Source organism: Sarcophilus harrisii, chromosome 5 (assembly GCF_902635505.1).
Source record: "Sarcophilus harrisii chromosome 5, mSarHar1.11, whole genome shotgun sequence".
Classification (NCBI taxonomy): domain Eukaryota; kingdom Metazoa; phylum Chordata; class Mammalia; order Dasyuromorphia; family Dasyuridae; genus Sarcophilus; species Sarcophilus harrisii.
In genome coordinates, this window is record NC_045430.1 from 248,442,814 (window position 1) to 248,586,992 (window position 144,179).

Sequence of the window (144,179 nt, forward strand, 5' to 3'; positions counted from 1 at the left end):
ATATTCACCCTTGCAAACTGTGTCCCAAAATGTTTCCCCTCTGTGTGGGGCAAGTCATGTGGTTTCTCAGAAACTGCTAAAGTAAGTGAAACTTAGGCCTCGGGTCTAAAAATCCTGTGACTTTGAAGAAAAGAAACTTTTTGTAGTTAGCTCGGTTCTGGCTGCCCATTCTCACCCCACCCGCTGTATAAGGGAAAACTGCGATTCTCATGAGATATTCTAATACAGCTTTCTACCTTCTCTTTGAGAGGTCTCCAAATAGTCAATTTTGGGTTAGGGTCTCTGTACTCCACACACCTTCCCCAAATGACAAGTAATCCAATATAAGCTAGACATATGCATTTCTTATATGTATCTATTTCTACAGTCATCTTGCTGCACAAGAAAAATTATATCAAAAAAGGAAAAAATGAGAAAAAAACAAAATGAAAAAGGGAAAAAATGAGAAAAAACAAAATGCAAGAAAACCACAAGAGTGAGAATACTATTTTGTGGATTCATCACCTACTGAGAAGGAGAACATGTCTGCTCCCTCCCTCACCCCTGAATCCCTCCCTAATTGGGACTTGGATTTCCCCCATTTCTTAGTCCAGCTCCTGAAGCCGGCCTCCTCCACCACAAAGCTAGCCATGTCTCCTGGCCTAATTGCGTTCTTTACTCCTGACGCCCCACAATTATCTGCTCTGAACAAAGGAGGAATTCTGGGGATCCCTCTAAGCCCCGCCAGGACGCCATCTCCCCACAAATCCAAGAAAATACACATTGAGTTGAGTCAGTTCCCTCTGGTTAGCAGTAAATAGAGAGGGAAGCACTTGCTGGGTGTGATGGGGACCGCTACACCTGCAGATTGCATCATGTTTATTTTTTTTTCAAAGTATGGGAGGTAGGAAGGAGAAAGAAAACAGTCTCTTAATTAAGTTTCTTTTTAAATAGATGGGGTAGTGCTACAGATGTGAAATAGGTCGTTATTGTTAGCTTTACTTAATTGTTTCACCGTGTTCCAAGAGACCCCTCAAGGAGTCGGGGCAATCTGTAAATGTTTGTAATGTTAAAATACAGCATCGATAAAACTTAAGCTGATGGGTACTCCTCACTTCCCAGGGGGGACCAGAGCTTGCTGCCTGGATGATGAGTAATGGATGGAGAGACTTGAAGGGGAAGGGAAAGAATCGGACATTTATTAAACACCTACCATGGGCCGGGCCCTCGTGTAACTAGAGCGTATGTGGACTCCATTCTATAACGAGCTCCAGTTTAACAGACACACGATTAGGAGGAACTTTTCAGTTGTCTGGATGACTTCAGGAAGGTCTAGGAAGCAGAGACTTGGTTTAATCCTGATTTGCGTATTTGACACCTTTACTAAATGATTATTAGGAAACAAAAGAATAAGGAGAGAAATCTCAGACTCTCTCCCCTCCAGAACCATGTGGCCCCCTGAAAACGGAGCTCAGTTTTTTCCTGCCACAGAAATTTTACATTTTAGCTGAAAGATTAATCACAAGCTGAGATCTTGTGAATTTAAAAAAATCAAGAGAGCTGAATCTCTGGGAAAACGAGTCCCTGCCAGATTTTGCTGCCAACTGAGCATCTTTGCCTTAAAGAGCAAAAAGTGACCTCTGGGACCAGCCCTGGCTCATCTAGCTCTCATCCCATATTTGGGGTCACCTTGATGGAACCCCTGCTATGTGGGACCTGTGCCCAGCCTGAGCCCACTCTTTCCAACCAAGGGGAAATGTTTGTACTTTTGTTCTTGCTGGGCCTAGGAAAGGGAGGATTCCCCGGGAAGGGCTTGTGGGAGGATGCTCCCAGGAGTAGGGGCAAGGAGAAGAGATATTCTGTGCTAGACAGGAGGAGGAGGGATTTAAAAGCAGTTTGTGTCTGTTTTTGTGTGTGTGAGGGAGCCATTGTTTTCTGTGCTTCTCTCAGCCCATTTATAAAGGAAACAGATCTGGCCAGGTGGGATTTAAAAGAAAAAAAAAACACTTAATATATTTCTGTGGACACAACTGGCCAATTTGGGTCTTCAGAAACAGTTAAGGTTGTAAAACTATTGAAATACTAAAGCAGATTCTTGGGTTTTTCAGAGCAATCATTACGTTGCTGGGCCCTGAGTTTCAGTCCAATAATTGGGGTTAGAGCTCATTTACATGATTGGAAGCTTTCTGAGGGCCAGAACTTACACCCTCTCTAGGAGAGGCTGCTGAAATCTATCCTCGCTAGGCCGGCGTCCAGCCCTGTCTGTTCCTTTGGAGGGGGGCTAGTAGGCGGCCCCCTCCCCTGCAAGGGGGACTAGTGTCACTGGGCCACAGACCTGCAGCCGGACGCCTGAGTCCAAATTTCTCAGATCCTCTCTCCCAAGGTCCTAAAGCCCTCCAGAAAGCAGTTTTCTGCTACCTTAAATTTGGGGACTGTGTGTGTTTGTGAATGTGTTTATTCTGGTATAAGATTTTGGAAATATATGTGCATTGATATTGAAGTATTTCTAGAAGTTTAAATTTGTATTGGATTTGATTTTAACTTTTAAAAAGTGGGTATTAAAACAAAATTCTCTGGTAATTAATCTAAAAAGGGTCACATGTTTGTGTTGGTCACATTTTTATTTGTCCCAGAAGCAGGAATAAACCTATTGGGAAGAAATTTAATTTTAAATTACATCTAGAGATAAAAGTGATACAGGAACTGTCAGACGTAGATGGAGGCCGTTGAAGTTATTAGACCAGAAGTTTGGGTAGGAGAAGGGAATCCTCAGGCTGCAGCCTGTGTTAGACAATATTCTGTCCCGATTGGAGGGAAGGAAAGGGTTACAGCTGGGTATTGATCCGCTGTTAGAGGAAGAGCCAGAGCAGTTGGGATGGTTAAAAGAGAAGGAAATGCTTCCACAGGTAAAGCAGGCTCAGCTACAGCCCAGGATTGGCCCTGCCTACCTTTAAACACACCTTTCCATCTGTTTGTTACTGTAGGTAGTAACTGCCTTGGGAGCAGTTGGGAGCTGGACAAAGGCAACTGTTGCCTCCCTAAGAAGTACTTGATCCCCTCTCTTGGGGATGGCCCGAGGGTATACAAGCTGGGCCAGCACCTGCCTTATTGGTAGCAGAAAGTCAAAAAATGACTTTGGGGGGGCATTGATAGTAAGCACCCCACATCAAGTTGGGGCCAAAGGGCAGGTCATTGGCGACTGACTCAGGAACCATAAAATAGGAATCATCATTGCTGGAAAGAGGACTTGGGTTTAAGCCCTGAGAACCTTCTCAGTCCAGCGCCTTCCCACCGACAAGTAAATCGTTAGACACAAGTGTCTGAATGTGATTCCAAACCAGGTTAGGTCGGATGTGGGGATATTCCTTTGGAAACAGGAGAATTATTGTTTGTGGATGGCAAAGATTGGTCAGTCCGAGGGTCCGGATCCCTGCCAAGGAATTGGTCAGCACAGACATGGGAACTTAGTCTCTAAGGTCCTTAAAAAACTGAGTGGGAAAGAAGGAACTCCATAGACAGATTCCCATACTTTTGGGAGGAATAAATAGTAAGGGGAAATGATGTAAACTGTCCCCCTGATCTTTGGGGGGGGAGGGTTAGAAAGGCCCTAAGGTAAACTGTGTCCCCTTTCATCTTTGGGGGAGGGTGGTCCTGAATCTCAACCTTCCCAGCCTCTGGGAGGGGTCCCACCCTCCTGTTCTTAAGGAAAACTCCCAGATAGTAATCTCCTATTCAGTGGAGTACTTGTCCAGGAGCATGATCACCACCCTTTACAGAAAGGTCACCCAGCTCTGGGCCAAAACAAACCCGGTTTCACAGAACGCCTGTCCTCCATCAGGAATGCGCGCTAGTTGCTTCTCAGTATAAACCCATCTTAGCAAAAGCCCCAACAGGAGTCTGCCCACTAAAAAGTCACCCTAGCATAAGGAACTCGTTCTTGCTACAGACCTCGAGCCTGTGCCTGGTGGGGTGACTGGCCAAGGAGACCGCTGCTGTCAGGGGGTCTCTTACCCTCACTTCTCACTCAACAAAAGGGTTCCGGCTCATGGTGAACTAATCAAACAAGGTAGAAAATGTACTGTTGCCACCAGAAATGGCGGTGGTACACATCAGTGGTCCCCAAAAGGGAAGCCAGAAGTGGGGGGAAGGGGCTTGCAGATGAGGAAGCAAGAGGAGTTGGGCTAAGGGAAGAGAAATCCCCACGTTGGAATAATACCTCAAAGGGATCCCCATCATTAGTCAAAGGGAAACAGAAGAGTTGTCTCAATTGGGGACTGCTGAAGATAAGAGAGAAAATGGTGGGAACCTTCAGAGAACTGATGGGAATGCTCTGTGAGGGAGTCATTGGGGAGCCAGGCGCTGAGAGAGCTGATTCTTGACCAGTTTGGGTGCATTGGGATTTATCCAGCAGCAAAACAAATCACAGAAAGATGTGGGACCTGCAGAAGGTCAACAAAAAAGTCCTGAGGAAATAAGGGGGGGAGGAGGGGTAGAAGTCCCACGTTCAGGGGAAGGATGGGTTTCTAAGAGACTATTTACTGGCAGTATCTACTTGTCTTTCAGAACTTCCATTGAAAGGTCTCCTTGCTCAGACTTCACCTCTTGAATTCATTGTACATCCTCCAAACCAGACTGATGGAATCTTGGGAAGGAGAAAGGTTACTTCCTGACTGGGGTCGCCATTCCGGATTCTGCCAACCCCTGGGACTGCTGGAAGAAGTGCTGAACAAGGTTGGACTCATTACCCAAAGTTAAGGGACCTGGTTCTGAACCTGGAGGATCAGAAGTGGAGGAAACCAAACACACAACAGGGGCGGGGTGGGGGGGGGGTTAATTCCTGCAGGAAACCTCTACAGGTAAAACTAAGGAGGGGGACTTAAAACAGCCCTTCTGACTAACGGCCTTTCTAGGCTGAATCTCTTACTGTTGTTAATGCGGGATTGTGGCCAGTACTTATCAGGACGTGTGATCCTTGGGAACTAAATTCACCTAAGCTTGGGTCGATGAGACTTGCTCTTTGAGAGAAAGTCTCTTGGGGCTGTAGCTGATGTTACTTAGAGTTTAGAATTCAGATACGATTGTCTAACGGTCACCAGTCAGTAATCCACCATAAGAGAGAGACTCACCACTGTCTACTCAGAGGAATATGAACTGCCACAGGTGGAGGGGAATATCTGGGCAAGAGTTGGGAGGACAACCTTGGCCTCTGCTTAGGTGGGATCCTTCTGACTCAGTTTCCCAGAGGAGTCCTTTCAATAAAAACACACCTGATTATTCCTGAGAGGCTGTGAGGTGGAATTGTTACCGCATGATTGGTTGTCAACTGTCAAGCAGAGCTAAGGATGCTTTATCCTATCACCTCTGTGCTCTTGGACGGAGGCCTGAAGGACCAGCTTTTGATTATTTTTAATTATTTTGATGATTAATGTTCCCTATTCCTGCAGAAGAGCGGGGCCTGCTTTTGGTCAGAAATATCAAGATGATTCCTTAAGATTCTTCTTTAATAAATTTTCCTTGAAAATCAGATGATTTTCAGTGTCAAGAATGGTATTTCTAACAATGAGGAAAATATTTTGTAATAGGAGTTTTCTCTTTGTCAACTGGGATGGGGAGGGAACAAGAGGAGGGAGTGAAAGAAGGCAAATTTTCATTAAAAAAAATAAAGATTTGCTTTAAAAAATGAAATTGGAGTTTTGTGTCTGGCACCTAATAGTGGAAGGAACACAAATGGGGAGCCAGTCAGTGGAATTCAGAGGACTCCCCAGGCTTTTGGAGAACCACAAGAACTCTGAGGGGAAAATGCTGCAGGATGACAAATAGAGAAATCTCTACAAGCCACAGATATAATCCCTGGAGTTTCTTTTCTAGAAGTAATCCATGTTTTCCAGGACAGCTGTTTTCAAGAAGCAGCTGGATGATGTTTCAGATTCTGATTGGCTAGTAACCTAATGTCTTCCTGCCTCAGTTTCCTCATCTGTAGAACGTGGATTGCGCCCATCTTCCAGGATTGTTGTAGGGATCACGCGATGCTATTGGTGTGCCTGGCACACAGTAGGTGCTATATAGATGTTTATTATAATGTCATAACTTCACTTCCCCATTGAGCTGCTTTCTATTTGGCGCTTTCAAGGAGTCTAATTCTTGGGTAACTGGTGACCATCTGCTCTTCTTTTAACACTTCCTTTTCTCTCAGTTGTTGGATTTCTTGTCAGAGTTCTGGCGGTTCTCCTGGCTCGGACCTCCTCCTCTCTGAGGTTCTCTGCGGACTTGATGAGTCACTCTTCCCTTCTCTACTTACTCTTTGGGACCCTCCCAATCCAAAGTATTTCTTCATTGTGTTTGGCATTTTCCCTGGGGACCAGTCTTTGGAGTTGGACTTTCTGTCCCGAGGAGACTTCCCACACACTCGGAGAGGAGAGGCAAGCCCTGTGTGTGCCCGCGGCTAAAGCCGGATGGATCTCCCCCGTGGGAATCACTGGGCTTTGGCCCGCTTTGCTTGGCCCCCTCCCCGTCTGGGATTCTGTGGCCCAGTCGTTTCTCAATCATGTCTCCTCCCATTTTACAGCTGAGGAAGCTGGGACTGTTACCAGCTAGTGTCTGAGGCTGGATTTGAACTTGTGGCCACGCGCTGTCTTGCTTCCCAGACCAGTGCTGTGTCCACTGCAGGACTTAGCTGCCCCACGCTCACAGGCATCGCAGTGCTCTGTGACCGAAGCCGGCAGTGGGATGTGCAAGTCTGGGCTCTGGAGAGGGATGAGACCAGACGGGCTGGAAAGTTCCTCCCGAGTCATGTTTATAAATAGCCATTTATGAACAAATGGCTGTGGAAGATGAGAGGCTCTGGGCACACGGACCGTGGGGTAGCTGTCCCCTCTGCCCCCTTCACTGCTCACCAGGATGGAAAAGAGGAATATAATCTGTTTCTTCCCATTGGAATATAAAATCAAAGAACAGCAGGATGATTTCAGAGAGGCCTGGAGACTTACACGAACTGATGCTGAGTGAAACAAGCAGAACCAGGAGATCATTATATATGTCAACAACGATACTATATGATGATCAGTTCTGATGGACCTGGCCATCCTCAGCAGCGAAGAGGATCCAAATCAGTTCCAATGGAGCAGTGATGAACAGAACCAGCTACGCCCAGAGACACTGGGAAATGAGTGTGGACCACAACTTTCTATTATTGTTCACTTGCATTTTTGTCTTTCTTCCCAGGTTATTTTTATCTTCTTTCTAAATCCGATTTTTCTTGTCCAACAAGACGACTGTATAAATATGTATACATAGACTGTATTTAACATATACTCTGACATATTTAGCATGTATGAGACTGCCTGCCAGGTAGGGGAGAAGGGTGAAGGGAAAAGTTGGAACAGAAATTTTTGCAAGGGTCAGTGTTGAAAAATTACCCATGCATAGGTTTTGTCAATAAAAAGCTACAATAAAAAAATATAAAATCCTCAAGATTAGGCCCTGTCTCTTTTTTAAATTTGTAATTTATTGTATTAACAATTTAAATTATTTTACATTTATTTGTTTTTTATTTCCAGACTTGTGTCCACATTAGAAGCTTAATAGTAGAAGGAATTGGTATATTTGTTGATGAGGAAATATATTTAATAACAATTATTTTCTTTCTCTTATTAGCCCAAAAACCTGCTTCAAATACAAATGACAAGCAGATACTATACTTTTACTTTGAGTTAAAAATTTCCATCCCACAATCTCGATTTTCTTTGTTTTGTGGATTAAAAAGTTTCGTCAAAATCCCTCCCACTTGGTCCTTGGACAAAGTGTTAAACTCCGGCCTTTGAAGCGCTGTAATGAATAAGGGAATCTCTTCCCTGAGGTGGTTTTCCAGAAGAAGGTCTGTGATGTTCTCGGGTTAGAAGTATGGAGACTTTTATTGCTGAGGGTTGGGGCGGGGTCTCCGCCATTGATTCCTATTGGTCCCCCAGGTCTTGCTTACTTTGGCCCCTTAATGGGCAGCCTCCTAAGGAGGGGAGGAGGAGCGCTGTGACGGCCCCCTCCTCCCCTCCCCCCAGTGTCGTGCAGCTGGTGGCATTCGAACACAGGCCTTTCCGATCCCGAGGCCACCCGCGAGGGGGCGCTGTTGCGTAGGAGTGCTCCCTCCCGCGGCGTAGGAGTGCTCCCTCCCGCTGCAGAAGCGCCCTCCTGTTTACTCCGGGGCCTTTTCACACCATGTGCTGCCCCTGCACACAATAAAACTCGCCATTTCGGGCCCTCCGTGCTCAGTTCTCCCCTTTTTTTCTTCTGTTTCTCCGGCTTCCACACGAACCGCGGCTGCACGAGGCAGGGCCGCCACGCCGATCTAGGCCGCGGGTCCCGCCTGAAAGAGGCCGGGGAATCCTGCGGGCAAAGGGCCGAGGGGGGCAGCCAGGCCGGGGAGCTCGGCTGCGTGAGCGGGGACCGGCGGCCGATGTGGCGAGGGGCCGCGGAAGCCGGCATGCTAGAGCGCGAGGCCCCACTGCCCCGGCCCTGCCAGAGATCCGCCGCCAGGGATAAAAACCCGACTCTTCCTGGTCCCGAGGCTGGCCCCGCCCCCGGGCTCTCTGGGCCCCGCCCCCGGGCTCTCTGGGCCCCGCCCCCGGGCTCTCTGGGCCCCGCCCCCGGGCTCTCTGGGCCCCGCCCCCGGGCTCTCTGGGCCCCGCCCCCGGGCTCTCTGGGCCCCGCCCGGCCTTCGCTTTGCTTTGTGGCCCACGTGGTTCTGATCCCCAGGTGGGGAGGCCCGAGGTAACCTGGATGCCCTAGAGATGATGTCACGGAAGGTCCCGGGCCCCAGAGCGATGCGAGACAAGGTGCTAGAAGAAAAGAAACGCTGGATTTCCATCCAAACAAACTGGCTCGAACCGAGCTGCCATTGATAATTGGGGCAGCCTGGTTACTTAATGGCTCCGCAGATCGATAGAAAACTGGAGTCAAGAAGACCTGAGTTAAAATCCAGCATCCGACACTGGCTGTGTTACTTTTTCCCTCAGTTTCTTCAACTGTGAAATGGGAAGAATAATAACGGCACATATATAATAGAATATATATATTCTATATATATAGTAGAATATTATAGTGATAATATATATCCTATAAAGAGTTTGGACTGAATAGCCCCTAAGGCCCTTTCTTGTTCTAAATCTATGATTCTATAGGACCTAACGACTCTCTGCCTCAGTTTCCTGGTTTGTAAATTGAAAGTGTTCAACCAGCTGATCCCCTCAAGTTCCTTTTAGCTCTGATACCTCTGTCTCTAAAGGTTTTTTGTTTTTTTTTTTTTGTAATTATAGTCTACTTTCAAATACACTGACCTAGTGCTTAGAAGGTGATTTCCCATCATCTAAGCCAGTGGTCCTCAAACTTTTGTTCTCAATATCTTTATCCTTTTTTAAATGATTGCGGATCTGTCCAAAGAGGTTTTGTTTCTGTGGGTTATAGTTATAGATATTGATCACATTAAAAATAAAAACTAATTATGAATTTGTAGACTCTCTGAAAGGATTTCAGAGATTCCCAGGATGCTCTGGACCAGACTTTGAGAACCATTGATCTAAGACTTATTCATCTCTACAGATCATCTCCATGTCCCATGGCTGGCTGCTGCTAAGTGTTGTACCCATATCTCTGCCTGCATACTAAAGACAGTGCATCCTTTCCTTCACGGGTCTTAGAAATTAATAGTTATGATGGAATTTAGATCCATGTGCTCTAAAGGGTTATAGAATCAGTTCACTTAAGATAATAACAGCCAATGTTTATCTATTACATCACTGCGCAGTTTCCAAAGATTTTTTTTTCCAACCATCCATAGCTGGAATTGTTGCACCTTGCAAAGTAACTTAGTCCTTCCATATATACAGAAATACATAACGCAAAAATAACACAGGACAAATGTCTCCAAGTGGAGTGAAAAATACTTCCGTAAGGTCCGAGGAGGAAAGGAGGTCATTTTGGACTTTAAGTGATCAGATAATTGTTGTCTCTGCGTTACAGCTGAGGAAACTGAGGCAGAGAAAAACAGGAACAAATAAAATGCTCGGTTCTGATCCACAAAGTCAGGAGCATCAGTCCTGCCTGAGAGGATGTGAGCAATGCATTCTTGGAAATGATTGTGGATTCCTTCAGACAGCTGGCCCCCAAAACCTTTCCCCCTCCCAAAATCTAATCTATGGCTCCCAGGGAAGGCAGATGATAGTCAATTGCAAATGTTCAGTCAGGGGCCCATCTTTTAATCGGAAAGCATTTATTTATTCATTATTGGGGAAAACCAACCATTTCCCAGAGTCCATTCTGATTTTAATTAGAATATTAATCAATGATTCACTGCACAGTTTGGACCCAAAACTCCGCAATGTAATATAGTAAAAATTCCCAGGAACGGAGCCAATTTAATTTGTATTAGATATTTTGCCCCAGGTTAGCATTAGGGACTTATTATTGAATGTCTTATGTAGCCATTATTATTATAAATGTGCATATTGTGCAAATTAAAATCATCTTTCATTCAGGAAAAACTTCTCAGTCTGCCTGCCTCCCCGCGATTATTCCCCTTGCCCAGAGAGAATTGGGGGTTGAGGGAACCCTCAGGGAAGGGGCTGTGGCCTGTGGCCATGGGCTGCCTTTATGACCTCTGAAGCTCCCATCTCTTCTGCCAAGCACTTTGTTCAAAGTTGGCCTTTCAGGGTGGGAAAAATTAGGGTATTTTGGAACTTAACAGTTTCAGGTACAATCCTCTTTTTCTTTTCTACTATGAATAGAGAAGTGCTCTTTTTATTGTTTATTAAGTTCAGAATTTTACAAAAGGAAAAACTTAGAGCTGCCCTTTAGGGACTGACAAATGTGCCTTTCTAAGTTCTAGTCCACAGTCCTATTTCACCTCGATCCTGCACTGGACTGCTCTTCCTCCCTTCAGCCTCTTGAAAGCTAAGTTCCTTCCAGGTTTGACACAAGTGCTCCCTTCTTCATTCCCCCCAGCTTTCTCTTCCCATCTTCCCTGTGGTCTGGGTTTGCATCCCTGGGAGTGGGAAATAGTCACCATTATCACGTTTACAAGTTTTCAAACCCAAGCACCCAACCTATATACCCCCAATCCTCGGCGGTTCTAAGCCCATCCTCGGCACTCCCATGAGCTCCCAAACATGTATCTGTCAGCACGTGTTAGAAGTGCACTCGGTGATAGCGGCTGGAGCTGGGGCAGAGGGGGATAAGTCATTCTGGGCCTGGGAGAACTGTATTCTCTCTTATTAGGGGAGGTCGGCTTCCAGAGAGGATGCTCTGCTGCCCTTAACTGCCAGCCCCTCATACTCAGGGGACAAAGGTGGAAGAGAACGGAAAGAGGAATCTGTCATTTCTGAAACTCTGGAGTCACCAGGAAATGAAACTTTGATGAAATCTTCCCCAAAGGGGAGTGATAATCGTGGAGAGAACAGCCAAATCTGGGAAAGGTCTCTTAAAGGGCTCTGGTCCCCTTGACCATGGAGGTTATATGAGCGAGGTGAGAGAAACCATTGTGAGGATCAAAGTTCCCTTCCCAAGGAGAAGGAGTCTTAGTCGTTGCTCCTTGGAGATTGGGCTGCCCTGCTCCCCCTCCTCAGAGACAGGTGCCATGCCTGAATTGTATCTCTCATTCACAATGTTGCAAGTTATTTTTTAGACCCAAGCTATCAGTCCCAGTTACTTTCCCCTGAAGAGGAAGGAGTGCCCCAAGCTACATCTTTAGGTTTGACTCCACCAAATGGCAAAAACCAACACAAAAATATCTAAATGTGAATGAACTCGGTTATCCAAGCCAACGGCAAACAGAAATCAAGTTACTTATACAGACTAGAATCAACCAGAAAATACAGAGGATAAATGCAGTCTCCCATGGGGAAGGAGATCTCTCAGCCAACAGGGAGAAAATTCCCAATCTAATTCTTGGAGAAATTCCCCCAAGTCCATAGTGTAACAAGCTGGAAATTGGGACATGCTCAAGGAGCCAGTATCTCTACATGATGGCTTCTTCCCAAAGTCTCTCTCTCTAAGAAAACCTGGTACCATGCATGTCCTCTTCGGAAAATCAAGAAGAAGAATCTGAAAAAAGCAGGGAGGAGAAATCTCTCTTCTCCACCTCTTATTCAGTCAGGATCACTGAATAAGCTTCCTCCCCACTGGGGAGCAGAGTTCCATGCAAATATCCATCCTGGGAGACCCAGTGTTATTATCTAGTAAGATTCAGTGTATAAAAGTCCTTAAAGATGAGCTATAATATAACTTGTTTTTTTTTTTTCCACTGTGTCTAACTCTTCATGACTCTATTTGGGGTGTTCTTGGCAAAAATACTGCTATGGCTGGCCGATTTCTTTTCCAGTAGCTTACCCAGGATCACACAGCTAGCAAGAGTCTGAGGACAGATTTGAACTCCAGACCTGGCACTCCATTTACTGCACCCCCTGGCTGCCCAATACTTAACAAGCACAGCCAAATCTAAATGGTTTCTGAGTCTTTAAAAAGCCAAAAAAGTATCAAACATTTCAACTGTGATAGACAGCTCTTCTCACCAATACATTAATCCGAGACAATTCCAATAGAGTTGGAATGAAAAATGGCATTCGCATCCAGAGAACTATTTACTTTTTATTTCTTGTGGTTTTTCCTTTTATGATTCTTCTTTCACAACATGACTAATAGAGAAATCTGTTTAAAATGATTGGACATGTATAATCTGTATCAGATTGCTTGTGATCTTGGGGAGGAGGGTAGGGAAGGGAAGGAGGGAGGGAGGGAGTAAACAATTTGGAATTCAAAATCTTACAGAAATGTTGAAAACTATTTTTACATGTAATTGGAAAAAATAAAACTATTTTTTTAAATGGTCAATTCAGAGCTAGGTAAGCACTTGGATGTGAGTCTTCCTTGGGGATAAGTGTTGACATCTCTATAGTGATAACATTCATTATCTCATGTGAAATTTGGAATAAGTTTTATGAGGCACGGAACATAAGACTAAACCAGTGATTTAAATGTTACAAGAAATACCTTCTGCCAATGCAGATCAATACTTTCTTTCCAAATTCAAATCTGAGAAAGTTGCCTGGAGCCTTGAGCAGACTCCAGAAGACCGGGATATGTGAGTGTCTGTCTGGTCTCCAGGCAGCTCTTTATGTCCTAGACACACATCACACAGGAATGCCAGTTGTCCCGAAGGGAGCATTGCCTTTGGAGTTATTAGAATCCTGGATCTGAATCCTCCTCTTGCTGCTCAGTGATCTCAAGGAAAGTCAATTCTCAGTTTCTCTTTTGGTAAAATTGAACCCCACTCCCCTCCAGCTCCTAAGAACTATGAGGTGAAGCTTGAAAAAGAAAAAGAAAAAAGAAAAATTTCCTGGCTCAGGACCAACCCAAGCAAGGATGGGCTGCCTAAGGCGGGGGAGGGGGAGACCCTCGCCCAAGGTCTCGGAGCACAGGTTGGATGACGACTGTATTAATAGTGGCCAAATCTTTCAGGTAGGGGCTGGGCTAGCTGACCACTGAGGGCTTAATTCTGAGAGTCTATAATTCTGTCAGGAAATTGAGCTCCTAAGATGAATTGATGTACCTCTGGTCCCATAGCCGATAAGTATCAGCTGAAGAATTTGGACTGAAATCTTCCTGGCTCCAGGTCCAGCAGTCTGCCCTCTCTACCATGGGACCTCTCAGTAATTATAAAAGCTGAACAGTTTACAGATTACTCTGATTTTAAATAGCAAGGATCCCCTTGTTTCCTAAATTAAAATCTGGGCTTCTATGGGTCACAAGATAAAGCACAGCTTCACCGTGTAGACAGACAAACCGGATCACCCAATTTTAATGTCTTTGCCTCTAATAGACAATAATAGATTTTCACTGAATTAAATTTGGGAAAGAATCATGGGAGCCCATTTTTGTCAGAGTCATCTGTGAAGGGGTCAAGAAAAGTAGACAGTTGGCATCTAAGATGTAAGATAGAATTGTTGGACCTGAAATCAGGAAGAACTGATTTCAAATTCTGCCTCAGCTAGTCAGGTGACTTTGGGCTATCATAACCTTCTGTGAGCCTCAGTTTCTTTATCTTCAAAATGGGAATAATAATGGCACTTATCTCACAAGTGCCCTTGTGTTAAAGAGAATGTGTTAAAGTGCTTTGCAGATCTCAAAGTGCTCTATAAACATTATTATAGCAATTTCCAAATTTCTGTATGATATGGAGAAAAGCCCAGGTATCAACTGGTAGAATTATTTTCAGACGAATCTTTTGGATCTGAATTCTTTCCTTCATTCTATCCTAGGCTGAACTGTGAAATCCTTGCCACAAAAACCTTGATTTGAAGCAACCTAATATTGCCGTCCTGCTGTTATGTAAAAAAGGGGACATTGATTATTGGTCAGAACAGGAAACAAAAGGACAGAGCTAGAGGCTTGTTGGTGGCTTATGGGAAATCATTTAACTTAACAAGGTGGTTTTCTCCTCTCAAGAATAAGTAGAATGATGTCCCACATGTGAGGATGTCACAAAATTTACCAAAACTTATTAAGCCTTTGAGCTTGCAAAGGACAAGTTGTCTCAATGGCCCAAAGGCCATTATTCTACAGGCAGCTCCTGACTGGCCAGGGGACTACCCAGAAACCCTGGATCTAGCTCCCTCAAACCTTGAGGCTTTGGTGAGAGAATAAGTGCCCAGATTCCTGGAGGAGCCACAGCTGGTAGGGATACCTGGGGATCATGGCTCTAGATCTGGAGGCGTCTCAGAGGCTGTCCATCTAGTCCAGCCCCTTCCCATTTTACAGATGAAAAAATTGAGTCTCCTTGTGGGCTAGTGGAAGGAGGACCATGTTTGAAGCCAGATGTGATTGGGTCATTTTAATCACATTTGGCCCTTTGTGACACCACTGACAGAAATACAGGCTTAGTCTGCCATGTCCTTCTCCAGTTCATTTTACAGATGAGGAAACTGAGGCCCACAAGAGGGGGGAAGGGTCTTGCCCAGGGTCACACAGCTATTTATGTTTTGTTCAGGTTCTGCTGTGATCTTCTATTGAGACTCTTTTCCTGTGCATGAAGACACATCGTAAGAGCAGTGGACACAGTAGGACTGGGAGCAGGGGAGGAAAAATCAAAAATAAGGTTGTATAAGATAGAGAGAAGAGAGCCAGAGCCAGAAATAAAGGAGAGAGAGAGAGAGAGAGAAAGGGGAGAGACAGAGAGAGAGAGAGAAGACAGAAAGACAGACAGACATATGCTTATATGTAATGTATACATGTTTATCATAAATTATTGTGTATATATTATAGATATTATAAAATTATAATAAATATCATCAAATGTATTGTACATATATAAATATTTCTTTCTCTAAACATTAATATAAAATAGGAATAGAGAAAAAAATGCCATGTGCACAGCAGAAACTGAGAGGTTTCAAAATATAAAGCAATAAATTTACATTTCAAGAAAGCCTATATAACAAAAAGTATACATTGTATTCAGAGCCATCTACCTTTGCTTCCTCCTAAGTTTTCTTTTATTCTCTGCTGCACACTTTTTCCTTTATTTTTAAATTTTTTAATGTATATATTCACATACATGTATACATGGATATAGCCACGGATACATGAGTGTGGGTATATACATGCATATGTACCCCCTTGGTTGTGATATCCAGATACCTAGAGTCAAGAGAGGAATGAAAGCCAGCCTGAGCCCCTTCCCTAAAAGAGAAGCCCCAGGAGAGAACTCCCCAGTGGGAGGGGGCCAAAGGAGCAGAGGGATGCTCCAGATGAGGCTTCAGGGGGCCAGTAGCAGAGCCAGAGAAGGGATGTACTGACTTCTAAGGAACCCAGACAATCTTCAAACTCCTCTAGCACTTTCTGTGGCACACCATACCAGCACTGTAATGGTCCCCATCCAAGCCCCTCTTCAGTCTAATGCAGATTAGAATCAATTATAAAGGCTTCCTATCTACACTCAAGAGCTTCCCTCTACTGTTCCCCCGAGTTTAGAGATTTCTTTTATCTCCCATTTTGATGAGGTTGGGGCAGGTCTGGTCTCTCTCACTCCAAACCCCCAAAAGGAAAGCTCCAAGTCGGGGCTCGAGAGAGAGCAACTGTCCTGAGAAAGCCACGCCCGCACACCCTGTGCCATTCAGTCATTTGGAACAAAAGGCAGTGATGCTGCCAGTTGCAGGAAACCTGCAAAAAGCAGGCAGTGGAGATGCCAGTTGCAGGAAACCTATGAAAGCAAGCAGTGATGCTGCCAGTTGCAGGAAACCTAAAAAAAGCAAGCAGTAATGCTGCCAGTTGCAGGAAACCTACAAAAAGCAAGCAGTGATGCTATCAGATGCAGGAAATCTACCAAAAAACAGGCAGTGGAGATGCCAGTTGCAGGAAACCTATGAAAAGCAAGCAGTGATGCTGTCAGTTGCAGGAAACCTAGAAAAAGCAAGCAGTGATGCTATCAGATGCAGGAAATCTACAAAAAGCAAGCAGTAATGCTGCCAGTTGCAGGAAACCTATGAAATGCAAGCAGTGATGCTATCAGATGCAGGAAACCTACAAAAAGCAGGCAATGATGTTGCCAGTTGCAGGAAACCTTACCTAGAGCTGTGAGCCAGGGAGAAAGAGTAATAAGGCTCAGCCAGGGAAGAAAATTGAGGGTAATTTTGAAATAGCTTTGTTCAAGAACCAAAAATAGCTGATCTGAACCATTCCATAAAATTGAGGGAGAAGAAAAGAGATGGGGAAAGAAAACAGTTTTCAAAGAAGGTCCTTTTAGGACAAATATTAAGAAGGCATAATTTCATGTAAAAGTTAGTAAGTTTCCAGAGTTCATTGCCCCCAAGAGATATAAATCTTGAACATGTAAGTAAGTCTAGGAAAAATTTAAATGCATTTTTGGAGCCTCCACAAGAAAGAGTAATAAGGCAATTTAGAGATGTCTGAAATTTAACATGCTATTTACTTGGCTTTTTAAAATGGTTTATGGCTTTTAAAGCAATTTTTGCCATTATATAAATATATAATTATATGTTATGGATTTAAGCATAAAAGAGGTAGGATTTGAATCCAAGTCTTCCTAGTCCAAAGCCAGAGTGCCATGGTATCATGCTGTATCTCCCAGGGGAAAAAAAGAGAAAAGTATCAGTAAAAGATCATACATGTACAATATTCTTCTCCCCAGACAGAAGGAGGGAACATTTTTAATCATCCATCTTTTGTAACAAAAATTGGTTATTATATTAAATCTTCACATGTTTTCATACCCATTATTTTAGCCATTCTTGTTGAAAGTAAGGACGTAGGTTTTTTTGGTTTTTTTGGAGATTTTTTGGTATGTCTAGAAGTTAGCATAGTATAGTGCCTGGCACTTAGCAGGGACTTAATAAATGTTAGTTTATTCTGCACCAATTCTTATAAGTCTTCCTCTGTTTTTTGTCATTTAGCAGAGCATAAAGTTGTTAGAAGAAGGTATCTCACTTTTGGAGATGTATCCCCAGGACCTACCACCAGAAGATGCTTAATAAAAGACTTGTAAAAAAAATTGGTAGAATTTATGAATTTTTAATATTACATATATAATGTTTATATTTTATATTGTATATCCTGAGTTTTTATATGTCTTTTTTACAACAATATTCTATTATATACACATTACACAATTTATCCAGCCATTTCTTAATCAAGGGGCACCGTCCACTATGGTTCAATTTGGGGTTATCACAAAACCTGTTGCTATGAATATTTTGGCATTCAAAGTACCTTTTTATTCTACTCTTGTTTAACTTTTTATGTTCCTGCCAAGAACAGGACCTTGGGCTGCACCAATCATGGGCACAACCCACTAGGGCATTTCTTTATGTCTTAATAGTCTTAAGAAGACATCATGTCCAGGTTCATTCTAGAAGAGCAGCACAATTAAGCCAAGAGTCATAGTTCTTTTAAAAATGTCTCCCTCTTTGCCACAATTAGAAAATCATAATTTGCCATGATTTGGCCTCCAATACTATGAAAGGTTTTTCTTTCTGAAAATCACAGGCCTTGAAGAGGTCACCTAGCAAATTCATTTATCTCCAGGCAGGACTCCTGAACCATCCCAGGAAAATAAAGATGTGACCTATTTTGAAAGAGCTCCGGGGAAGGAGAGTCTCCATGTTGCCTTGGTAACCTAATCCAATGTTTAATTGCTCCTGCTAGTTCTTTCTGGTACCTATCCTGTGTTCCTCCTGTTGTCACTTTGGCCCCTTTCCTCTTCCTTAGCTTGAGACAGGACCTGTAATATGTTCTCTATCCACCTGCCAACAACCCTCCCCACCTCTCAGCCAATTCAATCTTTTAGGAGGCAAGTAAAGAAAAAGAGGAAGAAATGGCAAACTGCTCCTTATCTTTGCCAAGAAAATCCCACAGGTAGTATGGTCCAAGGGATCATGAAGAATCAGAGAATGGCTAAATCAACTAAATAACAACAAAAAAGGGAGGAGAGGAAAAAAGAAAGGAAAGGAAGAAAGAGGGGAAAGGAAGGAAAAAGGAGCTAGGGGAGCATGAGCATAAAGTCTAGTGCCTACTCACAAGGAAGAGCATAAAATTAATTAATGAATACTTGTGAACATGAATAAAGCACTTTAACATCATTTCATTGGACGTGACAGAGAAATAAATAACAGAAAATACAAGACACCAACTCTTGCTAAATTCTAAATAACCCAGGTAACAACACTGACCAATGGCACCTATGACCCAATGGTAACGATATGAATTGCTCAGGGATGACCAATTATCTGGTCTCATTTTAGCCTTCAAGCTTGAGAGAGAGGTTTCATAGGTGTTACTTCTACCATTTTGCTTTTTTGTATCTCTAACACTTAGTCTGGCACATAGTAGGCACTTAAATGTTTATTGACTGACTGCCATATAACCTCATAGAATCAGAAGTTTCGAGGTAAAAAGTACTGACTGAGACCCATCAAAGTGAAAAGACTCATGGTCACCAGATAGTAATGATTACACCCTGGATTTGAGCCACATAATCCAGTTCTAAATCCTTCATCCTTTCCACCATACCCTGTTCCTTCCCATACTACATGATAGGTCTTCAAGAGACACTTCTCATATGAAGAAGTGACTGATCATTCATTTAAATTGGAGGAACTCTCACCTTTCTGGGTCTCAGTTTCCTCATCTATAAAATGAGTGCTTTGGACCAAATGGCCTCTGGGGTCCCTGGTTGTCACCCAAATCCATAATCCTATGAGTAAATTAGAATACTTCTGTTTCCTTTCCCTACTTCCCTTAGGTTTGGAGGTAGAGACTTTCTTCTGTTAAAAGTGTCTCTGCTACGACCTCTGACCACCTTCCTGGCCTTTGACCTTGGGAAAAGGGACCCTCTGTTATTTTCTTCCCATGGGCCTGTGCCCCAACCACCTCTGGGCATATCCGAGCTGGGTGTTTATCGTCAGTCTGAGTTTGCAGATATCACACACAGCCCTCTCTTTAATTGCATTTTCTGTATTTAAAAAACATATAAATTGAGCTTATCACCCTGCCTGCACATGGCAGGCTGCGCTTCTGGGTGAGCGTGCTGACGGGCAGCAGTTTCCAGGCAACTTGGGGAGAGTGAGCCGCGGGATCTGGACAGGATGGGGATCCAGGGAAAGCCAGAAGGTCTCGGCGTGGGTGCGGGGTCTTTGTGGGGTTCTGTCCTGTTCCAATGGCTGAGGAGGTTCATGGGGTCTCCGTGGTGGGGGACGTTTGATAACTGTTTCTGCAGCAGGCAGCCAAAGGCCGATAAGGGGCCCGCTGTACCAGGCAGAATGATGGGAACCGAGCAATAAGGAGAGCTCCGTGCCCGAGGAGCTGTGGGCAGGGGCTGCCCAGACCGAGGCTTCTAAAGGCAACCCCCTCCCCCTGTGAGAAGGGCAGGGATGTGGGAGAGAGGGTCCGTGTGGGCACGGATGGAGGAAGAGCTCCTCCTGTCCCCCACCTCCCTCAGCCAGGGAGAACTACTAAGACCTGGAGATGCCCACTGAGGGAGATCCCAGAGGCTCTGGCCCTCAGCCACGAGACCCGTCTCTCTCACGATCCTTCCCAGAGGCTCCATCCGAGGTGCAAGAGGCCTCCTGGACTCCTTCACTAATCTGAGGGTACGGGTGATCCAGGCAGGATGTTCTCTGTTCCCACCTTGAGATGAGACCAGCCCATCTAATTTCACCATCTACTTACCTGATGCTCACATTTCTACATGTACTTCTTTCTCCTAGGTAATTCCAGGATTCATTCCTGACCTGCAGAAAGGCTAAGGATGAGCCATTGCTAAGGAGAGAAGCCATTGCTGTTTTCCCATCACAATAAGTGTAGTCCACCATCCTCCTCTTGCCCAAGCTCCAAGAGAAGGGAGAAATCAGTTTAAGAATGAAAAACAAGTCTGACAAATACAGTTAGCAAAGCCCTTTCCTTCCCACAACTCTGTGAGGTCTGAAATCTCCATTTTAGAGACGAGGGGAAGGTTAATTTGCTACAGGTAAGGAGTAACAGGTGTTGGCTGACCTGGGCTTAAAAGTGCCCAGAGGAAGTACTGTTGACTGATGGCCTAGTATTATTTCTTTTATTAGGTTGGTTTGGACCTGAGATTTCATTGGTAGACTCCTCTACCAACGTAGCTGAATGCCATCCCTTCCATTTATAATCTTATTTATCATTTTATATTTAATTTATATGTGATTAAATTTATAATTAAATTTAATTTATATTATATTTATATATGTTAATTATAATTAAAATTATGATTTATAATCTTGCTCAGCAGTCGAGATTAGGGAACTTGCTCAGGGTCACACAGCCAGTTGGGTTGGAGACAGATCTGGACTCCAGGATGGACATTCTGTCCTTTACAGCATCTGCCCCTTGGTGTGCTACGGTTTCTGGGGAATGCTCCCCCAGTGCCTGAGGGTTCTTTAACCAGGGTTAGACTAATGTGAGAGAGGAAGATTAGCATACATCATCCTAAAGAGTTGTGGGTCTCTTGCCTTTCCCTCATGTCCAACCTTGGTGACCCTGATGGGTTTTCCTGGCAGAAATCCTAGTGATTTGCTACTTCCTTATCTAGCCCCTGAGAGGGATAGACTGAAGTTCATGCTCAATAAGAAAAAAGTCCCTTCTTTTCATTTATGTATCATCAAGAGCTAGAAGCATACATAGACATAGGTTAGTCTGCCAGGACCCCATTTTATAGATGAAAGACTGGGACCCAGAAAAGTGAAATTCATAGTCAATGAAGTAGGAAATGGCTCCAATTCAGGTCTTCCAATTCCAAATCCAATATCCTTTACACAATTCTGCATTTAGCATTTAATTGGCATCTCTCTATTTAAAAAAATTCTAATTAATGTGGAAGGAGCAAAAACCATGGGATAAAATGAGAAAATGCTACACAGGAAGAATATAAAGACTGTTTGGAAGTAGTCACGCCTTGTGGAATTGGAATTGTAAAAGACAAGTTAGTTTAGACTGTGATACTCCAATGGCAGGCCCACCTACTTGGGGAGCAAATTGCTTGGGAAGAAGAGAGAGCCCTGCTTCTCCTCCCCACTCCACTGACCACAGAAAGTCCTTGCAAGCTTCCAGAGATCTGAAGATTTGGGAATTCCCATCATTGTCAGAAGGTCTCAAGAACTAGTGACTTATAGCACCCAAGATACTTGGAAAATTTATGACTTCAAGACTCCCCACGGAGCCTGAAAGGAAAGGGAACTTGATGAGGACCTCAGGAGGGAGAAGAAGAGACTTCCAGCAGCTGGAAACTGTCAGCTACCCCCTCTGCCATATAATCTAGAGCCCACTTTTCCCAGGTCACTTGTGGGAGAAGGTAGCCAGATTTTGGGAAGGGATGACTATCCTACGGCCTTGTTAAATTACATCTTCTAAAAGCTCATTAATCTGTCTGGACAGCTGATACCAATTGACAATGTGAAGAACACACTGTAGCTCTGGAAGGGTAACCCATCCCCTCAAGATTACTTCTGTATCCCAGAGGGAAGAAATAGCCAGCTAATATTCCGGGGACCCAACTTGTCATGTAAATGGGGCTTTAAAGAGGAACTAAAACCCGACATCTGAGTGGTCCAGTCCCTATCCCTGTCCCTCTGCTACTTTGTGACCACAAGGGAGGATAAAAATTGGATTGAATAGCTTTAGATAGATACTGCTTCCCCCTCACCCCATGAAGAAGCCGGATGGCTCAGCTTTGCTTTTATCACAATGATGAGGTGCTTATTAACCTTAGATAAGGGATTCTTAACCTTTCAATAGAAAGGTCACAGTCTTTGAGTGTCTGATGAAACCCTTCTCAAAATGATGTTTTTAAATGTGTAAAATAAATTACAGAGAATTATAAAGGTGTACAATCATTCAAATACTCTTAACAAAAAAAATTTAACAAGGTCATAGGACCCCCGGGTTAAGAATCTCTGCTTTGGGAAATCCTGAGGTCAACATTTAGCCTAGATGGTGTCATAAAGTTGGGAAGATAATGGAAAAGGCAGCAGCAGACTCTCCCTCAGGGTCCTGACCCTGGCTTCTTTCCACACTCTTGGTGTTTACATAATTACTACAGGGAGATCTTGCAGTGCTGTGTGGTCTGGGAGAAAGCACTTTGCCCCTCTGGGCTTCCTTTTCTTTATATAGAAAATAAGGGGGCTTGACTAGGTGGTACAATGGCTAGGAAGCTGGGTTTGAAACTAGGAACTCAGTGTGACTCTAGGTGAGTCATTTCACCTGTCTGCCTTAGTTTCCGTATTTATAAAAACAAGACAATAAAAGCATTTACCTTCCTTGACTGTGATTGTTGAGGATTAAACAAGATAACATTTGCAGTCCTCAGAGTTCTGAGGGAAATTCTCCCCTTAGGGATGCTCACACTCTGTGGGATCCTGGGCGTATCTTGGACCCAGGGATGAGGCGGCTAGGAAGTGCCAGATGCGGATCACCCAGAGTCAGACCCTTCCCGGCCGCCTCAGTTTCCCCAGCTGTAAACTAGTGGTGATGATCCCAGGGCAGCAAACTGGAAGTTCCTCTTTAGAGAGGATTTCCCTCAGAACTTGTGTGTTCAGCCAGTAGCATCATTCAGGTCGCTGTGCAGGGGGTTGTGGGTGCAGCAGTTTTAGAAAATGGGTAGAAAAAAATAAAAAATGAAACGAGTGGGAGGGAGAGGGCCTGGTTGCTCCTTGTTCCTCTCGCATTTGTGTTTTAAGTAAATGGACTTTTTATTAAGGATGATTCCTCCTGGAGGGTAGGGCCGGGATTTACAAAGAGAAAAGCAGGAGCCGGGCCCGGACCAGTGGCCTGTTTATAAGGGCCTGGGCCGTGCTTTGGAAGGACAGCTCCACATGGCTGCGAAGAAGGCCTTCTGCAGGCTGCCAGGAGAGCTGTCATTCACTGAAACCATGACAGATGGCAGCTTCTTTCTAGAAGCTACTAAAGGGAGCAGTCCACACATGTTTATGAAATTAAAACACCCTATCTCCTAGTAAAAGGCAGTAGGAGATTTCAGCTGAGGAAAACAAGAGACTAAATTAATGAACTAGCTAATACTTGTTCCTTGTTATAGACATTAGTCCAAATTGCCACTTTAGTCAAAACATACACACTTAGTTTTGAGATTTGGAAATATTGGTGATTTCATCTCTCTGGATGCTTCTTTCCCTAGATGCAGATAACTGCCTTTTTGTAACCTTCCTGGGCAGAGAGAGACAGAGAGAGACAAAAAGAGAGAGAGACAGAGAGAAAGAGAGACAGAGACAGAGACAGAGACAGACAGAGAAAGACAGAGAGAGAGAGAGAGAGAGAAAGCAGAGACAGATGGACAAAGACAGAGAGATAAGGAGAAAGAGAGAAAATTAGAGACAGAGTGAAAGAGAAAAGCAGAAAGAGATAGAAAAACAGACACAGGAAAAAAAAGAAAAGCAGAGAAAGACACAGAAAAACAGAGATAGAGACAAACACAGACAGAGATGAGGAGAAAGAGAAAAAGATAGAGACAGGGAGAAAAAAAGCAGGAAGAGAAAAAACAGACAGAGATAGGAAGAAAGAGAGAAAAGCAGAGAGACACAGAGAAAAACAGAGAACGACAGACAAACAGATGGGGGAGAGAGAACAATAAAAAGAGAGATTTAACTTCAGACACTTACTAGTAAGCTTTGTGACCCTAGCAAGTTATCCAACCCCAGTTTATTTCTACTGTCTACTCATCTGTAAAATGGAAATGAGAGACTACTCCTGCAGTTACTGTGAGAATCAAATGAGGTACTCTTTGTAAAGCACTTGGTATAATTCCTGGCATATAGTAAGTCCTGTATAAATGTGAGCTACTCTTATTATAGATGATGGATAGATCGGCAGACAGGTGATCGATTGGTAAATGAATGGATTGTTAGAGCAAATAGAGGAGACAGACAGGGATTTGTTAGGCACTTACATGCCAGGCTCAATGTCTCCTATCATCGACTGGACTTTTCATATGGCAAAATTCTAGGCAATGTTGATATGAAAGTGTTAAAACAAATCATGGCAGATGACAGGAAACAAGGTGCAATCTCCTGTATTGCGATGATAATTTATATTCAGGTATCTGAAGCACACTGCTAATCAAAGGGACTTGGACAAGAGACTTTCCAGGGACCCCTGCTCCCGGCAGGAGAACTGGACCGGAATCAGCAGAGCCCCCCAAGATGAATGATTTGCATCACTTGTCCCTGCCAAACTCAGAAAGGACTTCTTGTGGTGACTATCATCCATTTTTGGAGGGATTCCAAAAAGCCAGGTTGTTTAACCTTCCTTTTAACTATTTTAAAATTAATTCACTGCAAAGAATATGTAGTGTTCTGCTGAACATTAACATCCCTTGCCAGAAAGAAAATGTAACTCATTTGCCAGCACTTCACCAAGAGGTGTGGAACAAAGCAAATGGACCCTCTGGACTCGGTCTCTGAGGGACTCTGGGTTCCATTTGTCCCTAGAAGGCCCCCTGGATTTTTACAGCTTGAGTTTCTCAAAGCCAGGGGATTTCTAAGTGGGACAGAGATCACTTCCACCTAATCACCTCAATGGCTACCTAGGGGTCTCTTCCCAGGTGCAGGAGCACTCAGCAGGGAAGGCAAGGAGCCGAGACGGCATCGTGATGGTTTTCAAGTGTCTGAAGGGCCATTAGTATGTAGAGTACAGCACCAGATGTCCTCCATCTCCTGGATCGCAGGAAGTGAGGAGCTTCTCCGAAAAAGCAGCGTGGCTCAAAAACCATCTGAGAAAGAGTTTCCTGGCAGCAGAGGGAGAGGGGGAAGGATCTCCCACTCTGGGGAGTCATGGCTTCTTCTTGCTTGGAGGAAAGGGCACTAGCCTTAAAAACTCAAACGGCTTGAAGGAGGATCCTGCCTGGGCCATTTACTACCTGGGACTTCGTGTCTGTGAGCCTCGGTTTCCTTCTTCCTCAAGTGAGGGGATTGGACCAAGGAGCTCGTGAACCAATGGCTGTGTGACTACTGGGAATGGAAGAGAATGAAGAACTAGGCTGCCATCCGGCCATTTGGGAGAGAAATCTGGGCCTGGGCCGAAAGGGCTGTCAAACTGTGTATTCCTCTGACCCAGCAGAGTTGCTCCTGGGCCTGTGTCCCAAAGAGATCTTAAAGGAGGGAAAGGGACCCACATGTGCAAAATGTTTGTGGCAGAAACTGGAAACTGAGTGGATGCCCATCAGTTGGGGAATGGCTGAATAATTATGGTATATGAATGTCATGGAATATTGTTCTATGAGAAAAGAGAAGGCTGAAAAGCTTGGGAAGACTTAATTGAACTGATTCTGAGTAAGTGAGCAGAACAAGAGAACATTGTACACAGCAACAAGATTATGTGATGATCAGCTTTGATGGACTTAACTCTTCTTAGCAATTCAGTGATTTAAGACAATTTTAATAGACTTGGAATGGAAAATGCTACTCACATCCAGAGAAAGAACTACCAGAGTCTGAATATAGATCAAAGCACACTTTTCATTTTTCATTTCACAACCACTTTTTTGTGGTTTTTCCCTTTGTTCATATTGTGACTAATATGGAAAGTTTACAAAGTTTACAAAGATTGTACAATGATTACAGACCTGTTGTTTGTCCTCTTGGGAAGAGAAGACAAAAAAAATTGGAACTCAAAACCTTAAAAGATGAATGTTGAAAACTATGTTTACATGTGATTAGAAAAAAATATTATTAAGTGACAGGAAATGCAAACAAAAAGAAAAGAAAGAACTAGATTGTGAGTTATTAGGATCTGGGTTCTCCCTAGAATTGTCTCTAACTAGCTGTATGACAATGGCCATCCTCAGATCTCAGTTGATTTTTCTGTATAAAATGAGGCCTATGATAAATGAACTCCAAGAGCCCTCTTAGTCCTGTAATGGGGCCTTCCAATATCCAGGATCATAGATTGAGATTTTAAAAAACCATGGATATCTTCTCACTCAAATTTTTCATTTTATAGATAAACAGTAATAATGCTTAACACATATGTTAATGTTAGTACCTTAATATGTATTAACTTATGTCCCTTAATATGCAAAAAAGACAATATGCTAAGCATTTGACACACATTATTTTATTTGAACTTACCAAGAACCCTGCAAGATAGATCCTATTATAATCCCCATTTTACATGAATAAACTGAGGCAAACTGGGTCATACAACCATGAACTATCTCAAGCCATATTTAAACTGAGGTCTTCTTGACTACAGGCTTATGACTCTACCTGAGTTGTCCCTAGAAATTGTGACAAAATTTATGGTTTAATCCCTGATTACCTTGTGCTCTCATCAGAGCTTCCCAAAATTCTCTGCTCTCCCTTTCTTGGGGTCCGTCCCCCTTAGCTGATGAGACACAAGGGATTTCCCATTCTCTCCTTCCCCCAATGATCTCCCCATTCACCGCTGGTGTTCTCCTTCGGAGATAACTTTCCATCTGCTTTATAAAAGCTTGTAGAAACCTAGTTGTTTACTTAATTAAAATGTAAACTTGTGAGCTCCCTCAGGAATGGACAGTTTGCCCGAATGGGGATATCAAATGGTGGTTCTTGCTGTCTAGGAACTTAAATTTGAACAAGGAAAACAAGAAATAAAAGAGAAATAGAAAGTCAAGACTTTCTGATCAGGGAGGGAGGAGGTGAGTACTGATGAGGAGGCTGAAGAGTGAAGTGACCAGGGCTGAAGGGCCTCAGGAAATGGCGATCTAAGCCAAGGACTGACGCAGCAAAGAAGGGCCTCTCCAGACTCTGGAGTATCTCCAGGTGGGCCAGCTGCCATTCAGAGGCGGAGCCATGTTGAGAAAAAGCAGGTAAGAGAAAGAACTTCTGAGACAGCTGGGTTACCCAGTGGGCAGAGCACTGGGCTAGAGTCAGGATAAACCTGAGTGCAAATCCAGTGCCTTCCTAGTAAAGTTGTCAATAAATGCCCTAACCATCCATCCACCCACCCATCTATGTATGTCTTATCTGTCTGTCTATCCTCTCTTACCTATCTATCCTGTCTGTCCTGTCCCTCTATTAATCAATCCTCTCTATATGTCCTGTATTCTGTCTATCCTACCTGTCTGTCTGTATCTATCCTCTCTTATCTATCTAGCCTGTCCATGGTATCTGTCTGTGCTATTATCTATCTATTCTGTCTGTATGTCTATCATCTATCCTATCTATGTATTCTATCTATCATGTCTGTTTGTCTTATCTGTCTGTCTGTATCTATTTATCCTCTCTTATCTATCTATTCTGTCCATGGTGTCTGTCTGTCCTATTATCTGTCTTTCTGTCTGTCTGTCTATTCTATCTGTTTATCTATTATGTCTGTCTGTCTTATCTGTATCTATTTATCCTCTGTTATTTATCTATCCTATTATCTATCTATCCTGTCTGTATGTTTATCTGTCCATTATACATATCTATCCTATCTTCCCTTCTATCTTTTCTGTGTATCCTATCTATCTATCTATTCTATCTGTTATTTATATTTGTGCATTAATTAAGCACCTTCTACTTACCAGGCTCTGGACAAGATAGATGCTCTACAATAAATTATATTTCATTGGGTACCTGGAACAAGCCCTGTGAGGTAAGTGCTGTCATCATCCCCATTTTATAGTTGAGGAAACCAAGACTGGCAGAGCTTAGGGGACTTGCCAGGGCCACACAGCTGGTCATTGCGTAGGAGGAAGACTTGGCCACCCAGCTCACCGAGCCCTTGCTGTGTGCCATGGGCTCGGTTAAGTCCTGGAGACACAGAACCAAACATTGGTCCCCGGTCTGGTGGAAATCTTCTAGTGCTCTTTGAGCCCCATTTCTTTGCCCCTGCAGTCTCAGAGCAGCCTTCGGAGGAACGAACGTGGTCTGGCTTCCCCTGGACTCACAGAGCACTATTTCTTCACCATTATTCCTATCCCTGGGTAAAGAACAGAAAAAGGGGAATAATGTGAAATGACAGAAAAATAATAAACCTATCTGTAGTAGGAATAAAAAAAAAAATCCCAGACCACAGCGTGTGGTCAGTTGCTATGAGACCGATCTTGTCCCATGTGGTCCTCTCCCTTTTGACAAAAGGACACATGGTCTGATCACTCCAGCTGCTATTCTTAGGTCCTCCGCTGACGCAGCCTGGAACCTGGGGGAGCTCGGCTTCCTCCCCTCCCCCCAGGTGCTTCCTTCTTCCCCTCTGCAAGATAAGATGGTGGCCACCTCCCCACTTCCTGGGCTGGTACAGGATGGTCCAACATGGTGCTGAATGAAGACCCCCACTTTCTCTGCTTTGGAAATCAAGGACTGCCTGGCTAATTCACCGATGGGGCTGCTGGATGCCCAAGGAGCCAGTCCATTGGACTCTCAAGGAGGCCGCTGGCTGCCCCATTCAGGTCAGTGGTCCTGCCTGCCATGGATGGAGCGGGCAGTGGGGCGTGGCCGGCTGTGCCATTGTCTGCTGGCACAGACCCACCTGTGCCCTCCAGAATGCAGTGACTCCTGCCCATTTAGAGCTGACCAGTCCTAAGTTGCGTGTGTCCCTGTCAGACTGTTAAATGCTTTCCTCTCGGTGCTTTCTACAGGCTTAGAGCTTGCAGCAGTCAGTCTGTCTGGGGAGGAAGATAAGAGTTTGATGAGAAGGACATTGATGGGCAGCTGAGATGGGCTCTGTCTCCAGAGATCCAAACTACCTGCAGGGTGGCCGTCCCATCTGGGCCCAGCTTCCCCATCCCCTCGTCAGCTCCAGCCAGTGAACATCATCAACTGAGAGGCTGACCAAGAGGCTCATTAAGCAGCTATAGCCTGCCAGGCGCTGTGCTGGACATGAACCAGTCCTTTCCCCAGGAAGCTTGCTCAGTATCTGGGAGACCTGTTTCCTATAAACGGAGGGAGCTGGGGGAGAGAAACTCTGAGATCATCTTCATCTGCAGATCCACAAACCTGTGTAAGCCTCAGTTTCCACATCTGTAAAGTTGGGCCAGAAGGCCCTTTCAGTTCCAGTTCCACATATCCCTCCACTATTTTACCAATAACCGGGAATTCCCTTGAAGAAGACAGATTTGGATTTTGAAAACCCTCCAGATATTACCCAGAGAAGAGTCTCCAGTAGCCTCGAGAACTCTGGGGTGAATTTTAGAGCTTATGAGAAGAGGCAGTCAATTGAGCCAAGAAAGAAATAGTCCTAAAAAGAAAGGGAGTAAAACAAATTCTTCTTGGAGAAAAATTCCTCTGTGAGAGAGATAGTCCTGGCCTTACAGTGCAAGAGATGGATTAGAAATTGGGATCTGGGTTCTAATTTTGCCATTTAGTACCTCTGTGACCTTGGACTAGCTGCATCCCAACTCTGAGCTTTTGCTTTTCTCTTCTACAACACAAGTGTTGGAACTTTCAGCCCGAGGGGCAAGATCCTGTTTAAAGTACATCCTGTAGAGCAGCAGAGTCGGACAGTACGAGAAGAATCCCACTCCTTCCCATCAACCCCAGTCATTATATATTCTATATTCTGGAATATAAATGTTAGAACTGGAACCTGGTGATATCAAATGTATGGAGGGGACACGTCAACATGCAGAGCTAGAAGGGACCTCAGAGATTATCTGGTCCAGAACTAGATGTGGATCTAGGATCTAGAGATGAGGAAACAGTTTCAAAGAAGTTAGGCAAGGTCAGGATCTGAAGTCAGGGCCTCTGATTCCACATTAGGTGCTCCTCTTTCTCCAGATCTGGTTCTTCCCTCTCTGTTCTCATCAAAGATCCTATATTTTTTCCCCAATTCAAGGAAGGGCTTCTCAGGAGCAGAACTGCAAGAAGACAGACACAAAGATAGATGATTGCATAAAATAGTGGATGGATAGATAGATGGATGAATAGAGACAGACAGACAAACAAGCAGGCAAACAGGATAGAGAAAGATAGAATGATAGGATGAAGAAATGGATGGATAGGTAGATATAAAAGATAGAGACAGGATAAATGGGTAGAAACAGGTGGACAGAATAGACTAGAAAGACAGGATAGATGGATAAATGGATGGACAGATAGCTAGTTAGATGGATAGACAGCATTTATTAAGTGCTTTCTATGTGAGAGGCACTATGCTTAGTGCTTGGGATACAAATTTTAAAAACAAGATAAGTCCAATATTTCATGGGTCTTCTGTTCTAGAGAAAACAAAATAGAAAGGAAGGGAGGGAGGCAGTGGTGGAGAGGTGAAAGAGTGAGTTGAGTTGGGAGAAATGAGCAGCTTGGTTTGGTGCTTTGTTTCTCCCCCTTCTTCCCCAAGTTCTTCTGGTTGGAGGGAAAACCAGGGGAGGGGAGGGGGCAGGAGCCTAAGCTGAAGGGACTCTGGCTATAGAAATGAGCTGAGGGCTCCAAAAACAAATCAGATTCATCCTTCACCCACTGGGGCCCCTGAACTGGGACTAATAGCAAACCTGGGGGCCTCCAGCCCCACCTCCCGGGGGCTAATTATCCCCTGTGTTGTCCCAGCCAAAGGGAGTTACAGATAGGGTTTCAAAGAAACAAAGGCTGGCAAGTCAGGTTCTGGTCTTGAGTACCTGCAACCTACAGAGATTCTGGCCATAGCCTTTTCCAGGAGCAACCTCCGCCTCCAAGTAACATAGCAACCTTTGTTCCTGAAAGGATTTTAATGGGCCAATTTTAGCAGTGTCATAAAGCAAAAAGTAATTACCTGGGAGGAAAATAGAAGGCTTTTTGTTGTTCAAATGCTCCCTCCCCCATCCCAGTATTCTCCTTGATTCTTCCTCCTTCTCCTTTCCTCTTGGTAGACTGGCAGGTGACACAATGCATCCAGGAAAGACTGTCCCTTTAAGGGAGCAGATAGTGTGGTCTGGGGGCAACATCAGTGGTCAGAGAACCAGGATTCCAGCCCTGCCTCTGCCCCTTGTACTATGACATGGGATAAATCACATCTCTTCCTCTTCATCTCCGGCCCTAAAATGAAGATGTTACCATGGGGGGAAAGCCAAGTCAAGTGAAGGGTTAGACGAGATGGTGTCCAGGTCCCTTGAAGCTCTTGGACTGTAATCTTCCAGTTCACATGATGCTCTGCTGAAAACCTCAGTCAGCTGTTCCACCCAGAGCTTTCCTGCATTTGCCCAAACTGTCCGGCACCCTTGGCACAAAGTGTGAACCTCCCCCATGCAGCTAATGGATTGGGGGAGCAGGACATGATCAATGAATGAATGAGTGAGTCCAGACGCTGTGCTAAGTATTGGGGACAGAAATAGAAAAATTCAAAATAGTCTCTGCTCTTAAGGACCTCACATTCCTTGAGATCACATTTATAAAAAATTCAGCTGCAGAGCAAGTGGAAGGGCCATTGCAAGGTAGATGACCAATCCCGGGAGATCTTGGAGGTCACCGAGGAGGAACTTCAAATAACCTACTTTCTCTTAGCTAAATGATAAGAATTTTTCCATGCCGCTATAGTTTTCAAGGTCTGTCAGCTCCCACTAAATTTGGTAACCCCAAGGCAAAGCCCCAGTTGCTCTACGTTGTATGTCTGGCCTCCTCTAACTGTCTCTCAAGAAGGTCAGTGCTGGAAAGAAAGACCTCATTATAATATAAAATTAATAGCAATACTTCGTAGTAGAAAAAACTGACAATAAAGTAGGTCCCCATTGATCAAGTAATGGCTGTTCACTGTGATTTTATGAATTTGCATTTGTATACTCTTTTTTAAAATATTTTTTTATTTTTTCCAATTACATGTAAAAAGTTTTTAATATTTGTTTTTTTTCTTTAAATTTTGAGTTCCAAATTTTTCTCCCTCTTTCCACTCTTCTCTCTCCTTGAGACGGTAAGCAATTTGATATAGTTTTACATGTGTAGTCATGTGTAACATTTCCATATTAATGATATTATGAAAAAACAGACTAAAAAAACAAGAAAAATTAAAAAGTTTTAAAAGTATGCTTCAATCTGTAGTCAGGCTCCATCAGTTCTTTCTCTTGAGGTGGACAGAATGTTTCATCATGAGTCCTTTGGGATTGTTGAATCATTGTATTGTTAAGAATAGTCTTAACATTCACAATTCATCATACAATGTTGCCATTACTGTGGACAATGCTCTCCTGGTTCTGCTCACTTTACTTTGCATTAGTTCATTAAGTCTTACCTGATTTTTCTGAAAACCACCAGCTCATTTCTTATAGTACAATAGTATTTCTTCATAATCATATACCACAAATTGATCAGCTATTCTCTAATTGATGGCTATCCCCTCAATTTCCAATTCTTTGTCATCAGAAAAACCGCTGCTATAAATATTTTTATACATATAGGTCCTTTTCCCTTTTTTTAATCTCTTTGGTGTATATAGACCTACCAGTGGTATTGCTGAGTCAAAGACCATGCAGTTTGGTAGCCCTTTGGGCATAATTCCAAATTGCTCCATAGAATGGTTGGGTCAGTTCACAGTTCCACCAGCAGAGCATTAATGCCCCAGTTTTCCCACATCCTCTCCTATATGTATCATTTTCCTTTTCTGTCACATTAGACAATCTGACAAGTATGATGTGGTACCTCAGAATTATTTTTAATTTGCATTTCTCCAATCAATAGAGATTTAAGGAATTTTTTTTCATAATATTATAAATAGCTTTGATATCTTTGTCTGAAAACTGCCTGTTCATATCTTTTGACCATTTGTCAACTAGGGAAAGACATATTCTTATAAATTTGACACATATTTCTATATAGCTGAGAAATGAAATCTATATATAATTTTTCTCAGCTTTGTTATACTTCTAATTGTGGTTGCATTGGTTTTGTTTGTGCAAAATCTTTTTAGTTTAATATTCTCAAAATTAACCATTTTACATCTCGTAATATTCTCTCCAGTCATAAATTCTTGCCTTAGCCATAGATCTAATAGGTAAACTATTCCGTGCTACTCTAATTTGTTTATGGTATCACCATTTATATCTAAATCATGTGTCTATTTAGAGCTTATTTTGATATAATGATGTTAGATGTTAATCTATACCTAGTTTCTGCCATACTACTTTCCAGTTCTCCCAGGAGTTTTTGTCAAAGAGTGAGTTCTTGTCCCAAAAGTTTGTGTCTTTGAATTTATCAAATACAAGATTGCTATGGTCATTTACTACTCTGTATTGTGTACTTAATCTATTCCATTGACCCACTACTCTATTTCTTAGTTAGTCTCAGATTATTTTGATGTTAACCATTTTATAATATAGTTTGAGATCTGATATGGATTGGCTACCTTTCTTTACATTTTTTTTCATTAATTCCCTTGATATCTTTGAGCTTTTGTTCTTCCAAATAGATTTTTTATTACTTTTTCTAGCTTTATAAAATCATTTTTGTAAATAAGTAGATTAAATTGAATTGTCATTTTTATTATATTGGCTTGCCCATGGGTAATTGATATTTTTCTAATTATTCTATTATTTATTATTGTGAAAAGTATTTTGTAATTGAGTTCATATAGTTCTTAGGCTTGTCTTGGAAGGTAGATTCCCAAAAATTTTATAGTATCTAGAATTAATTTAAATTAATTTTCTGTTTCTATCTTTTGCTGGTTGGTAATGTATAGTAATGCTGGATTTGTGTGTTTATTTTCTGTCCTGACTTTGCTAAAGTTGTTAATTATTTCATATAGTTTTTTCCCCTGATTTCTAGGATTTTCCATCATAACTACAAAGAGTGATATTTTTGCTTTCTTATTGCCTATTTTAATTCCTTCAATTTTTTGCTTGTCTTATTGTCATAGCATTTTTAGTACAATACTGAATAATAGGTGTGATCATAAGCATTCTTACTGATCTTACTGGGGTTCCTTAATCTTTTGGGGGAAGGTTTCTATCTTTTTCCCATTGCAGATAATATTTGCTACTAGTTTTGAATATTACTTATCATTGTAAGAAAAGCTCCTCTGCTCTCTAGTGTTTTTAATAGGAATCAGTGTCCTGTTAAACTTTTTCTTTGTCTATTTTGTTGATTTTGTTATTGATATGTTTACATTCATGTCCTCTTATGGACTATTATTGTGCTATGAGAAACAAAGAGAAAGGAATGGAGAGAAATGTGGGAGAGCTCATATGAACTGATTCAAAGAGAAGAGATAATGTATATAACAGTCACGATAACGTACAGTAATGACAAATGCTAGAATTCAATTAGTCAGCCAAAAATCATTTAGTTGTTGAACACTTATTGTGCAGTGTTAATAATTTAGCTAGGTGGCAGTGGAAAAAGCACTGGAATCAGGAAGAGTCATCTTAGACCTCAGACATTTACTAGCTGTGTAACCTGGGAAAATCACTTAACTCTGTGTGCCTCAGTTTTCTCATCTATAAAATGAGCTGGAGAAAAAATGGTAAACCATTCTAGAAAATCGTTGCTATGAAAGCCCCAAATGGATTTCAGAAGAGATTCTTCTCTTGGAGATTCATGGAGATTCAGAAATGACTGAAAAAATGACTTAATGTGCAGTGTTATGAGCAATCTCAACCCTAGAGGACTGATAATAAAAAAAAAAAAAAGAAACTTTGCTTTCCCTCTAGGCAGAGAAGTGGACTCAATGTGCAGCCTTTTTTAGCTTAGCTGGATCTCTTTGTTATGAGGGAGATTCTATTGAAAGGAATAGTGGGGAATGTTATAAATTTAAAAAAAATTTACTGAGAAATCAGGATTTTGATATCACAACGAACTCAGTAATCATGGGAAGAAAACAAACATAATGGAATGTACAGACAGCTTCCTGAAGCTGCTAATCGTTCCGAAACAACATTCTTGTCACAACAGGCGATGGCACCATTTTATTGACTTATAAGCAAAGAATTTCAAAGTTATTCTTATTCAAATAACTCAGAATTCTTCTCTTGCTTTAATTCTCAGCTCAGAGACTACTTCTTTTGGGATGCCTGAGCTCCCTGGTTCAGGTTTAAGGTTCTTAACATTTTATTGTATCATAAGCCCCTTTGGCAGTCTGGCAAAAGCTATAGACAGACTTCTTCTCACAATAATGTTTTTAAATGTGTAAAATAAAATATGCAGGATTACAAATGAAACCAATTATATTGAAACAAAGATGTGATTTTTGTCCCCATTCAAACCCATAAACCTCTGAAATATAGCCACAGATGCTTTGGGATTCCCTTCCCTTCTTCTGGGTTAAATACCTTTCTCTTAATTCTTTCTCTTTTCTCAAGTTATCTCCATTATCGGTGTACAGGTTGCACCTCTGCCCAGTAGAATACAAGCTCTTGGAAACCTGGGATGGCTCTGGTTCTGTCTTTGTGTTCCAGAAGCTTAGCAGTGACTTGCACAAAGTAATAAATGCTTATTGAATTGAGTTATGTAAAAGTATTTAAATGATTATTTAAAATTAAATGCTTTAATTTAAATTTAATTATTGAATAAATATTTAATTTACAATTCTAATAATTTAATAATTAAAAGCTATACCTCTGAATTTTTGTGTTTGCTTTCTCTCGTTTTCACGTCTCCTCCCTTGCTGTTAGGCTGTCTGCAGTCACTTCTCCCCGCTCTCGATGTGCCTCCCTGTTGCAGCCCCTCTCCACCTGGCTAATTTGATGCTTCTAATCTGCTTTGGGCTTGGAAACCAGATAAATAAGCTTGCTAGAGTAAAGTAGAAAATAATAGCAAGCATATTCTTTGTGAAAATCTGAGGGGCTCTTCCTCGAGCAAAACGTATAAGCTTCAGTGTAGAGATTTTAGGAACAGTATTTTGGTTAATCAAATGTCTTTTATTTTTATTTTCCAATGCTGCACTTTGATCGGCAGAAGTGTGGTTGCCAGATAGCAGAGTTAGAGAGAAATGAAATGTTATTGTACATACATATATGCATGTGTGTATGTATGAGTTCATACATGTATGTATATGTAGTAGGATGATCAAGGGAATCCCCTGATGTGCTGGACTGGGAAACTTCCTATGCAAGGGATGAGAATACACATCCCAAGAAAGCAGCCAAATTATATGCCCAGTTTTATAGGAGGTACCCCAGTTCAACAAAACAATGAATTATTTGATCCCCATCAAGGGGGATCACCTCCTTTTTTTCATCTCATTATACACACTCTCTCCCTCCCTTCCTTTCTACTTCCTTTCCTCTTTCCCTCCTTTCCTCTCCCCATTTCTTTCTCCCTCCCTCCTTCCCTCCTCTCTCTCTCTCTCTTTCTCTCTCTCTCTCTCTCTCTCTCTCTCTCTCTCTCTCTCTCTCTATCTTTCTCCTCTCTTCTCTCTCTTTTCTCTCTCTTTATCATTCTCTCTCTCTCTCTCTCTCCCTTTATACCATTAGTATATACAAAATGATTTTCAGCCAATATAGCTGATCTAATATAAGGTGTAACTGTTATTTTAATATTTATGTAGCTCAGTAATGATTACAAAGTATCATCTTCACAATCAACATTATCATCATTCCCATTTTATAGAGGAAAAAAATGAGGTTCAGAGAGGTTGTCACTTGTCCCCGGGGGGGCCACTCAGCTAGTAAGATTTAGTCTTTTGAGTCCCAGACCAGCTTTTCCCACTCAACCCCCTGATGCTGCAGGTGAGCGCTGCTCACCTTAGTTGGAACCTTGGGGAAATGGGCTGTTCATTTATTGCAGTGATGCTGTCATTCATTGCTTAAAACAATGCTGAGATTCCTCTTCGGAAAAAGTCTTCAGAGCTGAATTAGAAGATACACAAGAAAAGCAGTCTTATTTCATAGGAGTCACCTCATTTAAAAAAAATCAAAAGGAGTATTACTCAGCTTAATAGGTACCTTATCCACCTGACTTGGCACAAAATAGCTTCTGGCTATGTCCCCAAAATAAAATCTATCCTCAGTGGAAGAAGACAGGCTGACATCGAGAAGGTAGAAAGACTATCCTGCAGGCTCTAAAGGTCTTTCCCGAACAGAAGTTAAGTTTGTTTTAAAACTGATTCGAAAAACATGCCAGTTTAAAACTAGTATAAATATTGGAGTTGGACCAGGAATAACTGAGTTCAAATCCTGCCTTAGATTCTTACACAGCTATATGACCAAGCACAAATCATTTAACCTTTCTGTTTTTTTCTTTTGTAAAAGGGGGGTAATAATGAAGAATAAATGAGATAATAGCAAATTTCACAGTGCTACACGAATGCTAGTTACTATTATTAGAGGAATAAATGTAAGACTTCCAGTGTGAATATTTTGAAGCTCACTGCCTCAATTTGAATGAAGAAATAGTTTTTTTTTTAAATCAATTTCATTACTTATTGGGGTTAGCATTTCAAGCTGCTTTTAATAAGATGAAATGTAATGGTTAAATGAAAAGTCTTATTCTTAGGTTCAAAAAATCAACTTCCCCAATATAAAATGTTAGAAACACCGTAATTAGATAGCAATATGAACAGTATTGATCAGTCAACCAATCAGTAAGCTTTTCTTAAGTTTTAGTGGACTACAAACTCAGTCTAGTTGGCAGCTAGGTGATGCAGTGGATAGCACACTGGCCCTGGAATCATGATTGGTCATAGGCGGCTGGACAAGTCACTTAACCCTGTTTGCCTCAGTTCCCTTGTCTATAAAATGAGTTGAAGAAGGAATTATTAGCAAACCATTCCAGGATCATTGCTATGAAAACCCCTAGTGAGGTCACAGAGAGTCAGACTCAATGAAAAATGATCGAGCAAGACAAAGTTCAGTCCGAGCCAATCCATCAACAAGCATTTATTAAGCTCCTACTAGCTGGGCAATGCAGGTAAGGATGACAAAAAGTATTCTTTTGTTTCTAGCTATATTGGGGGGAAATAAGGCAATCAGAAATAGGACAGCTGTTCAGAATGGACAGAGTGATGATAAAAGATGATGGAGCAAAGGGAGAACCACTTAATTTTTATCTTTCTTGTCTTTTCTCTGCCAAAGATAATGCCCTTCATACTACGAAGGAGAGAACACAAATGATTAATGGGGAAAGTTGAAACTGCACGTAAATGGGAAAATGGCAAGTGAGTAAGCAAGAGAGCTGCCCTGAATGAATTCAAGTCACCAGGTTGTGGTAAAGCAGACCCCAGGGTTCTGAAACAACCTGAAGATGGACTTTGTGAACCAGTGCAGTTATTTTTTAAAGAGGGAGAACAGGGAAGGTGCTGTAGAACTTTCTGAGGCTGTTATTGTTTTCTAAAAAGAAAAAAGGGGCAGAATCTGCAGACTATGGGCTTCATGCAGCAGCCTCCTGCTACAGAGTGTGAGCTTGGGTTGGGTTCTTAGAAAACAATCTAGAACATTTTAATAAAAGGGGATAGCTCGAGTTGCATTTGAAAAGCGAAGCAATAATCAACAGTATAGCTTTATCAAGAGCCACTCCTTAGTAGACAGGTAATCAAAATCAAAGCGTATGAAAAAACAGGTATTTTTAAAAAGAAAAAAAAAAAAAAAAACAATTAACAAGCATATAAAAGGTTGCTCCAAATCACTTTATTTTCAGAGAAATAGAAATTAAAACAAGAGTGAATTTTTACCCTCAAGTCAGCAAACTGAGAGGGGAAATGATCTCCCCCCCAAAAGTGGGGGAAATGTGGGAATAGGGAAAGCTACAGGAAAATAGGCACACTGGTTAAAAAAAATCAAAAGGTAGATTACTCAGTCTCTGGCCATAACGCTTCTTACTGTGACCTGATCCAGATGTTTGGGGAAACAATATGGAATCGTGCGAGGGGGAAAGAAGGCTAAACTGTTCATATCCTCTGACCCAAAGCTCCCACTATTGGGCATTGGCCCCGAGGGGTCAGGGACAGAAAGGCCCCACGTATACCCAAATATTCATCGCGGTGCTTTTTTGCGGCCACAAAGAATAGAAAACAAAGTGGGCGTCCGGCCATTCAGGAAGGGGTGAACAAATTGCGCATCAAAGGCGGCCGAAGGCCCTTTCCCCTTCTTCCTCCCCGGTTCCCATCAAGTTCAGGGCCACGGGGAGGGCAAGGTCGCGATCGCCGCGCCGGCGGAGGAGGCCGGAGCCCCGGCCAATGTGCGCGCTTCGGGGCAGAGTCGGGCGGACCCGCCGACTTGATTTTCTCCGGCTCTCTCCGCCCGCTCCCCTCGAGACAAAGCCTCCCTTTCCTTGCCCCCCGGTCCCCCCTGAAATCCATTATCAGCGTTTTCTGTCTGCGGCGGGGGCCTCCCCAGAAGGAAGGTGCTGGGCTGAGCGGGCGGGCTGGGGGAGGGCGGCCGTTTCATGTCTGGGGTGGAAAGCAGCCTTCACAAAGCCCCGTCTGTCTCCCTGACTCCGAGCATCCAGCCCTGTGTGTCTGAAAGCTTCAGTCCCGATTTGATCCGTACCCCCTGCTGCGCCTTGTTCGCTGAATTTTTAAATTCTCTTTCATTTTATTGAGCTCTCTCCCTCCTCCTCCCCTTCCCCCCACTTCCCTGAGTTAGGTCTAAAGGATTATTGGGTCCCTCTCTTCATTGATTTGTTTTTCTGACCTTTGTGGTAGATGCAGAAAAGTCTGGGGGAAGGGAGGGAAGAAAAGGGGAGGGGGGTAGGGGAAGGGCCGGCTGCACTGGGAAAGGGATGCCAGCTGGGTGCAGAACAGGGCTGAGGGGGCTTGCTCCCGCTCTCTTTTCTGTCTCTTTTTTTTTTTCTCTCCTCTGTCTCTGTCTCTCTCTGTATATCTGTTACTCTGGCTCTGGCTCTCTCTCTGTGTGTCTCTCTGCCCCTCTTTTTCTGTCTCTGTTCCTCTGTTTCTGTCTCTCTTTCTCTGTCTCTTGCGTCTCTTTCTGTGTCACTTATGGGTGTGTGTTTCTGTTTTTCTGCCTGTCTCTCTCTGTGTCTCTGTCTTGTGCTGTCTTTGTGTGTGTTTCTGTCTCTCTCTCTCTGACCCTTTTTCTGTTTGTCTCCCTGTGTGTCTCTCTGTTTCTTTCTACCCCTATCTCTGTTTCTCTGTCTCTATGTGTGTCTCTCTGTTCTGTCTCCCTGGCTCTCTCTGGCTGTCTCTTTCTCTTGCTCTCTCTTTTTATGTGTCTCAGCCCCTCTTTCTGTCTCTGTGTCTCTCTGTTTCTCTGCCTTTGTCTCTGTTTTTCTATCTCTGTTTCTCTTGTGTGTCTCTCTTGTTTTTCTGTATCTCTGTTTCTGTCTCTCTTTGTGTGTCTGTCTAAGCCCCTCTGTCTCTGTCTCTGTTTCTCTGTCTTTGTTTCTTTTTCTATCTGTTTCTTTGTCTCTTGTGTGTGTCTCTCTGTTTCTGTCTTTGTCTCTGTGTTGGTCTCTTGCTCTCTCTTTGTATGTCTCTCAGCCCCTCTTTTTCTGTCTCTCTTTTTGTGTGACTCTTGTTTCTGTCTTTGTCTCTGTTTTTCTGTCTCTGTCTCTCCCTGTGTCTCATGGTTTTCTCTTGTTTTCTTTCTCCTTCTCTCCCCTTTATCTCCTCCCTCTCGATTCTCTCCTCTTCTCTCTCTCTCTCTCTCTCTCTCTCTCTCTCTCTCTCTCTCTCTCTCTCTCTCTCTCTCTCTCTCTTTTTTTTTTTGCCTTTTTCTCCTGTTTCCTCTATTTTTCTCTTCTCTCTCCTCCCCTCCCAAACCCCAAACAAATGATGAAACTGTCTGGCTGCAGGCATAGAAGGGACAGTAAACCAGAGAAGAGCTTTTTCCTAGGGATCTCAGACATGGGTTTTGGGGGTGCCAAACCACTAGTGACCCAAACAAAAGCAATTTCCTTTGATGTATCCCCTGCCAACAGACTCGGGGGATGAAGCCAAGGGATTTATCATTTCTATATCTCAGTTTCTGGTAGAAGAGGGATTGTTCACCTTTTTTGTGTCCTGGAGCCCCTTCACCCCCACCTTTGGCAATTCAATGAAGTTTAAGGATTCTTTCTAAGACACGAATAAAATTAATTCATATGAATATAAAATAAACACAAATACAAATAAATAAAAAAATTTAAAAGTTGACTATACTGAACTGTGGTTATGAAAATAAATATATCAATAATATACCAATTGAATCAAGAATATCAATCAATAGAACTATATTATAAAATAATCACAGAAGCCTCAGTTTCCATGGCTGTAATATAGCAGGGTGGGGAAAACACTAGTAATCTATGTTCTATCTCAAAGCTGTCATAAGGAAAACACTTTATTAATCTTAAAGCATCACAGAAATGTGAGATGTTATTGTTTCTGGTTTGATTTATGAGCTTTCTCCTTCCTCTAACTAGATCCTTGCCCCAGGTCAAAAAAGCAATGATCTTAACTTCCCTGGGGTTCAAGTCAGCCACTTTGAACTAAGAAGAGCATTGTATCCTCTGGGCAATCACCCCAAATTTCCATTCCCTTTCTACTGAGTGCCTGCAGCTCACCAAAACAGCCAGAGTTTGGCTGAGGTGGTTGATTTCCAATCACTATCAAACGATTAAAAATGTTTATCGAGCAAGACATTGTGCTAGGAATTATGGGAGAAACAAAGGAGACAAAACACACATGGCAAATGGAATGAACAACAGGCAAGGGCTGTTTTCATTATCATAGGAACCCCTTCTGTAGAAACTTCTTCACCACTCCCTGCCTTCCAAATTGCATCTCCAGAACCTCTCAACCAGGGACAATGCAAGTTTTTGAGCCATTTTCTGCTGTTACCTTGGATGTTCTTCCCCGATTCCCCTTTACACCCCCCACACACACACACACATGAATGCAGGCACTCTTTGTACCTCTTGCTATGAATATTATTCTAGGATATGGACTGCCTTGTTCTACTGACCATCTCTGTGACTTCCCAAACCAAAGCTCCCTTCCCTGGCTATCATTCCCCATGTATTCTGTTTTAGAACATAAGCTGCTGTAGGGCTCCATTATCTTGTACTTGTATCCCTAGATTGAATTTATTGCAAAGTTAGTACCTAAGAAAGTTTTTTCCCCTCCTTCGTTCATTGTAAGAGAAAGTGGCTATGTTCTGAGGGGAAGGAGGGAACATGGGTAATTTGCTTGAGACTCAAAATGACCTGTTTGGGGTACAGCTAATCATGATCAGAGCTGAAATTTGGACCCAAGTCTTTTATTCACTAACCATACTGTCTCTACCTACCTCTTCACAATCTAATCAATCAAATCGATCAATAATTTTTTTAAGCACTTATCTTATCCCAGGCACTATGTTAGCCAACAGAGTTACAAAGACAAATAAGAAATAATTTCTTCCCTCAGGGAACATGGGAAAAACATTATGTCCCAAAAGTCTTAGTACTTAAAAATGAACTAAGACTTTTAGGACATCTGGTATAAAACTACACAAAGTCAATATAGAAGTGTGGGGGAACACTAGTTGGAGAGGAATCAGAGAAGGTTTCAGGGCAGTAACAATAAAGCTGAGCTCTGGAAAAAAAAAAAAGATGGATTCTAAGAGGCAGCGATGAGAACAGAGCAATTACCAAATATTACCTGAACAATTAACAATAGACCAAATGTGCTGTGTTTTACTAGCAGAGGCAATAATTGCTACAGGAATTCAGAAGAAGAGATGGGGAGAAATAGCTTCTAGATGGGGTGGACAATGTCTAGAGAAGGCTGGGCTTCGAAGGATGGAGAAGCTTGCTTAGGAAGAAAAGGAAAGACAAGGAGGTAAGAAAATGCATAACTTGTGTTATCCAGCAAAATTACCTTTTTGGTTTTCCTAATTCCCTTTGTTTCTATGGGAAACTCATGCTAACAAAGGTAGATACTGAGTGATTATATTAGAATGGGAATAAGAGAAGGTATTGCTGTGTGGCTGGCTCCTTTCAATGAAAAGGAGAAACTTCACAGCAATGGCAGATATCCCAGGAGTGGTTTGAGTCTATTGGAATAACTCAGTATTTTCATACATTTTTCAAAAATTGCTTTATGACAGACTTTAGATAGACAAGCACCAAATGACGGCTGACCTCAGAATGCCCCCAAATACCTGGGAGAAATCAAGTTTCTGCAATCTTCTGGATCACAGGCAAATCAAGAGCTGGCTAGAGCAGTTGAGATCAAAATTAATTACTCAGATTTTGCTGGTCCTAAGGTTGGGGCCCACATGAACTCATCAGCATTCAATACCACTGTTATTCTTGCAGCCAGGAGAAAGGGACCTGAGATAATGAGGATGAGGGGAGATAAAAGGGAGTCTGCTGAGGAGGATCTTAATTGTATCTTAATTGATTCACATACTTTCTCCTTCTTATAGATCCTTGCCCCAAAGTCAAGAATCCAGTGATGCTGCTTCTTCTCTCTGCCACAGAGAACATGTGTCATCCATGTTTGGAAAAGGGGGCCCTTTTAACTAGGGAACGTGGTTGGAAAAGAGTATGACACATGCCTTCAGAACACCTGGGTTCAAGTCCTGGCTCTAGGCCTTATTAGTTGGGTGACTCCAAGCACTGAACTTTTCTGTGTCTCAGTTTCTTCATTTGCAAAATAAACAGGTTGAATTAGATGACCAGTTCTCCATTCCTAAACTACTATGGTCCAATTTTTTTTACTTCTGTCATCTAGACCAGGACTCCTTAAACTTTCTCCTTTACATCTTTACACCCAAGAAATTTTTATGTGACTCTGAGTATATAGGTATATAAGCTAGCCGTACAAATCAGACATTTGTTGAGAATAAATCATAATTTTGCAACCCTCACATTCAGTTATGAGATCCCATGTGGAGTGGAAACCCACAGTTTTAGAAGCTGGACTCTATACTGACAACCTGCATTGATCAAGCAAAGCAGAAGATGGCTTTTGCTTCACTTTCTGTGTGATGACAGATAGATAGATAGATAGTAGACATCAAAGTTTAGATAGATAGATATAATAAATATGATAGATAAATAATAGATGGGTAGATATATAGATGATAGATAGATATGATAGATTGATGGATAGATAGATGATAGATGAACAGATAGGTAGATGATAGGTAGTAGATAGATACATAGATACATGGGATAGAGAGAGACAGGATATATTGATGGATAAATGGATGGATAGATGGATAGATAGAAAGATGGGAGAGAGTATAGGTAGATAAATAATAGGTAGATAGAAAGATAGAATATGGAGACGCTAGGTGGTTCTGTGGTTAGAGCATAGCCCTGAAGTCAGGAGGACCTGAGTTTAAATCTGGCCTCAGACACTTAACACTTTCTAGCTGTGTGACTCTGGGCAAGTAATTTAACCCCAATTGCCTCAGCAAAAAAGAAGAAAAGAATAGAGAGAAAGAGACAGGGGAGAGAGAGAAGATAGGTGTATAGATAGACAGAAAGATGAGAGAAAGATAGACACATAGGAGAGAAAGAGTGAGGGATCGATGTTTAGATAGATAGATGAATGAATAGAGTAGATGGATAGACAGATAGGCTGACAGATAGAGAAACAGATTTGTTGTTCAGTCATTTCAATCATGTCTGAAACTTTTTGATTCTTTTAGCGGTTTCTTGGCAAACGCTCTGGAATGGTTTGCCATTTCCTTTTCCAAGATTATTTTACAGAAACTGAGGTAAACAGGGTTAAGAGACTTGTCCAGGGTCACACAACTAATAGATGTCTGCGGTCAGACATATAAATGCATGCTAGTCGGTCCCTGTCCCCAAGGAACTTATAATGGGGGAAGACAAAATATAAAAGAAAGCTGAAAGGAGATGGTATTCATAATGAAATGCTTTGAAATTGCTGAAAAAACCTGGTATCAAATGAAATGAGACCAAAATTGGCTTATCAAAGCCCAAGATGGTTCCAGGGATGGAGTCTAGTTTTCTAGTAGAGAGAGTGGAGATGATAATCAGAAAGGAAGTCCCAATTTCAGTGGAGACAGCAGGTGTTAAAAATATCCCAGAAATACTGTGAAGGCCCAAAAAGTAATAAGACCAAAGTTGGCCAGTAAGTGATACAGTGGTCCCTTCTTTCTTATGATCCTGAAATTGGATTAAGTATATGGGTTATTAACCATCCCATGGGGAGAGGAAAAAATTGTCTTTCTTCAGAGAAACATTTGTTCCTTTGAAAATGTAAATGCTCCACATTGATCACTATTTTCTTCTGGTGACTTAAATCTGAATAGCTGGTCTGCTTAGGGGAGGAGAGAATCCTTGTCTTTGCTTCTTCACTGTAGGGAAGGATCTAGCTGGACTATGGCCAGGGCTACTACTTTTCCAAAAGAGCTGAAGAGCTCCGTGACTTTGAACTGTCAGAGCATGGTATGTCCACTCTTCTCAGAGAATTCTAGAGCCAAGAGCTTCAGCTGAAGCCAAAAATGGAAGCCAAAGAGAAGCTTCACAGCCAGGGTCCAGAAGCACTCGTGACACAGAAAACCGGCCAGTGTGGACTGGATCCGACAAGGGTAGGATATACTGGGTGGACCACTGAAATCACCATTGGCAGGCCCACAGAACAGATGGGAGGATTGTCCCTCCACACACACATCCCAGCCACACGTGTTCCTTTTCTGTGTGTACTTTTACATAAATGCCTTGTCCATACATGTTCCCTTCACATGTATCCCAGATACATACATTCCCTATATTTTGAATGCACAGGCCCCAAGCATGTAATTTAGTTTTTTAAAAACCTTTTATTTTCAAAACATACCCATAGATAGTTTTCAACACTCACCCTTGCAAAATCTTGTGTTTCAAAATTTTTTTCTCCCTCCCTTCTCCCCTAGATGGCAAGTAATTCAATATATGTTAAAGATGTGCAGTTTTTCTCTTTCCACAATTATCCAGCATGTAGTTTCTTTACACATGTGCTTTTCAGTGTCTACTCATCCCATTCTGGTATATCTCTAGGTGAATGTGTCTAGGAATATGAGAAGGGGAGGGAAGGTAGGGAACATTCTACTTCTACTTTTCTTACTATATTATATAAAATTCCTTTGCTTTGAACTGTGTCTTCTAACTAGTAAAAGTAAATACATCAGTGGGGGCTCATGAGCTGTGGTTTGAAGAGTTGCAGACCCAAAGAACATTTGAACTCGGGATAGTCTTGGGTGGATACCCCCAGAGGCTACACAGATGAATAAATATAGATCTTTTGAAAAGAGAGAACCCAAAATTAGAGGGACTCCTGCCCTCCTGAGATGAGCCTTAAAGGAAGATTAAGCTTCTAAAAGGTAACCTTAAGGAAAAAGTACATTCCAGGTATGGAGAGTAGCACATAAAAGATATGGAGACCGAAGTTGAAAGGTCATGTACAGGAAACAGTGACAAGTCCAGTGGCTGGAATATACTGGGTATGAAAGGGAATAATGTGAAGAAGGAGCAGAAAGAGAAGCAGAGATCAGACCACAAAGAGCTTTAAATGCCAAGCCAAGGAGTTTGTCTTTTACCTTAAAGACAGTAGGGAGTAGGCTTTTTCCAGTGAGGTTCATGGTTGATCTTTGGGTTTAATGATCACCAAGGTTTCTCAGGTTCTCACTAATTTAAGGGTTTAAAAAAAAACAAAAAAAAACAAAAAAAAAAAAAACAATGAAGCAATTCTTCCTTTCTTGTTGTTAAGAATGAATTAAAATATCATTTGATTTTATTTATGGGGAGGGGCACAGAGGATATATACTTGTGGATTGAAAAGACTTACAAAGAAGTATTTCTAGAATAAAAACATAGTATTTAATAGGGAATTGAAACCCAGTGAAGAAGTTACCTGGAAAGAAAGACTGAATTGTGAAGTTTTTGTGTAGAACAAAAATGTTTTATGAAAAAAGAATCCTGGGATTTGAGATTTGGAAGTGATCTTAGAAATCAGTCTAAGCCTTTCAGTTTAGAGACATCAAAAAGGAGATTCTTTGGGTCACATGGAAAGCAAGCAAAAAAGTCAGGATTTGAACCCAAGTACACTGGCTCTCAATTTATTGTTGATTCTAGTATGTCACTACTATGTCAACTGTAGGAATAAGATTGTATTTTGCAAGGCAAAAAGTTGTGGTTATGATAATAGAAGGGATCTAAAATTATCAAAGAAAGAGAAAAGAACCTATATTTTTAAAATTTGCCAGCTCTTTTTGTGGTGGCAAAGAACTGGAAATTACAGGGATGTCCATTAATTGAGGTAAGGCTGAACAAATTATGGTATATGACACAAACTCAAAAGGAGGAAATAATGTCAAAATAGCTACAAGCAAAGCCCCAAAGAAAACTTGTGAATTGAACACAAGGCCAACAAGAATTCCTGGAAATTTTAAAAAGAATTCTAAAAATCAAATAAGAGAGTAGAGGAAAAAATTGAGAAAAGAAATGAGAGTGATGTAAAACAATTCTTAAAAGAAAGTCAGCAGCTTGGTAAAAGAGACACAAATGCATTGAAGAGAAAAAAGAGGTACAAAAATCTAGTGAAGAAAAAACTATTTAAAAAGTATAATTGGTCAAATAGAAAAAGAATTACAAAAGCTCACTGAAAAAAATAATTCCTTAAAAATTAGAATTGGGAAATGGAAACTAATTCCTCCATTAGACACAATAACAATTAGACAAATAAGCAAAAACAAAAGAATGAAAAATAGAAGAACATGTGAAATATTTCATTGAAAAAACTGGCCTGGAAGATACAGCCAGGAAAGATAATTTAAAAATTATTGCACTACCTGAAAGCCATGATATAAAACAAAAACAGCCTCATATTTTAAAAAGTTATCCAGGAAAACTGCCCTAATATCCTAGAATCAGAAGATAGAATAGAAATGTAAAGAATCCATTAATCAATAGAAATTGAAAGAAACTTAAAAGAAATCCCCAGATGAAACCTCCCAGGAATATTATAGCCAAATTCCAGAGCTTCCCAGTCAAGGAAATTGCAAGCAAGATGAAAGAAATACAAGGGAATTCTGCCAAACATTTAAAAAACAATTAATTCCAATATTATATAAATAATATAATTTGGGAAAATAGGCAAAGATGATGTACTACCATATTCCTTTTATGACACAATATGATGATGCTACCTAAACCAGGTAGAGTAAAAACAGAAAAAGAAAACTATAGAACGATCTGATTTCATTATGACACACTGATGCAAAAATTTTAAATAAAATACTGGCTGGGAGATTTTAGCAGTATGTCACAAAGATCAAAAATTATTATGAAGTGAGTTTTATACTAGGAATGCAGGAGTGGTTCAATATTAGGAAAACATGAGTATAATCAATAATAAAATAATAAAATCGTATGATTATCCCAATAAATGCAGAAAAAGCTTTCTGAAAAATATGTTCATTCCTACTAAAAACACTAGAAAGAATTGAAATGAATGGAACTTTTCTTAAAATGATAACTACTATCTAAACCTTATCAGTAAGATTAGGGGTGAAGTAAGTATGCCCAATTATCATCACTATTATTCAAAATTATTCTAGAAATGCTAGCTATAGCAATAAGAGAAGAAAAAAATCTAAGGAATTAGAAGGCCCCAAGAAAACAAAACTATTACTCATTGCAGATGATATAATGGTATTCTTAGAGAATCCTAGAGATTCAACTAAAAATTTAGTTGAAATAATTAACAATGTTAGCAAATTTGCAGAATATAAAATAATCTCACATAAATCATCAATATTTCTATACATTATGAGCAAAGTTCAGCAGCAAGAGATAGATAAAGAAATTCAATTTAAAATAACTGCAGGCAATATAAAATATTTGGGACTCTACTTACCAAAACAAATCCAGGAACTATATGAACCCAATTACAAAATATTTCACACAAATAAAGTAAACTCTAAACAACTGCATAAATATTAATTGCTCATGGATAGTCCAAGCCAATATTATAAAAATGACAATTCTGCCTAAATGAATTTCTTTATTTGGTGCCAAACTACCAAAAAATGATATTAGGTACACAAAACACAGTAGAAAATGACCATAGTAATCTAGCATTTGATAAACCCAAGGAAATAAGCAATCAGTATTTGACAAAATGTGCTGGGAAAACTGGAAAGCAGAAAGGTGTAGACCAAGCAAATTCACACCAAATACTCAGATAAATTAAAAATGGGTGCATGAGTTAGACATAAAAGTTGATATATTAAACACATTGGGGGAACATGGAAAAAATTTACTTGTTAAATCTGTGGATAAGGAAAGAATTTATGATCAAGTAAGACAAAAAGCATAATGAGATGTAAAATGGATAATTGTGATTAAGTGAAATTTAAAAGGATTTGCAGAAATAAAACCAATGCAGCCAAGATTAAAAGGAAAGCAAAAAACAGGGCTGTTAGCAGGGGGTGGTGGTGACTTTTTATAAGAAGTTTCTATGATAAAGACTTTATTTACCAAATATATAGCGATTAGAATTATTAAAATAAGAACCATTCCCCAACTGATACATTGTCAAAGGGTATGAACAGGCGGTTTTCAGATGAAGAAATCAAAGCTACCTATAGCCATATGAAAAAAGACTCTAAAGTTACTTTTTACTAGAGAAATGCAAATTAAAACAACTTTGAAGTACTATCCCACATTTATCAGATCAGATAATATGACAGAAATGAAAATGGCAAATGGTGAAGAGGACATGGAAAAATTGGGACACCAATGCATTGCTCATGGAGGTGTAAATTGTTCCATCCATTCTGAAGAGCAATTTGGAATAATGCTGAAAGGATCACAGAACTGTACATAGCCTTGACTCAGAAATATCACTACCACATCTCTATCCCAAAGAGATTTTTTTTTAAGCGGGGGAAAAGTTTCCTTGTACAAAAAACATTTATAGCAGCTTTTTTGTGGCAGCAACAAATTAGAAATTGAGAGAATCCCTAACAGTTGGGGAACAGCTAAAAAGTTGTGGTATATGATTGTGGCAAAATGCTATTTAATACTATAAAGAATACTGTAAGAAATGACAAGAAGAATGGTTTCAGAAAAATCTGAAAAGGCTTACATGAACTGATGCAAAGTAAAGTGAGCAGAATCAGGAGAACATTATATATAATAACAGAAATATAGTACGATGATCAACTGTGAATGACTTGGCTGTTCTCAACAATATAATAATCCAAGATAATTCCAAAGGATTTAAGATGAAAAATGCTATTTCTGCCAGAAAAAGAACTGATGGAGCCTGAACTCAGATGGAAGCATACTTTTTTTATTTTCTTGATTTTTCTTCTTTATTTTTTATCTGGTTTTTCCTTCATAACATTGCTAATATGGAAATAGGTTTTGCATATAATCTATATCAAATTGCTTGTCTTTTTAAGGGGAGGCAGGTAGGAAGAAAAATGAATGTTTTTTTAAAATTATACATTATTGAGAAAAATAAAATAAAATTATAAAAAACAGGATGGAAGGAAGAAGGGAGAAACAATGGAGGGAGGTTTCAGAAAAATCTGAGAAGACCTATATGAACTGATGCAAAGTGAAGTGAATAGGACCAAGAGAACTGTTTTCTGATATAATAATAACAATATTGTAAAGATAATCAACCTTCAAAGCCTTGGTAACTATGATCAACTATGACTAATCACAGTCCCAAAGATATGTGATGAAGCAATGTATCCACCTCCAGATGGGAAACTGTTGGACTCAGCATGCATATTGAAGTATCTTTTCTTTTTTTTTTCTTTCTTGATATAACTAATTTAAGAATTGTTTTTTTTTCATGGCTATACATGTAGAATTTTGTTTTTTTGACTTCTTAATAGTTGGGAAAGGGAAGAAGAGAATTTGGGAATTGCAATAAAATTTAATTTTTAAAAAGAAAGAATTCACTTCTTGGCCACTCAAACTATACAGCAAGAGGAAGCCGTTTCCAGTAGGTCTCACTTTGCTTTAAAAAGAACAGTTTCTTAGTCTTTCATTCCATTCAATGGTCAGCAATAACAGAAATGCTCTATAAAACACTCTGAAATCACCACTGAGCTCCCATTTTGATCATCACTTACCTCTTATCCATTTGGCCTCCCAAAGACTTTCTTGCCCCACTGCTAATCAATAAAAAGTCACCAGGAGATTATTAATCTTGAAGAATCCTGGGAATTCCTCAGTCTTGTGAAAAATAGGTTTTTGCCTAAGAAAATAATAAGGAAGCCATCTTACTACCTTTTGGATCTTGAAAAGGGTAAAGGGGAGAAGATGCTTTTTTTTCCCCAAGGTCCTGAAGTTGAATGTCATTCACGTTCATGAATCTGATTCATTCATTTACCATAATGAATCAAAACCCAAAACTGAGCTTTTTACTCTTAATTTTGGTGCCTCTAAATAGGAGGAGCTAGTCTTTGAGTTCTTAGACCCTCCCTCCTTTGGTTTAGGACACTGAAGGCTTCTGCTGATCTGAGAAGTTAACTTGGAAAGAATAAACCAGAAGGGAATAGACATTTTACAGACCTATTAATCTCTTTTACAAATATTATCTCATTTGAACCTCAAAACAACAAGCCCTCTGAGGTTAAAAAAAAAAAAGAAGTGAATATAGCATGTGTTGATTTACATTCAGTCTCCTTAGATCTTACTAACAATATCTTAATTGGCAAATAGGATGCTTTTTCTCAGTTCTCATCCTTCTTGACCTTCCTGCATCATTTGACACCATTCATCATTACCTCTCTCCTGGGAATACTCTGTTTTAGTTCCGTTTTCTGGTTCTCCTAAAGTGTTCCTTTTCAATACCTTTTGTGATTTCAATATCTGTAACAGACTCCTTATCTGTGGGTATTCCTGAAGACTCTTCATTGTTTCTACATTTTCTCTCGGTGTCCTACCAGATTTTACAGATGAAGAAACTGAGACAGGTATTAAGTGACTTGCGCAGGATCTCATAGCTCTTGTGTCTGAGGCTGGATTTGAACTCAGGCTCTCCTGACTCCAGACCCACCTTTCTATCCACTGCATCACCTCCATGCTATAACTATCTCAGCTAGGTGATGAGTCCAGAAAACTGAGTTTACCTCTGACACATGTGCGAGCCTAGGCAGATCATGGGCCACATTCTAAAGCAATAAGTAGCAGAGTTGGGGTTCCATTATGTCTGTAGAGGAAGTTTTTTTCCAGCAGTTCCCTGTCCCTGTAAAATCACCTCTAAACACCACCCCCAGAATGTGTTTAGTCACTTAACTGACTGGTAATCTCTGGAGGGATGGAGGCCCTAGAAAACTAAAATTTAATTGGTCTAGGAAAGATTCTAGCACAGAATGGAGAGCCACGTCCAGGTGGGAAGTCCCACTTTGGGAAGCCTTCGGCCACCAGGGAGAAATCTGCACCTCAGCTGCGGGACAGTAAGGGGAGGAAGAGGATTGTGGAAGTTACTGTGCAAAGTTGGGTCCCGGTCATGGCTGGACACAACAATAGCATCCTACCCTTCTTCCTGCTTCAGGTCAGGCTTTAATCGTATCACCACCATAATAAAAACACAGACCATGTTAGGGATTTGGAGGCACTTCCCTTGAGAGCTTTATCCCTTTGGGGCAGGTAGGGCTGATCGCCAGGTCTCACAACTACATGATGGCTAGAGCCCAGCTTTCTGGAGCTCCCAGTTCACTGCTCCTACAAACCTGGTCCATCTTGAAAGAAAAGCTCAGAGAAAGCAACTGACAATCCACCTCCCCCCCAAAAGAAGGTGGGCCAGCAGTTAGCTCAAATAATTGTCAAGATTCACTGAGAGCCTTTGGAAGAATCATTCCCTCCTGGGAAAAAAAAAGATCACTTTGTTGTGACTGGGCAGATCACCTAGCCTCCCAGGTCTTGATTTCCCCATCTGTAAAATGTTGTGACCTCTAGTATCTTCCTAAAGCCAAAAATCTATTATCTCTAAGGCTCTTTCCAGCTCCAAATTCTCCGCTACTGAAAACTGACCTGGGAAGGGGACGGCTCCCCCCTTTGCATTCCCCAGCCCCCGTCCAGATCTCAGAAAGCCCCCCTCAGGATTCTCCCTCCTTTGTCTCCAGCCTGAGAGCTGAGGTTCTGGCCTTCACTTGGCAAAGGCTGATTTCTGTCCCTTGAACCACAGGGCAACTTGGAGTCCAAAGCCAGTCCTGAGACCATGGGGACACTGTCTCCTGCTGAGTTCCCAGGGTGCTGTGACATCACCACAGGCTGGCCAGCTCCACCACCTCTCCTGGCAGCCCATGGGCACAGTGCAGTTCCTGGGGGGAAAGTGGTTAAAAACCTGTGCAGGACTGCGGGTCTATCATTCCAGCACCTCCAAGTCTAGCTGGAGTATCTCTGTGTGTATCTCTCTTGTATGTCTGTCTGTCTCTGCCTTTCTGTCTCTCTATCTCTGTGTCAGTCTTTCCCATATTTCTTCCTTTTTCTGTCTCTCTCTCTCTCTCTCTCTCTCTCTCTCTCTCTCTCTCTCACACACACACACACACACACACACACACTCTCTCTCTCTCTCTCTCTCTGCCTCTGTCTGTTTTTCTCTATGTCTCTCTGTATGTGTATGTCTCTCTCTTCCCTTCTGTCTCTTCCTTTCTGTCTCTCTCTGTCTCTGTCTCTCTCTCTCTCTCTTTCCCCTTCTTTCCCTCTCTCTTCCCACCCATTTTTTCTTTCCCATTTACTACTTCAGTTACTTTGAGTCATTTGGTTACAAAAACAATAAGCTGCCCTTTTGGTTTGACTAGGTTTTCAGGATTCTCAGTCAGTTCATTCCAAATCATCAACTCTCAAAATTTTTGGAATCTGTGAATGACTGTGCCCCTGTCCTCCCTTGTGTTATTTGGTTTCTAAAATTATCCATCACTCTCTCCAAACACATCTAGCATCTCCTATGTTCATTTATCTCCACTGGTGAACACAAACCTCTCAGGAAGTTTAAAATATGGCAGGGGTTTCCATAAGGGAGGAGATGGGGACATTAATCCCAGCTTCTCCTCTTCTTCCTTGTTTATGTCCAGCCCTGAAGTGCATGGGTACCAGAATAGATGAATGATGCCCAGTCTGGCAACCCTTGTTGGGTCCTACTTTTCTACTTCTCTGAGCCATTTTTTGTCCTTAATGTTTACTATCTGAGGAAAACAGTGCTAAACATTGGAAATCTAAGATGCTATTGACATTAACCCAGAGAATACTAACTTGAAACATGGGATGAATTTTCCAACTTTGAAAAGTTGAGTGACTGTTTTTGGCTTTCTTAAAAATGTCTCCTTAAGAAGGATATTCAAATCACTTCCTAATGCTGGTAAGGGGAGTGAGACAAGACTGGATAAATTATATGAGATTCTTCCTATAAATGGCTAGCAGGGAAAGCGAGAGATTTGGTATGGGGAAGACTTGGGTGGAAATTTTGCCTCTGATACTTGCTTTCTGTATAACTTTGGGCAAGTCATTGATTCTGAATCTCAGGCAGCTAAAGTGATAAATGAAAGCTCTGAATTGCTGGAAGAAATTCTCACGATGACAAAACCACATGGCATTATTGCATTATGCATTAGTGACTGCATATGGCTCAACATGGGGGACCCAGAGAGGCATCAAGGTGGACTGAATGGAGAGAGGGGTGATGTTGGACTCAGTAAAGCCTTTGTTGAGCTTTGCTGCTGACCCATCCTGGCTGTGGGACCCTGCTCCCTCCTAGTGCTCCAAGTAAGTCTCTAAGACCATTAATTGCAGATGTCAGTCTCTACTCTCCCTGGGAGTTCCTTACTATTGAAATCTACTATCCAATCCAAAAAACAAATTAAAAGAAAAATGACCAGTAATACAGATAAAATGCAAGTAAAAATGAATTATAAACCACTTTTAACAAGGTTACTGTCATAGAATTTTAGAGCTGGAAAGAAATGAAGAGATCCTCTCTCCCGTCCAACTCCCACATTGTATTGACAAGGAAACTGAGTCCCAATGACATTAAGTGTTTTGTCTGAAATCCCATAGGCAGAGCAGGGAATTTGAATTCAGATCTTCCAACTCCCAATCTGGCATTTTTCTCACTCAAAAGCCCAATAAGTCTCTTTTTCCCCTGCCTTCAGCCACAATTTGTTCTTCAGTTTTCTGTGATCCAAGCTTTCTTCCTGGTGGCTTCCTTCCCCTTCTCTTTGAGAAATCTCACCCACCCCAGCCTGCATCCAGACTTCTTGTTCTGCCTCCAGTCTTGAACTTCCTTCCTCCTCACTCCTCTTTCTTCTCACCTTTTCCCCACTCTTCTCCATCCTTCCACCTCTCTCCTCCCTCTACTTCCCCCACACCTGAAACCTTAAAAGCATTTCAAAGATCCCCTTCCAACAACCTATCCTTCTATAAAACAAGCCCACCAGCTGGGGTCAGGGGTCCCTCCCCATTCAGTGTTCCTCTTTTCTTCCTCTTCCATCTTATTATTTATGCCTTTAGATAGTACACCCGAGGGCAAGGACTTTGTTATTTGTTCACCCAAGCATCGCACAAATCCACATACATCGCTATTGCCAAACAAATACGGCATTCAATAATAACGGTTAATGACTTCCATGTGCCACATGGAAACCATGTGGGAAGGGGGCAGGAGAGAGAGAAGGGAGAAAAAAACAAATCACATTTGGTTTCCTTTTACTCGCCGCACCATTCAATTTTTATTTCAAAGAGTCTTTATTTCTGCCATGCACATCTTAAAGCAAAATTCCCTGTTGGCTGTGCTGGGGCCAGACTCCCACAGTCACACAGGGTTTCATTTCTCAGCCAGCTCGGCTCTTTGGAAATTGCTTGTTATATCTTGACCAGTTATGTTCCATTAGCTGTGGTGGTCAGCTGGCTCCATCCTGGATGTCCAGGATAGCCCGGTCATTTCCCAAGCAGTGACCCGTTCACCTTCAAGTAATCAGTTGCTTTTGCTTCGCTATCTAAAGGAACATTATTGTTATTATTTTGGATTTCTTTAAGAAAAACTCTGGAGGAAAAGGAAGGAGGAGACTGAGCTGCAGGAACTGAAGTGTGGCCCTCCCGACCCCAGAGGGGACAGCACTGAGAGGGAGTCAGTGACCTCCATCCTTGCTTTCTTGGAGCTCTGCCAGAAACTAATCCTCTGTATTTTTGTGACTCTTTTACCAATGGCCTGTCAACCCGTCTCTCTGATGCAGTACATGCTTAGACTTCCTAAGCAAAATGGTTCTCTGCCCCTTTACACTCCATTATTAACACAGTCCATGTCCTAGATTCACACAATACAGTCCCTGTCCTTAGGTCACATCTGGACCTGGTGACTGCTTTGGATAAGAGGCTCCATTATTTTTTTTTGTCGAGAATATATTTTCTCCTTGTCTCCCATATTCTGGTTGATTCTGCCTCTATATCTCACCGCCCCGCCCCCCTCCACCTTTCTCCTACCTCTGAAGGAGAAGCTAATCTGACCAGCCTGGGTATTCAATCATCTCTAAAACCATTTAACTGCTTTTTCATGGAGTAGGAGATAGAATGTTGGCCCTGGACTTGAGAGCCGGCTTCAAATCCTACTTCAGATGCTTACTAGCTGTGTGATCCTAGGGAGTGAATTAACTTTCCTCAGCCTGAAGTTGCACATTTCTAAAATAAAGTGACTTCCAAGGTCCTTTCCAGCCAAAATCTACAATTATATGGTTTATTCATCTTGTCCATAAAGAAATGAGAGACTTGGTCAAATTCCAAAGCATGGTGGTCTATGGGTATGGATGAAGCATATATCTCATATATGTTGATTTGTTTTTCTTAACTATTATAAGGGAGGGAGTAGAAGCAGAGGGGAAATCATTGAAAAGAGAATTGTAATTTTTAAAAATAATGTAAATACATTTTTACAAAATCAATTCTTCCTTATGCTACAATTGTAAAAATCTCCCTCTGTGTATGTGTATGTTTGTGTTTTAGGAGGAGGAAGACAGAGAAAAAGTGTTAAAAAGCAACTGTATCTTTAGGAGATGATCATCTCCCATTTGGAAATGATAGGTTTCTTCTCTTCCCTCCAGCTCTTCCCAAAGTTAAACAAGTTAAATTGTACCCTGCCTTGCCCATTCTAGGCCATAACAAATGTTTCCACTTAAAAAAGGATATAATGATTTTTGAATAGCTGATTGCAGTATTGATTCCCTCCCTAGAACAAGAACAACACAAAGCCAGCCTGCCAAGGACTGCCTCTGTTGTTTGGAGTCAATGGTTGTAACAGGTGAAGTAAATAAGATAAGCCTTTCATCACTCGGACTCCTCGGCTGCTTGATCTTTGGTGGTCATTCAGGCAGGGAAGGGCTGGAGGCTTGACTTGGGTAAGCAAGTCCTTTTTCATGAACAGTATGGAGAGAAGCATGTAAAGAACTTGCTTGAAATACAAGTAAAAACACTCAGAGAACGTAAGAATCTCAGAACAGGAAATGACCTTGTTCCATCCATACTGGCCAGAAACTCCTTCCATGACCTTTCTAACAAATGGCCAGCTGGCCTTTGTTTAGAAGCTTCAAATGACTGGAAACTCACTACCTACCTTCCTGTGGAACCCTTTGAATTTTATGATATGTATTGTTGTTTGAAATATTGCCCTATTGTTCAGTCGTGTCTGACTCTTTGTGATCCAATCTGGGCCTTTCTCAGCAAAGATACTAGAATTGTTTGCCCTTTTCTTCCTCAGCTCATTTTACACATAAAGAAACTGAGTCAAACAGTGTTAACAGAGTGACTTGTCCAGGGTCACATTGGCTAGTATCTGAGATTGGATTTGGATTCAGGGAGAGAACTCTTCCTGACTCCAGACTGGCACTCTACTCACTGCCCGCTTAGCTGCCCAACATATCACATCACCACAGTCACAAGTCTCAATATTGGTTCTGATTTGAAGAAATTTAACAACCAAGTAAGACTAGGCAACTATCCCTTCCCAACACTTTATGGATTAATTTTGAATGTGTGTGTGTATGTGTGTGTATTGGGGTAGGAGATAAGGAATTAAACATTTAGATGTTAAGCTATATTAGTTAATATTTGTATAGTACTTCCTGTATTCCAGGCATTGTTCTAAGTGTTTTTTTTTTGTTTTTGTTTTTGCAAATATGAAGTAAGTGTTAATAGAAATTGAGGCAAAACTTGCCCTGTCCCATGATTAGTAAATGCCTGAGGCTATATTTGAAGTCGGGTCCTCCTGACTCCAGGCCTAGGGTTCTATCTGCCACACTCCATCTCTCTGAAGGAAGGGAAGATAGGGTCTATGGAAGTGGTACTAAGGTTGGCAAAGGGAGCTGAGACCCATCCTGATTATACAAATCCCAACCTTTTTTCAATCCACCAATCATGAGAAGACAAGAATAAACACAGTAGTTGGTAGAATTCCTTTAATATTAGGGTCTTACTTATTGGATTCATTATTCATTTTAGCTCCTTCTGCCTATATATTTCCTCTGGAGAAAAGGACCTAGTTTAACCAGACCATGTAATATCTTGCTGAAATTCAAGTATACTGCCTACACAATTCTCCTAATTTGTTACTTTTAAAGTATCCAAAAAAGTAAACTAAGTCAATCTGGCTCAATCACTTCTTGGTGAACACTTGTTGGCTCACAATGATCGCTGCTTCTCTTTCTAAGATCATATAACCCATCTCTTTAAAAACCTATTCTAGGATTTTATCAAAAATCACAATCAAGATCGCTAGCCTGCAGGGTTTTAAAAAAATTATCCATTTTCCTCATTTAAAAAACATTTGGACATTGGTTTCTCTCCAGTCCTGTGGCACCTCTTATTCTCTCCAGTTTTTCCAAAAATCATTGACATGTAACAACCCCCAGCTTCTACTTTGGGTTCACTCTCCCAACTCCCATTGGCACTGGAAAATTGGATTCCCAGCAGATAGCTAACAACTTCTTCTCTCAGGATGTAGGGGTAATCCTGAGAGGTTGGAGGTTGGTCATGAGCCCCCAACTTAGCCAGCCCAAGTATCTTAGAGTAGGTAATACTTTTTTGGCCTAGTTTGAGTTCTTATACATGTGCTGATCACCAAGACAACATGGTCCCCGATCAGAAGCTCTTCTCATGAGGGATGGCTGAGAAGCGTAATCTAAGCAGTGAAGATGGTAATCAATTAATATACCTCATAGGTATACTCTAGGTAGGCAAGGTGTGAAAATGACAATAGGCAATCAAGGGAGAAGTTAAGATCTAGATTAAGGATCAGAATTAGTAATATCTATAATAGATCAGAACTCTTCAAAACACTGGCTTCGGGGATACTGAAAAGATTGTGTAGGATATAGAGTCAAGGGTAAATAACCCGGGCCAGATCTTTGTCCAGAATAATCAGCCTGTATTCTCCATCTGATGGACCTCAAGTTCTGCCTTTTATGGGTCAGTTGGCCCCCATTTTATGGAAATGATGGTGCCTGACTCTTTCACAGAAAGTATTAAAGTTTTTCTTTTCAAATAAAAGCTTTTCATCAGTTCAGCTTGACTTTAATCCCCAATTAGTTTGAATCAATTCAACTATAAATAACACACATGTTCCCTCTTTGTCATCTTTCTTCCACAAAACCAAAAAACAGAAATCTTCAAGAACAGATTCAAAATAACAACTTTAAGAAAATTTCTCCTTCCTTTTATTTTTCTCACTTCCTTCCACACCTGGTACTAGGTTGTCTACTGTTTAGTGTGTCACCAATCCTTAGTGGGATCTCAGGGGTTTAGAGATTTGATTCATCATTTTGATGAGGAAAGTAAGAAAAAAGAAAACTCTGGTAAGTTCACCATTGACCACTTTGGAAAAGGCTTAATTAAGATATGTTATACTCTAGCAGTAAAGGAAGTTTGCACACCAGAAATTCCATTTATCAATGAAATCACATGTCTGGACCAATCTGGTAATAATCATAATAATTATTTTTATAATGTGTTTATATGGCACTTCAAAATTTACAAAAATACATTATATCTTAATTTCTATAGCACTCAGATCAACTGTTGACGACTTACAAAGGAAGATGCTATCTACCTCCAGATAAAGAACTGATAAATAGAAGTATGCATAGTATGGTTTTATACATATTTATATATTTGTGCCAAATGGTGGCCTTTTCTGATGGGGGTGGAGAGGGAGATTGTACAAAATTTAAAAAATTTCCTTGGCAACCCTATGTGGCTACTATAATAACTGTCATTATTCACATTTTAAAGATGAGAAAATGAAGACTCAGCAGGGATTAAATGGTTTGGCCTTAGTTACAGAGATAGATAAATGGCCGGAGGCCAGAATTGAACCTACCTGTCTCCTGACCTCACATGTGCTCTCATTCTGTTATAACACACTGCTTTTCACCTGCCAATTTTCATAAATCTTTATTCTGTATGTGCTACTCTTTTGTTCCTCTGAAAAACCAAAGTTATAGTCAGGGATTCCACCTCTATCCTGGGCCCCAATCAAAATTGAGTAAGGAATCTTCCCATGGATTTGCCACCCTCTAGAAATCCATTGGCAGTCTCTCTGGGCAGGATGATAGTGTCCATTCAATTCATGTGGTCCTCCTGTAGTACTGGGACTGCTTGGTCTGCAGTGACATGTTAGAGGTGCCAAGTGCCCAAGAGCTGAAGAGCAAATTTGCCGGCCTCTTTGGGCGATAAGCTGCCCAGGAATAGGCCCAAAAGTAACCCAATGTTGGGCATATACAAAGCTTAGAAGTGTGTCTGTGTGGGTATGTTACAATGCCTTCCCAAGGAGGAAGTTAAAAGAATGAAGATGAGGAAGGGCTCTAAAGAGTTAAAAGGGAGCGGTTTATCATGATTTAAAAATACCACCTTCATGTTCCACCACAAAGGCAGAGACTGTGGTCAGTTGTGAGCAGTTTCATAAATCTTTGGGTCCTGATTTAAGGGTTTTTAAGATGGTTTTAAAATAATCTTTTTTCCTCCAAGGGAAAAAATAGGCTCAAATAATAACTTCCAGAAGTTGTAGATTGGTACTTCCTGAGTCCCTTGTTTGGCTGGCCTCACCCTTGGTTTTTGTCACAAAGGGGCATCTGTTCTAACCAGTCGTCACACCAGTAAACCACAGATGAAAAGTTCAAAGAAAGGGGAATGGGAATGGCAAATATGTGTAGAACGTATAGTGATGCAAGTACACAAATGTTTGTGGCAGCCCTTTTTGTAGTGGCAAGGAACTGGAAACTGAGTGGAAGCCCATCAGTTGGAGAATGGCTGAGTAAGTTATAGTATATGAATGCTATGAAATATTATTGTTCTATAAGAAATGATCAGCAAATGATTTCAGAAAAGGGTAGAGAGACTGACATGAACTGATGCTAAGGGAAGTGAGTAGAACCAAGAGAGTATTATACATAGTAACAAGATTATGCGATGATCAACTCACCTTTTTGTTGTTGTTTGCTTGCTTTTTGTTTTCTTTCTCATTTTTTTCCTTTTTGATCTGATTTTTCTTGTGTAGCATGATAAACGTGGAAATATATAGAGAAGAATTGCACATGTTTAACCCATATTGGATTATTTTTTGTCTAGAGGAGGAGGTGGGGAAAGGGAGGGAGAAAAAATTGGACCACAAGGTTTTGTAAGGTGAATGTTGAAAAAAAATCTTTGCATATATTTTGAAAACAGATATTATATAAGAAGATTTTTTAAAAATGATGATTTCAGTGATGGGGAGGAAGGAGTCTTAACTCTGAGTTCAGACTCATCTATTGTTATTAGTGATTGACTAGAGGCACTGCAGGATAGCTGTTGCACTCCCAGTGTGAAATAAACCATGAGCTTGCTTTGATAATAACTTAACAAAGCTCAAGTTCATGGACATATCAGTAATTAGTATTAACCTGCCTAGAATAGCATGACTAAGGAATGTGTTCTTGTTGAATTGTTTTTCTAATCATTTCCAATTCTTCATGACTCCCTTTGAAATTTTATTGGAAAATAAATTGGAGGGATTTGCCATTTCCTTTTCTAGATCATTTTACAGATGAGAAATCTCAGGCAAACAGGATTAAGGGACTTGCCCAGGAAAAAGACAGTAAGTGTCTGAGACTGGAGTTGAGGACCGGTTTTCCTGACTCCAGGCCCAGCATTCTCTCCACTGCATACCACCACTAATTTGTCCTGATAGAAGCAGCAGATCATAAAACAATACCTTGGGGAAGCTCAGGTCACCACTAGAATTCAATACCATTCAATTCAATGAGTTTTTATTACATTCCTAAAATATGCCAAGTACCACTGCCCTCTCCATCCTCATCTCACCCTCTTAGAACATCAGGCTCTCTTCAAAGTCCTCCTACAAGAGGTCTACCTTGATTCTTCTAATTGTTAGTGTCCAACCCCCTCCATGTTATATTTATTTTGTATATGTGCGCATACACACACACACACACACACACACACACACACAATATGTACTTATCTGCATGTGTTATATCATCCCTGTAGAGTGTAAGATCCTTGAGGGCAGGAGCTGCTTTATCTTTGTATTGCTATTGCCTAGTGTAGCACATGGCAAATGGTAATTGATTGATAAATGATCACTGAATGAATGACAATGAAAGACAAAAATAAAAACAGCATGTGTCCTCAGGGACCTTACATTCTGCTGGGGGAAACAATACACAGATATAGGAATATAAAATATAAGTAATTTGAGTGTTTGGGAAGAATACTAGTGTTTAGTAGAATTAGAAAAAGTCTCCTGCAGGAAAAGGCCCTTGAAGTATACCTTGAATGGAATCAGGAATTATAAAAGAGATTAAGGTGCTTCAGATCACACAGTCCTACATATCCAAATAAGCTTTCTGTCCTTTCAACGCTGCCCCCCAGCCTTGCCAACCCAGCAGAGTCAAGAGAGAACATACATTCCCCATCCCACCCTACTCTGATATGTCAACACCATCCCAAAATGCTTCTGCTGTGTCCGTTCCTTTTGTTTTGCCTGAAGTGAGTTCACTTAATAAATCTTCACTGAATTGAAGCAAATTTGCCTGAAGATGTTGAGAAGAAATGTAAGATGCATGTACAGAAATTCCAGTGTTTCCCCCATCCCTCAGGATGACTAGCTTTTCTATGCAGAAACCTGGCCATTTTTTTAAATCATTAGAATCAAATGATGTGCTGGGCTTTGAATTATTTCATTTATTCACTCATTAATGAAAAATATTTGCTTGTTGTTATGTTATTGTGTTATTATTTAATAATATAATGCTGAATAAGAAACATTTATTAAGTGTCTGATATGTGCTAGGCACTGTGCTGAACACTGAGGATATAAGGGGAAGGAGAGAAGAGAGACAGAGACAGAGAAAAAGAGAGAGAGAGAGAGAGAGAGAGAGAGAGAGAGAGAGAGAGAGAGAAAGGCAGAGAGACAGAGACAGAGAGAGGCACAGAGAGAGGCAGAGAGACAGAGAGAGAGAAAGAAAGGCAGAGAGATAGACAGAGAGAAAGAAAGAGAGAGAGGCAGGGGGGGGAGGGAAAGAAGGGAGAATGGGGAGAAAGAAAGGAGGGAGGGAGAGAGAAAATCTTAGACCTTAAAGAATTTATACTGTATAAGGGAGAAATAACATAAACATAATTAAATACAAAATATAGATACAGTAAATGTAAGGGGCAGTAGTAACTGAGAGGATCTGCAAAGGCTTCCTTTAGGAGATGACACAACTTAAACTTCCCAAAAAGCCAGACACCTCCAAGAGGCAAGAGATGAGTGAGGAAAACATTTCAGGCATGAGAAACAGAGTGGGCAAAGGCAAAGGGATGAAAGAGGCAACATGACATATGAAGTTCTTTCCAAAATAGGTGTTACATTTGGGGTTTTGTCCTAGAGATTTTTCCTCTGATAAAAGTCAAGATCATTATTTTAAACAAGCCAAGGTCAAGAAGCAAGCAATTTTGAACTACTCCAAAGGGCTATAAAACTTTGATTGAATAATACAATTGCTATACCTGTACCTCCAGAGATCAAAAAAGGAGGAAAAGTAACCATAGATACAAAAATATTTATAGAAACTCTTTTGGGGGGATGGCAAAGAAGTGGAAACTAAAGGAGTACCTATCAAATAGGAACATCTAAATAAATTATAACATATGAAAATAATATAATATCATGCCTTAAGAAATTTTGCTAGGTATGGTTTCAGAGAAACCTGAGAAGATTTGTGTGAATTGATACAAAGTGAAAGGAATAAGGAGAGTGATTTATCCAGCAACATTGTAAAAGACAACTTTGAAACAAGTCTGACCAATAAAATGATCAATTACAGTTCCTAAGGACCAAAGATGAAGCATATTTTCAAGGTCCAGAGAGAAATGTAATGGCTCAGAATGCAGATTGAGACATAGATTTGTTAATATTGGCAAAATAGTAACTCATTTTGCATATTTGTTAGGAAACTTTTCCTTTTTTCCCAATTTGGGGAGAATAAGGGTGTGAGGAAAAGAAAATAGATTTTCCTCTAAAAAAAGAAATGTATAATGTATATATTTTACATTTTGTACATATAATAATTTGTAATTATCTTTACAAAACAAAACACTGGTGTGAGGGTAAGAAAGAAAGGAAGAGAGAAAATATAACGGGGAAACTATGAAAGAAAGTTACTTGCTGTGTGATCCTAAATAAGTCATTTAACCTTTGATTATTTCAGTTTCTTTAATTGTAAAATGAAGGGATTGGACTCTAAGGTCCCTTCCAGCTCTGGATTTCTGATAATCTCTGATCCTATAACCAGATGACCTCTGTGCTCTATTGACCAAGAACATACCCCCCCTATATTCAAAGCAAAATGCTGCTAATTGAGTTATTTCTGTACCACACCACTCTCTGTTAGTGGGATTTGTCCTGGAGCTGTTTATGAGTTAGATGTATGCTACCTATACCAAATGACATATTGGGAAGATGAAATTCTCATATAAAACACTTTGTAATCATAAATTGCTACTTAAACAGAAGCTTCTACATTTTATACAGTAACAAGATTATGTGATGATCAACTATGATGGACTTGGCTCTTTTCAACAATGAGGCGATTCAAGACAATTCCAATAGACTTATAATAGAGAGAGCTATTCACATCCAGAGAGAGAACTATGGAGACAGAATGTGAATTGATGCATAATATTTTTTTCCTGTTGTTGTTTGTTTGCTTGTTATTTTTTTTCTTTCTCATGGTTTTTACTTCTTGATCTGACTTTTCTTGTACAACATGACAAATATGGAAATATGGTCAAAAGAATTGCACATGTTTGATCTATTTCAGATTGCTTGCTCTCTTGGGAGGGGGAAGGCAAGGGATAGAGGGAGAAAAACTTGGGACACAAAGTTTTACAAAAATGAATATTTTGTAATTATTTGTAATTTGTAACTTGTATATATTTTACATTTTGTACATATAATAATTTGTAATTATCTTTACAAAACAAAACACTGGTGTGAGGGTAAGAAAGAAAGGAAGAGAGAAAATATAACGGGGAAAATAGGATGGTAGAAAATACAGATTTAGTAATCCTAACTGTAAATGTGAATGGGATGAACTCTCCCATAAAACAAAATTGGATAGCAGACTGGATTAAAAGCCAGAATCCTACAATATGTTGTTTAAATAAAAAGCTATTATAAAAAATAAGGTTAGAAGCTTTACAAAATAATGTTTTCCTGATATCAAGAAAAAAAGAAAAGAAAATTATCTTTACATGTATTTGGAAAAATAAAATACTAAGAGAGAGAGAGAGAAAGTTCTTAGCACTTCTCTTATTACACTTACTGCCTTGTATTGTGTCATACACACTCTCTTTTACTACTTTACACTCACTATACACCCAGAAATGACCCCAGGAGATGGAAATCAGCAGCCAGTAGATCTCAGCAGATCATTTAGGCCAGGAGGCTTCAGCTAGGACACAGACAAGTGGGTGGACCTAACTTGTAGGCTGGGTAAAAGGACTGGCCATGAAACTTCCCAAACATATTTTTTTCTTCTTTTTCACAATGGAGGAAATGTCAGAAACAGCATGAGCTGACAAACAACAAAGCTGGGGCCAATCAGTCACAGCATCCCCCCACTGCATCAGAGAGAGGAACAGATGGAATGTTGACAATGAAACTATTCTCCCTTCTAAATTCAAGCTATCAAATAAGTGAGTAAAAGATTCTGCTTAGATATACCCTCATCAACCAAGAAATCACCACTGCTTCTTCACTGATCTGTGGTCTGAGGGTCTTAAATTGACCCCAGCAACCGACAATGGCTCTGCAACATAGGAGAAATAATAGATTCTCATGGTATAAGGTCATGTATACATAGCTCTCTCAGCTAGCTTAAGAAACAGGACCCCAGGACTAAGATCTTATTGATAAGATCAATAGGATTAGAGATATGTTGGATACTTATCCTTTTAGTTTATGGAAATGGTGCAATTCCTATGAATGTGAGGGCATTACAAATCCTATTTCATTTATAGATACCATTTGTCTTCCTACGTACCAGTTCAATAGCAGAAACATGAAGAGCCAGAGAGATACAATCACAGAACCAAATCAACCTCATTACCATTTATCACTTCCTCACAATTTCACCATTCAGATCAATTCTCTGGTTTCTTCACACAGCATAAAAATAGTCTAGCAGAACCTTTCTACCTAGGGATTCCTGCCTTCCCAGAGACACAAGGCAATGCATGTCTGGCACATAGCAAACACTTAACAAATGTTCATCGATTGATTGATTGATTGCCAGTCCTTAATGAGATAGCTAGAGCTTGGCAACACATTCACACAACATCTTCTTAGTGGAAAGGAAAGATGTCTGTTCAAGCATCCTGATGGTGAAGTGATGAGACAATTCCATTTTGATGTGACCTCACTCGTTAGATTGAGAAAGGTGACGAGAAACGAGATCACCAATGTATGAGCTTCTTATGCTCGTTCTTACAAAGTCTCCTTGACTGCATCTGGTGGGGGTGGCTTCAGTTGCACTTTTTGGCTTGCTAATCTTCTCTCTTCCATGTATGTTGATCCTCTTTTCCCATTCCTGATTAATGGTCACTTCTTCCAACTGAATAGTTGGTAGGTATGGCTTTTGCCCAAGGCACTATTTTCTTCCTGTTAGATGTTTATAACATCCTGTCATATTCAACAAGTTCACAATCCTCACATAAACACAGACCATTTACTTTGTCTTTGCATCAACTTCTGGAAAAAAAATCAGGGCAGAGAGAGAGTGGGGGGAGGAACCTGAGTCAGGGCCAGCTTGGATATGCCTTCACAGTTGGAAAGAAGGAGGAATTGGGACAGGGAGGAAGGAAAAGGCCATGTGGGCAGGCAAAACAGAATAGAATAGACATCCTGGGTCAAGTAACAGAATAGGGCTACATAATGCCAGTGGTATTTTTAAATCCTGCCAGATATTTCTGTTTATATCCACAATAAGAGAATGAATCCCATGTATCCATCTTTGGAGAAGCAGGAGATAATCCAAGCTCTTTTTAGCACCTTGGGGACCATGCTGCTTGCTGAACTGGCAAAACTAATTCTGGCCTGAGCTCTCACACCTCTGAATTATTTTCATCTTGTTCATAGTTGATCTAATTAAGAGCTGAGGAAAATGGTCTTGGTCAGATAATGAAATAATTGACCAGAACCTTCAGCTTTCATTGAATCCTATCCCGAACCCAATTTATTAGGTTCTTTCCATGAACTCTATAAATTTCTCACTTTCCTTTTTGTCTCATCATGTTCTCTCTATTTTGTTCTTCTTTTGAATGTACATCAGAATGAGAAAGATCCAAGTGTGAGGGACCAAGATGTCAGACGCTTGCTGAGACACAAGAAAGAAAGAATGGAAGAGAAGTGTGCATTTATTAAGCACTTCCTATGTTCCAAGAACTAGATAAAATACTTTACAAGTGTTATCTCATTCAATCTTCACAGAAAACCTGGGTGGCAGTTGTTATTATGACCCCTATTTTTTAGTGATTCAGAAAATTGTTTTGGAGTCACACAGGTAATAAGGGTCTGAGGCCAGATTGGAACTTGGGTTTTCCTGACTGCACTTTCTGCTTTCTCTCTCTCCACTGTGTCAGTTAGCTGCAGAAGGTCATGCAGAAAATTTCTTAAACTTTCTATTGTATTTTACACCCCCCTTTCCAAGAAAAAACACTACACTTGAGAGTGATAAGACAGAAAGACTATGAGAAAAAATCATACTATTGAGAAAGAAGTAGCATCAATACAGAAGATAAGGTCTACATGTGTCCAAATGGAATTCTACCAAAAAACAGCTGTCTTTTGGGGTCAGTGTAGACATGGTTTAAACTCAGTATAGATATAGTTCTTGTTTTAGACATGGCTTATGCCACCTCTCTAATCAAGTCCTTTTCAACCCCAAGACTCTGTGATACAGTGCTAAGCTGAGTGTCTTCCAAGACCAGTCTGGATTTAAAAAACAAACAAATAGCATCTGAAGCTATAGAATCATGGCATTAAAGTCAAAGAGTTTTTATAGAGTTGAATGGGAACTTGTGAACCTCCTGGTCTAATTCTTTGATGTCATAAATGAGGAAATCATGATCTAAGGAGGAAGAAATGAATTGCCATAGATGATGCAGCTAATTAATGGAAAGCACCCTCCCCCACAACCAGAATCCAAGTTTTCTAGTTCCCAATACAATATATTTTTCAAACATGTTGTCTCAAGCCAGGTTACCACAATCTCAAAATTATTCCAGCAATCTCTGTCAATGTCCTGGAATTTCCTGGTAGCAATGAAGGAGAGTGTTCTCTTCCAGGCAAGACAACAGCAGTCTTGTCAGTGAGTGGCAAATTTGTGGGATAAAACGGTGGTTTAGGGATAACTGCCTAAAATTTAGATAGATCCCAGTTGTCAGATCAGACAAGTAGAAATCAAGCTGGGTCCATGAGATAAGGCAGATGTGCTGTAAGCACCAAGGACAGTTCTTAGTGGCTTCCCTACTCTAATAATAATGACCTAAGGACAATTGGTTTTGACCTACTTTGGTCCCCAGATATGATGTCATCAGTAAGAAAACTCTCACTATGGCAAATATCCTATATTCTACAGCCAAAGTAAATTGCCTCAGGACAGACAGATTAAGTAATTTACCCAGAGTCACACAGCCCGTATTAGTCAGACAGACTAGAAACCAAGCTGTTCTGAACTTGAAACTGACTCTCTATCCATTACACCGAAGGAAATGATTCTTCTTTTATCCACAATTTCCAAGTTATTTTCTAGTAGGCTCCTACTCCAAGGGAAGAGACTTCTAGACCAGGGATTCTTAATCCCATTTGTATCATGGGCAGTCACTTTACTACTTAATACTTCTGCAATGAAGTCATCTAACCTCACTGGGGGGAAGGAGGAGGAAGAAGAAGAGGAAGGAGAGGAAAAAGAGAAGGAGGAGGAAGAGGAGGAGGAGGAGGAAGAAGAGGAGGAGAAGGAAAGAAAGAAAGAAAGAAAGAAAGAAAGAAAGAAAGAAAGAAAGAAAGAAAGAAAGAAAGAAAGAAAGAAAGGAAGGAAGGAAGAAAAGAAAGAAAGAAAGAAAGAAAGAAGAAAGAAAGAAAGAAAGAAAGAAAGAAAGAAAGAAAGAAAGAAAGAGGAAGGAAAGAAGGAAAAAGAAAGAAAGAAAGAAAGAAAGAAAGAAAGAAGGAAGGAAGGAAGGAAGGAAGGAAGGAAGAAAAGAAAGAAAGAAAGAAAGAAAGAAAGAAAGAAAGAAAGAAAGAAAGAAAGAAAGAAAGAAAGAAAGAAAGAAGAAGGAAAGAAGGAAAAAAGAAAGAAAGAAAGAAAGAAAGAAAGAAAGAAAGAAAGAAAGAAAGAAAGAAAGAAAGAAAGAAAAGAAAATTCTAAGAAAGAAGCTAAATGAAGATTGAATCCAGGTACCCCATTGCTTCTCTCCCCATCCTCCATCTCTTATATAACAGACTTTTTATTCTACTGAAGAAATGACTTCTTTAACTCACAGTTTCTAAGTTATTTTCCAGTAGGTCCCTACTTTTAGGGCAGAGACCTCTAGACCAGGGATTCTTAATCTCATTTGTATCACGGGCAGTCACTCTGCCAGTCTGGTAAAGCTTATAGATCTCTTCTCAGAATAATATCTTAAATATTTAAAATAAAATACATAGAATTACAAAAGAAACCAAAGATTGATGAAAATAAAGATGCAAAGTTTTCCCAAACAAATTCATAGACCTCCTGAAATCTATTTATGGCCTCAAAGAGTAGATTAAGAACCCTTGAACCAGTACAAAATATCTCTTTAGAAGAGAACGATCCATATTCTCATTCACCAAGGAACTTTTGATGTCCATGTCTAAGGGGAAATCCACAACCAAAGAATAGATCTGGGGTATCTCCAAAGTGTTCATGTCCCAAATGAGCCTGAAGGAATCTGGTGATTATGTCTGACTCACCTTATGCAGATCTGAGTTCCTGACAAATTTGTTCCTTTAAAAATTGGAAGAGAGAAATATGCCTGACACAAAAGGACTAAGCTAATCTTAAGCGATTTGTCAGTTTATGGCTCTGCTCCCAACTGGATTTGGGTTTCCTTGTTTTCCCTGATCCTTTGCCTCATGCTGGCATTGTGTTCTTGGCCTGACTCCTGCTCTTGAATGTACAGTCATAGCAATTAAAAATATACAGCTGGAAAAGACAGATAGTAGAATGGATCAAGTAGTGGACTTGGAGATATAAAGATTTGAATTTAAATTCTGCCTCAGATACCAACTGGATGACCATCTGCAAGTTCTTCATCTTTTGGTGACCTCTAAGGTTACTTCTAACTCGATATCTCTATATCTGTTCTACTCCTCATCTTCTGGATTCCATTCCATTCAAAAAAATTATTCAACAAGAGTCTAAGAGACATGCTAGGGGCAGGAGATATAAAGAATAAACCCAAAATAGCCCCTGCCTTCAAGGGAAAAGTGGGGCAGATGAGGTGTTAAGAGGTTAAATGACTCCTCAAGGTTACTCAGCTATTACATATCAGAGCAGGAAGTTTTTTTCTTTTCAAATTCAGTTTCTTTCCACTATAGCAATTTGCCTTCATCCATACTCAGTCCTCCTACACCTCCAAAATGCTTCTTCTGTTATCTCCATAATAGAGGGAAAATTTTGATCCTCTGTCTTTTGTGTAAGAGATATAAGGGCAGAGTTGGCTGGAGGGGGGGGGCGTAAGGGGAGGAGAGAAGAAGCAATAGAGCACCTGGGTTTAGTCTTCATTCAATTTGGTCGTCTTCTCTTCTTCTTCCTCCTTTTTTTCCTTCTCCTCCTGCTTCTTCTTACTTATTTTTTCTTTTTCTTCTTTTCCATCTTTTTCTCCTTCTCCTCCATCTCCTTCCTCTCCCCCCTCCTCCTCTTCTTTTTCTCCTTCTCCTTTTTCTTTTCCCCTCCCTGTGAAGTTAGATAACTTGGTTGCAGAAGTAATAAGTGGCAAATGCAGGAGGTAAACCCAGATTCTACAGCTCCACTGCACCATGCTCTATGAGATTATTTTCCATATTGAAAAAGGAAGGATCAAGTGTGTAAAACAATTTGTCCAGGGCTACAGAGTCACTTGGTTCCCAAACCTACACTGAATCCAGCTTTCCTGACCCTGTGTCCCAGGCTATATTTCCTTTTAGCCCATGCTGCCTCTCTCTCATTGATAGATGACACCATTAGATTTGCTCTAGTGTTTGGATATGGATATATTCCTTTGAACTGCTTTTCTTTCCACAGAAATTGATGGTCATGTTAAAGACAGCTTACATAGGAGAGAAAATCAGCAGTATGCCTGAGTCTTGGCCTCTATGACAGACTGACATGGTGTCAGGTATGGTACGGGGACCTGCAGATCCGAGGTCTAGAGAATTTTTGGTATTTAAGACAAAACCTTTGGGATTTTGGCTGCCCTACCTCAATTCTCTCTCCCATCTCCTAGGGATGCTGTGGATTAATAAGCTCATGTCTATAAAGCATGCTGTGTTTGGGGGAGAATATGTGCTATCCAGAAAAGATATTGCTTCTATTTAAAGCCGATAAAATAATAACAGTTCAGTGGGCTGCATCAGAACACAGGGGAGCATCAGAACACAGCAATAGAAATGGAGCTTGGGCCAGACTGAAGGATCTGTAATCAGCTCTTTTCTGGGAAAGGTTAATGCTGGAAGCTGTTGCAAATCACAGAAGTCTCTAGTGTCTCTACCTCATGGAAAAAGTCTTACTAAATAAGATACAAAGCTTTTCTTTTACTCCAAACGATTGTAGATTCTAATGCCTCATATCTGGTCAGGGTAAATTGGTGATGGTGGGGCAGGAGGGACATGACTGGAGTAAGAAGAGAATAGTCTTCCTTTTCTGGGTTGATTTTCCTTTCCTTAAACGCCAAGCCAAAAAACAAACAAACAAACAAAAAGAGTTGTTTTATTTTTAAAAGAAAAAAAATTACAGGCAGCTCGAAATCTTCAAGTAAGCCTAATAGCTCCCTTTGTAACAAACTATGAAAACCCAACTTGAAGGGGACAAAGAAAGCAATTGTGAGCAGTCTCAGAACAGAATTAAAATTAAGTGAACATGACATCTGGTAATAAAATAAAAGAACCATTGGGCACAAAAGCACCAAGTCCTAAGACAAGGAGGCCATTTATTCGTCCAACAAATATTTAGCAAATGCCTACTGTGTGCCAGGGTCCGTGCTGGACATCTGCACGGGTTATGTAAACATACAAGGTAGCCGTCGGCAAATGACAATCCTCCTTCCCAAGCGCGTGTCTGGCGCCAAAGGTACGGTCCCTGGGAATGGACTGACTGGCAACAGAAACAGGTGCAAAAGTGAAGCCTGCAGAAGGACTCATTTTAAAGGCCGATTTGCAATTTAAATGAACACAGCGGCCTAAGAATCGGATACGGGGAAGCATCTCGGATGTTTTTCAGCATCTCTCTCCCCACGGGGACTCTGCCTAAACAACCCTAACCCAGGACTGGTACCGAGACCATACCACTCATGGGCTTTCTGGATCTTCCAGGATCTGTACCCTAAGAAGTGAAGGTTGGGAAACTGGGGCAGGAGAGAACAGCGAGAGCCCGAGAGCGTGTGTACATGTATGTGCGTGTATTCCCGTAGGAGGAAAAGGGGGTCACCACCCACAGTCCAGCTCCATCAAAAAAAAAAATGTAAAGAGAGAAAACCCCTGCTCAATCTGATAATGAGCCGGCCTCATTATAAGATTAGCTGGCGGGATGAACAACACCCTCTTAATAATGCACACGGTCTCTATGACAACCACACAGTTTGGCTCCTAAGAATAACTTTATTGTGTTGTAATATTTAGTTATTAAAAAGAGATTACAATTTCCAGCAAGTTTGACCGGGCTCCATCTCCACGGTCCCTCTTCCCATCCTCATCCCCATCACGGGGGGAAACGCACCTATTTAGGTGGTTGGTTAAGCCAAGGTGGGGGAGCAGGGCAGGGGGCCCTCGGGCCCGGCTGGATGCCGGGTTAATGGGCAGCCTTCCAGGAGAGCGAGTCGCTGTCGAGTATCCGGCAGGGGAGTGTGTCGGCCAGAGAGAGCTGGCGGAGCTCCGGGGCTCGCCCATGTTAATTCTATGATTAATTACAGCCCCAGCACAAACAGGGCTCTCCAGGCCGGCTCGGGAAGCCAGGCCTGGAGACTTGACAGCCCATATGCTTGTCTGCGGGACCACTCGGGACCCGGGTTGAATGGGGGGTGGGAGGGAGGAGGGAGGGAGAGCTGTTGGGGCGCGCTGACTGTAATGAGAAATGAGAAAAACTGCTGAAAAATTGATGCCACCCGCAGATTGCACAATCCGCCGCCCAGCGGGGGGCCGGCTGCTGCCATCCCTCGCTCTCGCTCCGATATGCTAATTTCTGCCTGCATCCGAGGGGGAGAGGCGAGAAGAAAAGATTTCACAAAAGGGGAGAAAAAAAATGCAAATGACAGCCACAAAGATCGCTGCAGAGAAATCCAGAAGCTTTATGTGGATTAACTCTGGTGGGACCGGCTTTAACCCTTTCCCGGCCGCCGGGGCCGGGGGCCGCGAGGGAGCGGGCTGCACAGTCGGGTCTGAGCCGAGCGGGCCGGACCGGGGTGGCAGGAGGAGGAGAGCCCGGGGAAGGAGAGTGGGAGACGGACAGCCAGAGATGGCCTTTTCTCCGAAAGGGCCAACGGCTTCCGAGAAACTCGCGTTTAGCAGGGAGGAAAGGAAGTAAACAAACAGGCCCTTTTTGTTCAGACCCTTGCAAGAACCCTGGCGAGTTTCTCTCTCAATAGATGGCCCGAGAGGGTGCAACTTTAGCAAGTTGCAGCTGAGGGAGGGGCTGAGAGCAGGACGCCTTCTGTCAGCTAAGAGCTCTTTCCACTTAATTTCCCCGTCAAGAGAAAAAAAAAAAAGTCTACCAAGATTTTCCATTAACAATCTGATTGTCAACGCACAATCCAGGACCCCATGTTACATGAGCTCTTTCGCCTGCATGCAATCTATCACCATGGTACCTAGCCACTTAGAGGAGCACATTAGCAGGGAACAGGCCCGGGAAGGGAAGGGAGTGCCTCATTCCCCAGCCTGCTTCTTCCCGGAGCTGTGCTAAGGACTCAGCAATAACCTCCTGGATTTCCTGGATCTGGGGTCAAGCCGGTGCACAAGACTGAGGAGCAAGAAAGATGGCAGGGGGCCTTCGCTTGCTTGGACTCTCCATCCAAAACACTTTTCTAGACTGTCACTCCAGAAGAGATGGGAACAAATACTCCTGTCCTGGTTTTGTAGCTTTAGAGAAAATCAAATCCAAACTCCTCATCTCACAGATGAAGAAACTGAGGCACGAAATGACAGTATTTCCCTAAGGTTATGTAGATTTCATGGAAGAGGAGATTTGAAGCTAACATTCTCTCTGAGTTATAGATCCAGTGTTGTTCAAGGATGTGGAAAAGGAAAACACATCTAAATGGTCCACTGTTGAGAGCACTAGGCTTGGCACCAGGAAGCTCTGAGTTCAAATTCAGCTTTAGACACGCACTGGTTGTGTGATCTTGGACCAGTCACTAAACTCAGTTCCCCCTTCTGTAAAAGGGGGATAATAATAGCACCTCGCTCCCAGGGTTGTTCTGAGGACCGAATGATATAATAATTGTAAAAGCATCTGACACATATCAGATATTATGTAAATTATAGCTATTATGATTTCCTCAGCTGTAAAGCAGGGATCATAAAGGATCTAATTTTCAAGGTTGTTGTGAAAATCAAGCAAAACAATATTTGTGAAGCCCTTAGCACAGTGCCCTGGCATATGATAAGTGCTTAATAAGCACTTGTTCCCTTTCCTTCTTTCCTTTTCTTTCCCTTTCCTTTCCTAAATATGATTCAAATCACTTATTACTAAGAAGCTCTTTACAGATATGGCTTCTTTCTATACCAGGGATAACCTACAATCGGTGCCTCTTTGCAGCAAGTCACCAAAATTCTTCCTCTGCTTGTTCTCATTTCCCTTGCTTACCCTCATTTCTAGATATTTTGTAGGGTTTTACTATTTTTAATTATAAATTTTGTAAAGAATTTTATTATTTTTAATTAGAAATTTAACACGCATCAACAAATAAAAATTTCATTATACAAAGAACAACCAAGAGAATTGAATCTACAATCGTGAACTGCTGCATACATTTTGTTTTTTAAAAGCATGTATATTACTGCGTCTGTAACACAAAGAGATCATAAAAGAGGAGAAAGGACCCACATGTGCAAAAATGTTTGTAGCAGCTCTTTTTGTGTTGGCAAGGAACTGGAAATTGAATGGATGGCTGAATAAGTTAAGGGATATGAATGTTATGGAATATTTAGTTCTACAAGAGGTTGATTTCAGAAAAGTCTGGAAAGATTTAAATGAACTGATATTGAGTAAAGTGAGCAGAAACAGGAGAACATTTTCTAAAGTGGAAGCAAGATTTTGTGATGATCAACTGTGACAGACAGCTCTTCTCAGCAATATGAGCCAAGACAATACCAATAGACTTGGGATAGAAAATGCCATCCCCATCCAAAGGGAAAACTGTGGAGACTGAATGAGGATCAAAGCATACTATTTTCATCTTCTTTTTGTTTGCTTTTTCTTTCTTGTGGTTTTTTCCCTTTTGTGCTGATTTTTTCTCACAACATGACTAATATGGATTTAAAAAAAAAAAAAAGAAGTACATGTGTATAATAAGAGAAATGCACACCAGAACAACCCTGGGTTTTTAATCCCACATGCTGCAAATTGGCAAAAATGATTTTTTAAATGGCAACAATTTTGACAACAGTAAAATTTTTGGCAAGAACAAAAAAAATGGAGGAGTTGCACAAAGATAGATACATTAATACATTGTCAGTGGAGCTCTGAAATGATAATAGTCATTTTGGAAAGCAATTTGGAAAATGCAAAAGGAATCATAATTTTTATATCCTTTAAACCAAAGACTCTATTACTGAGCTTATACCCCATTAATAAGGGAAAAGTCCCCCATAATATGCCAAAATATTTATGACAGCATTTTTTGTGACAGCTAAGAATTGGAAACAAAGTTGACGTCCATCAGTCGGGGAATAGCTGAACAAAATATAGTGCATGGATGAAATTGACTATTATTGTGCTGCAAGAAATGATTTGTGTGATGAATATACAGAAACTTAGAAAGAACTAAATGAACTGATGCAGAGTGAAGTAAACAAAGCCAATAAAACAATATATACAATGACCACAATAATGAAAATGGAAAAAACACAATGGCACACACCAAAAAACCAAATGTCTTTGTAATAAATTTATGAAGATCAAGTTGGATTTGAATGAAAACTTATTAGATCAAAAACACATTAGCATATGCCAAAAAATCAAGTCTTTGTAACAACATTATAAAGATCAAGTAGGACTTGAAAAAAGATTTATTAGAAGATCCTACCAACTCCCCTTTGGTGGATGAGGAGGTCCACAAGTGTTACACATTAACCAAATTTTCAGACTATTTCAATGTATTGAAAAGAAATGCTGACTTTTTTTTCTTTTCCAAAAAAATACTTTCATATTCATGACTCTCTGGGAGAAGTAGGGAATGATACATGGGATTCTATGGCAAAGTAAGAAACAGAAAATATCAATAAAAATTATTTTTATTAGAAGTCTATTAGCCTTTCAGTATTTTAGACTAGTGGTGGCAAATTCAAAGAGAAATGAAGAACTTTAAAGTGTACATAAGGATTCTTATTGACTGCATTGTGATTTAGAAAAGCACATATTAGCATTATATATGTTCTATTTTATTTTTCTTTATTTTGTTAAATATTTCCCAATTACATTTTAATCTGGTTCCCTAGCACTAGCACTCCACAGCATGTTATACAATTCTCCTCTAGGTAACCAAGTCATTATCCTATATACTATTAGGAGTTTACTATCTGGAGAGTTCCCTCTACCTAGGAAATTACAGGGGAAGTCCCCATTCCTTTTTAACAAGATAGTAAAAGGATTGCCTTGTTAATTTTTTTTCTGAATTTTTCATTTTCTTCTATATGTATTTAACTACTTTGTTCGTGTTCTTTTGCTTTCTTTTATGCATCTCATTCCCCATTAACTTTCCCCCTCCAACATCTCCCATATCCTACCAAAAAAAATCACATTCTCTAGTATGAAAAGCCATCGTCAAACAAAACAAATGAATGTATTGACTGGGTCTGAAAATGTATTTCTCATCTTTAGTTCTGGAGTATTTTTGAAAGCATTGTTTCAAGCATACTGAGATGAGGATCTTATATATTCTGAGTTGTTTTTCAAGAGGTGATGCTGGATTTTTTTATTTTTATTTTTTCCATCAAGCAGGCAAAATAAAAGCAATAGACTATTTGCCTCAGTTTCCTCATCTGTAAAATGTCTTGGAGAAGGAAATGATAAACTGTTCGATTGTCTTTGCTCAGAAAATCCCATAAAGATTAGGACAAACAACTCAACAAAAGGCCCAGATGAGTTTGGATTTGGAATCAGAGAACTTGGGTTCAAAAGAAAGCTATTGGGATTACTTCCTGTGTGATGTTGGACAAATTCACAAGCTATCCAGCCCCCAGCTTCCTCATACTTAAAATGAAAAGATAAACTAGATGACCTCTGGGATCCCTTCCATTTCCAAAGTTGTTAACCTGTGCTCCAATATCATGCCCCTATATGATGTTCACCTGGTGAGCAATGCCCCAAATTATGAAGTCAGTGGAGTCAATAAACATTTATTAAGTGCCTATGCATTTTGTCATGCTTTGGTAAGATCTAGAGATGCAAAGAAGGCAAATGATACCTTCTGCTCTCTAAGAACCCAATAGACTAGATAACCTGGAAAAAAATTATACAAATAAGATATGTTCAGGGTAAATGGTAAGGATGCATCTGAACAATGTAATTGGCAGGTAGCAGCATGAAATAGGCCAACTGAGCCAGCTACCTGTCTAGAGAACTGGTGATGGTGGGCACACTTGGTGGGCCGGATGGAAATGGCTTACTCACCATATCCCATGGACAAGACTTAGGAATAAGAGGTATGGAGGACCCAAAGATGTAACATTAATGTAAAAAAAAAACCATGAACAAATACAAAAAGTAGCCCCTGCCCACAAAAAAGTCACATGTAAAATTGGAGAATCAAAGACTGTAAGAGGCTGGGAGGGACCTTAGAGACCATCTATTACAATCCATTCATTCTACAGATGAGGAAATGAGGTCATGACTTGTTCAACAGTCCCACACTTAGTTGGCTTTGTTTTAGTTTTCCTGACTCCTAGTCAATGTAAAATGGAATTTAGCAGGTAAATTTAAGATATTATAAGCACAGCTCTTCAAAACTAGAAGTAATAGAACTTCTGTGAAAGATGAATACAGAAAAACAAAGGTGAATTTATATCAGCTTATGCCAAGAGAAAGAGAGCCAGGAGAACAGTATATTCTCCTGTAACATATATATTCATGCATGTGTATATCTCTCTGATTTTATATGTGTATGTATGTATGCATATGTGTGTAGATATACACACACATATTCTTCTTCTGGTTTTACTTTCCTCTGTATAAGTTCATATAAACTTAATGTATATTTTCAGTTGCTATTCAATCATTCAGTCATATCCTACTCTTCGTGATTCCATTTGGGGTTTTCTGGGCAAAGATACTAAAATGATTTGCAAAGATCTTCATAAAATGTAATCCTAAATAATATTAAATGCTGCCTTGAAAATTACCATGTGTATTTCCTTCTTTGTTCCCAGTGTCTTTTAGAAAAAATGACAAACCCTCCATACTTTTCAGATCTCCAAGTGAAAAACCTTAAATAACTCTCATATTAAATGTAATCGAATTATATATTGATTTGAATTATGTAAGGATTGCAGATGATTCTTTTTCATGCATTATTTCATACTAGACTATAAGCTCTTTGGGGACATGCTTCATTTTTTAAATCTCCCCCAGGGCCTAGAATTGAGCTCTTTGCACAATTGAATTTTTAACTAAACACAGAACCAAGAAGGTTAACTAAACTAGTGGTAATGATATTCCCCCACAGGAAGTTAGCTTAATACTCAAAATCATGGTGTTAGAGATCTTGATCTTCAAGGGTCTTGAGCATCCATTTTAGACCCATTTCTTCATTTTACAGATGAGCAAACCGAGGCCTTGGGGAGATGAAGTGTCCTGCCCAAAGTCACACAGTTAATGATGTCAGTTGAGGCAAGATTTGAGCCTAAGATCTTTCAGTCTCTGCCTCAATGGCACTAGTCTAATTATTCTTTAATGAAGATCTTCCTCTCATGGCTCATTTTGGGGTGGAGGTAAAATTCTCATGTAGTTTTACTACTCTGAATGTGGGCAATAGGAGAATGTGAATTGGGGTAGGTCTTTGCCATTGCTATGAATAAGACAAGGTCTGGGTGACATTCATCTGGGCTTCCAATCTTTTTTCTTCATCATTAAAATACAAATTAAAAATCTACATCTGCCCCTACTTCTCTTCCAAAGATTTTGTGACTCTGAATGACATGGAAAAATTTGGGGGCATCCAGGAAAGGTTTTATTTGCTTGTTTGTTTTTCAAAAGGAAAGGTATAAATTCAAAATATATCGGTATATTGTTATCAGGTTTAATGGTAAGAAAAATCCCAGTGACCTGAAAGGATGGGATGAGAAAAAGACATTAGATAGCTAAACACTTGGATGGAACAGACCATGCAGTCCCTCAGATCTGGGGCTTATGCATGGGGCCCATCAGGAAACTGTCCATGAAATCACTCAACCCCTGTTCTGTGCACTGGGATTCTGCTGAGTTTTTGAAATTGCAATAACATAATTAATCATGTGAGTTTAGGAAACAAGAGACAGTTTGTATAGAAAGAGACAGTTATTGGGTATGGGTTCAAATACTAGCGTAATCATGGGCAAGTCACCATCTTTGAGCTTCCTAATCTATAAAATGAAAAAAGGATTTTCAAAATTCCTTTTGATTCTAAATTTATTAGCCTTCACCTTCTGGGAAATAATGACTATTTAGGAAGTTTATGGGCTTGGCCCCCTTAAGTTGGAAAACTAGTGTTCTTGACTAAGGTGCCAGGTCCCTTAATAACCTGAGTCATTTTTTTGCCATCATGTTTCTTCTACCATGAAAGGTGAGTTGCCTGAGCCCATGCTATCCAGCCTGGAGATCCAGCTTTGGGCACATTAATCTTGGTGAAATGGCCAGTCATATGCTACATTGGTTTTTTTAGAATGCTGAAAATGTAGGTTTCTTTCATTTTCTCCCTTACATTATGCACTCGTAGGAAAAAGAAAAATGAAAAAGAAAGGTTATTATGGGTAAGCCACCTGCTACATTTTTGTGGAAGAACGAATGATGGACAACTCAGAAATACAGAAGGTGACATTGAGTTTTCTGGTTTGCCTTTATTGATTTCCATCCAAGATAAATGCCTTTCCAAGCACTAAACTGTTCATTCTCCTCCCCGATGACTCAGTGATCCCATTGTTAGGCATACAGACCCTTGATGGCAAAGACAAAATAAAACCAATCAATCCAGCAGTCAACAAGCATTTATAAGTGTCTACTATGTGCCAGGAACTGTGCTACAACTGGGAGAGTACAAAAACAAAAATTATATAATTCTGACCCTTGGATCCAACTATACCAAAATAGCCCAATTTTGTGGTAGAAAAAAGGAAGAGGAGAAGGAGAAAGGGAGAGGGAAAGGAGAAAGAGAAAAGGAGAAAGGGGGAGGAGAGAAGAACTGGAAAGGGGAGGAGGGGAAAGAAAAAGAGAACAAGAAGAAGGAGGAGGAAAAAGGGAAGTGAAAGGAAGAGGAGGAGAAGGAGAAGCATGAGGAAGAAGAGGAGAAAGAAGAGGGGGAGAAGAAGGAGGAGTAGGAAGAAGGAAGAGGAGGGCAGGAAAGGGGGAGAGGGTGAAAAGAAGGAGGAAGAGGAAGAAGAAGAAGATGACCAGTTAGAAACAAAGAAAAGAACCCATTGATTGAAGAACAGCTGAACAAATTGTGATCTGTGAATATCATGGCATAAGACTGAGCCGTAAGAAATGACAGCTATGAGAAATTGAAATTTAGAGAAGCAGGACAATATTTATATGAACTGATATAAAGTGAAAAATGCAAAAGCAGGAAAATAATGTCCCCAATAATTTAAAGGACATAAATAAAAATAACATTAGAAGACAACAGAAATTTGAGTAGCTAGTAATTGTAAGAATCAAGCTCAGGCTTATAGAAATATTTGAATGGCTGCATTGTGAAGAAAGGATTAGACTCCTTCTCTTTCATCTCTTGACCAGGGGCAATGAATGAATGTGTCAAAGACACAAAATTAAAATTGATGTCAGGAAAAACTTCCTTAATATCACTGGCATTTCTAAGGTATTTTGAGATTCTCAAGCACTTTTTTTCCAACAGCCCTGTGAGGTAGGCAATATTATTATCCCGATTTCATAAAGAGGGAAACTGAGGCTCCAAGTTAGTGTTAACTGGCATATGTCTAGCAAATACCTGAGGCAAGATTTGAATTTTTTTTTTCCTTGACCCTAAATTATGTACATTAGCCACTGTGATGCTGTGCTGTGCTGTTACGTTAGGGCAGAAAGGTCCTTTTAGAAGGGAGGGAGAAAAACTAGCAGATTTCTAACAACAGCTTTATTTAAGAGTCATGTGTCATGAATACATCATATATAAATAAGCTTGGAGGGAAAAACAAACGTTCTAAAGGCAAGGAGGATGAGAGCTTTCCTCTAAGTAGCATTTTAAAGTTTACAAAGAGCTGATCTCAGAATAATTCTGTGAAGTAAATAGCTAAGTGTTGGAGTTATCGTGCTTAAAAATAAGCATATGCAGAAATTGAGACCCAGAGAACTTATCTTACACACACACACACACATACACACACAAACACACGCACACACACATACACATACACACACACACACTCCTCCTTCTAGCCTTACCCTGGTTTTCTTTTTCCTAACCTGGTAATTATTCTCAAACCACTTTCTCTAAGAAACTAAACTCCCTTCAGCCACATATAGCATCTTTTTCAAGAGTTCCTGGAACTCCCTAAATTTTTATCATCTCTGCCAACACCATCTCCTCCCTAGATACTGTGGGGCAATAATTGTTCCCAAAAAGAATGTCTCTTTGACCCGGAGGACAGCATCATCCTGTTCCATCCAAATTCTCCAATATAGGAGTACTAATGAGGCTATTTCCCCTGACCCACCAGAGCCAGCAACCCAAATCCTGTCAGAGAAGCTGTCAGGACCATAATTCCTCAACAGTCTTCCTGACAAAGGTCAGCCTTACTCATGAACAGAGAAGGGGAGGGGGACGGCCTACATAACATGATTTGAAGGACATTGAAAGGATCTTGAATCCAAAAATATCTCCCCTTTCCCACATCAGGATGCCTGAAGGCTCTATGTTAGAGTTAAGGTACAGCCGGTTCCCTGTAAAAATATCAATTGTTATAAATTTAGATATATAAATTATAATTATTTTAAATATTATAATTTATAATATAATCATATATTATTTAGCAGAGAAAACACCAATAACAATCAATGTTAGAGTGCATTTGTTTATCAGATTAATTCCTGATACCAAGAATGGTGCCCTGAAAGAAAAGAGCTTGGAATAGATAAGTTTTATCTTATCTAGCACAGTACTGAGCATGAAGCACCGAGTATAACATATGCTTATGAGAAGTTAGGAAAGTGACCAGAATATGGGGTTCCTGTGGGATACTCAATAGGAAGGAAGGAAGCAAGCATTTATTATTAAGCAGTTACTGTGTCCCAGGTACTTGGATAGCATATAAGGCCTGAGTGCTTGAAATAGAATGATAAAATAATACTGAAGAAATACTGACAGATAGAAAGACATCAAAGGAGAGAAGAGGGAGAGAGAGAGAGAGAGAGAGAGAGAGAGAGAGAGAGAGAGAGAGAGAGAGAGAGATTTGCACAAATCCAGTCCAACTCTTCACAGATGATTTTGAGTAAGGTTTGTTTGTACCTTCCTTTTCTCCAGATCAGCCAGGATACACAAATTATGCCAGTGAAATCATCCCCTCTGCAGCATCCACTGTCCTTCCAATGTTTTACTGTGGTGTGTTTGAACAGAGAAAAATAAGGACCCAAAAAATCCAATGGGCTTTTGGTGGCACAAATAAAATAAGGCAGATTGTCTATGCTAGCTTTCACTAAAACCAGAAATCATAGTAATTGCTCCCAAAGACAACAGGATTCAAAACATCTCTAAATGACCTCCTTTTCTCTGTTTGCTGCAAAGCTCCAATGAACTCCAAAGTCAGAGGGATTCATTGTAAAAACAGATTAACCAGATAGAAACGGGAAGTAGTTTGCAGTCCTGTTAGCCTGTATATATGCCCTCATCCAGTGGGAGGGAAGGATGTCATTGATACAGATAACCACATCTCTTCCCTGCTAAATAATTATAGGCAAAGAAAAACATCTGGAGCATGAAAATTTCAAAAAGTCACAAAAGCAGTTAGCCTAGCATTGCTTTCTGTTAAGAAAGGCTTTGGGTAAATCCCAGTACTTGGAAGCCAGTGAGAAGTTTTCCATAGAATACTACTCTCTCTTGCTCTACTGGAGAAAAGGGAAGGTTTGGAATGTTAAACCAATGGGGAAAGAAGATGATGAGCCCTTTGCTTCACTCTATTCATTCTAATACATAAGGAGAACTCAAATCATCGGGGTTCACAGGCTGTCCCTCCTTTTCACCACTTTGCTTTAATAAAGATCTGTTCACCTCAACTTTGGGGATAAGAACTCACTCTTTGACAAAAACCACTGGGAAAATGAGAAACTAATATGGCGGAAACTAGGCACTGATTCACACCTGATACCATTATACTAAGATAAGGTTGAAATGGGTTCATGATTTAGACCTAAAGAGTGATATTATAAGCAAATTAGAAGAACATAGGATAGTTTACCTCTCAGATTGGTGGAGAAAAAAGGAATTTGTGACCAAAGAAGAACTGAAGTTCATTATTGAACATAAAATAGATAATTTTGATTATATTAAGTTAAAAAGTTTTTGTACAAACAAAACTAATACAGACAAGATTAGAAGGGAAGCAATAAACAGGGAAAGCATTTTTACATTCAAGGGTTCTGAAAAAGGCCTCATTTCTAAAATATATAGAGAGAATTGACTCAAATTTATAAGAATTTAAGCCATTCTTCAATTAATAAATGGTCAAAGGATGTGAACAGACAATTTTCAAATAACAAAATTGAAACCATCTCTAGTCATATGAAAAGGTGCTCTAAATCACTATTGATCAGAGATATGAATATTAAGACAACTCTGAGGTACCACTACACACTTCTCAGATTGGCTAAGATGACAGGAAAAGATAATGACGAATGTTGGAGGGGATGTGGGAAAACAGGGAAACTGACACATTGTTGGTGGAATTGTGAACAGATCCAACCATTCCGGAGAGCAATCTGGAACTATGGTCAAAGGTTTATCAAACTGTGCATACCCTTTGATACAGCAATGGAATGTTTTTACTGGGCTTGTATCCTAGAGAGATCTTAAAGGAGGGAAAGGAAGCCCTTTTTGTGGCGGCAAGAAACTGGAAACTGCCCATCAGTTGGGGAATGGCTGAATAAGTTATGGTATATGAATGTTATGGAACATTATTGTTCTATAAGAAATGATCAGTAGGATAATTTTAAAGAGCCCTGGAGAGACTTATGTGAACTGATGCTGAGTGAAATGAGCAGGACCAGGAGATCATTATACATGGCAACAAAAATATTATATGATGATCAATTCTGCTGGGCTTGACTCTTCTCAACAATTAGATGATTGATGCCAGTTCCGATGATCTTGTGATGAAGAGAGCCATCTACACCCAGAGAGAGGACTGTGGGAATCACAACATAGCATTTTCACTTCTTTTATGGTTGTTTGGTTGAATTTTATTTTCTTTCTCATGTTTCTTCCTTTTTGATCAGCTTTTTCTTGTGCAGCAAGATAACTGTATAAATATGCATACTTATGTTTGATTTACATATGTTTTCACCACATTTAACATGTATTGGATTACTTGCCATCAGGGGAGAGGGTGGGGGTAAGCAGGGGAAATTGGAAAACAACGTTTTGCAAGGGTCAATGTTGAAAAATTATCCTTGCAAATGTTTTGAAAATAAAAAGCTTCAATAAAAAAAGAAAAAGAAAAGATCTGTTCAGGAGTTAAATATTTAACAATTGGCTCTCTGAGGGAAGACAGCTCTATTTAGAGCATATTTTTAAGTTAAATAATTAATATTTTCTCCATTTTTAGCCTAATCAATTATAAATCAAGCCTTACATTTGTAGTTTCCCTATTTCCTAGATTATAAATCTCACTGAAAATTTAACAATCAGCTCTTCATAATCCTATTTGAGTGAGCTACAACCTACCACTGTCCATTCCTGAATTCTCAACTTCTTTTTTCTCTCATTAGACTCTCTCGGCTTTTGTCAAGTCAGATAACAGCACATGGACATTCAGGACACCATTTTATAAACAATGCTTTAAGATGCTATCAGTGGGAACTCATTATATCCAAAAAGCATCTGTATACAGTATACACCAAGAGAAACAGAGAAAAAGAGATTGAGACAGAGACAGAGGGAGAGAGAGAGAGAGAGAGAGAGAGAGAGAGAGAGAGAAGAGACGAGACAGAGGCTCAAAGAGACAGGGACAGAGAGATAGAGACAAGGAAAAAAAGAGAGACAGAAACACACAAAAAAGAAGAGAGTCATCTGTATACAGTGTCATCCTTTGTTTGGGACAACTGTTCTCCCCCCACACACACAACATCCCAGGAAGGTCAGTCAAGGCATCCAAGTACACTCACATAAGTTAAAAGGGTCTGAGAAGTCCTCTGGACCAACTCACTGTATGATGAATGAATGACCCCCCCCCAGCACCCCCAACCATGATTACCAAGCCCCTGCTTGAACATCTTCAGCGATGAAGAGCTCATATGATTTATTCTATTTGGGATTTCTTTAATTGTTAGAAAGTTCTATCATAACCAATTGGAAAAATATTAAATGCTCTTGGATAGGGCGAGCAAATATAATAAAGATGACAATATCATCTAAACTAATCTATTTATTTAGCGCTATACCAATCAGACTCCCAAAAAACTATTTTAATGACCTAGAAAAAATAACAACAAAGTTCATATGGAAAACAAAAGGTCAAGAATTTCAAGGAATTAATGAAAAAAAAATCAAATGATGGTGGCTTAGCTGTACCAGATCTAAAATTATATTATAGAGCAGCAGTTACCAAAACTATTTGGTATTGGCTAAGGAATAGATTAGTTGATCAGTGGAATAGATTGGGTTCAAGGGATAAAACAGTCAACAAATATAGCAACCTAGTCTTTGACAAACCCAAAGATCCCAGCTTTTGGGATAAGAACTTACTGTTTGATAAAAATTTCTGGGAAAATTGGAAACTAATATGGCAGAAACTAGGCATTGATCCATACTTAACGTGAACACCAAGATAAGGTCAAAATGGGTTCATGACCTAGGCATAAAGAATGAAATTATTAATAAATTAGAGGAACATAGGATAGTTTACCTCTCAGACCTGTGGAAGGGGGAGGTCTTTATGACCAAAGCAGAACTAGAGATCATTACTGATCACAAAATAGAAAATTTCGATTATACCAAACTGAAAAGCTTTTGTACAAACAAAACTAATGCAGACAAGATTAGAAGGGAAGCAATAAACTGGGAAAATATTTTTACAGTCAAAGGTTCTGATAAAGGCCTCATTTCCAAAATATATAGATAATTAACTCTAATTTATAAAAAATCAAGCCATTCTCCAATTGAAAAATGGTCAAAGGATATGAACAGACAATTCTCAGATGAAGAAATTGAAACTATTTCTAGTCATATGAAAAGATGCTCCAAGTCATTATTAATCAGAGAAATGCAAATTAAGACAACTCTAAGATACCACTACACACCTGTCAGATTGGCTAAGATGACAGGAAAAATAATGATGATTGTTGGAGGGATGCGGGAAAACTGGGACATTGATTCATTGTTGGTGGAGTTGTGAACGAATCCAACCATTTTGGAGAGTAGTTTGGAACTATGCTCAAAAGTTATCAAACTGTGCATACCCTTTGATCCAGCAGTGTTACTACTGGGATTATATCCCAAAGAGATTATAAAGAAGGGAAAGGGACCTGTATGTACACGAATGTTTGTGGCAGCCCTTTTTGTAGTGGCTAGAAACTGGAAACTGAATGGATGTCCATCAGTTGGAGAATGGCTGAATAAATTGTGGTATATGAAAATTATGGAATATTAATGTTCTGTAAGAAATGACCAACAGGATGATTTCAGAAAGGCCTGGAGAGACTTACACGAACTGATGCTGAGTGAGATGAGCAGGACCAGGAGATCATTATATACTTCAACAACAATACTAGATGATGACCAGTTCTGATGGATCAGGCCATCCTCAGCAACGAGATCAACCAAATCATTTCTAATGGAGCAGTAATGAACTGAACTAGCTATACCCAGAAAAAGAACTCTGGGAGATGACTAAAACCATTACATTGAATTCAATCCCTATATTTATGCACACCTGCATTTTTGATTTCCTTCACAAGCTAATTGTACAATAATTCAGAGTCTGATTCTTTTTGTACAGCAAAATAATGTTTTGGTCATGTATACTTATTGTGTATCTAAGTTATATTTTAATATATTTAACATCTACTGATCATCCTGCCATTTAGGGGAGGGGGTGGGGGGGGTAAGAGGTGAAAAATTGGAACAAGAGGTTTGGCAATTGTTAATGCTGTAAAGTTACCCATGTATATATCCTGTAAATGAAAGGCTATTAAATTAAAAAAAAAAAAGTTCTATCATAGATCTAGCAGCTAGGTGAGGCTGTGGATAGAGAGTGTAAGTTACACAGTGACCTCCTGAAGTTTAGAAGACATATTTTTCTGAATTCAAAACTGGCCTCATACATTTCTTAGCTGTGTGACCTTGGACAAGTCATTTTTACTTGATATTTATGAATGATATTGTTTTATTGATTTGGTTTTTACTTATTGTTTCTTATTTTGGTAATTAGCATATATTTGTCTCATAAATAATAATTTTATAGTGTTTTCCTTTTATGCAGAATAGTTTATGTGGCATTGGTTTTAAATGTTCTTAAAAGTTTGATAAATTCTGAAATTTTGCCAAGAAAAAAAAAAGTCCTTTTAGTGAAGCAGTTGGATGGTGCACCTAACCTAGATAAAGCATTAAATCTAGAGTCAAGAAGACTTGAATTCAAATCCAGTCTCAAACATTTACTAGCTATGTGATCTTAGATAATCTGTCTTGGATAATCTGCTTGCCTCAGTTTCCTCATCTACAAAATGGGGATAATAATAGCACCTATTCTTAGAGTTGTTATGAAGAGCAAATGAGATATTTGGAAAGCACATAGCACTCCCTGATTCCTCAGGTTCAATGTTTTCCAACCCTTTAAATCACCTTGTATAATGTTGTATATACTTTGTATATGTTTATCTTTACATGTTTTTGGATCTCCTCAATAAAACAGAGATTCCTTGAGGAAAGGGACTCTCATTGTTTTGTTTTGTTTTTTTTTATTCCCAGTAATAAATGTCTAATTGAAATAGGGAAAATCCACAGCACTTTCAATGATGCAAAATCCCATTTTCCCAGTGCCCATTCTTTTCTTAAGAAGGTTGCAGTCAGGCTAGGTAGGGAACACCACAATCTCTGAAAAATCTCCACTTGAGGCGACTCAATCTCAATGTCGATGGAGAGATGCATGGTAGCCATCAATAATCTGTAATATGTCACCAAGAATGATTAGGGCACAAGTTGGAAAGATGTCAGTCGGGAAATGTGTGACTGGGAAGAGAATTTGGTCAACAGTGAGCATGAGGGATAAAATGGCTGCCCAGGTACCCACAGAATCGTAAAAGACCTGGAAGGAGGCATTCAGCATGTTGGCTGGTTCCTTTTGGAAAAGCTGTGAAAATATCACAACAGAATTGCCTAGAACAGAAAGTGCTCAACAGGATTTGTCTGTCATCTGGGAGCACAGAAGCACTCACCCCATGAGGTCTTTCCTGCCCTAGCTGTGGCTTTTCTCTTTTTTGGCCAAATCACATTGTATCTGTTTTATACAAACTTCAGGATATAATTATCATTTCCCCCAGCTAGACCGCAATCCTCATGGGGACAAGGACTACTGGGTCACTTTTGACTTTTTGTACCCTCAGCACCTGTCCCCCAGTAGGCAATAAATATTCGCTGATTAACTGATTGACTAGAAGTATCCACTTTGATGAGGTCCCAGATTTGAGGACACATTCAGGTATCGAGAGTTATTGTTTTACCTTATATAGGTCTTCTCTCCCTCAACTATATTCCATGACTGGATTTTACAGTTCCATGAATTCTCCATAGTGCTTCATGCATGCTAAGGGCTAAATAAATATTGATTTATCCCAATTTAGTCTCTCAAATCAATGCTTATGTTCATGGGTAAGGCAATATAGAATTCCATATACTTGTGCTGACTTTGTCTTCAGTACTGGGGAGGAAAAAGATCACAAGAACACAAAGGACAACTACTTCCCTCATTTCTCTCTGTCTTTGTCTCTGACTCTGTCTCTGTCAGTCTGTGTCTCTCTCTCTTCTTCTTTCCTTGTCTCTATCTCTCTGTCTCTCTCTGTTTCTCTGTCTCTCTCTGGTTTTCTCTCTCTCTCTCTCTCTCTCTCTCTCTCTCTCTCTCTCTCTCTCTCTCTCTCTCTCTCTCCCCCCTTCTGCCTCTTTCTGTCTCTGTCTCAATCTCTTTTTCTCTGTTTCTCTCTGTGTCTCTCTCTTTCCCTTTGAGAGTGTCTTTCTGTCTCTGTCTCTGTCTCCCTTGAGTGTGGCCTTGTGCACAAACTGAGGGTTACAACATGGCAAGATCCACCACAGAACAGAGAATCCTACATGTTTTTTACCCACCTAGCCTCTGTTTCTGTCCCTCCTTCTCTCCTCCCAACTGTTTGATGGGAATAAGGTTATGAAGCAGATGTTCTTACCTTTCTTTGAGTATCATCGCCCCTGTAAGGGTCGAGTAAAGCCTAAAGAAACTTTGCTCTAAAAAAGAAGAAATGCCATCTGGGGGAGGGGGTGGAGGAAAGGAGGGGAAAACAGAAGTTTTTGCAAGGGTCAATGTTAAAATTTACCCAGGTATATGTTTTGTATATAAAAAGCTATAATAAAAATGTAAAGTAATAATAATAAAAGAAGAAGAAATGGATGAAGAATGGCAGCTTTAATGGGAGCTCCAACCATTAGAATTTTTGAAGCAGAAAGGAGAGATTGGTAAACGATTTTCTGCAGGGAGCTACTTGGCCACGAGGACAGCAGGAACAACAACGCTGCTGGGTAAAAGCTGAGTCGTGCTTGGCAAGATGAGCTCTTCATTGAGCTGTGGTGCCATTCATCTCTTCAGCTCTCGGCGTCTGTTTTAGGCTATAATTTTAAAATGCAGAGGAACTGCCTTCACTCTCTCCTAGAACACATTACTAGAACCAAAGGCCAAAGCTCTGTTTAGCAAAGGTGTCAGGATACCATCTTCTCTAGATCTTTACAATATACCAGGTTCATTTGGGTTAGCCACTTGGCCCTCATTCAAATCATTGGCCTTTAAATAATAAACCAGAAGCTGACTTTTCACTTTTTTTCCTTTTGGATTCTTATGTAAGGAAAATGTTGGTTGGGGCAGTTACCCAGTCATTTTAATAAGGGTCCCCATTCCTCTATAACATGGGGTATTTCCAACAGCAACTAAAGGGAACAAAGATAATTTATGATAAGTTTCCAGTGAGTGAGGTTTCCCCCAAAATGATTTGTTGCCTTTGTCCTCTTAACAAGGTGCCAGTGGATGGAAAGGCTTATAGGAACTGATACAAAGGAAAATAAGCAGAATCACTCAATGATCTATACAATGACTACATTAATATAAATAGAAAGAACAACTAAAAAAGAGGAAACTAAAGGCTGCAAGATGATCATGACAAAGCTATTCCCTAGAGATGAGATAGAAAAATATTTTTCCTTTGCTTCTTTGCAGAGATGGAGGATTGTAGGTAAGGAACATCACATACACTTTCACCCTCAGGTGATGTTTTGGTGAATTGCTTTTTTTCCCTCTTGTTCATTCTTCATTGCAAGAAAGAAGGGGGGAAAGTAGGCTTGCTATCTAGAGGGAGTGGAAGGAATATATTCAGAAATTAAGGGGATGCAAAACACAAAAGATGGCAATAAATATTTTAAATATATTTACAGTTACCATCAGTTAATGTTAAAGTACAGTTACCAATAGTGATATCCATTATCCAAAAGGTATTTTTCCAGAGACTGGTAATGGAAGCACCCTGTATCCTGGGGTGTTACTAAGACTAGACCCTACTGTTTAATGAGTCCACCTCTCAGAAAGGTTGGGATAAGTGCTAAGTATGAGATTGGGATATGTGATTTGATGCCCCATTGCATCAGGAGCTTTTACTACCCGTACATGGCCTAAAGCATCTCTTTAGTCAATTCTGTGTTGTCATGGGTGTTGAAAAGAAACTTCAACTGCACCTACTTAATTTAGGCTCAAGAACACCCAGTGAAATTCCCAATCTGCCTTTCCACAGACAAGCCACTGAGGTGGCAACAGACATAGCTGGGCCAATGATCACTGACATAACCCAAAAGGCATCCCTCCCTGTCCTCTGTCTGTTCTTGTAAAAGGAGACCTCTGCAGCTGAGAAAGCCTAGTGGGGCTGCTATATGTGAACAAAAACCAGATCCAGGACACCTGAAATGGAGGGAGGAGCCATTTATCAGTGTCTGAAATGCAACTCTGAAAACTTGAAGCAAGATTAGAATCATTTCAGAATTCTCTACACAAGTACAATAGAGTAAAGGATGGCACCAGGTGGCGAGTACCTCTGGATTTTATATTGTGGTAAATTAAATGTACTTCAGAATATGGTGACTAGAATCAGAATCATAGATTTGGAAACTAGGAGGAAGTCCCTTGGCTCCTAATAGGCAGATGCCTATAAAATTCTTAAGACAGTTTTACTGTCTCTCTCTTCAAAAACATCAGGAATGGAGAGAACTTTCTTTCTTTCTTCCCACCTTCCTTCCTTATTTTTTCTTTTTTCCTTCTTTTCTTTCCTTCCTTCCTTCTTTTCTTTTCTTCCCTCTTTACTTCCCTCCTTTCTTTTTTCTTTCCTTCCTTCTTCCTTTTCTCTCTTTCTTCATTCTTTTTTTCCTTTCTTTCTTCTTTCCTTCCTCCTACCTTCCTTTCTGTCTGTCTGTCTTTCTTTCTTTGTTCTGGGTTCCCTTGTAACCCTCACTGGACTCTTTTAGTGTTGAGTCATCATCATGAAATCCAAGATTTAGATTGAAATTCAAGATTTAGAATGAACTTTATTAGTCATCTAGTCTAACATCTTTCTTTTACAGAAGAGAACCTCTATCCTTTGAATGTCCAGGGCATTCAAATGGTTTACTCAAGGTCACATAGGTAGGGGATACTCAGGCTAAAATTTGAATACAAATCCAGTAAAGCTCCCAAGTTCTACACTCTTTCTACTACCTTATTCTACTTCATCCTTACAGGCACTAATCAATAAATATTTCTTAATAACTACTATGGGCCAGACATTGTATGACACTAGGGATCAAGTTTAGAGGCTATTTCCTATGCCTATACAAATTCTCTCACTGCAATCAAAGCCTGCATTCTCTTGCTTGTTTCTATGGTGAAAGATGAAGAAAAATGGCCAGAAGATCCTTAATTTTCCATTCACTTATTAAGCAAGCTTCTAACTAAAATCCATTATTTGTAAGTCATTTATTAGAATCTTGGCCTCTTGGAGTGGGGGGGAGGAGGGAAGGGGAAGGGAGGCATTCATGAAACAGAAATTGTTCTCAAGGATCTTACTATAGAATAAGAAAGAAAGGCACCTCCACAAATAACAAGATGCAAGGAAGAGTAAGATAAATGCCAAGGAGAGGTCCAGGCAAAGAACTAGGAACAATTTGAGGGGGAGAGACAGTAAGAATGTTGAGGGAAGGATTCATGGAGGAGGTTGAGCCTGAGTTAGGCTTTGAAGTAAGAGATGGATATAAGTAGCTGGAAAATATGGTGGGAGTCCATTCCAAATATGACAAACAGGGAGTACAAAGATTCAAAAATAAGAGACAGGACAAAAATGAAGATGGAAAATAGACCACTTTTTTTTTTTTTTTTTTTTTTTTTTTCTGAACAGTTGGAGTTAAGTGACTTGCCCAGGGTCACACAGCTAGGAAGTGTTAAATGTCTGAGGTCAGATTTGAACTCAGGTCCTCCTGACTTCAAGACTGGTGTTCTATCCACTGCACTACCTAGCTGCCCCAGAACAACTTTTCTAGAACAGAGATTAGCATGAGATAAGGCTAGAACAAGATTTTAGAGGTCCTTGAATTCAAAGATCACTCATTTATCCTTTATTAAGTAATAGGGAGCCCCTGAAGGCTTTTGAGAAGTGTAGTAACATGAGAGTTATCCATTAGAAATATTACTTAATAAGCAGTGGGAAAGATTAATTTAAAATTAATTACAAGACAATTGTAATACAATTACTAGACAGGAAAGCCAATGAGGATATTATTACAAAACTCTAACCGAGAATCAGTCTTTCAATAAGACCTTAGTAATAAGAAGATCTTATAATCAACAAGACCTAATATGTGCCAGGCTAAGCTGAGAAAATATGAGATTCTGAACAAAATGTTTGCAATGGAAGCAAGAGGCATAGGTCAGATGTCGGAGATATTAAGGAAATAGAACTGCAAAGGCTTCTTAAATGGTTCAAGGTATGGAATGAAGAGTCAAAGATGAATGCAAAGTTATAAGCCTGGGATATTGGGAAGATGGTGTGGAGGGCAAATGTCTTCCTAGGCCTGGTCACTCTCTTAAGACATGACCCCATTCTTTCCAACAATGAGATCATCCAGGCCAGTTCCAATAATCTTGTGATGAAGAGAGCCATCTACACCCAGAGAGAAGACTGGGGGGACTGAGTGTGGACCATAACATAGCATTCTCACTCTTTCTGTTGTTGTTTGCTTGCATTTTGTTTTCTTTCTCAGTTTTTTTTCCTTCTTGATCTGATTTTTCTTGTACAGTAAGATAACTATATAAATATGTATACTATATTGGATTTAACATATATTTTAACATATTCAACATGTATTGGATTACCTTCCATCTAGGGGAGAGGAAGGAGGGGATCATTTGGAACACAAGGTATTATAAAGGTCAGTGTTGAAAAGTTACCCATGCATATATGTTTTGTAAATAAAAAGTTTTAATTAAAAAATACAAAATTTAAAAAATAGAAAGATGACCCCAGCTTTTTTAGCTGCCACATCTTTGTTGTTTAATCATTTTTCAGTCATTTCTGACTCTTTGTGACCCCATTTGGGGATTTCTTGACAAAGATACTTCAATGGTTTGCCCTTTCCTTCTCTGCCTAATTTTATAGGTGAGGAAACTGAGGCAAACAGGGTTAAGTGATTCATCCAGGGTCATTAGTAAGTGTCTAAAGCCATATTTGAACTCGGGAAGATGAGTCTTCCTGACTCCAGGCCTGGTACTCCATCCACTGCACCATTTAGCTCCTCCATACCTTATGGTATCATTATCTCATATTGATCCCGCAAACTACTTAAACCCCTAGATTTTTTAGAAGAACTGTTGTCTAGCTACTGCATTATGGTGTACATGCATGTATGTGGGAAAGTTCATGGCTGACTTTGTCCATCAGATCCATACCGCTGAGCCCACTTGCAAAGTATGCATCAAAAATGGAAACCAGGGATGATAAAGCTGTAATAGGGGGCTTAGTCTAATACTTACTACTTATGTAAATTGTACCAGTTGATTTTGATCCCAAATCTTATGCCTTAAAAAAGGGTATTAGCAATGACAGAGGATTTAACTATCATGAAGGAAAGTTTGGTCTCCGACCCAGTGATACCATCATTTGGTATATAACCCAAAGACAAATGGAAAAAATGAAAAGTAGCCTGATAAAAATTAGGCTTAGACCAACATCTTATGTCATATTTTATAACAAAGTTAAAGTGGATATGTAGCCTTAATATTCAAGATCATGCCATAGAAAAATTAAAAGAAAAGCAGATCATATATTTTTCATAGCTATGGGTAGGCATTATATTCTTATCTGAACAAGATATGGAGACTTCTACTAAAAGTAATAATGAAAGGAAAGAAATGGGCACTTATTAAGCACCTACTATGTGCCAGGAACTGTGCTAAGCACCTTACAAATATTATTTCATTTGATCCTCACAACAATCTTCAGAGGTAGGTGCTATTATTATCCCCATTTTATAATTGAGGAAACAGAAAAATAGAACCTAATTGACACAATTGGTAAGTATCTGAAACCAGATTTGAAGTCAGGTCTTCCTGACTCCAGGCCCACTATTCCATCTAGCTACTGACATAAGTTTGACTACATGAAACTGAAAAGCTTCTGCAGAAACAAAAATAATGTGTCTATCATAAGACGTGAAATAGTCAAATGGGAAAAAAAAATCTTTGTATCAAATTTCCCCAATAAGAGTTTGGTATCCAGGATATATAGACAACTAACAGATATGTGTAGAAAACATTCTTCATTGAATAGTGCTCAAAGTCTATGAACAAAAAGCTCTCAAAAAATAATTGTAAATGATTAATAACCAGATGAATGCTCAAAATCACTAATAATATGAGAAATGAAGATCAAAACAATGAAGTTTTACCTCATACTCTGCAATTTGCAAAGATAAAAATGGGACTAGTCAATGTTGAGGGGAGAGGAGTCTATGAGACCAGAGGCACAGTAGTGCATTGCTAGTGGAGCTATGAATCAGTTTAACTACTTTCAAAAGTAGTTAGGAATTATGCAAATTAAAGTAACCAAATTATGCAAGACTTTTGGCCCAGAGATTCCACAAGTAGGCTTGTACCTCAAAGAAATTATTGATTAATAGAAAGAAAGTCCTCATGTACTCCAAAATATTTATAGCCACACTTTTTGTGGTAGCAAAGAATTGATAGCAAAATAGATGCTCATTGTTTGAAGAATATCTCCACAAATTGTAATACATGAATGTAATGGAATATTACTGTCCTCTTAGAAATGACAAATTCAATACAGAAGCACATGGAAAAATCTGATGCAAAGTGAAATAAGCAGAGCTAAGAAAACAATATACATAATGACTACAGCAGTGTACATGGAAAATGCAAACACAAAAAAGTCAATATTGAAATTTTACTAAGAACAAGAAAGGCTCCAAAAGAAGAGATATGAGAATACAGTCTCCTTTACAGAGTCAAGAGAGAACTGTGGGTCAATGCATTTTCAGACTTTTGCAATATATTGATAAGTTTTCTGATTTGGGGGATATTTTCCTTTTTTATTTTTTAAAAAATAATATTTTGTATGTAAAATATAAAAAGGGAGAGAAAGGGAAATAGAAATGATTCTGGAAGAAATTCTGAAGATGTTAAAAAAGAGATATTAATAAAAATTTATTTTTAAAAACTAATTGGACAGAAGGAAACTTCATATATATATATATATATATATATATATATATATACATATATATGCAGATAGATAGATAGATATCCGAAGCACTGGAAAGAAAATGGGTATCAAGGGATTTGGGAACAGGTGGATAATCTGTAGCATATAAATGAAATGAAATATCATTGTATTATAAGACTGAAGAATTCAAAGAAACTTGAAAAGAGTTATGTGAACTGATACAGAAGAAGTGATAGGAACAGAAGGAAAGTTTACATGATGATTATTATGTAAAGGTAGAAAATGATGAAAGCTATTCTAACTTGGACAAATGATCAGTGATCAATAGAGACTTCAAGGGATCGATTATGAACCACACTTCAAGCCTCTTTACAGAGAAGTGATGGACTATAGATATTAGTTATACATCTTACCTAGACAATGTATTGATTTATTTTGTTTAATTCTACTTATTTGCTATAAGAAAGACTTCTATTGTGTGAAGTCAAGGACTCATCAGAAGTGATGGTGATGTTTTTTTAAAAAAGAGAAAATGACAGCAATAGGACATTTTAAAGGGGAAAAAATCTTGGTGTATAATGACCAAGGCAAGGGCAGTTCTGGGTGAATATGTTTTCATTTTTAGGACAATAGCAATGTTTGGAGAAGCAGTATCATGAATTTTGGTTTCCATCCCCACTATACAATCTCAAGAAGACCCATTGATTATGCATTGGGGGAAGAGAAGGCTCATATAAGGATAAATGGTCCTGCAATCCTCAACTGGAGAATGTCACATACAATGCAGAGATCAAGTCACACACCTGCCTCACCCCCCAGCAAGGGTCTACTCAAAGATCCTAAGACCTCTGGAAACATACCCATAGTTATGCGTGTGAAAAGCATCATTATTAATATATGGATAAGACACAGGAATACATTACAATGCAGCTATATCTACAAGCAGGAGAAAAGCATTAAAAATTGTTCTGGGTCACCTCAAGCAAATGCCAAAAACATAACAAACCCCCAACTCTCCTGCTGTTCCTTTTTTTTTGACAGAATGCCAATTACCAACATCTGTGCACCCAGCCATTTAGCATAAATGTCCACCTCTGCCTGGCCTTGCTGTATGGGTGAAGTATATTTTTGGGGATGATTTCAGAGATTCCATTAGAGATCTCCTGCCAGCAGTCTTGAATCTCATCCTGAATTTCCACAAAGTATATTTGGGAAACACCTTGAGATATGCTTTTCTAGGATAGTATTTTCAAGTGTACTAATCTTTGAAAGAAAGTTAAGGCCTAGAAATAAACAAAGTAGGTAGCCACCTATAAGGTATGACTTCTTTATTCTTTCTTACTCTTTTTTCTTCTTCCCTCTCATCTTCTCTTCTTCCTTTTTCTCTTTTCCCTTTCCTTTTGCTTCCCTTCCCTATCCTTCCATCTTTTCTCTTCCCCTTCCATTTTTTTCTCTTCTCCTTTCTTCTTTCTCTGTTTATCTCTCTATGTATCTCTCTGCCTTTCTCTGTCTTTCCCACTCTCTCTATCACTGTCTGTTTCTCTGCTACTCATTCTGTCTTTCAGTTTTTCTCTCTCTGTATCTGTTTCTGTCTCTCTGTGACTGTCTATCTTTCTCTGTGTTTCTCAGTCTTTCAATATTTCTCTTTCTGTCTCTCTCTGCCTCTGTTTCTGTCCAATGTATGTCTCTCTTTCTCTGTCTTTATCTGCCTATATCTGTCTCTTTCTCTTCTTCTTGCCCAACCCCAGGTTCTTAAAGGTAATGAAGCATGTCTTCTGGCATGTTTTTACCAAGATAGAAAGCCTTAGAAGATCATTACTACTATTACTGCTTATTGCACTTATTCTACCATTATTACAACTTCTGCTGCTACTACTACTCTTACTGCCAATGCCAGCACTCTTGAACCTCAACCTGAATTTCCATAAGGTACATTTGGGAAACATCCTGAGATATGCTTTTCCAAGGCAGTGTTTTGGAAACCGATTGCTACTGTTACTATTACAACTACACTTAAACTACTACTTCCATTACTGCTATTACTACTACTACTCTTATTGCTACTATTATTATAATTACTGCTACTACTCTTACTGCTACTGTTACTATTGCTATTACTATTTTTACTGCTACTACCACTATTACCACTACTACTACTACTACAATTACCACTACTATTACTGTTCTATTATTATTGCCACTATTACTCTTACTACTATTATTACTGCTACTGTTATTACTATTCTTACTGCTCCTATTCCTACTATCACTATTACTAACACCACTACTACAACTACTGATACTACTACCATCATCACTACTGCTACTACAACTTCTAGCATTTATATAGAGCTTCACAGTCTAAAAATGCCTTGCAAATATCATCTCATTTGATCTTCACAATAACCCCAGCAGGTAAGTTTTATTATTATCTCTATTTTGCAGTAGAGGAAACTAAGACAGAGTTTAAGTGACTTGCCTGGACCCATTGCTAGTAAGTGTCTTCCTCATTCAGAGCTTGATGTTCTCTCCACTGTTCCACCTAGCTACAAAAGATTATTACTTTGTCAAGTTTATTATTTTAGGACAGTTCTTAATTTAAAGTAGCAAAGTAAAGCATACGCTGATTAATAGCAAAGCATTAACTGTATTATTTGTATTTGTATTTGTCAATACAAAGCATTAACAAAGAATTAACTCTTTCAAATCAACCACTCTTTCCAATTCTCTCCCATACATCGATTGGTGATACACTCACCAAATTTCCATCACGTGTAAATCTTCTTGTTGGCAGTTTTTTCTTTTGTGGTTGATTTAATGGAAGATTATGGACAAAAAATCTACTCAATGAAAAAGCATCTGTGGTTCTCAATCTGCCCCATCCAATGGAAAGGGTACCCACATTAATAGACTTGTGTACCCACTGAAGTATTGAAGCCCACAATACCAGGAAATTAATTTTTAGAGGAAATTCCCAAGCCCAGGTAAGTTTCTTCAATATTAATGGGTTTACCATGTCTCCTTGTTTTAGCACATTAAAATTGCTTACATTTATAAATCCAATTTATCTTTAAATTTCTAAATTCAAATAGTCCAAGGTACTGTTGAGGGCTATGCCAGTGAAACATAAGCTCTAAGCAGTCCTACCACCTGGAAAGATTTTGTGTATGAGGCCAGCAACAGATGCTGCATCTGTCATCCAAAAACCAGCCTAGCTAAGCTTGGAGGGGCTCTTCACCAGAAGGTCAGCCACCAGGTGATGATTTTTTTTGGCCATAGCAACTCAAAAGACCATCTGTAACTGGAAGGAGGATACATATGGAGGATAACAGATTCTTGAAATATTGACTAAAGTACTATTATTACCTACTGCTTAATTATCTTACTGAGAAGCATAGAAATGTCAGTCCGTTGAGTTCTGACCTAGCATACTTGCATGCATACTTAAGGGGAATTTAAAGGCCTTTCCACCATACTCCCTCCACCAGTTTCCTGGCCTGTCTTCCTTCTTGGAGTCCTAGATGTCCATCTGAGACTATCCCTACATGGGAACCTCCCTTGCCTCTTCCAGCTGCACATTGCTGCCTAATACCATGAGAAGGCTGTCCTAAAACCAGACTTCTATGGATCATGATTCCTCAGTGATTAGCAAACTGCCATCTCATAATTTCCCAGTCCCAGTAATTCTGATTATCCAAACTTGGACTGCTTTGCTCAGTGAATTCAGTATCTGGCTCATGTTTTTTCTCACCTTTCCACTCCCACCTAATACTCTGTCATTGTTCAGCCATTCGGTTGTGTCCAAATCTTTGTGACCATAGCATGAGAATATAGCCCATAGGGTCTTCCGACCCACATGTGCAAAAATTTTTGTGGCAGCTCTTTTTATATTGTCAAGAAACTGGAAACTGAGTGGATGCCCATCAGATGGAGAATGGCTGAATAAATTATGGTATATGAATGCTATGGAATATTATTGCTCTATAAGAAATGATCAGCAGGATGATTTTAGAAAGGCCTGATGCTGAGTGAAGTGAGAAAAATCAAAAGAACACTGCACAGCAACAACAAGATTATGTGATAATCAATTCTGACAGACATGGCTCTTTTCAACAATGAGGTGATCCAATTCCAATAGATTTGTAATAGAGAGTCATCTGCACTCAGAGAGAGCACTATGGGGACTGAATGTGGATCACAACATAGTATTTTCACCTTTTTTGTTGTTGCTTGCTTACATTTTGTTTTCTTTCTCATTTTTTTCCTTTTTGATCTGATTTTTCTTGTGCAGCATGATAATTTGAGAAATATGTACAGAAGAATTGCACGTGTTTAACACATATTGGATTACTTGCTGTCTAGGGGAGAGGTTAGGGGGAAGGGAAAGAGAAAATATTTGAAATACAAGATTTTTCAAGGGTGAATGTTGAAAACTATCTATTCATATATTTTGAAAATAAAAAGCTTTTTTAAATGCTTGCTAATTGCTTGATTGATTACTCAGAATTTTCAAACTTTTTTCAAGAAGAGAATTAGAAAGATATTACTGGGGTGAAATGCAGTCTAATCATGCAATAAAAGCAGAGTAACAGATGGACAATCCACATATTCCATTGGCATCCACATGCTACCGAGACATCTACAAAAGTGCCCCCAGCTCTCTACATGCTCCCTCTCCCTCCCCAATTCCAGATTTATGGAACAGAAAACAGAACTGTCATTTAGGATGGGCAGACAGGGTTGAGTTGCAACCTGAATCATTGGAGGGCTAGGATCAAAATTTGCTGAAGTACCAAAGGCAGGAAGGGAAGTTGGAATGGCTGTCAGAGAAGGGACAGGGCTCAGAGCAGTGTAGCCTAGGAAGTAAAACTGGCCAGCTGACAATGGTGGACACTGTTCATGAAAAGGGAGACAGGGCATATGGAACGGAGATGCTGGAACTTAATCTCCTTCTCAAACTTACATTAGACAAAGACCAGTCATATAGCCTCTTTTAACCAAGCCAGTGTTGGATGTGGAACAAAAAACATAAAATTCAACAATTTGGGGATGTCTATGGCCACATTGTCTTCCAAGAAGACAAAAGGAAAGATTAAGAAATGTCATCCTTTTCTCTAGGAAGGGATGGGAGGAAGGATATATGGGATGCTATAATTTTGTAAGGCAGAGAGAGAAGCAAACAGCGGGAGGGAGGGAGGGAAGGAGGAAGAGAAGGAGGAAGAAAGGAAGGAAGGAAGGAAGGAAGGAAGGAAGGAAGGAAGGAAGGAAGGAAGGAAGGAAGGAAGAAGAGAGGGAGGGAGGAAAAAGAATGCTATCCCTGAAATGGAATGTGGGAAAGAGAACCCACAACCCAAAAGATTAGAGATGTTTTAATGAAATCTTAGAATTTAATGTGATTTTTCTATCTCAGGACAGAGGCTGTCCACATAACTTTGGGGAGTTTGGGGTCTAAATGAAAGATTGCAAGGTCATTTAGTCCATCCCTCTGGCCTTCAGAGTATATAGTTCTGTATGACTAATATTCTGCTACTTCACTGCACCAAACAGTAAAAACTTTACCTCCTTGGAGAGAGATATTAATCTCCAGTGAATTACCGGAGAGTCTTAATTAAGACAATCAGACTAGGCAGAACTGGAAGTCAGGCTGATTAATGATTCCCCTCTGGACGTGCAATGAGGCACAGGGCAAAGCAGAATGCTTTCCGATATACAGGTAAAGGATAATTAATCAGCAAATAAAAAATGACCCCGATTCCTCCCAGGGCATCAGTCCCTGGGTTCCACCTTTACCCATGTTCACCTTTGCTATTTCTAAAGCCAAAGACTCATTCCTTTCATCTCACAGAAATATGTCCAGAGCACTGAGTGACATTAAATTTTTTGAACTGATCACTGACAAGTTTCACCCAGCTGTATGGAGTGCCTGGTGACTTCTGTTTTGTAAAATAGCCTGGAGCAAGGGATCCACATGGTTTTCTCTTGCTCAGTGGAGCTCAGAAGCTCATTTCCCAAAAAGATGCCTACAAGCCCAGGTCCTTTACCAGAGCTTCTCCTTTTCCTGTAAATTCTTCTTCCTCATTTCCAAGGCTCTAATAGTTGCCAATTTTGCTATACCCTTCCATAGTTTCCCAAAAGGGGTGAGGAAATTTCCTCCATGACATAATAAGATTTACATCTCAGTCATCACCTAAGGGGAGCTGGATTTGGACTCAGAGGAGCCAAGTTCAAATTTTGAAGTCCTTAGGAAAATCATCTGGAAGGGGTGATGATAAGAAGAGCCTTCCACGGTCCTTTCCAGCCCCAAATTCTGTATCCTTGAAGGCTATGTTTACTGCCACATTGGTTCCTCCAATGCTGATATTAGTGTCATCCAGGAGCAGATGGTCCTTATGACCTGGATCCAAAGGAAGTGGGAAGGCTTCCCATATATCCATGCAAGCGACCAGAGAAGGACAAATGACTTTGTACTCTGGGCTAAACTTTAAACCTTCCTGATATGCCCAAAACACGATTCCCCACCTGACTGCAATCAAGTCTAATAAGCATTAATTAAACACATCTTATGGGTGAGATGCTGTGTAAGCACCAGGAGTTTAAAGACAAAATGAAAAATGATTTCCTGTCCTATGCAGTCAACAAGTATTGATTAAGGGATTGCTATGTGTCAGGCCATGGGCTAAGGTCTGGGTATACAAGGAAAAAGAAAAGGCAACTCCTGCCCTCAAGTGCTCTCATTCTACCAAGAGAACAGAATGGATAAAGCAACCACATCTCTCTGTTGCCCCACTCCATGAGTTGTACCCCAAAAGGCTGCTGAACCCCGCATTAGAGCGTCTGCTGACAACGATTGATGCTGATGTCAGCTCATGGTTCTGGTCCAGTTTTCACCTTCTACACCTAGCCCTTAGCATCTCTCTTCATGGATCCTTGACTATTAATTACCAGTCTGATGCTACTGAACCCTCCCTGTATAAGGATCTTCCAGCTGTGACTTTCACTGCTTCCCAAAAGCCTCAGCCCAGCCATTGGTCAGTCCTATCTCTGACTCCATCCAGGAGAAGGACAGAGAGGAAAATGGAAAGATTAAAGAGCATTAGAATCAGAGTTGAAAGATCAACATTTGAATCTTAGCTCTATTTCTTATTATCCCTTCAACCTGAGAGGTCACCTCTGTGGACTTTATTTTCTTCACCTATAAAATGGGTAGAGAGGGATGATGGATTACATGATTTCTAAATCAGCTTCCAGCCAAGGATTTTCTGGAGCCAGTTGTAAAAAAAATAATTAACTTTTAAATTTCAAATGTAATTACTAAGTTACATTTTCAGCCTGAGCATTTATATCTTGGAAACTGGCAAATGCTACAAATTAGGATTTGATTTATTGTTTGGGTCATCAGCTAGGCTTAAGAAAGTGATGTATAAAATGTTAATAATTCAGATTAAACTTAAAAGGAAGTCAGTGTGCTTTTTTTTGCCCACAGAAAACTAGTTGTTAAACTTTGCCAGCATACTCCCCACCTGATTTTCTGAATTGCTACCACTTCCATCATTTTGAACAGTAGAAATTCAATACTTGACATGACTACACTGACTTAAATGTTTATTCAATCCCTTTGACAAATCCATGAGATTAAAAAAGGTGATTTTACTAACAAATTGAGGACCATGTCCTATCAGGACCGGATGAAAGAATCGAGGATCTTGAGAAAAGAAGACGTTGGGAGGTCACCACTGCTGTTCCCCAGGACCAGAATGTGGATGGAGGAAGAGTGATGAGGTCTACTTGGTCCCAGAGGGCAAAACAAGGAGGGACTGGCTAAAAATTACAGAAGCACCATTAGGCTTGATGAGGGATGTAAGAGAGAAGCTTCCTACCATTAGAGCTTTCCCTAAGTCTGCAGTTCCTTTTTACTCAAGAGAAAGCTGGATGACCACTGGTCTACAGAGGGAACTCTTGTTCCCATATAGAGATGAAGAGATGGCTTCTCCAGTTCTTTTCCACTTAGAGATCCCATGCACTTGTAAACAGAATAAAGCTCTGAACAGGTGAACGTCCCTGCCAAGTGAATGGAAGTCCAAACAAGGAGGACATTTGTGGACCACAGGTCTCTGAAACAGATTGGTTGCTAAATGAGATGTTCTGACTTCTAGCCTGAGGAAGCTGTACTTTGGCAACAATTTTGTGATCTTCAGCACCCCTTCAGAATTTGCTCCCTGTTCTCATCTCTGGGCCTCTAGGCCATCTCCTCCAGCTCTAGTTTGTGCTGCATTTCTGCTCTGAGGATCGCTTGATTTCTGTGATTCCCTGGTCCATTAGCCGCCCCCCTCCCCAATGGCATAAAAAAGGAATATTCCTATATAGTTTTATTGTCTCCTCTAAGTGAGATCAGCTTGTGGAGGGCTGTGTTGTCTAGTGGAAAGAGTTCTGGGCTAGGAATCAGAAGTCCTGGGCATGAATCCTAACTGACCATAGCTGTCTGATCATAAACAAACCATTTTATTCCCATCTGCAAACCAGACGCAATAAAATGTGTAGTACCTACTCACTGGCAGATAAGTGGTACCAGAGTGCACAGAGTGCCAGGTCTGGAGTCCGGAAGACGAGTTCAAATCCAGCCTCAGACACGTGCTAGCTATGTGACTCTGAGCAAGTCATTTCATCCTGTCTTTCCTCAGTTTCCTCATCTGTAAAATAAACTGGAGAAAAAATGGCAAATATTCCAGTATCTTTGCCAAGAAAGCGCCAAATGGGACCATGAAGAATCAAAAACGACTGAAAAATGACTAAACAACAGTAAAAATTCACCTTGCAGAGTAGGTTTGAGAAAAGTGCTTTGTAAACCTATAGAAATACAAGTTGTTATGATCCTGCACCCCCCTTGATATTTCTTCTTCATGTCTCCTAAACCTTTTTTTATGGTCCTATTGCTCACTTCTCTCCAACTTGTCTTATGTCCTGAAGGACATCCCTTAGCTAGTTGTTAGGGCTTCTTCATCTGCTGAGCTAAGCAGAGTGAGCATTTGACCTTGGAATCCGCCCTGGGTCTGAGTTCTGGTTCTGCCGTTTATTAGGTGTACTTAAGCCCATTGGATTTCAGCTTCCACATCTGTAAAATGGGAACAATGGTGTGCCTGCCCCATTTACCTGAAAGGATTATCAAATGTTCCAAAGAGATGATGGGGAAGAGCTGTCCTTACTGAGTTAGCATCATCTGTGCTCAGAGTCCCCACTAGCCTTGCCATCTTTCCCTGGGACCTGTGTGCTTTCCATCAGCTCCGGACGATCAGAAGCAGACTTTTCCTGAGCAAAGCCTGAGCCCCAAAGGGTGCTCAAAACATGCGACTTTCCCTGTGTGAGGGCTAAGCTTGAGTCTCAGCTCATTTGCAGCTGAACTGACAAATGCTGAGAGCTCAATGCCTCATCAAGCTTTCCTGGCTCTGGTTATCAGTCCCACCCACTTCTCCAAGTGCCCTTTGACAACTCATTACTCAAGGGCCCGCAGGGGAGGGATGTTATAAAATTCTATCTCATTCCTTTAGGCCTCCATTAAGAGTGACAGGCATGATATTCACTGGAGGAAGAAGGCTATTTGATTATCTAGGCTAACATAATATCTACTAGTTCTCTTTTCCATGCTTTGCACATAGTAGGGGCTTTCCTCCTCCAGTTATGGTGTACTTAAGGACTGTTCACCAGATTGAAGCATACTTTTTTCGTTTTATTTTTCTTGTTTTTTTTTTTAGTAACATGGCTAATATAAAAATGTTTTATGTGACTTCTTATTTATAACTGATAGTGTATTTGTTGCCTTCTCAATGTGTAGGAATGGGCTGGGAGAGGGAAAGAATCCAAAGCTCAAATTTTTAAAAATGAACATGATAAATAAATGGATAGATAGACAGATAGATGGATATGCAGATGAAGAAAGAGAGAGAGATGCATGGATAGATCGATGGATGGAGAGATAGATAGTAGATAGATAGATAGATAGATAATGCATGGATAAATAGATGTTGGATAGATGATAAATGAGTGGACAGATATTAATAGATAGATGGATAGATAGATAGATAGATAGATAATGAATAGAGAGATAGATTGATAGATAATGGATAGATAGATGATGGACAGATAGACAGATAGACATGAATAGATAGGTAGATAGATGAATAGATAGATGAATGGATAGATGGATGGATAGATAGATGATGGATAGATGATGGATGGGTGGACAGACAGACATGAATAGATAGATAAATAGATGATGGATGGATGGATAAAAGTTTAGAAAAAAAGAAGTCTCCTTTTTCTGAAGTGCCATGTATCCAAACTCTGAAACTTGAGTTTTCTTACAAGACAACCCTTAAAGCCAGTGCTGACCCAGAAATCTTCCTTTGGCAATAAGAGAATGCCAAAACTGGGATCATGCTTCCTAGAAAATCAAGCTTGCTCCTCCTTTATGCAGAAGATGGGGTTTCTGGGAACATAATCCATGAACTTCTCTCTCAGACCACATAAATCAATCAATAAATGTTTGTTAAGTGCCAGAAGTTGTGCTAAGTACATGTCAACTTTTGTCACCTGCTTTCTTGGCACACTACTACTATTGTCACAACCGTTACCTCTTGAACTAGGAAAACCAGTCTCAAGTCTCCAGCGTTTACCCTGTGCTAAGAAAACCATAGATGAGCATATGTATCTCCATGAGCTTCTGCATCAAGGAAGTCATGAATTTGTCCAAAAGGAGAAATCGGACATCTGAATGGACTTCTTCCCCAACCACAGAACTCTGCTATATTCTGGTTCCTCCTCCACACAGGAGGTACAAAGAGAGTCTGTCACAGATCTCTTCTCTATGTCAACACTCTGACAAGAGTCTATCCTTACAAGATTCCTGGCCAGCCAAATCATCTTGGGTCAAATCTTGCCACTGAGATTTAAGTGTGAATTATCTTTGACTTCTTAAGACAGTGGAGAGAATACTGAATTTAGAATCATCAAGACTTAAATTTAAATCCTTCCTCAGATATTGTGTGTCCCTAGGCAAGATACTTCATTTCTGTCTGCCTCAGTTTCCTCATCTATTAAAATGGGAATAATAATAATAACAGCCACCTTCCAGTGTTGTTGTGAAACTCAAATAAAATAATATTAGTAAGCACTTTGTGAAACTGTATGATCGCTACATAAATCCTGGCTGTTATTGTTGTTGTTGTTGTTACCTTAATAAGGTATCAGTGGACAGTTCCATACTCTGTGATGAGAGATGATTTCAGAAGTGCCAGATTAAGGTTCCCCATTGTAAACTCATCAAGTTGAATGGTAAACTCCCTAATCAACCTTCAACCTCATCTCTGACCCTAGCTAATGCCTCATCCTATTGAGTCTCTTTTATGAATATTCCATGCAAAGCCATAACTGGGAAATCAGACACATAAGAAAACTTCACTTGAAACCCTAGGATACCCTAAGGATGGTGTCTCTGTTATCACCAGGAGTGCGTCCTAGACTCCATAAAAGGCATGAGTCCCCGAGGTCAGGCTTCCCTGGTGGGATGCCCTTGTACCTATGTAACAGTGAAGGGGGGAGCAGCAACCAGGGGTATGACAATGACATTGGTAATGACTGGAGAAGGAGAGTGCAATTATTTCCCATAGGAAACGAGAAAGGGTTAGGGGTAGACTTCCTCCCTGTTATCTTCTTCTGTTAATTCACATCCTATGGGGGAGACTCCCAGCCCAGATGGCAATACCATGGGAGAAAGCCTGTTTTCTGGGTTAGAGCCCCAGGGCAGGCCCTGATCACACCCCGTTTGTGACAGTCCCCTGTTCAGTCTCCCAGTCTCAGAATCAACCTCCTCCAATCTCTCTGGCTCATAGCCCCAAGTATCAATTTCCTCAACCATTGATCTGATTTTTGCCACTCTTCCCCTCAGAACCCTATAATATCTCCCACGTGCCACATTAATCACAAGAAAACGCTGGCTTTATTACTTTCTATCACTCACCCCCATCCACCTTGCCCTTACCTAACTGCCTTCCTCTCCCAGGCTGCCTCTACTCCATCTCAGCAAATCCTTTTACCAGTCTCCTTTAAAATGTGCTTTTTTTCCACCCAGATTGAAAGTGCAGGAACCACTCACAGGTCTGATCTTCCACTGATTAGCTGGGGAGCTCAGACCTGCTCTCTTTCTAACCAGACTCATTTGTGCTCTCTCACGGAAACCTGCTATAGTCTCCTTCCCATTTCCCTGGGTCCTGGGGGTTCACCATAATGATATTGGAATAAATACAGACACCCAATTAACCTAGCCTGGTGAAGCTCTCCAATCTCAAGAGTAAGAGATTGTCCAGCCTCAACCTCCCAACAAGTCACAGCAGTAGAACTCTAGCTCTGACCCCCTAAATACATCTCAGTCTCTGCTTGCCTCAGACCATACCATTGTCTCCCCTGAATTAAAACTTTACTCCAAGAAGTTTCCCACAATGAAAAAAGTTATTTTTTTAAAGAAAGGAAGTTTTAAAAACTTATTATTATAATAATAATTATTATTATTAATCCTTTAGCACCTGTGTAAAATCAGTCTTCCTTTTTCAGTCTCAATCTTTCCAATCCATTCTCTACCCAGCTGCCAAAATAATTTTCCTAAAGCACGAATCACATCTCAAGATAGGAGTCAAAACTCTGTTCTTTTTCCTGCCCCTTAATCTCAGGTCCAACTGTGGTCACTTCCTCCCTATCCCTCCTGTTCCCTCCTGTTCCCTCCACTCACAGATGGCCAGAACACTGACTGCTGACCTCACTGGAGTACAAGCTCGCCTATATGGAGCCCCTAGAAATTTTCCAGCAGACAGTATCATTATGAGACATATTTTTTATTATCATTATTATTATCATCTCCATCATTACAAATAACAATATATATATATATATATATATTTTTGCTGAAAGGAGTGCGATAGTGATAATCTGACTGTGAAGTGACTATGAGTCTTAGGGGACTGTAGTGGTATTTCCATATTCCTCCTCTTCCCTTTCTCTTCCCCTCTCCCCAGCACAGACACACATCAGCTTTTAATTTATTGTCAACAGCTGTTTTGTCCAAAAGCTATGGACCTTAGGCTGAATCCTGCCCTGCACCTCCCTGTTCTTAGTTTGGAGATGTCAGAGGATTATTTCTCTGAAGCCTCCTTCACTCGCCCCTCTCCCTACCCACTCGTGTTAGGAGGCTGGTAAATAAACTATAAGAGGATTTTTTATACCTTGTGGTTGTTATTCACTTTGTGATTGCTACAGCACGTGGGATTTATGAGCATTTAAGCTATCAGGCACGGCGGGCTGCCTTCAGTTCTCACCAGAGCTGCCCGTTTGTAGTGATGTGGAGGTACCAAAGTGGAATCAAAGGAGATTTAGAAGAAAAAACCCTCGGAATTTTTTTTTTCAAAATAATGTGCTGGGAAGGAGGGAGTCCCAATACTCGGCTGCGTAAATTAGCAGAGTCCAGAGCAATCTGTCATTCTTCCTAAGGAAACAGGATGGTTTTCATATCCCAAAGTTCTTAAGTTACTCTCTAGCCCTTCTCCTAACTGAGCCTCTCAACTGAGATTTCCCTGAGCACATTTTCTGAGGATCCTCAAGGATGGATCAATCTCTCTCTCTCCTGATAGCGCATTGTTTACATGATGCTCCTCACCACCGGTATCAAATATTTATTGAACGCCATCGGAAATTATTTGAATTGTGCTGCTCTGTTTCAGAGAGAACTTTCCAAGAGCTTTCTCCATAATGGAAAGGCCAGGTTGGAACCACTGGAATGGAGAACGCAAGGACAAACACACGATTAAAAGAGAGTTCTGGCTTATACTCGGTTTCCATATGCATTTTCCAATTTATAGAAGTGAGTTACCTCCTCAGTGCCAGGGTCCCAAGACCTCTGGCTGCCAGGGTCCCGGGTCCTCCGAAACAGACTCATCCTGCAGGAGAAGGAATAACTAACTCACAGAGAATTGTCAATGATAAACCTGCCTCTCCCTTCATATGTTGGGCTTATATGTTTTCAGAGAGCTGAGATGAATCAAAGACTGTACAGACACACTTGGTAACACAAAATGTTGGCTATTTATTGAGCAAAAGATTTGGGAAGGAACACCAGCTCCTTCCACTGAGACATCACTATATAAAGGTCCCAGAATTCTGAGACTCGAAAATAGTTAAGAAATATCACTGTCACTGGGAAATTCGCCACCCAGCAAGGGCACGGGTATTGTTTGGAACATCTTCTGCCCGCTGAAGGACAAAGACAGATAAAAACCTTTCATATAACAAGTAGCATGACAACACAAACCCAACAGTCAATTCACAGTACTAAGCAAAGAATAATCCAATAGAGATTAAGCATTGTATTCAAGGTAAACTTTGGGGCTTGACCAATCACAGAAGAAGAATAAAGAACCTTTCTATCTGGGTCATGTAGACACAAGAGCTACAAGTTAAGGAAAAGCATACAAATAATTGGAAGACTGAGGAACAGCACAATCTCCTGCAAATAGCCTCCTTCTTGACCCATGTTAGATACACTGGGGACATAGATTTTCAACTACCAATTCCTTTGAGGTTGCTTGGGTCTCAGACACAGGGAATCTTGGCAACAAGGCTCAGACCCCCCACAGTAGAGGCAAAATGGCCCCTAAACCACACAGGAACACCCAAAACCCTACAGCCAAGGTGCTCTACTGCAGTAAAGTCCTATAAGGCTCTCTCCTTTCTTAGTCCTAATAGGTTCTGTATGAGCATTATCATTAAGATTGTTCTTAATATCATCAGTGAATCCCTACTTTTCCCTGCTTTTATGAATTCACTAGAGACACATTCAAAGTAAGAATGCTTAGTCCACATCTTAAGGATATTACCCACAATTGCTGTTTTGCTGCCCCCAAAGCTCAGTTGCTTCTGCCTTCTTCCTTAGACTAACACTGTAATAGACCTAGGGTCAAACTCTCTCCAGAACCTAAATTACTCTTTGGGACCATGTTACTTAGAGAGGCTTGATTATTTTTACTTAAATATTTCAATTCGTGAAATATATTAACTTGTGCTGGACACTAGTGACTCCGAAAAGACAACAACCTCCCAAATCCTTTTTCAACAAGTATTTATTGGGTGCTAAGTGCACATCAGGTGCTGTTCAGGATATTCAGAATTTAAGAGTCCCTTGCCTCAAACAGCTTATCACTTAACACATGTATCCTGAGCTATAATTCCAAATCACCAACTAAGATCTTTCCAGCATCTTTAACTGGGTGTCTCATAGTCATTTCAAACTCAAAAGAGATTTCCTCTCCTAATTGTCCCCTTCTCTTAACTCCCCTATTACCATCAAGAACCCAGACTCCTTGGCATACAATCCCAGAGACTTCAACTCTTCCCTTGTATTCATCTCATATCCAGTGAGTTATAAAATCTTGTCGTTTCTACCTTCACCGCAGCTGTCATATCTGTACTTTCTCTCCACTCACATTCAGCACCCAGGTGCAGGCCCTCATTAACTCTCATCTGGACCATTTCAATAGCCACTGAATTGTCTCTCTCCTCTCCAATCTGTCCTCCACTCAGCCGACAAAGTGATTTTCCTAAAGCAGGGGTCTGACAAGTTCACCCCCACCTCACTCAACAACATCAGGTCCGACCATATTCCATTCCTTCTCCATTCCAACAAACTCCATTTGCCTACAAGACTAAGTAGAAATCTCCTGTCGGATATCTAAAAACCTTTCACAATCTGATTTCTTTGTACCTTTGCTGTTTTCTTACATTTGACCACCTTTCACAAACTTTGTGAATATAAACTCGTTGAAAGTAGGTATTTCTTTATTCTTTGCCCTTGCTCCTGTTGTACTGTTAATGGATGTACATATTTACATTTTTTTTCTTCTCATTAAAATGTGATTCCTTTAATGGAAGAGACTATATTTTTGCCCTCTTTATATCCCCAGGGTTTAGCACAGTGCCTGGCAAACAGTCAGTGTTTAATATATAGATGCTTGTTGACTGTCACTCCACCATGGGCTTATAACCTTCCCCCCAGACACACATATCTCCTGGAGGCAATTTATGGCACCTGCCCCAGGCTAGAAAATTCTCAGTAACTGCTCTTGTGGCTCAACAACTAACAGGAATAAGAGTTCAGTAAATATTTGTTGATTTGATTACTCGAAATAAGTGGACTAGGGATTGGAGCTTGTAAGTCTTATTATACAAGGATGTAATAGCATTCATTATAAGGGTTTTGGCCTGAAGTAAGAATTATCCATTCTTCCCTTTATCCTTCGCCTTGTTCAGAGCTCATTAAAGTCCACTCGAGTTTTTATATCCTAGTGTTAAGAATAAAAAAACAAAAAATACCAAGAAGTCTGAATGATACCAAAGGAAACCTCCATTTGGTTCCAGAGCTTCCCCTTAATCTTCCTGATTCTCATCTTGTGGGGAAGTAAGCAGCTGAGCTCTCAGTGGTATTTGAGCTTCCTCCCCAAGCAGCTGCTCTTCCCAACATTCCCCACAGTCTTGTTCATCTTTTTTCTTTCCCAATTAGGGTCTGTCTAGGGAGTGGGTTGGGAGGAGGAGGACAGATGGACTCAAAGAAAAGTTGGAAAAGAAAGCTAGCCCTCTTCTTTAAAGGAAGCAGAGTTCCCTCCCCACAATTTGACAGGGGAAGAACCAATCCCCATTGCACCAAGTACCAGAAACCCGAGTCTCCTTAAATATGGTTTTCTTTCCTTTCAGATTTGGGATCTTTCTTCTAGAATCCGACTGAAACCTTGCTCCTGGGTGGAATTTAATGAGAAAGGTGGGATTATGTGATGGACGGTGTCAAACTTTTCATCTGGGAGAGCTGAGTTTGAATCCCGTCTCCAACACGTACTAGAGTGACCATAGGCAAGTCACAGCTTTCTGAGATTCACTTTTCTCTTCTGTAAAATGGGGCTGATAATAACAATAGTACCGATCACATAGGATTATTGAGGGGGCTCAAATGAGATAATGTTTGTAAAGGGATTTGCTCATGTTAAAGAGCCATCTAAATGTCACCTCTGGTTTTTATATTTCATTCTCTTTGCTCTTTGCTCAGAGACCATGAGACCAAGGGTTCAGACACCCACAGCCATTACCCAGAAACTCAGGCCTTGTGGGGACTGCACATGGGCCATTGCTAAGGGCACAGCTGGGGAAGAAAGATTTCTAGATCAAAGTCCTTGACATTACCAGGTGGTTCAATATCAGTAATAGATATCAGGTTTTTCTGGGTTTTTAGTGGAATGGATATTAATGTACCATTTGCTTTGCTTCTGAACTCTAAGGACCATGAGAGCCTGTCACTTGACTTATGAAAGCTTCTTCTATGTGTTTCCTCCATATATTAGAATGGAAGCTTCCTGAAAGCAGCAACCATTTTACTTGTACCTTTTTGTAACTTCAGTGCTAGCACAAATGCTTAAAAATATTTTCATTCATTCAATCAATCAATATTAAGTATTTACTATGTGCCGGGCACTGTGCTAAACTCTAGGGATACAAAAAAGAGGCAAAAAGCAGTCCCTTCCTTTAAGGAGCTTATGGTCTCATAGGGCAGACAGCATGTATGGATCCTTCTAAGGCTGATGGTTAGGCAAAAGCAGTAAGTGGAAATGTGTGTTGCCCAGTTGTTCTATCCAAGGGCAATGTCCTATTCAAGAAAAAAGAACAAACAACAACATCACTGGGAAAAATCCCTGGGAAATCCAGACCATCACCCTCACGGCCCCTCTCATAGATCTCAGTCTGTTGTCTGTCCGTCCTCCACTCCCACATTTAGCTCTTTTTGACGCAAGTGAGAGAATTCCTACTTACATCTCTGTCCCGTGGTAAAAAGCAAATGTCCTTTCCTTCTGCACAATTTCTCTGGCCCCAAAGACCCTGGACTCAGTCCCTTGCAAGGTTTTTTCTCCTTCAGGACACCATGACTAAAGTGGCTAATTGGGTAATTGCACCAACAACATCTGGGCATTGGATTATGTGTGAGGTTGCTCTTCTCTGCACAAAGAGATGAGGTCTCTCTGCAGGGACTGGAATTATGGGGCTGGAAACAAAACCTCCAGGGAAATCTAGCTTGTGGTACCCGAATGTCCTCTCTGATCAGTCTCTTTCCTATTGTCTTCTCAGGAGCAACCAAAACTCACTGATCAATTTTATGCACATTCAGGGTTTGTATCCCCTATTCCCACACCTTCCAAATCTATACAATTCTTCTCAAAGCTTGAGAAGCTGGAGGGCTTCCAGAAGAAGCTAATGACTACTTGTTGATTAAGATGTAGAAATTTGTTGTTCAGGTATAATTCAGCTAGATGTCTTCTGGGGCCCTGCTGAGATTCTATGAATCTATGACTAATTTTTTTCCAATTTAGATTTAATTTTTTTTTCCATTTGGCAAGCACTTAGCTTTTATCAGTGTGCTTCTAATGAAGCTTGAAATTCTGTTTGTTTATTTACTGTTGGGATCAGAGGCAGCATGAGGTGCTGAAAAAAAGCACTGGATTTGGAGGCAGAAAACTTGGATTTTAATACCATTTCTGCTAATTAATTAGCAAATTACCTAACCTATCTGGGCTTCATCTGTAATATGAGAGGGGAAGACTAGCTAATCTCTATAATCCTGTGAAAGAGATTAGTTATACAATATTCATAAGAAAATGACCCTAAACCATGTGTTTGATAAACCCAAAGAACCCAGCTAATAAGGACTCATTATTTGACAAAAATCACTGAGAAACCAAGAAAGCAGTCTGGCAGAAAGTAGGTTTAGACCAACATTTCACACCATCTACTAAGATAAAACTCCAAATGTAAAAAGTCTTCTTTCCTGACTCATACAAAGTCAAGGTCAAGAAAGAGTCTGACCTTCCATGGACTGTGCACACATCACCAGAATGGGAATATTATGTAGCCAGAAGCTTCCCATTCAACAAGGGCTCAGACTTAATGGTCATGTGGAAACAAAGTCAGCTTCATGGGAATACAAATACTTTGGAAGAGACCAGATGTAGGTTCTGAATTAGATGCAGGAGTAATAAAATTAAGCAGATTTCAAGGAGTCTTGTTAGGCCGAAAGACTGTTATTTGGGTCACAGAAAGATCTGAAAGTTTGCATATTTTACTATACTCAGTTTCTTGGAAAATGGCCTATGTTTTTGTCTAGCTGAAAGGGGCTGATGGGCCCCATCATATGCCCTACCCTACCAGAAGGATTTATCACTAAGCAGTGGTGAGATCCTTAAGGGCTGAAATCCTTTTTTTCTCACTTAACCCTATTTGCCTCAGTTTCCTCATCTGTAAAATGAGCTGGAGAAGGAAATAGCAAATTACTTCAATATCTTTGCCAAAAAAACTCTAAAAAGGGTCTCAAAGAGCCAAACATTGAAAAATGACCGAGTGCAGGGGTCACAAAGATAATAATGAAAAATACTTCCTGCTCTAAAGAAACTTACATTGGGGAAGGAGAGGGGAAAGAATAGCACATTTAAACAGGAAAGTAAATAGAGATGAGAGGGTGGTGGGAGAGTATTAACAACTAGGGGAATAAGGGAACCTCTCCTGAACTGAAGCTTAAATGAAGCAAAGGATTCTGAGTCCTGAAATAGGAAAGGAATCCATTTTAGGGGAGGAAAGAAAGGAATATTTTCTTCATCTTGTTATGAGCCTTAGCACTTAATATCATGCCTTCCCCAGTAAGGCACCAAATAAATGTTTGCTGAATGAATGCTTGTTGGATGGCCCTACATAAGCAATTGGGGCTTTGAATCTGTGAGCTAATTGCTTTATTTATTCAATTATTTATAAACGAATTAAACAATTTGGCTGCACGGTTTAGCAACAGATGGGTACCCAGGTCTCAGTAAGTCTGGGTAGTTGATAGTGCTATTTCTTACTCAGCATCCACATTATACTCAGCATAGTACAAAAAGTATGTGGGAATCGAGCTCCAGTCTCTGCTTCTGGAGCTTGCCATACAAACCCCTCTAATCCTCTGATCTGCTCCTGAGTTCCTATGCAATTCCAAGCAGAAGGGCAGGGGAAAGGAAAGGGTTGCTTCAGAGCAGGCAGAATCAGACATAGACCTTTCCATGGCCCCTGTGTTGCACTATTCACAAAAGGAGCTCCACCTTGACAGTAACATAAACAACTTGGGTTGCCCCCCCAAAATAAATAAATAAATCCCTGCTTGCCAAGAAAGTAGAATTTTCTAGCATTAAAATATGTGTCTTTGTAAAAAGGAATATTTAATATGTGTGGCCCATCATGACCCCTTGTGTATTGCCTACGAGGCAGCTGAATATTTTGTCTCTTCCTAGTACTGACTCAGCTAGCAAGGGGAAATAGCAAGGAGAAGGGAATTGGGGTCAATCAATCAACTTAGGTGGTAGGCGCCGTTCTAGGCACTGGGAATGTTCTAGGCACAAAGAATGAAACAATTTCCACTTTCAAGAAAATTTCCATAAACATATGTAGATGGAATAAATATAAAGAAATGTAAAATAATTGAATATACAGATAAAGGCAGTTAGGCAGCAAGACCCATCTTCCTGAGATCAAATCCACTCTCAGACACTCACTAGCTGCGTGATCCTGGCCAAGTCCATTAAACCTGATTGCCTCAGTTTCCTCATCTGTAAAATGAGGCAGAGAAGGAAATGGCAAAACCAGTCCAGTATCTTTGCCAAGAAAATCCCCAATGGGGTCACAAAGCGTTAGAGAGCACTAAAACAAGTCAACAACAACAAGAAAGGTGAATATGAGCTAGTTTGAGAAGGGCATTAGTTGTTGGAGGAATTAGGAAAGGCTTCATGTAAAAGCTGAATCTTGAAGGCAGGAAAGGAGTCTATGGGGCAGAAGCAGGAGGAAGGAGTGTCTTCCAGAAAAATTATTTAACATCTCTGATTTAACATTTCTTTTCCTCCTCTTTAAGACTGGAAGTGGGAGAAAATAATCCCTTCTAGCCCTAAATCTATAATACAATGAACTACTACTTCCTGAGACTCTTATGAACTGGGTAACCCTCTGATCTTCAGTTTCCTCATATTTAAAATTAGTGGGATTGGACAAAATACTCTCTTCTGTTCCTTTGCAGGTCTGATATTTTCTGATTCTGTTAGAGTCCTCCAGAAGCACCTAGAGAAAAAAATAATCCAAGCCAGACTGCCTGGATCTGCTCCAAACACTTCCCTGGGGACCCTGGAGCTGCCTGGATCCTGGCATTTCAATGCATAACACTGCACAGCCTGATGGAAAAACTGGCGAGAAACCCTCTGGCCCCAGTAGGAACACCAGTTTCTCTCCTCCTTCCCATGCACACCTGCAGTTTTCTCAGCATATGGCCAAATTGCTGGGTGCCAAGTGGTTATTGTAAATGAACACCCCCCCACCCCCGAAATGCTGAGCAGAAACACAGGGCAAAGTTATCTATTTCTCCAACATACCATCAACAAACAGTACAAGGCTTTAGCTGTCTGTTTGGCTGCCGGTTTTCTTGCAAACACACAGGATAAATCAGCCAGGAGTTTATGATTAAGATTTTGCACCCTTAATACGGGAGTAAACGATGCAATCCATAGTTAGAAAATGATTGGGAATTGCATTAGCAAGAGCAAAGCAGTGATTTGCAAGTAGAGCCAATTACAACAGTAATGTAAGAACATGTCATATTATATTAATAGGAGGGGTTTCTATTTGCAAAACATACTCGTTAGACTACCATTAACATTAATTAAAACCCAGAGATCCACAATTGAACAGATCCCTAAATTAACATTTAATTACAAATTAATCTTTTTCTTTTTTTTTAAGAAAAAAATTAGATGCTTATTTTCTCAATATAAATGCTTCCACTCAAAATTAGAATTATTAAGGGGAGGAGGAGATAGAGACAGGAGGAGAGGACATGACAATTTGACATTCTTTGGGGAATAATTAGACGATGACAAAAAGAAGAAATCTTGGCTCCTGGATGCAAGGGGCTAAAACAAGGCCTTTTTCCTTCTTTTCTTTTCTCCTTTATACACAATTCAGTTGAATTCAACAAAGATCCATTAAGGCTGCTAGAAGGTCTTATTTTCCATTTCTTTAACATAGCGTATGTAATAATATGTCATGGTACAGCAACTAAAGGCCTGGTCTTGAAATCAAAGGGAACTGGATTTGATTCTCCTTCCTTTCCCAGACCAGACTCAGTTCCTCTGGGTCTCTTTTCTTCAGATGGAAAATGAGGGGGTTAGACTCAGTGATCACCAAAGCCCCTCCTAATTCTATGTGCAAGGTTCCATGTTAAGAACTAATGATAAAGACAAAAATGGAAATATTCTTGACTTCATAGAGCTTATTTTCTATAGAATATATACAATTATATTATATATATATTCCATGGAATATATATATATATATGGAATTCTATATATATTCTATAAAATATATACAATATGTATGAGGCTAAGGAAAGAAAATTAAGAAATGGGAGACTATTAATAAATTAGGAAATCTGGGAACGCTTCATAGAAAAGGTGGCACTTGACCCAAGCTTTAAAGGAAGATAGAGTTTGTCTTTTTTTAAATTTAATCTCCACCTTAAGGAGCTTATATTCTAGATAGCTTATGGGTTTTGGTAAAAAAAAAATAATTAATATATGGCAGCAAGAAGCTTCCACAAAAGGTAAGATCAAATATCCCTATTAAAAAGATATACAATAATGGACATTTAGAATATTGCACAACATTAGAAAGACCTGGATTTCAGTCCTTCAGGCAGATAAGAGGCAGAGTGAATATCTCCCCAGTCTTGGTGTTCAACTCTCAACTCAGACACTTACTAGCTGTATGACCCTGGGCAAGTCATTTAAATTTAACTATTTGGAGAGAACAATAGTTCCTGCTATTTCCCAAAATTGTTCTAAGTATAACATGAGGTAATATTTACAAAGCATTTTGTAGATTTTACCAATAGAAGGACCAGAATACATCTACTGACTAAAATTATTTTTCATAATTTTACTGTAATTTTTCCTATTTGTGCATATGTACTTTAAATACAAATAATAACAAGCCGATATTAAAATTTTACTTTGAAATAATGTTTTCTTTGCCTTATGGGTTAAAAAATGTACTGCATCAATTGATATTGCTTGGCCCTTTGAAGTATTTTTAAATTCTAGTCCTAATCAATGCTAGTTGTCATTATTATTATCATCATCATGAATATTATTTTTATTATTGTTATTGTACTTCTGACGCAACCTTTATTACCCTAGATAAGTCCCAACCTTTCTGAGTCTCAGGAAGCTCTTTAAGATTTATCTAAATTTTAATATGAGTTGAAATGTTCTTATTTCAATATTCCATTTATGAAGTCACAGATTCCTAATGTATTGACCCTGAGCAGGAGGAAAAGAATGAAAGGGAGAACTTGACAATTTGAGTTGCCTTCTTTCTTTTCTTGTCTTCTCTACTTTTCTTTCCCTTTCCTTCCTTCCTTTATTTCTTTTCTTTATTCCTTCCTTCTTTCCTTTTTTTTTTTTAAACAATCTATGGCAAAAAAAAAAAAAAAAAAGATGAGAACCTAGAGAAATAATGGCTCCTTGGCATGTCTGTCCAAATCTAGTGTTCTGTGTCATCCTGGGAAAAAGTTCAGGTTCTGGTGGGTGAGACTAGCCATTTTTTTTTGGTGAAAAGTAGCATAGGATTTTGGACTTCAAGAGCACTGTGGATTTTACATAGGAATGGGGCATTAATAAATGACTAATGTAAGTCAGCTTGAGCCATAACTCCAACAGCATTAGTCTCCTGGTTAATTCTTCAAATCCTTTCACCTTACCATTCTCCTTCTCTCTCTTATCTGTCTCTTATCTGCTTATCTATCTCTTATATGGTGTCTCTATATGGAACTAAGCCTTCAGTTAAGTTGTCTATCTCTGTGGATATGAGATCAGAATTGTTTGGTATTTTCTTAAGTCAAGTGGGTCCTCATAGAATGTATGGAACTATATCCAATCTGTATTTTTTTCCTTTTTTCCCTTATTTGAGCCTCTTTCTATGACTAAAAAGTTCTTTTTTTAAAAGAAAACTTTTGGTGTATTAGGAGACAATCCCTATTTCAACTCAGCCTTAAGCACCTCTTAATAATTCTGTTCACAGAAGCCTGGTAGTGGAAAGAACACTGAATTCTGAGTCAGAAAAAGAAGTAGTCTCTGAGACCATGAAGCACAAATAATTTATCTCCCAAAGGGCTCGTTGATCAATGCTGGGGCTTCTCATCTGCTGAAGCTTGAATATGAGACCTGGCTCTTACTACCCATGACTTCCCACTTAAACTCTCCTCAAGCCTAAAATCAACTACTCAATAACCATTCATTAAGCTCCTACTCTGTGTCAAGTATGGGAAAGATATATAGACATAAATAAAGCAGTTTCTGACCTCTAGGAGCTTACATCCAACAGGAGCGACAGTATGCACACATAGGGGCAGTTAGGTGCCATAAAGGACAGAGTGCTAGCCTTGGAGTCAAAGACTTAGAATACTGGCTCAGATTCCTAGTAGTTACGTGACCCTGAACAAGCCTCGGCCTCCATTTCCTTTTTTGTAAAATAGGGATAATGATAGCACCTACCTCTCACAAAGTTATAGGGATGGCATCTGTGAAATGCTTCGCAAACTTTAAAAGTACTTTATAATGCTAGCTATCATTATAGATCTTTTGTAGTTGTTGATCAGTCATTTGGCCACTTCCAAGTTTTCATGATCCAAAGAAGCACTCTAGTCCCTTCTATCCTCCACCATCCCTCAAAGTTCCCATGGCATTCTCTATCTATCTCATCCTCTGCCATTTTTTTCCCTTATGCCTTCAATCTTTCCCAATATCAGGGTCTTCTCGATCTTAAAGGAAAGAAAGAGACCCACATGTGCAATAATGTTTGTGGCAGACCTTTTTGTAGTGGCAAGAAACTGGAGACTGAGTGGATGCCCATCAGTGGGGGAATGGCTGAACAAGTCATAGTATATGAATGTTATGGATTATTATTGTTCTATAAGAAATGATCAGCAGGATGATTTCAGAGATATCTGGAAAGACTTACATGAACTGATGCTGACTGAAATGAGCAGAACTAGGAGTTCCTTATACACAAAAACAACAAGATTATACAATGATCAATTCTGATGGACGTGGCTCTTTTCAACATTGAGAGGATGCAAACCAGTGCCACTGGTTCAGTGATGAAGAGAGCCATCTACACCCAGAGAGAGAACCATGGAAACAGAGTGTGGACCACAACATCACATTCTCACTTCTCTGTTATTATTTGCTTGCATTTTGTTTTCTTTCTCAGTTTTTCTTCCTTCTTGATCTGGTTTTTCTTGTGCCCTAAGATAACTGTATAAATATGTATACATATATTGGATTTAACATGCATTTCAACATATTTAACATGTATTATACTACCTACCAGTTAGGGGAGGGGTGGGGGAAGGTGGGGAAAAAGGAACAAAAGGTTTTGCAAGGGTCAATGTTGGAAAAATTACCCATTACTCATATGCTTCGTAAACAAATAAATAAATAAATTTGATTTAAAAAAAATAGCAGGGTCTTCTCCAGTGATTCCCATCTTCTTATTATGACCAAAGTAATTAAGTTTCAGCTTTAGTATTCAATTTTCCAGTGAATATTATAAATATATATATATCATTTTGTTATATGTTATATTTGTAGTTATTATACTATTTTGTATGTGATTTGTTACATATTCATTATAAATATATAAAACAGATCTATAACAAAAATGCATACAAAATAAATAAGATCCTAAATAAAAATTCAATATTATGTAATATAATAAATAAGTATAATAAAACTATTTAAATGATGGAGAGGTAATGAAGGCATATTGGTAGGCATTTAATAAGTGCTTGCTGAACTGAGTTGAGGGTTATATTTTATAATTTTTGAGATCCTGAATAGCTCTAAATCCTAGGACTCTGCAATATCCTAATATTTCTATACTCCAAATTCAGTTAGTATTTTCTCTTCTAAAATTCAGTTTACCCCTTTTAGCAATTGATTTGTTTTCTAGGCATGACTTAGAATCAGAAAAAAGGTTTCTACCCCAGTCCAGCACCTTCCTGTGGGCCTGACATGTCTAGCATAACGATCGGTAAGGAGACTGGCTGAAATTTGAGGTAGGCTTGATTTATAGAAATTAGTCTCATTGCTCCATAGTTATGGCTAGTACAAAATGTACCTGTTTTCTGGAAAACTCACAGTTCTGAGTAGCAACAAGGTAGTATCTTGTAAATACTTTCACACATTTTTTTCAAGGAAGCAGTGGAAAAAATGCTGAATTTGGAATCAAAAGCCTTAGGCTTAAATCCCAGATCTACTACTTAGTACAATCTCCAAGTCACCTTGAAAAAAGTCCCTTCACTTTCCTGGGCTTGTTTCCTCATCTGCAAAATGGACTGGATGGTGGCTAATATCCCCTCTAGCTCTAATTCAAATGATCTGTGAGCCTCAATTTCCCTACATGAGCTATGGGAACACTAGTACTTGCTTTACATAAAACCTCAAAGGGTTTTATGAGGAGAGTTCTTTACAAACTGTAAAGTGATACGGAAATGTGAGCTAAGATTTACAATTTAAATCAGGGTGTTTGAAGTTCTGATCCTCAGAGACAAAACTGAGATATCTTCTCATTACTATATGTGGCCTTGGAATCCCAAGACTGCTAACCCAGATTGGAGGAATGGAGTAGTTCTGGGTCAGTGTCCACTCAAAACCAGTTCATTAGCCCCTACCTGAGTGTTTGCTTTTACTAAGAAGTCAAGAAAAAGTCATTTAGTTAAACAGCATAGCAAGACAAATGAAAGCAAGATCTCCCCATGCTCACAAGAGAGACTTTCTCCCACAGATTATGGCAGCACAAGGTTGTGGAGAACATGTGAGACCAGAAAAGATTCATACTTATGCAGAGCAGGGGTGTCCGGGGCACATTCACGCCTCTCCTGCTGCAAAGAGCCTTTGTGAGTCCCATGGCTCTCAGGTCCTCTCTGCTGAGCATGGTCTCCATGCCTTTGGGCATCCCTCCTAGGTGATGGACCGCTCCCTATGACCATTGGAGAGAGTAGCAACTAGCAAGTCTCTTCCGGCCAATCCGTGCCTAAGGTTCTTGTTGCAGTCTGACCATGTCCAAGGTAGCCATCAGAAGACAATAAAATGCCCTGAACTAAGATAAAGTATAGTGATCTTTTGATAGTTTTTTTCTGCTTCTAGATCAAGGTCCCTGAACCACCTCAACAATCTAACTTGGGTGTAGAAAAGGTTGTTTCTAACTCCCAGTAAATCTCTAATTGATATTCATCTATGTCTCCAAAACCCACTTCAGGGAATACCCCTATACAACCTTACTAAATCTATGTAGTGATAGGGCATTGCTTCTTGATTGGCATGTAAATAAACTTTGTGGTAACAAACAAAGGGCTATGTGGAGCTAGAAGAGCAATTGCACTTCTTCCCGGTTCACATATCACAGACAGAAAAAAAAATCAGCTTTTTCTTGCCCCCAAAGTGTGGTCCCTCTACATAAGGTATCCCTAGGGTGTCTATTAGGCAAAAAGTATAAATTCATAAGTCCAATTTTTATAAGTAGAAAGCCCTCTCATAATGATTTTAGTATTTAAGTCTTTATGTGGTCCTTGTATACCCACAGATTCCACAAATTATAATTTATTCAAAATAAATGTCAGCATTCTCACTTTCTATTGTTGTTTGCTTGCATTTTATTTGTTTCTCTTTTTTTCTTGTGCAGCACGATTATTGTATAAATATGTATACATATATTGGATTTAACATATATTTCTACCATGTTTAATATGTATTGGACTACTTGTCATCTAGGGGAGGGCATGGGAGAAGGGTGGAGGATTGGAACACAGTTTTGTAAGGGCTAATGCTGAAGAATTGGCCATGTGTATGAAAAATTAAAAAAAAACTTTAATAAAAATTTTTAAATTAAAAAAATAAAACATTTTTTAAAAATGAATATGTCAGGGGGCATCACAAGAAGAAGATGGCTAGTTCTAGGGTACCTAGTTCTTAAAATCCTCCATCGAATGAATTTTTCCCTTGCCTCTTCAGTGTTGCCCCCACGAGACCAGTGTTTACAGGTTTGAAGCATTTTTCTCACAAATAAAGTTAAGTAGGCAATATGAATATTATTATTCCCATTTCATAGATAGGGAAAATGGGGAAATTATCTTTTCCATGATCACACAAGTAGCAGAACATGCAAGAAGAGTAGATGAGGCATTTTCTTGGTTTTAGCCAATGGTCATAGTAAGACTTACAGAGCAAAAGAAGTATGAAAGTGATTTCTACCATCTTGAAGCCCATGGCTTAATTGGGGAGGCAATGATAACAATTCACATTTATATAGGACATTTATATAAGTTAAGTAACGCAGAAACTATTAGTACCCCCATTTTATGAATGAGAAAACTGAAATTCAGACATCTTTCACCTAAGTTAAATGTGCTTCTTCCGTTCCAAGTACCTTATATACAGTTAGTGTATCTAAACACAGATATTCCAACCCTTTCCATTTTACAAGTATGCCCATCTTTATAATAATTTACCTTATGAGAGCCCTTTCAGGTTTATAAGATACTTTATTGCCAGCACTCTTGTGAAGGAGATAATGAAGTCTAATTATCCCCATCTTATAGAAGAAGAAGTTGATGTTCAGGGAAAAGTGATTTGGGAAAGAATAAGCCTGGTAAAACAGTGACCTAACAAGGAGATAAAGAAGACAGACAATTCCCCAGGCTTGGACACAAACCAGAAACCAAAATTGTGGCCAAAAATCCTCACAACAATAAACATCGCCAATCCCATCCCAAGGTAGTTAGTGCCCACTTTGTATTTGTATTTAGATTTACATACATCACTTGATATAGGAACTGGTACCAAAGCTGTGATGAATGAATGCTTCTGGAATTGAATTTCTCGGGTTCCTCTTTTCTGTTTTATGTTTCTTGTTGAGATCTCCACAAAGGCATACAACTATATAGCCAGCATATATTTTCTTTTATACAACTTCTGGTGGTAGCCAATTTAACTTTGTAATTTCACAAGTATTGATGAATTGATTTTCAATCCACAGCGATTTGTGATATATTGTGAGATTGTTTTATTATGCTTCTCTGTTTCCATTACTGAGAATTTAGATAGAATGGAAGAACACTTAACTCCATCTACATTTATAGTAGGGTGAGTATATCTTCTGCCACCAGTATGATCAAGCCCATTAGCCATCTACCTCCCAGAACTATTGTGAAGATCAAATGATATAATATCTGGAAAGGGCCTGGCACACAGTAAGAGCTCAATAAATGCTTGTCTCCTTTCTTTCACCATAGGAGCCTATAAGAGCAAAATTCTAGGCAGGCAGAGAAAATGTAGTGATGAGCCATGAAATCATTAGGTACTGGAGGTAAGAATGATAATAACAGCTAATATTTTGTAATAAGCACTTGTTGCAAATATTATCTCATTTAATCCTCACATCAGCTCTGGGAGGAAGGGGCTATTATTATTCTCATTTTATAGATAAGGAAACTGAGGCAAACAGGTGAAGTGACTTGCTAGTCATCACAAGATGACATAACTAGTAAGGGTCTGAGGCCGGATTTGAACTCAGGTTTTCCCAGATCCAATTGTCTAGGAATGAGCAATGGAGTCCATCCCTGTTGATACACAGTTTGTAGCGGACGCATTATGGTGGGGGCTGTCTGCAATCAGTAAAAACCAGTGTTTGCCTTTGCCAAGTCTCTGGTCTTAGAAATATATATACGGATATATATATATATATATATATATATATATATATATATATATATATATATATATATATATACGGATAAGTGATATAGGGAAAAAGAGGACCAAATACATCCCCTATGACCTAGCAGTGTTTCTACTGGGACTATATTCCAAAGAGATCTTAAAGGAGGGAAAGGAACCTGTATGTGCAAAAATGTTTGTGGTGGCAAGGAACTGGAAACTGAGTGGATGCCCATCAATTGGAGAATGGCTGAATAATTATGGTATGTGAATGTTATGGAACATTATTGTTCTGTAAGAAATGACCAGCAGGAAGATTTCAGAAAGGCCTGGAGAGACTTGCATGAACTGATGCTGAGTGAAACAAGCAGGGCCAGGAGATCATTATATACTTCAACAACAATACTGTATGATGATCAGTTCTGATGGACTTGGCTCTCTTCAACAATGAGATGATTCAGGCCAGTTCCAATGATCTTATAGTAAAGACAGCCACTGTGACAAAGTGGGTGATTCACAACATGGAATTTTCATTCTTTTTGTTGTTGTTTGCTTGCATTTTGTTTTCTTTCTCATTTTTTCTGGTTTGATTTAATTTTTCTTGTGTGGCAAGATAATTGTATAAATATGTATGCGTATATTGGATTTAACATATATTTCTACCATGTTTAACATATATAGGACTATTTGACATCTGGGGGAAGGGTTGGAGGAAGGGGAAAAATTGGAATGCAAGGTTCTGCAAGGGTTAATGTTTTGAAAAATTAAAAAATCTTTCATAAAGAAAAAATGGGGATAAAACAGAAAAAAAAGTCAACTTTGGTACCTTGCTGATTCAATCCTGGGTACAACTGTAGAGAATGTCCCTACATGTAAAAGTTGTACTTTCCATAATTTCTCTATCCTATGTAACCACCAAGTGACATTGGTAAGGGTGGGCTATAGTAGAAAAACAACCAGACCCAAACACACCTATTTCTCCTTCTACCAGGAAGTTCATAGTCATAAAATAAGAGATTTAGAATTCTAAAGGATCTCAGAAACCAACCCTTTCATTTTAATTGAGGAAACGAAGGATCAGAGAAATAAATGCTCTTTGTCATATAGCTAGTAAGTGTCTGATGTGAATTTTGAACCAAAAGCCCTCCAGGTCCAGTGCCATCTATACCTTTCAATTCACTTCTACAGAGACTGGGGGTGAGGGTGAAAGATAGAACTGAATTAGAACATGGGGCTCAACAGTCTTAGACTTGATCTAGAAAACAAAATTGGCATTTAACCATTCATTTTATTCTACCACAAAGGGAGAGGAAAGTCTTAGATCCAATTTAATTCTGCCTTTTAAGGAATTTGTGTAAAAAATAATGACTTGAATCATTTTTTTCTGTGCTTTGCTCAGAGCCCTCATTTAGGGAAAACCCTAATCCTAATTTTGTTCTTTTTAGTTTTCGTATTCCCATTTATTCACTGGCTACTTCCATTTCAAATTCTTTATATTCAAATAAAGACACAAATCAAAACCAATAAAATAGGTCAGATTTTATCAATAGTAAATTGACTTTTTAAAGTACTACTTAAAATAGCAAATAAAACCAATTTAAAGAACAGAAAACTGTATTTTATACCTATCCTCTCAGACAGAAAAGGATAAAGAGCAAAAAAAAAAGAAAACTGGAAAGAGGAAGGTCGCCTGGGAAAGCTCACAATGATGAAGCACTCCTCCAACTGTGATTGCAGAAACTCTGTCTACCCCAATGGGAAAAGGCATCAGCTACTCCTGGTGTTCTCTCCACATCATTATATCTTGCTCTACCTTGGCCTGAATTCATAAACTTTTTGTGCAGTGGAAATACACTACACATCTGCTTCCACAGCCACTCTCAGCTCAGAGCTTCCCATCCTTTCTCTACAAGCAAGGGAAACTCAGGTGGTCCCTCTTAATTACAAGTCCCATCTGTCCATTTGTCTGGGCAGCCACACTCTAGGGCCTGGTTATACTCACATACATGCAGGCTGCCTTCTTCAATAGAATACAAGTCATTTAAAGGCAAAAAAAAAAAATTGTGCTTATGTCCCAAGTGCCTAGTACTTGACAAATATTGATTGGTTGATTTTTATGCTGTGGGATTCTGTGTGTGCCTTTTTTTTCAAGGACCTATCCCCAAATCCTCACGATCTGTTTCGTCCAGGGACAGCTAAATGGTGCAGTGGGTAGCACATTGGCTCTGGAGTTAAGAGGATGTGAATTCAAATGTGGTCTCAGACACTTATTAACCGTGTGACCCTAGGCAAGTCAATTAACCGAATCAACTCTAAAAAAATCTGCCTCTCCTTTTAACATCTGAGGGCAAGTTATTAATACAGTACATGGGATCTCTATCATCTCTCATTTTCCCTACAAGACTAGATTACTTCCTCTTCCCCTTAGAATATCCCTCTAGGATGTTTACATAATACTTTGAGGTTTACAAAGGGTTTTTCTCACAATAACCTTGTACAAAAAGAGTTTATAGTTGAGGAAGCTCAGAGGGATTAAGTGACTTGGAAGCAGAATACTTCAGTGGGAAGTGCTGGATTTGGAATTACAGCTAGAAGATCTGAATTCAAATCTCAACTCTGAGAGGAAAGTGTCAAAAACACCATCTTTCAACCATAGGAAATATGTTCAAATCCTGCCTTGACACTTATCTGTGTGATCCCATTAACTCATCTACCTTCCTTAGGTGTTTCCTCATCTGTAAGATGGGGAAGAGTTTGTACCATCAGGCCTCTGGGGCCCCCTGATGCTTTAAATCTATGATTCAAACTTGACCAGGGTCAAAAAGATAATAAATATAAAATGGAGATAATAAAAGCACTTACCTCAGAGAGTTGATGAGAAGGCCAACTGAAATAATTCACATAAAGCACTATGTAAGTTTTTAAGTTATGCATAAATTCAAGCTATCATTAATGTTAATGAAGAAGCAAATCCTGCTACATCCTGACTCCACACCCAGGATTCTGCATTATTCTACACCGCCTCTAACTATCTCTTCTCAGAAACAAGTCATCATTGGTAAAAAGTTCACTGTAAAAACTCCATTTCTTCTTTTAGACAACTGTTGTTTAGCAATGTCTCTCAAATTTTATACTTAAGAAGTTGATTTTTTGATTCCCATATATGTCTTTGCATTTATCCTCATTAAATTTCATTTTATTAGAATAAGCCCAATATTACATACATGTTGATTTTTGAATTCCAACTTTGTCATCCAACACATTAACTATCCCTCCAGGCTTGATTTATCTGCAAATGTGGTAAACATAAAATCTATGGCTTATCAAAACAATTGATTAAAATGTTAAACATCAAAAAACCAGATCTTGAAGAAGAGCAATAAAGACCTTCTCCCAAAATGACTAAACTCTTAATGACTACTCTTCATGTCAAGCTCATCAGCAAGTTCTAAAGCTACCTACCAATGGCTTCTGTCATCACCTATTTTATCATCTCTCCATCTTATCCAAAAGAGTAAAACAAGATCCTTCATTCTGCCAAGCCTAAGATAGGCTCCGTGCTACAGTGAAACATTGAAAATTGAGTTAGATCGAACTTGGAACTTGGAACTTGAAAAATTTCACAGTCTCTTCAATGATTCTCAATTCCTTGCTACAAATACCTTACTAGTATCTAAGCATCCTCTTGATTTTCAGTCCAATAATTACAACCATAAAGGAAAGAAATTAATCTGGCACGATCTATTCTTCAAGTTATATTTGAGTTTTGTGACCATCGTTTCCTTAACTACATATTAATCTTCCCTTAAATGAGGCACTGTAGAATTTTGCTAAGAGTCAAAGTCAAGCTCACTGTCCTGTAATCTGTAATCTCCCTCCTAATCTTTTTCTTGAAAACCAAGACAAAATGTATACCCCACACCTTTAGCATCCTCCAGTTCTCCATATTGAAAGGTCATTGGCAATGGTTTGGCAATCACTTCTTCCAATTCCTTTAGTACTTGACTTGGGATGGGTTCATCTGGTCCCCTTATAAGGACATCATCATCATCAAAGGAAAGGAGGTGCACTCATCCTATATCCACATGTCCCTAGGATATCAACTTCCCATTAGTTCTGTTCTTTCTAGTCCAGAGATTACTCTATTTGTTTAAGAAAACAGAAGCAGAGAACTGAGTAGTTACCCTTGTTTCCGTTGTCCATTATTATCTTATCCACTGAGCAATCACTCTGTCCCTTTTTTTGATCTTTATTTTGCCCCCAATATAGAACTGTAATTTGAATCTCTGATTTTGCTCTTTGTACATATGAATAAACCAAGACGTAGATAGATGGATAGAGTGTGGAGTCTAGAGTCATGAAGGGTCATCTTCCTGAGTTCAAATCTGGCTTCAGACACTAGTTGTGTGACTCTGAGTAGGTCACTTAACTCTGCCTCAGTTTCCTCACCTGTAAAATGAGCTGGAAAAGGAAATGGCAAACCAATCCAGTATCTTTGTTAAGAAAACCTCAGATGGTGTCATAAAGAGTTGAATGTGACTCAATAATAACAACAATCTGCTCCATTAGCAGTTATTATTTAGTATATTTAGTTTCCTCAACTTTAAAGAGCTGGAGAAGGAAATGGCAAACCAGTTCAATATCTTTGCTAAGAAAATCTCAAATGGTGTCATAAAGAGTTGGACATGACTCAACAACAACAACAACAACAATAACAACAACAACAATCTGTTCCATTAGCAATTGTTATACTAAGTAATTGAATGTTGAATTAAGGTTCAAGTCAGGAAAACTGAATTATATCCAATGATTGCTATAATAATTATACTTTGAACAAAATATACTGGTCTGGGCCAAGAACAAAGGCAAAAACCAAACAACTGTTGCAAGACTGGATGGCCCAGATAATAAAGAGGCCTTAAGAGATAGACCCGATAGTAAGCAACCTATCCAGTTTTGATCACTCAAAAACCCTCTAAGGAAGGCTCGTTAAAAAAAACAAAAACACTGCATTTATGTGCAGTACCTACTCCAGCGGGAATTGCTATACTTTTTCTGGAGATCAATTACTCCATTTGTGATTTTAACCTACTGAGGATTGCTTTCTTTTCCTCCCTCAAAATCCCACCCAAGCAACCCTAAATAACAGGGAGAATAGGAGTTAGGAATGAAAATCTGATTAATTTTCAGCTAACCAAAGTATTGGAATTTTGCTGAAATCTGTGTTCTACTGATTTTGATATTTGTGTATTCTAGAGATGGTGAGACCTATGGAAGGAAAATGAAAGGATGAAGGAAAACCAGCAGGAAATCAGATTAAGGGGAGGCAGTATAGTATAGTAGGGGGTAAAGCCCTGAATTTAGTTTGAGTTTTATTTCCAAACCCAGGCATGATACCACTTATGTGACTTGGAGAAAACCACTTCATATTCCTAAGTTTCCTGATCTATAAAATGAGGCAGCTAGGTGGTACCATAGTGTATAGAGTGCCAAGCCTAGAGTCAGAAGGACTCTCTCTGAGTTCAAACCTGACCTCAGACACTCACTTAACCCTGTCTGCCTTAGTTTATCTGTAAAATGAGCTGGAGAAGGAAATGCCAAATCTCTTCAGTATTTTTACCAAAAAAAAAACCCCACAAACAAGCCCAAACGGGTTCATGAAGAGTCAAACATGACTCAAAAATGACTGACCCACAAAAATGAGGGAGGCTGAACTAGATCACCTCTTAGGCTTTTTCCAGTCCTAAGTCTGTAAAAATCTCAGCAGGCATCTTATACATAATTAAGGGACTGATACTAGTACAGTGACTCAAAGACCTCCCATTCGGAACCAAACAACCACAGGCGCATATAAAGAGCTCCACAGACAGACTCAAAGACCTCACATGCAAGACCGGTGCATATAGCACCATAGGATAGGAACACAACTGGACTGCCTTGAAATCCTGTACAACAGGTGAATGGATGATCGATAAGTTATACCTGGATGAAGATGACTACCATCTATCCACCACAGTCTGTTGGGTTCCTTGTGCAGCCAAATGACCCACCAGACCAGGAACTGGGCTCAGAACCCTCCATTTCCCAACAATGCCTTACTAACAACTGGCTTAGCTCAGCGTCACAGAGACCTAAAAACAAAATCTCTTGGTGTCCTCATTTGTAAAAAGAGCTCTAATACCTGGCTCCCTGCCCTTCCACTCCACAGACAGATTGTAGAAATAAGGGAATTTTGCCTGAAAAGCATAATATGAATCCTGCAGCAGAAAGGGCTTCCTTATCTGGGCAAAGTGTTACTATTATAATTACATTGGTAAAGGGTCACTTGCATGGGCTATCTTTTCAATTTGTATGCACAAAGGCAAAGGAAGAAGAGACAAATGGAGCATTTACCTATTTGGGGACACCAGCTAGAGAGGGGACCAAAAAGTTTGCTGGTCTCTGAGTCCCCAGGGCCAACTGAGATCATGCTTGTGTTGGGACTATGTGGAGAATGGGGTGCTGGGGAATGAAGAAAGCCTGGCTGGTGTGGCTGTGCCTTTGTTTGGGCTGTTTTCCTGTTCTCTGGGTCTATCATCCTTATACCTCCCCCAGATTCCTCTGTCCCAGCTCCATCTTCCTCCCAGGTGACTCATGAGACACAAAGCTCTCTGCCTCTCAGGGGGAGGCACTTAATATTTGGCCTCTGGCAAACACCATGGGGACAAGAGGTTCACAGACTCCCTGACCTTCCCTGGAACTGGCTGGGTCTTTACTGTCACTTTCTCCAAAAATTCTTTGGCTTCTAAGAGCTACTCTTTACTTCCCTCATGAGACAGGTAACTAATACCCCTGTTTAATATCTCTCCTGTACCTAAAGCCACAACTAGGGTGAGGCAGTGGGAGCTTTATCTCAAGGATGCTGAAATTTAGAGAGCCATGATGATACTTCATAGTTTGAAACCTATGATGGCAAGAAGAATTAGTTAAAATAGAGAATATCTGGATGCTATCTTCACTGGCCACTATTTCCTACCATGTCCCCTCAATCAATTATTCAAAAAACTATTAAGAACCTATTATGTGCTAGATACTGTTCTAGGGACTAGGGATACAAAGACAAAAAGTTAAATGATTCCAGCCCTCAAAGAGGGGAGAAAACATATAAAACTATAGGTATTAATAAAAACAGATACAAGGTAACCTTGGAAGAAAAGGAAGAACCTGGCGAGACACACCAAGATTGGACAGAAGGAGACACTTGAGGGAATATTGAAGAAAACTATGAATTCCAAAAGACCAAGATAAGGAAAGAGAGGGATGAGGAGGTAGATAATGCAAAGGTAAAAAAAAAAATGCAGTGCTGGGTCCAGGTCATGAGGATGACCTTCAGCCACAGGCTCCCTCTGTCCTAAGGTCTCAGGCCCCAGGGGCCACTGTCCTGGGTTGCTCTGACTCTTCTGACCCAGGGCAGGGTCCTGGGCTCTTCTCCCACCCCAGCCCATCCTCAAAGGCATGTCTAACACAGTTCAGCTGAAGATGCATTTGGAGCAGCTGGGTCTTTGGAGTCGATAAACCTTGCCCCACACTAGGACCTTCCTCGCCCCAATCTGAAGTACTAAACAACTAGCTAGAGACAAGGGGGGAGAACAGGGAAAAAGAACATGGGGAGGGGCTGGGAAATCATCGAAGGACCAGGGATGTGGACGCACTAGAAATTTCAGGCTGGAAATATTCTCACAAAAAACAAAATCCCCCTTCAGAGAAATCTATTATTATTATCATTTTATTTTTGTTATTATTATTTAGCTTAATGCCAAAGACTTTAGTCTTTGGTCATCCATCTTAAATTAAAGAAAGCCCATGGAGCAGGTGTTATTGTAGATACTACGGGAGGGAGAAAAGGAGGGGGGAAAAAACCCTTCAGCCCTGTGCCATGTGACTTTTCTGCTGAAAAACCTAATAAAAAACACACCACATTTCCAGAACCCTCTTTCTAGTCAGGCCCCCTGCTGAGATGAAAGGTCAGAAGAAAAGGGTGGGGGGGGGGAGTGGAGGAAGGGATGGAGGGAGGAGGGAGAAGGGCTTGGGAGCAAGATGCTGTTTGAACTGGGAAGACACGCCAAAATTGAATGCAAACTGCTATCAGCCTTGATAGTCTAGCCTGATTATTTTCTCTGAATGCCAGATGTTAGGAGCATTCATGAAAGAAACCCAAATATTATCCATTTAAAAACAAATTCCGCCTCGCTGCATTGCTTGTGCCCGCCTGCTGCAAGGGAGAACTTTTAGGGCTCTGCAGCGTGGAGGGAGTCCGCCCAAGTCAAGGGGCGAGGAATTCTCCCGTCCTAATTGAGGCGCTGCTGCCATCTGCAGGACAGCTGGGGAGGGAGCCTGGGAACCGGCCCATCCCCAGCCGAGACCAGCCCTAAACAGGCTCTGCTTACCTACCCCTACAAGGTGACCTTGGAAAGGAAGCCACTGGGCCCCGGGAGGGACCGCCAGGGGCCGTGCAGGAGGCACAAGGGGGCTGAAGGGGGGGAGAGCAGCCTCCCCAGAAACGAGGGGCAACCAGCCCACATGTGCAGAAATGGAAAATGAAGGGCCATAGGTGAGAGAGGAAGAGCAAGAACCATCCCACTGCTTCATACCCCTCCCCAAGTCCTTCTTATCCAGGTATTCATTACAGAATATAGAATAGAATATGGAAAGAAATAACAGCGAGGGAGGACAGGAAAAAATCACTGTGTGATATTGGGCCATATAAAATCACTGAACCTTGTCAAGGATTACTCAAACGGAAATCAGTATTGAACTCCTACTATGTGTCAAGCACATACCCCGCACAGGAGACCCAAAGACAGTCCCTGATCTCAAGGAGTTCACAGTCTAGCCAAAGGAGATCCCAGAAACACAGAGAAAAACAGAGAAAACAAATATGTGGCACCTTTGTTCTGCCCATTTCTCCTAGAATTAGCCCCAAGAGGTTAGGGCTTCTCTTCTCTGCTGCCATGAGTTCAAGTCCCTAGCAGCTCTGTTCTCCCCATCGTAGGGGTGCCAGTGACAAACATCCTAGTTCCTTTTAATTGCTTAACAACGATGGGCTTTTAGAAAGGAAGATGGTAATTTGAAGACATAGAAATTTCCTCTGATTTTATTTTTATGAAACAAATAATAAAAGATTATTCTGAGAAGAAAAAAAAGATATAGCAAAAACAAATTCCAAACATTTCCCTGATGTCGCTCCCCGGCTACCTTGGTCTGGGTGGAAGAAGTAGTAGACTTAAAAGTTAGCTCAGTTCCTCTGTGGCAATGTTCCCACCAAGTTCATGTTCAAATGCAATATGACTTCTGCTGAAGCCATTCTCATTCAGTTTCTACTGACCTGAGTCCAGGAAGTTTCTCCTTGCTCCAGACACTGAGGTCCTATCTGGACCTTTCAGACTTGCCAGATCCCAGAGGGCCTAGTCCCTTCATTCATAAGGAAAAGGACAAATGCAGAAATCCTTGGCCTTCATGTAGAATTTGGAAGAAAGAAAGAAAGAAAGAAAGAAAGAAAGAAAGAAAGAAAGAAAGAAAGAAAGAAAGAAAGAAAGAAAGAAAGAAAGAAAGAAAGAAAGAAAGGAGGGAGGGAGGAAAGGAGGAGGAAGGAAAGAAGGGAAGGAAGGAGAAAGGAGGAAGGAAGGAAGGAAGGAAGAAAGGACAGACAGACAGATAGATGGATATGTGTATATTCATATATGTGTATATGAATGCGTATGTATTGAGCAGAACCATGGAGAGCAATAAGTCCAAAGGCTTGGAGAGGGGAAATGGATGTTATATGCGAGGAACAGATTGGATTGGTTTGGATTGGAATTGTTGCTCTGGAATCCATCAGATCCACAGAGCCACAAGAAAAGGAGCCTCTGGGCTTCACAGATTAGATATCCTCCCCCACTCCATTCCAAAGGCAACACCTTCAATGTGTCCTTTGCAAAGCCCATAAGGGTCCCAGCATTCCCAGGCACATGGCTCATACACCCACCTTTTCCTCTCCTGCCTCCTTTTACCCCTCCCTAGTCCCTCTCCCCACTCTTACTCTATAAACATGACAACAGTAATTACCCATCACTAGATACTTCCCAATTGACTGTGACTGAAAATCACAAAGCTGGCAATTAAGGATCAGTGACCTCTGGCAGGGCATGGCTTGGCAAGGAGCCTTCCAAATGATTCATGTTGAATCTAATGCAAAACAGTGCCCTCCCCTTCCCACTCATGGCAGACAAGACGGGAGCTCAGCAAACCACCCATTTGGTTCCCTTCCATCATCTAAATCATAAGTTTCACCAGAAGATCAGACATAACTCTGTGGTTTAAAAGAAAAAAAAAGAAAAAGGGTATGTGGCATAAATTAAGGCATTGTTCTTCATTATTATTATTTTATTCCCTTTCTTTTCTTATCTAAAAGGAAACTACCTAGGATCCTAGAATATTAGAAACTTTGAACTTAGAAAGTCCAGCCCTAATCCTCTTGTTTTATTGGTGAGATCCATAAGGGACGACTGTTTTAGCCCAGGTCACAAAAAAAGTTAATGGAGGAGCTAGAACTGCTGCTCACATTCCAATGTTCTCTCTGTTTTCTTCTTCTTTCTTTCTTTCTTTCTTTTTTTTGTTGAGGCAATTGGGGTTAAGTGACTTGCCCAGGATCACCCAGCTAGGAAGTGTTAAGTCTGAGGTCAGATTTGAATTCAGGTCCTCTTGACTTCAGGGCTGGTGCTCTATATACTCCACCTAGCTGCTCCTGTTTTCTTCTATCAAATCATGTGAGATATTTGTAAAACGTTTAGCAAAGTATCTGCCAAATAGTAGGTATTTAATGAATTCTTGTTTTCTCCCTCCCTCTTTTCTTTTCTTTCTCTTCTTTTTCTTCCTTCTTCTCTCCTTTCCTCTCTTCCTTTTCTTCCTCCCTTCTTTCTCTCCTCTCTCCTTTCCTTTTTTCCATCCCTCTCTCCTTTTCTTCCTTCCCTTTTTCCTTCTTCAGTTAGAAGTGACTAGACAACAGTTTGTATGAAAAAATTAGGGGATTTAGTGGACTGCAAGTTCAAGATGAATCAACGATATACTGCCAAAAACAAACAAAACCAAAGTATTCTAGGACTACATTAAGAGAGCTCAAGAAAAAAAGGGGGGCATTGGTACCACTATGTCCTCTGCCTTCTCAGATCTAATCTAGAGTGCCCTAGCGTAGCACTCAAATCCTTATGTCTAGCTCTGGGAAATTAGTTTGAATGCATCCTTCCAACCTGACAAGGTCTTTTTGTGGATGAGTTGCCTCTCCCAGCTCTGTGTCATATGCAAATTTATTAAGTTTGCCACCTATGCCATTATCCAAGGTACTAGGTCAAGGAGAACTCTCTGAGCATCCTCATAATCAATATGTATATCCAAGCAAAACAAATTCTCACATTGGCCATGTATGTCTCCTTCTGTTCATTAGGCCCATCCCCTCTGCAAGGGGAGATGGACAGCATTCTCCATCATCAGTATTCTGGAATCATGGTCAATCATTGTACTTTTTCGGTCAACTCTAAATCCCCTAGATTATATTTATTATCACCTAGCTGCCATCTCTCTATCTTGTCCACATGGAGAAAATGATAGATGTTGTCAAATGCTTTGCTGAATTCAAGGTATGTTATATCTACTTTTTTTGTTTTAAGGGAAAGGTTAGATCCTTATAGAATCAAAATTAGAGTTACTCCAAAGTAAAGTCGTCCAATCTTCTGCTTCCTTCATTTTAGAGATGAGAAAACCGAAACCTAGAAAAGTAGTTAGTGCAAAATCATATAGGTAGTAGGAGGCAAAGGAACTGAGCTAGATCTTCTAACTCCAAATCCTACACTCTTCCCACTGTGGAATGGTTTTCCATGTATTCCTATACCCATCCAAAATTTTGTTGGATGACTGGATGGATGCTACACAGGACACAATGTATTACTCTCTTAAAGATCCCTCAAGCACATGATTTCATTCATTCAGCAAGCACTTAGCCAGTACCTATTTTGTGCCAAGACACTATGAACATGTGATCTCCCCTCAAAGAACTGATTCAGAAAGTACGTGGAAGCCTTATTTCCTGGTCCCAAATGGAATATCAGTGCTGTTCAACAAGGAGAAAGACCATGTTGTTGATATTTTTTGTACAGCATGAGAATGCGATGTAGAAAATGACTGAGAGGGAGTGAACGTGCCATCCCACTGTGTTACTTCTCTCGGTCTAATTGCATTTTGGGTAATTTAGGACCAATTCAGAAAGTAATAATTGTTTAGTTCTCACATCAGGTTTGGGTTGATTATATTGGAAAATGTGTGGCACCTGATTCTAGTTTCCCAAGTCCTATTACTTTAATGAAGATATATTACCAACCAAGTTTCCTATAATGGACAGAGCAGCCTCCATGGATTTTTTAAAATGAAAACATGCATCTTTGTGCCATATCGAAACGATGCCAGCTCCACAGGCAATAAATTCTTTTTGTTTATGAAAGAGAGGAACACACAAGCTATATCCCTCATCTGAATGCAAAATTACACCAAAGGTATCGCCAGCTCATGAGAGAACAAAAGAAAAAGAGCCAAGAAAATAGGGGATCCAAGAGTCCTTCCTTTTGAATTTAGCTAAGACCCTTAGCATCTGCAATCCTCAATCAGTGTGGAAATGCAGAAACTTAAAACAAAAAAAAACAACAGAAGATATATCTTATGTACATTTTTTCTATCAGCAGACAGCTTTTAAAAACAAAAGAAAACCTGCCTACCATTATTAAGGTGGGTTTCTTAGGAAAGGGAAGTAAAATGTGGACAAGTTGCATGCTTGGTTTAAAATATGTTTATTCTCTTGTCATCCTATTGATTATTTTTCAGTATGAATAGCAATATCATTTCCATCCTCAGAACATTCAATCCCGTCAGAGACTAAACTAATTTCTACTTCAAAAATATTTATACCTATGGAGAGAAGAAAATAGTGCAATATATAATAGCAAGAGAGAATTCTGGAAAGGGGGGAGTAGAATCACAGAATGTTGGCGCTCTAGTATAGAGCTTTAAAGATCAATTAGGTCTATCCTTGCTTAAAAACTTTTTTAATGGATAGGGAAACTTAGACCCTAAGAGATATAAAGTGTTTTCCTCATGATCACACACTAAATGTTGATGTCTTGAACTTAGTCTTCTGGTACCAAGACTAGGGTTCTTCCAACTATAAAACATATTTTGAACTCAGCGTTTCAAATGTCTTCAAATTCTTTTTTCAGTGGAACTGATAGGATTTGATAAAATCTATTAGATATAACAAATCATTTGAAACTATACAAAGATGCCAAAAAATGTCTATTTGGCACATAGTAGGAGTTAAATAAATAAATGTCAATTATTATGAATAATAATAATAATATCCGACAGGGTTGTTCTGAGAACCAAATGAGATAAAAATTATAAAGCACTTAGTATAGTGCTTGGTGCATAGTAGGAGCTATATAAATGTTAATTAATATTAATAATAATAAAATAACATCTACCTGATAAGGCTGTTTTGAGGCTTAAATGAAATAATGATTATAAAGCCCTCTGGAACATAGTAGGAACTTTATAAATGTTAGTTAATATTAATAATAATATTATAACACCTGATAGGGTTGTTGTGAGGATCAAATGAGATAATAATTATAAAGCACTTAGTATAGTACCTGGCACATAGTAAGAACAATATCAATATAAATTATTATTAATAATAATAATGATAACCCCAATCTGATAGGATTGTTGTGATGCTCAAATGAGATTACAATCATAAAGCCTTTAAAATACTGTACCTGGCACAGAGTAGAAGCTTTATAAATGTTAGTTAATATTAACAATAATAATACTATAACAATTATATACAATATATCACATATATAATAACTGTATATATAAAACACTATATATAATACTATAACTATATTAAATGAGATAGTAATTATAAAGCACTTAGTACAGTGCCTGGTACATAGTAAGAGCTACATCAGTGTAAGTTATTAGTAGTAATAATAGCCCATACCTAACAAGATTGTTATGAGAATTAAATGAGATAGTCATTATAAAGTACTTAGTACAGTGCCTAGCATGTAGCAATAGCAATGTAAACTATTATTAATAATAATGATGATGATGATAGCCCATACCTGACAGGATTTTTGTGAGGCCCAAATGAGATAGCAATTGTAAAGCTCTTAATACTGTGCCTGGCACATAGTAGGAGCTTTGTAAATGTTAATAATAATAATATAACATCTACCTCTTAGGGTGGTTGTGAGGATCAAGTGAGGTAATAACTATAAATCACTTAGTACAGTGCTTAGCACATGGTAGGAGCTTTATAAATGTAAATTATTATGATTAATAATAATAATGGCACCTATCTGGCAGGGTTTAGTGAGACTCAAATGAAATAAAAATTGTAAAATGCCTGGTACATAGTAAATATTGATTAAGTGTTAGCCATTATTATTACTGCCTGAATTGTAGTGGTTTTTGGGGGGGAAAAAAACTGGATTAGTGAGCTAAGACATAGTCCTCCAAGACAGAAGAGCCTAAAAAGTGGTGGTGTTTTCAGCTAAAAAAGGGGAAGAGGGGGAGAAAAAAAGGAAAAGCTTCTCAAGGAATTGTGATCCAGACAAGAAAGGGAAGTGTTAGAACTATTAAATTTGAATTATACTTTTAAAATAAGTTGTAAAACGAGTCACAACCCTCTTTTTCCCTTTTCTGTATACGAAAATGCTCCCATCGCTCAAGTTCATTAAAAGAAACCGTGTTCTCCCGTTTCCCGAAATGCCCAGTAGAGAGTATCCGACCAGGGCTGGCCTTTGCACGGAAAACACGCTAACGCGTCCCCGGCAGCGAGGTGGTGGTGAGGACTCGGGCTGCTGAGGGGATGCTCAGGGCGGCTTTCGGGAGAGCCGGCCGGCGTCCAGCTGCTGAACTGCCGAGCCACAGCGGGGACCCCGAGCCACAGCGGGGACCCCGAGCCACAGAGTGGACCCCGAGCCACAGCGGGGACCCCGAGCCACAGAGTGGACCCCGAGCCACAGCGGGGACCCCGAGCCACAGCGTGAGGGGAGGACTGCGAAGAAGCCTCCGAAGTGAAGGAGATGGCCGGGAACGAGCGGACGCACACGCCGCTAAACAGCGGGAGCAAACCTGGGGCACGATTGGGGATTGGAGAGTGCCCGGCCTGGGCCCAGAGCATCCAACGTGTGAGTGCGGTTTGAATGGGAGACGGGGCCAAATCGCTCCACGGCGGGGCTGGAGGACTGGAAGCGGAGGGGGACCGCTGAAAGCAGGGAGCCGGTCGCAGTGTAGCCCCGAATTCGGGAGCGTTTAGAAAAGCGGGCTCATCCCTTTGGGAATCAATTAGTTGCGAGGAAATAGAGAGCAGAAAGATTACTAAGGATCCATTTTTCACAAACAAAAGCAAAGCTGGTCCAGCTCGCTTTTGCAACAACAAAAGATCCTCTGGCAATATACTTGGGCAGAGAAAATACATTGTGAAGCAGGAAGCTTTCCTTAGAAGCAAGCGGTCAGTCGTTCCTTTGCTAATTGATTTATTATTCTAAAAACCTTTACTGGCCCTCCACTGCGTACAAATCATTTTGCTGGGCACCGAGAGGGCTAGAACGAAGCTGATATGGACTCTGCGGCTGGGGAACCCATAGTCCAGTAGAAGAAATAAAATCTGTGCATAAATAAATATGTGGTGAGGCTTTCTCAGGTCAGGACCGCCCCTGGGCTCTATTTCTGACTCTCTCCCCTTTTACACCATAATACTAAGTAAAATAGGAAAGTGTAATGAATCAAGTATAAATGACTCAGGGGCAGGAGAGACTGCACCTAGCTTGTGGCTCAGGGTTGTGGAAGCAATAGCATCTGTTGTATAGAGGCTGAGTTAGTTTTTTTTTTTCCCTTAAAAGACCTTGAGATCATCATTAAGTCTTATTTGACTCAGAGGACTTAGCTTTCGGTGGCCTAAGTACAAGGTGGCCAGGACACCAACACGGCCAATACAGAGTCAGGGACACTATTTAAACTCTCTTTCTACGGTCTCTGAGTAGTAAGAGCAATAATAATAATGGCAACTTACATTTATATGGCACCTACTATGTCCAGACACTGTGCTAAGCAATGTAAAGGTATTACTGTATTTGCTCTCACAACACCCTTGGGAGATAGGTATTATTGTTATGCTCATTTTACAGTTGAATAAACTGAAACAAATAGAGGGTAAGGGACTTGTTCGGGGATTCTGCATCTAGTAATCATCTGAAGCTCAATTTGTCTTTCTGACTCAGAGCCCAGTGCTTTATCTACTGTACCACCTCACTGCCTTGTTTTTATTTTAATACCAAACCCGCAGCAATAGACTGTTCTGAGTTAGAGCTACAAGGATAAATCTTTAAACTGTGGGTGGATAAGCTGTGTCTACAGCAATGATCTAAGGGGAACACATGAGAGACAATTTGTTGTTCGTAAGAAACATACTTAAAAGTTCTCATACCCTTAAAAATCATGGATCGGGGACAGCTAGATGGCACAGTGAACAGCACACTCGTCTTGGAGTTAAGAGGACCTGGGATTAAATATGGCCTCAGACA